This window comes from Pagrus pagrus (assembly GCF_965226575.1).
Source record: "Pagrus pagrus genome assembly, chromosome: 9".
NCBI lineage: Eukaryota > Metazoa > Chordata > Actinopteri > Spariformes > Sparidae > Pagrus > Pagrus pagrus.
In genome coordinates, this window is record NC_140193.1 from 4,246,442 (window position 1) to 4,390,620 (window position 144,179).

At 48.5% G+C, this 144,179-nt stretch overlaps 4 protein-coding genes across 16 annotated transcripts; 2 read left to right on the forward strand and 2 right to left on the reverse strand.

The window, feature by feature from the left end:
- Positions 1-5,060: 5,060 nt before the first annotated feature.
- LOC311262864 (ras-related protein Rab-17-like) lies at positions 5,061-7,940 on the reverse strand (the record flags this gene model as incomplete). The annotated part of the gene is made up of 5 exons (XM_084362615.1): positions 5,061-5,425; positions 5,669-5,762; positions 5,860-5,985; positions 6,080-6,231; positions 7,760-7,940. The coding sequence occupies 5 exons, from the start codon at positions 7,938-7,940 to the stop codon at positions 5,295-5,297; spliced, it is 684 nt and encodes a 227-aa protein (XP_084218741.1). The 3' UTR covers positions 5,061-5,294.
- Positions 7,941-11,502: 3,562 nt separating this feature from the next.
- On the forward strand, positions 11,503-58,297 carry lrrfip1a (leucine rich repeat (in FLII) interacting protein 1a). Of its 12 annotated transcripts, XM_084362454.1 has the most exons (29): positions 11,503-12,052; positions 31,716-31,802; positions 38,137-38,154; positions 38,291-38,362; positions 39,599-39,640; positions 40,845-40,895; positions 41,121-41,156; positions 42,440-42,508; positions 42,597-42,638; positions 42,749-42,805; positions 43,437-43,496; positions 44,101-44,184; positions 44,331-44,375; positions 44,860-44,922; positions 45,643-45,720; positions 46,413-46,550; positions 47,062-47,088; positions 47,185-47,310; positions 47,838-47,909; positions 48,485-48,655; positions 48,774-48,866; positions 49,072-49,164; positions 49,333-49,425; positions 49,576-49,720; positions 55,927-55,976; positions 56,688-56,808; positions 56,895-56,974; positions 57,071-57,175; positions 57,264-58,297. In XM_084362454.1, the coding sequence occupies exons 1-29, from the start codon at positions 11,963-11,965 to the stop codon at positions 57,369-57,371; spliced, it is 2,316 nt and encodes a 771-aa protein (XP_084218580.1). In that variant the 5' UTR covers positions 11,503-11,962; the 3' UTR covers positions 57,372-58,297. The 12 variants fall into 12 exon arrangements, with proteins under 12 accessions (XP_084218580.1, XP_084218582.1, XP_084218581.1 ...); XM_084362456.1 differs by lacking the exon at positions 44,331-44,375; XM_084362455.1 differs by lacking the exon at positions 44,331-44,375 and having other exon boundaries at positions 46,413-46,511.
- A 363-nt stretch (positions 58,298-58,660) lies between these two features.
- tyw5 (tRNA-yW synthesizing protein 5) lies at positions 58,661-62,040 on the reverse strand. 2 transcript variants are annotated; one of them, XM_084362466.1, is made up of 8 exons: positions 61,905-62,040; positions 60,860-60,952; positions 60,646-60,744; positions 60,512-60,556; positions 60,290-60,427; positions 59,571-59,658; positions 59,312-59,428; positions 58,661-59,102 (listed from the first exon to the last, which is right to left on the reverse strand). In XM_084362466.1, the coding sequence occupies exons 1-8, from the start codon at positions 61,983-61,985 to the stop codon at positions 58,801-58,803; spliced, it is 963 nt and encodes a 320-aa protein (XP_084218592.1). In that variant the 5' UTR covers positions 61,986-62,040; the 3' UTR covers positions 58,661-58,800. The 2 variants fall into 2 exon arrangements, with proteins under 2 accessions (XP_084218592.1, XP_084218591.1); XM_084362465.1 differs by having other exon boundaries at positions 60,646-60,715; positions 60,798-60,952.
- A 237-nt stretch (positions 62,041-62,277) lies between these two features.
- Positions 62,278-65,934, forward strand: maip1 (matrix AAA peptidase interacting protein 1). Its single transcript, XM_084361412.1, has 5 exons — positions 62,278-62,599; positions 64,057-64,128; positions 64,400-64,526; positions 64,904-65,054; positions 65,146-65,934. Exons 1-5 carry the CDS (start codon positions 62,285-62,287, stop codon positions 65,222-65,224), a joined length of 744 nt encoding a protein of 247 aa, XP_084217538.1. The 5' UTR covers positions 62,278-62,284; the 3' UTR covers positions 65,225-65,934.
- The last annotated feature ends 78,245 nt before the right edge of the window (positions 65,935-144,179 follow it).

Below are 144,179 nucleotides of genomic sequence, written 5' to 3' on the forward strand. Positions count from 1 at the left end.
GTTTGCCTTTCTTTGCTGCCGTTTGGCAAATGTGTGACAGAATTAACTTTGAGGCTGTGATGTGATGAATAAGATTACACTTTAATGAACTGACGTCAAAACAGGAAACTGTAGCAGTTTGTTGGAGACACTGATGTCTGTGAAGGAAAAGTATTACTGTAGTACTACTCTCTGTGTTGTGTACAGGGTTTAAAAAGTACCCAAAAGTCATACTTGAGAACAAATAAAGATATTTTTTAGCATTTTTCTGATTATTGAAATATTTTAATTTTTTTTATCTGATTGTTGGTCTTAATTATTATTAATTATTTCTAAAATATCCTACTTTGGCTCTGATGCAGTGCAATCTGCAAAGTAACGAGTAACTAAAGGTATCAAATAAATGTAGTGGAGTAAAAGTACTATATTTGCCTTCAAAATGCAGTGAGGTGGAAGTATAAAGTAGCTAAAAATGGAAGTACTTGTGTAAATGTACTTAGTTACACTCCATCAGTGGTTATGTGTTTCCTTCATCATATCAGCTGCAAACTGACATGTGACACTATATTAATGGCAGTGGTGGAAAGTAACTAAGTACATTTATTCAAGTACTGTACTGAACTCCACTACAACTGCAGTAAATATTGTTGACTTTTGACTTCACTACATTTATTTGATGACTTTAGTTACTTAATGATACAAAATATAATCAACAAAATGAAATATGATGTGTTTTTATAGGTAAGACTAGAAAAGACTGAACTTTTGGGGGAAATTCACTCGATAACCGTCTGTAAAATAAAAAAAACTGTCTCCACGTTTATCAGCTGCAACATTTAAGTAATGAACAGTTTAATATATAAATAATTACAGTCAAATAATATAAAATATATTACTTTAAGTATATTTAACGCTTATATTTTCGTACTGTTACTACAGAGTATTGTGATGCTGCTACTTTTACTTAATTAAAGAGTAAAAGTACTTCCTCCACCACTGATTCTGTTAAATGTAACCTGTTGTTTGTGTTGTCGCTGCAGGTCGAGCTGTCATGAGGGTGTGTTCGGTCCTCTGTGGTGTCTGGTTACTGTTGTTACTGAGTCAAGCTCTCAGTGGATCTCATCGAGACGGCTCCGTCATCCTCAGAGGTGAGCGATCACCTGAGATTATGTTTACACTGCTTGTGTCATTTTTATCTATTTCCAGCTGTTTACATTTTAAACTGTAGTTTTTCCAACGTTTTTTCATTTCTGTTCACTTTAAAAAGCCACTTTTCATCAGGTCAGAGCCAGTTATGTGTATGTGTTTGTCTTATTTATGACGGAAAACAACTTTTGGAAACTGCATTTTTAATGATTAAAGAAGCTGGAAAAACATCAACATGACCTGCAATAAACAGATTATTGTGAATGTTTTGTGACACCTATTCTTCTCTAACAGGAACATTTATACCTACGTGTTTTTAATGAGACATCAAACGTTTCGACGACATGTGCATCTTCATCAGAGTCCGTCTCTGAATCTGTCTCTCTCCAGTACACTTTGGTTCCTTCAGTTTTCTTCTTATCCATCTACATTGTTCTGCTGTGAGTTGCAGGGCTTTTGGAGATAGCGGTCATGGAGATCTCTGCCTTCTCTCCAATATAATGTGAACTACATGGCTTGTGGGGCTCAACACTCCAAAGAAAACACTGGAAAAAACTTTGTCCCTTTCCAGAAATCATGACCCGGTTAATCAAGATAACCCACAGAGCTCGTGTGAGCAGCTTCATGTAGGAACTATTTTCTACCAAAACCATCTAGATGGATAAATAGCGCTACAGCTAGAGGGGTGAACTGTCCCTTTAAGTAAGAAAATATTTGTCATTTCTAAATTGGATGAAATGCCCCTTTAATCTCATTACTATCAGCATCCATCATTAAGAAGCAGGAGTGATGTTATATCCTGTTCTAGGTGTTATGTAATCATGTTGGTCCTCGCTCAGACTCCCCCAGTTTGTCGTCACGCTGAAGTTTATTTATGAGACTCACATGTGGGATTTGTCTTCTCTTCTTCTCTCGTCCATCCATCATCTGCGTCGTCCAGATCCAGGGATCGATGCCTCCTGGTACACGGGCAGAGGGATCAGACCAGTGGGGAGATTTGGCCGAAGGGTTGTGAAGAGAAACGAACATCTGGCTTTCATCACAGCCAGAGTTTACAGACCAACAGCTGACAGTAAAAGCGCTGTTTGGATCACACAGTAGAAAAACGCTGTGGATGACTGAAGATCTGCTGTATTCTCATTTCACAATGTTCATATTGGTTCGGGGGAGTTTAGACTCTGAGTTGTCTGACTTATTGCACGACTTATTTTCTGTAAATATTATGTAAATGATTTGGTTGTTTTCTCAAATATGAAATCATGGTTTGTTTTAAATGCTAATATTGTTGCTCATAACAAATCTATAAAAAATGTGCCATGGAAAAGGCTTCATATGTAAAAGATCTACATGAGCCCAGTGAGCTACAACCTCTCGCTGTCATAACCACACTGTTGGGTGATTGAATGGTGTAGAATAATAAAGTCTATATAAAAAATCAGTAAGTTTGATGTGCATAATGATGCATTGAATATTAATGGGCACATTTTCAGCTTAAAATAGTTGTCAAGATGCCACGTATGCATGCCGGCACTGCTGATCTACCAAACATTTTTTTAATTTTTTATTAATTTATTTTTTAATTCACTCGACACATCTGGCACGCTAAATTGGACCTTATTGCGGGCGACTTTGGTCCACAGGTCCCACTTTGGGCAGCCGTGATCTACCTGAATCCGCTAGTTTGAAAAGAAACTTTAGACGTAGTGGGAGGAAAAGCATTGCTGCAGCAACCTTTGCGGCTGTGACGTAGCATTGCCAAGTTGATAAGGAGGTAAAAAAGGCATAAACAACCCGATCACCAGAATAAATGTTAGCTCAGTGCATTTCTGCAAAATCTCAGATAATCTTAAACTGAACGTTTCTTTATGTTGCAACATTATGTTTGTTTAGGTTGAACTGTCACAGAGCTGGGCTCATGCTCTGGTTTGATTTAGGCAGAAAAGCCACAAAGCAACTCAGCCACTGACGTCATGAAGGCAGGTTATCAGATTACATTTAGCTTCCTCTGGACGCCAAAAGGCTTTATACTTCACATACACAGTAGAACTCCACAAGATCTGTAAACACACTTTAATGTGGAAAAATTGGTGGAGTTACCCTTTAAAGGAGCCCTTCAATACATAACTTACTTCTTATCATTTAATTAAATCAAGAATGATGCTTTCGATAACTCCAAGAAAGAAAAACTCGAATAAATGCAGTATAAATGGAATCACTCAGCGGGTTTGCACAACATCTGCAAAATCTGAAACAGCCACACTGATGGTCGGTTGTAAGATTTATAAACTCAAACGACAACAGAATGATTCTCTGTTGTCGTCTGACTCCTTTTCATCCACTCAGCGTGAGGTGGTTCTTTTGTTTCTGCGAGGCCTCCGAGTCCAACGAGGCCCAGCAGGCCCTCAGGCCCCACAGAAGCTTGGTTTCAATCAGCGCAAGAAAAAGCCTTGTTTCTAGACGATTATCATCCAAGATCTCTGCAATGTTTTAAATCAGTGAGCACTAAAGAGTCCACGCTTGGAGAGAAAAACTGTGTGTGCATGGAGAACACATGAGAGGCTGTTGTGCAAAGAGCGAGTGATTGACTGCAGGGGAGAGAAGTCGGTTTAATATGGAGGCTTCAACCGGCCAAATGAAAAAAAAACAATAGTATGTTACCAGTGGAGCCGTTTCAATACTGCAGCTTTGGGACAATATTCGGGTAATTTATGATCGTGTTGTGAGTGCACAGTGAGTGTAATCCAAAGTACAGCACATTCCTTTGCATCACGTATTTACAAATAATTATAACAGAAAAGAAAAAGGCAACAGCAACAGTCCCCGGTCTGTGGAGCAAATACAGAAGGATTCGTGCAGCTGTAAACGATGTTCATGGAGTCTTTTACTGAATGAAAAAATACTAGGTGCTGTACCGTTCTCTCATCCAAGAGGCTTCTTCACTTCTAACTAACTGGAGGGGAACTGCAGGCTCCTGTGTGGGAGTGTCCGTACAAAGTCGTTAAGGACACCTGTGAGCTCTGAGTTCTGAGTCGTCCACTTGTGGGTCATTGATCCAACCAGCCTTCATGTGGGTTGCTAGGGCTGGGTGAAGGCTGGTTCAACGATCCACATGTGGCCCCAACGACTCTGAGACTCAGAGCTCCTTAACGACTCTGGTTGAACAGCCTGCAACTCCCCTCCAGTTAGTTGGAACTGAAGAAGCCTCAAGGGTGAAACGTCTTCTGCACTCAGAGTTACCAGGACCTGGATGACTGAGAACCTTCATCAACAATAAAAAAAATAGTTTCATATTTTGGGCTACTGGAGTACAGAGCTGTGATGGGGATATGTTAGCCTAGCTTAGCATAAAGACTGAACATTTACAGTAGTAGTAAAAAAAGTTAAAACTGTTCAAAAACCAGGAAGCTAGGCTACACATTAGCCTGAATTGCAATTTTCCCTGTCCCTCAGTGTGTTTTATATGTTCCTGTGCAGGTAAAAGATCTTGTAAGTTAAAAAGGTCCAAGTCTGCACCAACAGAAGCTCCTCTCTCCCACAGAAAACACTGCTCCTGAAACGCCTCGTCAGTAGTCCCGCCTTTAAATCTGTGACTTTGTGACATCACACTACGTCACCATGTCACACATCTGCGTAATTTATGCCTAGTAACTAGTGGTGCTTGTAAGAATTGGTTTAATACAGCTGCTCTGGTGTTGTCAGGGGTACATTTTTGTTTCACTTCAGCACTTCTGCGACTCTGAAATGAAATCATTTCTCCACAGTGTGCAAAGTGTAAATACTCTCAACAGTTAGACCGTCAAAATGCTTTTCTCATTAGGCTCATCGTCTTTATTAACACTGACACGGGCTCTGTGTGTTGTGTAAACTCAGCGGGACTCGGCCTGGGGGATCCACGCTCAGTTTGATCACTGATATATAAAAGCAAGGCAGGAGACAATGTATGAAAGTAATTGGTATCAGTTCAACATCTGGCACACACACAGAGACTGAGGGAGTTCATCATGAACCACAGAGGAAAGATCAGATCCTTGTTTCATCTCGTTACATGACGTCAAAGCCCAGATTCAGGATCTACAAACCTTTGATTTGATGTTTTGATCCCACGTGTTACCTCCTGCAGCTCTACAACGTTAAAGACGGTCAGAAATGCTTTTTGACAGTCACTGAGGTCAGGGTCCAACTTTGCAGCAGGATGCAAGACGATTGGATGTGTTTCGATGATGCAGATGCACAAACGGTGTCTCCTGCCACTCTGACAGACCTCCCTGCTGCCCTCCGACACACTCGTACACTCTGTGGGCTGAATCAGAGCTCAGTTACCAAACACATCACAGTGATATGAGTTTACACTCTACTGCTCTCTAGTGGTGCATTTCACATGCCTTTTTTCAGACTATATGAATCCAACTTCCCCTCATGAGATCCTAACAGCAACTTCATGGTCTATATCTCAAATCCTCTGTTGGTGGGACAAACACCGTCTTTGAGAAAACTCTGGGAGACTCAACTCAGGCAACACAACAGCTCCAACACCTTCACTTACCTACAGCCAGAAGCAGCTCACTGATTTGTTCCCCTGACAGTGCTGATGTCTCTGTAAAGAATAATCCCTTATCATCGGCCAGATTCTGTCCTTCCTGTATGATGACAGAAAGAAACCAGAGATTGCATATCATAGATTAAAACATACACTATATTTATTGAAGTTGTGGAGGCTGATTTTTGTCTTCCTACCTGTAGTGGGACTTGTCGATCCTTCGCCAGATCTCCCTTGTTGCCCACCAGCCATATGACAGTAGATCCTGGGGCGTAATGTTTCTCGAGCTCTTTAAGCCACACCTGAGCTCTGATAAATGTTTCCTACGAGCATACACAAAGATACACAATAAGATAAGTGTAATGATACAAGATAAGAGAGAAGTAGCTTCCACGTTCAGGTGTCTGTTTCTTTTACCCTATTGCTGATGTCGTAGACCACCAGTGCAGCGTGAGCTCCTCTGTAGTAAAGTGGGGTCACACTGTGGTATTTCTCCTGCCCGGCCGTGTCCCAGATCTCAAAGCGAAGGGTGACGTGGTTCAGATGCACCGCCCGGGCCAGGTAGGCACCTGAGGGAGCAGACGGCACAGAGACACCAGGGAGGGATTAATATGTTCACTGCTGAGTGTTTAGAGACGGTTCTGACTGGGTCATACTTTACTAAATTTGAGAATCAATGGGTCAGAACATGTCAATTAAGTTGCTGATGTTAAACTAATAAATTATACTTTTATCAATCTATGATAAATGACAATATATATTAAATGTCCCATATTATGTTCGCTATTTTATTTTGATTGTCTACTGGAAAATGTTTAAAAAACAGGCCCACATAACCTTCAATGATTCACGAGCAGCCCACTTAGGAAACCCTGGTCGGCCTGTCTATAAACGGGGCGGTCCAAAGTACAAAAACAAGAAGCTCGATACCAACACAGCCCGAGTGACGTCCCTCTCTGCCCAGGACGTCTTTACTCCACCATATCTTTACATAGCAGATAGTTGTTTCCTGACATCTAGGCTAAATCTTTTAATGCAATCTTTTAACTAAGATGATGTGTGATGATGACTGTCTAATAACATGCCGAAATAAATAAATAAATAAATAAATAAATAAAAAATGTTGTGTATTGGCTCTTTAAGGCCCAATCCTGAAAAGCACAACCTGCTCTGATTGGCCAGCTCTCACAGGCCTGAGCAGGTACCAGCAACAGTGTTTCTGTAGCTCTGCAGGTGGTTTTTGCAGCCACAGCTGTGCTGACGACGTTGACTGTACAGTTGTGACATCACAACGTCACAGAAGTCCTGACAGCTCATTTGAAGCCACAGGTTCTGATCACAGGCTGTTCATTTCTCTGTGAAGTAACTGTTTAAACGTTCACAGTATTATTATGCACCAAGATGATATTTACAATCAAAAAGACATGGAAATCACACTTTCTACAACATGGGACCTTTAAAGTTTGACATATTTGGGTTTATTCAGTGTAGTTTCATGATTGTGCGTTATTTAATCTTATTTAAAAGCTTCAGCCAGGAGACATAGCTTAGCATAAGAGACGAGGGAAACAGCTTGCCTGGCTCTTTCCAAAGGTTAAAACATATGCCTACCAGCACAAAACAAAGCGTATTAACATGTTTTATCTTGTTTATTGTATTTTCGTTTTACATAAAGATAAGACAAGTTACGGTTTCGCAAGGGGGTCACTGCTCCCGGCTAAGAAATAGTCCAGCACGTAATTCGCTGTCAAACCACAGCTTGTTGTTATTCGGCTTACGCTTTGATTTTTGTGTGGTTTAAAGATGTTGTTAACAAGAGGAAGTTGTCAGTACTCCTAGGCAGTTTTCCTCCTTTGGATGGAGCCACATTAGTTGTTTTATGCTTCTCATCTTTATGCTAAGCTACAGAAAGCTAAGCATCTCTTGACTGTAGCTTTATATGAACCAGACAGACATGAGAGTGGTGCAGATCTTCTAATTTAACTCTCAGCAAGAAAGCAAATCAGCTAGTTTCAACATGTCAAACTATTCTGCAAAATAAACATTATAATGTAGGCTAACTCCTGCTATCCAACGCCCAGCGTGTCATGAACTCACAGCCTACAGTCGGTGATGCGTTCCTGAACTCATCCTTGACAAATCGCAGTGCCAGACTGGACTTTCCCACTCCAGAGCTTCCCAGGAGCACCATCTTAACCCTGAAGGTCCGAACTGGTCTGCTCAAAGTGTCTCTGTGGAGCTTGGCTCCTCCTGGCACCTGTTGGTGATTTTCCCCCATCAACAGTTCACTTAACTCCAAAAGAGTGAGAGAAAACAGATGGACCGGACAGAAAAAAAAGTCCAAAAGGTCCTTAAGTTCTGAATCTTTGTCCTGTGAAGAAGCAACAGCTAGTCCAAACTGTGCAGAAGAGTGAACACGTCTCTTTGTTGTGAGAGTCCGTGAATGTGCAGCTTCACCTCGTGTTAAAGAAAAATAAAAGTAAAACCAAAGTCCAGTCTAGACTTGTAAAAGGCCAACGACTGAGTCTCACTTCCTTGTATTAAGAGCCATACATGAGCCATAAAGCTCTCCAGCCAATTGAAAGAGAGCAACACATGCACGCTCAACTCTGCGCTCATCACACCTCAGACAGGGTGAGCGGTAAACTGATGGTCACATTAATCGTAAATTACATCTGGGAAGTTTTTAAAGTGTGAAAACAGAAACCAAAAGTGTTGTGGGGTTTTTCTATTTCCTGTCTGCTCAGCAGTTTAAATCTAACAGCTTGTTCAGTTTCTTTTACTGGCACTTTTCTACTCATACAGTCAGTAAAAAAAAAAAAAAGCAAGCTATTTTTAAACCACAGTTGCTTCAGACAGCAGGCTTTTAATATGAATTTCCTGTATCAACACATACTGTATGCTGTCTGATAAGAAAAGTCGTGTACGCCTTTAGAAATGAGAAACAGAGACATCCTCTTTCTTTATATCAAAAGCCACACAGTGATTCTGCATCATGTTTACTTCCTGTGTGTCTCCTTACTGTACATGACGCTGCATCAACACAGGAGGGCAGCATTGCATTTATTAACAGCTCGTGGTAATAATAAAGTGTCAGCCTCACATGTGGTCGTGAGTTTTCTGTGAACTTTTGCCACATTTGAATGTTTAATAGCTATAAAACTACATCTGGCCCCATAAGCACCACAGACACAAAATGAAATCATCGTTAAATAATAAAAACGATATCCTTTTATACACATAATGGGAATATAACTGTGTGTAACTGTATTTGTTCATCAGAAATCATCCAAAGCATTAAAATTACAAACCACATTAAGATTGATCAGATATATAAAAATTAGAAAATATAAGGTAATGTAGTAGAAATGCACCCTTACTACACTCCAAAGAAAAAGTTTTTCTATCATGTTGAATCGATGTGAACAAAATAAATAACTTAGTCTGATTAAATTAAATCAACGCAGACTTAATTACAAAAACCTCATGAATATATTCAGTTATTACGTATAAAGAAAGGGGAAACATGAACAAAATGTGTTTTTCAGATGTTTTACATAAAAGTAATGCATTTCAAATTATTCTGTCTAGTTATCTCATTTATGCAAATTGACTTGAAATGATAGTAACACTTTGCATTAAAAGTGACACTTTACATTGAACTTATGTAGCAGAATTATATGTAAATTACATGTTATTAAAATACTTAAAGTCACAGTTTAAGGCAAGTAGTATTTCTTGATTGTGTTCATCTTATGCCTCAGTTTGCGAGTGTAACACCTCTGCACCATCAGCCTTTTACTCCTGCAAAGTAATTAAGGGACTTATAAAAGTTATTAATAGCCTAAATAAGACAATAATACACAATAAACTTTAAAGGTACTATATGTAAGAATTGTCCACCTGTCTAATTCAAACTCAAAACACACTTCAAATATAAATAAATGCACATTTCCTCCCCTTTTTTCAACAAACAGCTAAATTAGCAAACATGTTAAATATGTCAGTAACGTTCCTGACAGTTTGTAGCGTAAGCTATCGCTAAAAAGCTAATATGAGCAGCTGCTTACTCACTGAGTACAGCATCAAACGTCATCCCTTCTTTCAGATCACTTTTAAATGTGTGAAAGTAAAAATCTTACATATAGCTCCTTTAATTAAACTTAATGTGTATCAAATCCCTTGTCATAAAAATAACAATATGACATTAGATTTCAGATGGAGGATCTACAATTAGCACAGGGAAAAGTTTTATACAGTATTGTCGTTACAAATGATTCATCAGTGATGCCACAGGTTATAAAAAGGATCAAGTGAGGTCACCGTCAATTATCCAGACACATTATACTGGACCAGTACACCGAGAGTCTGTGATCTGCATTGTGCTCATTCAGACTGAGCTCTTGTCTATCTCTTTAAGACAGTCCAGACTGTTTTTAGAGCTGGCTGGTCATCATTAAAAATAGCAGAGGGGTGTGAGAGAGTGCGATAGCCTGAGCAGGAGCTGTGCTTTCTGACTGAAACTGAACACTGAACATGTATGGAGACCTCAGCCAGAGGTTGGTGCTGCGTTCAGGGGCTCTGCGTAAACTCCAGACTCTAAATAGTGTCATAGGAAAACTTTGTTTAAGAAGGGTTAGTACTGTACTTATTTTTAAATACTTGCAGGCTACTTCGCTTGGATATTACACCTCTACTCCACTACATTTCAGAAAAATACTCTTCTGTACTATACCGCTTTTTACCTTCTACAACTATTTGACAACTTTAGTTACCAGCTACTTACACATTAAGATTTTTCCAAACAAAAATATAGAAGTGCTTATAAAATCTGATGTTTTTTAGTGCCCAACAGTGAATGAAAGTAAAGCTGAAATGATTAGTTGATTAATCAATTGACAGACTTAAAATTAATTGGTAACTATTTTGATAATCATTTGTCATTTTTCATGCAAACACATTTCCTGGTTCCTGCTTCTCAGTGTGAAGAGTTACTGTTTGAACATTGTGAAGGTGTCACTTTGTCTTCAGGGTTATTGTGACAGCAATGCTGCTTTGACATTAATACATGAGTAATAATTATGTAACAATAATCTATATAACCATATACAGTGGACTGTGAACAGTCACAGAGGACATTTTCTACATTTTGTACCTTTACTTTTAATACTGAAAGCACATTGTCCTGATTATACTATATATTTTCAGTGCAGGACTTTTACATTGAGTATTTCCACATTGTTGTATTTGTACTTTTTTAATGGCTCTAAACTTCCTCTACTGATCTGAGCTCTCAAAATGGGGTCAGGGGACACCCAGGGGTGTCGGGGGGATCCAAGCGTCCAACAGATAGAAATATAGGTAAACTTACACTTTATTTTAACTTCAGAGTTATTCGTCATGTTTTATTTTGGTTGACTTCTAGTTTAATCTTATTTAAAGCAGCCCTGTGGTCTAATATATGTCAGTTTAGAGGTCCTTGCTGTGAAATAGGTTGAGAACCACTGGCCTTTAAGGGGCGCTTACCTTATTTTTTCCTAAACTGAATAAACGAGCTGTTCTCAGGAAAATAATGTCCCATGAACACTGTTTGAAACTAGAAAGGTGGCAGGGTCCGCCAAATATAAACAAAGTAAAAGAGTATGAAATTGTGTTGTCCTTTAAGGCCAGTTTGTTTATTCAGTTTATTCAGTCATGAAAGCAAAGGGAAAAAAAAGTTTTCTTCCCCAAAACTACATAATGCACCTTTAATGACCAGAGTATCTGATGTAAACCAAAGTTCCGACACCCCGTGAATGCGTCCTGAATGAGTACAGTCTTTGAAGTTGGTGCGCGTCAGTGACAGCAGGTCTGCTGCTGAGAGTGCGACCGTTGGTGGAGTTTAACCGCCGCTAGCTTAACATAAAACACATTTTAATAACGATCCTCTCGGTTTAATTCACGTCAACTCTTTAAATGTCGCGCGTTTGTTTCATTTAAACGGACGGACTGAAGCGAAGCTGTAGTGAGTTGAACGGTCCCGGACAGTAAACGCATCAGAAGCGCACGTGGGGGCAGGAGCCGACAGCCACCAACAGCTCCGCCGCGAGCGTCGTTAGAGACAGACAGGAAGGAGAAGGAGACGTGGTGACAGAGGAGCGGAGACAATGAGCCCCCGCTTCATTTCGTCCCCTCGTCGTTCACTTTAAACCTTTCCACCGACACATGAGAGGAGCCGCTAGCTAGCCGCCGTCCCGCTCCACGTCTGGATTATTAACCGCCGCCGGACCGCGAGTGACTTTATCTGCAGTTGGAGGAAACATGGGGACTCAGGGCACAGGACGGAAGAGATCCACCAAGAAGGAGAGGTCGACGGCGGAGGACGATGCCCTCAATCTCATAGCGAGAGAGGTGAGTGGAGAGTCTGTGAAACGTTGAATAAAATCATTTCTTCACCCCCGAAAACTTCATCTTGAGCCGCTGTGACCCCCAAAAACCTACATACTGACAGATGTGTTGCTAAAGAGGCTAACATTTACTGAGACACATTCACCAGATTTGTCAATATTCACGTCCAAACTGTATAATTCATCCAGAATTTCACACTCTAATGGAAAAATAAGTACACAGACAGAAATAGCTCACCACTTTACCCAAATGAACCACATTTTATCACTTCCTTTTAAATGTACAAACTTTTTGAGACTCTCTAAGGCAAGAAATCACATTACAGGCATTAGTGTCCTTTTTCCAAAGTATACCCAACATTTTTAAATTGATTTCTACCTTCCTTTTATGTCAATTCAGTATGAAAATGATGTTCAAATGTTCATATGATCTATACAGTAGAGTTTGGCAACATGGCTTAAAGTAATATTAACTGACCGATATACAGATTTGGGGTCAGTACCGATATTATTTATCTGATGTCGATATATGGGCCAGTATACACAAAGCTTTTGCAGTGATCCCTCAAATGTGACCTAAAACACAAAACATGTTACGGAGGCAGAATATTTAACAGTTGTACAATAAATTTTATTGTCTAAAATGACACTGAAACGGTAAACTTCACCTGGAAATTCAATATTTATGAATCAACCTGAGCATTGTTTTCTGCACCGAGTTCTTCAAAACCAAAAAGATTTCATATCGGCTGCTATCGACAACATAAACGCCGATACCGATATATCTGTGATGGGCCAATATCGGCTGATAATCATTCATCATTGGGCAATACTGTGGCAATATTGTATTGTAACAAAATATTAACACAATGCTAATTGTTGATCAATAATCTTTAGTAGCGTGGATATAACACGCTGGTATGAGCATCGCTTTAATGTGATGCAGCCTTTAAAACCAGAAAAAAATGTCCAAAATCTAGGACGATGTATAGTCTCATATCATGATAACAATAGAATGTTGATTTATTGCCCAGCCCTAATAAACAGTTGGTAAAATGAGTAATTACTTCCTGGTGACATAGTTGCAGGCAAGCTGTGTCTAAGGTTGGTCCATTCAGTCCAAGACCTGAGAGGTGGCGTGTAGGAAAGCATTAGATTCACAAGGTACATGGGACAGACACATAATTGATACAGATTAGAAGGGTCCTTTTAAGTAAAGGACAATCGAAATTACATAACCGTCACAAACAATTACATTGATAAGTTATAAATTGTGCAGAGACAATAACTTGAACTGCAGGTTTGATAGCTGCAGGGATGTTTGTCATCTCAGTGTGATGACTCAGCTGGACAATATCCTGTATCCAAGGTGTTCAAGACAGGGCCACCATGTGCTCTGCTTCTTGTTAAACTGGTCAGTCTAACCAAACAGTACGACAAAGTTGTAACGTTTGCTCTTTTTAAATTCTTGTAATTATAATCTGCGTGTCGGCCTGTTGCGTTAATTACATTATCAAAGTATATATTTAGTGGTACTGTATCCACTGTATAATTATCGATATATGGACATGACCCAACGAACAAAAAATAGGTTGGCAGTATATTACATGTTGAGGAGTGAAACTATTCCTCTGTAACAATGGTTAATATTTATTTAAGTGAAATTTTTGTTAACGGTGCTCAAGAGTCCATTTAATTTATTGTTTTGGTTGTGGGATTTAATTTAATTTTGATTTAATCTAAACATTTCTTTCACAGTCCGAATCCATTGTGGAAATATTAAGAATTAAAAATTTGCTCCTTGGAAGAGTGTAATTGTATTATTGGGCTGTTACATTATAATTTTATTAGTGGCATAAAATGGTCTTGAAATGACTACAATTTCATAACCTAAATTATTTCTGGTACAATATATTGTCCAACCAAAGCAGTCATTGTAACACGCCTGACTGTATCTAATACAGTCCTGTGGCAGCTCTGCTTTCTGTAACCGCCAGCTTATTAAAATGGCTCACAGTACCAAAGAATAAGCCTTCGCGTACTGACCTGCAGGGATTGTTGGGCTCCCCCTCAATAATGCAAGAGTGGAGCTGGCAGCAGTCACACGTAGTTGTTTCTTACAGGTGCTGAAGTCGTGTTGTGACAGGTTTACACTGTTTAAAGGCTCCTAATCTCTTTATGATGATGAGTCTAGTGTGGGATAAATGAATGTTTTATGGCAGGAATAATGCCCAGTGTGTCTTCAGGACTTAAGTCTCCCTGTTTGAAGTGTGATTCCCTGCATGCTCTGGGTCTGAACTGGTGCCTTTGAGGTGTGAAACAGGCTGAGAATCAATATTTGAGTGTAACATCAAAGGAAAATGCCAAGAATGGAGGAAAAACAAAGAAAAGCCAGATATTTATTGTTCTGAAGCAGCGTTTGGGATGTTTCTTTGAGGATATTATCTGTGTTAATCGTGGAAATACTCCACAATGAACGTTAAGTGTTGCCTAAAATACATTTCCAAGTTAATCAATGTGGATCTTAGTCTCGAGTCTTTCCCTCATTGAGGTGTTGAGCATCAAAACCTGAACGTCGTCCCCATAGTGTGATGATGATTTGGGGCAGCTCTGACACACTAGCAGTTGGGAGGAAGTCGAGTCTGTGCTAACCCAACCCGGATGTTTCAGCAAATTTGCATGTCACCGTTAACTGACAAACACACACCCCATTGTCATCACTCTCTAGCTGTGAATAGCCTTGGTACCAATGTCAGGCCTGCGGAGGTTTGACTGTTTGACTGTTATCTTCTCTTAACTGCTTAGCTGACTATTGACTCTGCAGTAATGTATCTGAGGTTGCACATTCCTGTAGCTGGAAATCTTGTTGTAGTCTATTTGCGGTGGCAGCAATGTTCCTGCAGTTTGTCAGAGCTTAAGTTCGCAGCAGCAGATACACCGTATCTAAGCAGGAGGTTCTCTGATGACTGACTGATCTGTCACTTGTGGTAGTGAGCAACAGCTCCAGCAGTAACACAGTAATTGTGGCCTGTTTTCTGTCACATCTGTACAGCGATGAGAGAGTCTGGGCCTTTAAGTAGCGGAGGGGGTCACGTACCTCACTGGCAGTCCTCTGACAGGACGGTATGTCAGCCCTGATGAGTTGGCCCGTTCTGCAAAAGAGTTTTAAAAATAGACGCTCCTGAAAGATCAGCTGTTGCTGCACCCCAGTTTTAGATTGAGTCTGGGGGTGGGGGATGGGGAAGGGAGGAGGGGTGTGGCGGACCAAATGGCCATCCCACCAGCATGGAAACATGGAAACAGTAATTTACTTTGGCACAGACTTTGTCTGGGGAGTCAGGGAGTTTAAGCTGCTGTTTTTAGTCGCTGTACATTTCTCCTCTCCTCTCCTCTTAGTATCACAGGTCTCAGATAAACTGTCAATAAACCTCACTTATCTTGGACCAAATGGCAGAAGACCACACAGCCAGAACTATCAAGAAGAAATGTCAGCATGGACTACCAGAGTGTTCGTAATTCTGTACTTTATGGAGTTTCTTCCCTGCTGATGTCAAACAGTTTAAATCCAGTTGTAAACATGAATTTGTAGCATGCTTTCAGCTCACTATAGCGGACCTGGGCCGGGCCTGGACTGTATTTAAACTGTTCTTTACTCAGATTCTTTAGGCTGGAAAATATTTATGAATAGATGTCTCAGAAATCATTTCTTTTAATGAAGGCAGGCTTTTGATAGAGTTCATCTGACCTACTCTGCACCATCATATAAATCACCAATCCAGGAATTTCAACATATCACTCCACGGTGTTAAATCCAGTCCTCTTTAGGTAGTTAGGGATATCATTTACAGTCCGATCTTACAAAGAATTAATCATACTGTACATATTAAGTTACACTGTAGAACAAAACAATGAGTAAAGGGGTAATATATCAAGCAAGGACATGAGCTCTTAAGAGCTTTTAGCCAAATGATCTAATTCAGAGATAAAGTAGTAGCAGCATTGTGTGGTGTGTGTGATTTGAATATTATTTAAGGCCCCTGCACATCCTCATAAGTGTTTGAGTTATCCTGTCTGAGTAAACTAAGCTAGGAAACACATGAGGTAACCACACTTCATGAACTAAGCTAATACGAACGCTAAAAGTATGATAGGATCTTTTTCAAATAAGATGTTTTGACATGTCACAGTAGAAACATCACAGATTTTAATGATAAATTAAATGATGGCTAAGTTCCATCTAGCTGCTTCCTACTATAACATGACAAAAGGTCCACAGGCCTGTATGACAAAGGCCTAGACTGACTTAAGACCACCTGTGTGGGCTTATCATGGGTGTGCAGGGTCGTTAAACTTGTGTAGTAACAGCCCATCAGCAGCAGCCTCGGCCTACACCACTGATAAAACAAAACCACCATCAGTTGTGATTTTCAGTGAATGACTGCCTCTGTTACACTGTTCTGAATTGCAAATGAATTCAGTGATTCAGTGAAATACATTAGAGACTTGTAGCTTATTGTGGCTGTTAGCCATCTTAGCAGTGTGACTTAAAGGATGGCAATGTCCATCTGTGGTTGGTTGGTTCATTCTACCACTTTGATCCATACTGAAATATCTCAACAATTAATAGATGGATTTTAGTGAAATGTGCCCATGGTAATCAGAGGATATATAATACTTGCCTGGTGAGGCCCTGACTCTTCCTTTAGCGCCACCATGAGGTTGACATTTGTGGTTTTTAGTGTAATGCCTCAACTATTGGACAGATTTCCTTGGATTTTGGTACAGAAATTCATTTTCCCCTCAGGTTGAACTGTAATGATTAAATGTGATAAATGATTAAATAATATGCTTGACTTATTTTGTTTGTAGGCATTAGCAAATATTAGCATGTTAATATTTGACCTATTAAACATCAATATATTAGCATTCACATTGTGAGCATGAGAGTGCGTAGGTACATTCTTTCAGTCTGTGCTTAAACACAGTACAGTTACATGGCTTTAGTCTTTGAGTCATGTTACCAATATCAACAAGATGCATCTGCAGGGAACCAGCAGCAGGTTAAAGCTAACAGTATCGTCCAAAAACTGGAAGAAAGCCTCAACAAGTAGCGTTTGCCAGTACTTCTAAATAAATGGTCAGGTGCTTTTGACAGCTTGAATATTTAACATAAAGTAAGTAAAGCTCCTGTGGGCTGTTTACATTGTTCAAGTGCACACTCTGCCTGCTTTTCTAACAGTCAGTCACTTTCATTGCTTGTTTGCTTCTCTTTTTGTCTGTTCATGTTTGTTGAACCAGTGAGCTGAGGCAATTACCCAGATGAGCAGGAGGCCAACTGCAACTTTTGGTTTTGTTATTTACCAACCAGTTAATCATAAATCTCCGAGGACAAGAGGACACTTTGGTAAAAAGGATTCATCAAATCCCCACATGCTAGATCTCAATTTTTGGGGGGTTTATTTCATTATGATTTTGTTCCTCTGTACATCAGTCCATCACAGATACATGTGTGCATTTGTGCCTTTTTATTAGAAGTGTCTATAATACAGTTTATTTCATAGACCCACAAGTATTTCCTATTTTCTACATCTTTGGTTTTACACTCATATGGCTGCATGTGTTTTTATAATGAATGAAATCTTCAGGCGGTGTGCAATAATGAAAAAGATTGTTTTGGTTTGAGTGGAGATAATTTATGTAGTATAAAAGTAAAATGAAATAATGGAAACACATCACATTTCTTTACTAAATGCTCAGTAGATGTCTTCATGTCTACATTTCTGGGTGTGACGGCTTCTGTAAACCACAATTATGTAGCTGCAAGTAATGAGAGAGAGCATTAAACCTAAACAAACAACTGGGATATGATGGTAAGCCCCCTAACCAGCAAATAATCTCGCAGTTTAAAACTAACACTGCTTGCAACCTTAAACCATCTTTAGCATATCTGCCAGCTTATGTCTAGTGTGCAAGGTATATTTACAACCAAACAGTCATATCAGTTGAAGAGATTGTTGCTTGGTGCCAGCTGACATTGACTCAACAAAGTCACAGTAATGATAACCGTCCTGGAATCTGGCCCGAGGCAAACTCTCATTTTCTTGAAGCTTCTGGTAATGATTGTGTCCCAGTTTGAATCACACCCAACGATCACATCCTGAGTAATGAGTCAAAGTGTAAATCTAGCACAGTTTGTTCATGAGCAGATGCTCGGCTTGTGAATGTTGTTGAATTTAACTTGACAGCACCCTTGATAAATATTGACGTGTAGCTGAGGAGTTATGTTCCTAAATGCCTCCCATGTGTCGGAAAGTCATAACAAGTGATAATATTCTCAAAAGTACAAGATTACAGTCAAGGTTATTTACCACTCACACACACTCCTCTTCACGAAGAATACAGCCAGTCACACTGCAGTATAGTAGATATGGAGCAGCGTCAGACTGTTTATAGTAACATCACATGTTGGTCAGTACACAGACACATAGTCTTAGATTAGATTATAGATCTGATCCAGTCATTTTTGATTGATTAGTCTATAAACAGTTTTTGTGTGCTCCAGTGCACTAGTGTAACCGCTTCGAAACAGCTGAGCCAGTCAGCGTGACACATGGTGACAACGGCGACACAAACAGAAAGATGAATCTCCAGGAAATCATGTACTTGTCTGGATGGTGCAGATGGGGCTTGATGTGAACACACAGGATGGATGTGGTGTGGGTTTTTAATCCATTTTTGCGATGATAATGAATCCTAAAAAATGATTTTAAGAAATGCAGCAGGGTTAGCATCGTCATACATTTCAAGAGTAAAACATGCAACTCCACTTTTGAGAAAAATACATTTTGAAAGGAGGCAGTGGCACACAGGAGTGACGAGCTGCCTTATCTGGCATCTCCTGCATAAACAACACAATAACAAGTTATAACTGATCAGTCTGATGTGTACAGAGTTATTCTGGAGCAGCCTGGTGTTATTGGCACATGATTTAATGAAGGTAAACAGACGTGCAGTCATTTATAATTACCAAAGACATTTAAAATGTTTACATAAGATATAATGGTGCAGCCTTTTCAATTGACGTTTTTAGCATTTTAATGATAAACTGAATCAGTTTTGGTTCAAGGAATCACAGTAATATCAAAAGGATATACTGTATGCAGTTATTTGATGTCGTCATCATCATACAGGTTGACAAATATTTTATAAAAAAAATAAAATAAATCATCATTAAGGTGTTTTATTGAGGTGAACAACATAGAAGGTAGATATTTAAACTGGTCTAGTGTATAACCCTGCCGTTATTTGCTCTTAAATACAATTTAATAATCATTGTACTTGGTTTAAAGGTCGAAGAAGCTCTGACTTTGTTTGTATTTCTCATTTTGTGTGCTGGCTGCTGACTTTCACAATATATACATACTGATGTTATGCCATTCCTGGATCCTTGCCAGTAGTGTAGTTAAAAATGTTGTGTTTGTTCTATCATGGCTCTAGAGGAAAGGCCATGAGGCAAGAGGGGCCTTTGGAGCAAGAATGTGCTCAGCTTATATTTACAAGTAGAAATTTGTGTTGATCACCTGAAATATTAAAATGTAATGGGATAACATATGATCAAAATCTCAGTTAATCTAGAAATTTTGGTTTATGACCAATACACCTGCCAAAGAAAGTACCTCCCCTTTCCCCCTTTTTGTGTTTAGTGCTAATTAACACATGTTAGCATGCCAAACTAAGATGGTGAACATGGTGGACACGTCTGCTAAAGATGAGCATGTCAGTGTTGTCATTGGGAGCATGTTAGCATGCTGATGTTAGCATAGTACAGCCTCCCAGAGCTGCGAGTCGACACTTAGTCCTGGTGTGACTTAAATCTGACTCAAGTTTAGATCTCAATGTGTGCAGCTCTGCCAGTTGTTGAGATTTTGTCCAGGACCAAAGCATTAAAATCAACTGACAGACCAGCCGATATCACCATCCTGATAGACCCCACTGTTAGCAGGGTATCATAAACTTAATTGAGGCTCAAGTGTTTTTTAGGTTGCAGTGCATTCACACCTCTGCAAATGGTTTCTTTTTAATAGGGCTGCGGTGTCTATGTTGAAACCTGTTAGACGGTGTTGATATTATGAGCCAGAACTGGCCTTTCACACATATGGTATCTGAATTTCTCAGAATTAGCTCCACAGACAGTAGAAGCATGTAAGAGGGTAACATTTATTATATACCAGAAGAAAAATTGTTTGCTGAAATATTGCCCCTGCAAAATCAGCTAAATTATAAGATTGCTGGTGTGTGTAGCCCCAGTTTTTTTGCATTAATCCTCCGTTGGTGTTGCTCAGTCAGCAACAGCTCCTCCGGGTTCTGCTGATAGTCTGTTTTGTCACGCTAGTTTGAGGAGACGATCTAAACTGGGGATTAAGTCGCCGGGTTTGCACTGGGTGACTGTCAGAAGCTCAGTGAGGCGTTGAAGAGTATTGAGTATTTAGAGTGGATTAGTCTGGAGCTTGACGGCGAGGAAGGGGAAGCCCACCACACAATCCCCTTTTCATTCTAAAAGTCATCTGGGGAAGGAGCCAGAAAGCCACAGCCCCTCGTGAAGACATAGCTGAGTTAATCTTTAGTGATGGGGACAAGCAGCACACATTTACACAATGACAGCCAAAAATTCCAACAGAATAAACAGTGACGTTTTGTAACTCATATTCATTAAGATGTTTGAATGTTCTCACTTCTAAACACGACATTTAGGTGAATCAACCCGCTGTGCCACCCAGCATGTGTCCGGAACAGATTGACATTTTCCAGTGAACACCCATTATGCCATGAAGCACTTAAACAAACATTAATGCTCCAAACAATTACTCGTGCATTTCCTGATATGTGTATATACACAAGCGACTGGCTTCAGTTCAGCTTGGCTCGCCCGACTCGCGTCTCCTTAAAAGGAAGTGGCTCTGTGTGTGTTGGCTTCCTCTTGATGACATCATCACACGCACAGCCCATGCAGATTGTTATCACAAACTCCTTCCTGTTTATTCACCATGGCCGAGTTTCTTCCAAAGCTTAGGGAACAGTGGGGGGTGGGGCACAGTGGGAACTGACTGCAGGTGTTACAGTTGATCAGATCAGGTACACTGAGAGTGGTGCTGCACTGATAAACCAAGCAGCGATGATGCTACAAGCAGGTAGGACCAAAATAAGACAGATGGTCAAACACAAGTTTAACCGCTTCCTGACAGAAATATGTTCCCGTGTGATGAAAGCAGCAATGAACCAACGCTGCTGACACCCTCAAACAAAATGCTGCTGTAAACATCCTTTAATACTTCGTAGCTAGTTGAGTTTTTTCTTTTCTGTGGGCTAATGTTACAATAGTGACCCTTCATTTCACTTGTCCTAACACTTAGGTCTCTGTTCTCTCAGCCTGAGGGATGCAGCCCATTTGAGAAGCAACAATTAAAATGCAGTTCAGGCACAGTGATACCACACAACAGGCTATATACCAGCAATATGGACATGTTAGAGGATGATATTCAGGTCTCTTAGGGCACTGACGTTGGTGAACTTCTCTGGCCCTAGTTTTTGTGTTATATCCTACTATATCGTTGGCACTAGTCCTTGGCACCTACTTGTTTGGCTGACTGAATGTGTAGAATTGAAGATGGAGCCTGTCTGTGAGAGAAATCAGTTTGATTGGCTGTTCAGCTAGGTGAATTTGTGCACTTGAGCTTGCTTTATTTTTGCCTCTGCCTCTTCCTATCTTCTCCCAAATAAAGACTTACAATTCTCTTGATTAGAAGAGGCTATGGTCTTGAGAGTGGTGTGAAAATGGTAGGTAAACATTGTGTCATCATGAGAATGGTTTGTATAACTGTAGGATAGTCTTTCCGACTTGTGCAACGACGCAACAGTCGGCCTTTGTCACCGCTAGTTCTTTGTTGTCGGCACGCATAGAGAATAGAATATAACAATTCTCCCTATCATACCAAGGTCCATAACATTACACAACATTAGTCTGGTTGCTTTCATCCAAAGTGCTCTCAATAATTAGAAGAGCTATATGCGATCTAAAGTTGGAAAGTGAGACTTTCCCAATTAACAGCTGAAAGCATGTTCACAGCTTGAGCTGCAGTGCAAGCTTTCATTTAATAAGAATGAGCTAGAAGTGTGAGCATGGGGTGTTGAGGAGTCGTCTGAAAAGTTGGGAGTTTATTCCATCACTGTGAGGCCAGGAAAGAATAGAGCCATGACCAAGATGAGCATCCACAAGGTCTTCAGAGTGACGGTGTTGGGCAGAAGGTGGGGTTAGGGTTTGACTACAACTCTGAGGTAGGAGGGAGCAATCCCTGTCACTGCCCTGTAGTCCTGAACTGGATGTGAGCTGCTACACGGAGCCAGTGTAGTGAACCTGTGGGGAAAGATGACTGGAGCACTCCCGTGACAAGTAAATAATTAAAATCTGTGGCATTCCCCCTGAAGTCACAACCTGTCACTGTCCCCTTTACTAAACCTGTTTAGTGTGCCCGTGAGCAAGGCATGCAACTCCTCCCTTACTCGGGTGTCAGCGCCCAGAGGCAAGAAGTAAACAGCATTTGTTTGAATGTAGCATGAAGAAATAAATCTTGTGGAAATAAACATGTCAAAGAAATTCCTCTCTGCAGCTGATCTCCTGTTATTCACTGCCGTGCTCACAGAGCTGCATTGTGTAACTTCCCGTGAGGTATTGCTTACTCCCATCATGCTTCAGTCGCAGTGAGAGTTGCAACATAAACTCTTGGTGCCTGAAGCATGATGTTCAAGGCACAAGAAACTTTCTATTGCTTCCATGAGGAAAAACAAGCAGGGCCCCACAGTGGACAACCAATTGGAAACATGTGGGTAACCTCAACCAAAATATCTCAAGTGATGGTCGTATACAGTACCAGACAGTGTTGTTGTGGTGGGACCCACAGCTTCTTGAGAAGAACAGTCCAGTAGCATGTTTGTTGACTGAATGGTTGAGGGCTTATCTATAATCCAGTGTCTTGATTGTGAATAACGTTAATGGGCTGGACATGAAACACTTTGTTGTTACGGGGAAAACTGTTTTGACACCGCAATCTAGTTTTGCTGGTTACATTACATTTCTTCACTGTTCAAACCCAGCTGCCGCCATTGTTTTATTTTTAGAAATGTAGAAATGTTTGTTTATACTCCTGGCCTGACGTAGCCTCACATACTTAGCTGAGCTGCTAACCAGTTTGTTTGCAGTGCTGAGAGCTCTACAGCTGTTCAGTGTGTTTGTGGTGCGGCCTGAGGTTTAGTTGCATGGCTGAGTGAAGGAGGCAGGAAGGAGTGTTTGTTTGAGTAACCAGCAGTTGAAGGTGTTTCATGAATGTGACGAGGAGGATGAGTCTGTATTGATCTGTGTGGATCTCTATGATCACTGCGGCCTCAGTACACATACAGTATATCTTAAACTTCATATAATACGTCAGGAAAATGTGGTGGGTGTTCAAATATTAGGTGCATTTTTTTGTAATACTGACGTCTATGCCATTGTTCAACTTTTCGCATTTGTATTTGTAAAGATCAACAGATCATTCATTTTATGCCCTTACAGCTATCATTTACATTTTCAAACTATTATATAAAAAGATATATACCACAGTGTCCTTACACAAAATCCAGAACTTTTCACAGTTCATGTCATGGATTTTCTCAAAAGAAAATCATGCTTAAACTTTTATTAAATTCATGGGACCTGGCAAAATCCTAAAGCTGTAATACAAATATTTTTTAAGTCATGAATTTCTAGAGTTTGGGCCTCTGAGTGTTGATATTCATTGCATTGATAAAAACAATTCAAAGATGTTATATTACCCTTTCATCATTTAGAAATCTATGAAGGGATTTGTATGCCTTGAGTTTCTTCTTGTTTTCTTTTCCTCAAGGTAAATAAAGATGTCCATTAACTATCCCTTGGGACATTTCCTTGGACCCTTGACCCAACCCATAACGAGTATGGTCAGCAAACCTTGTTCCATTTCTAATGGTTAGCTTTTTGAGGTTAAGACAGCCTGTCCTCTGCTGGCAAACCATTAAAATAATTGTTGAAGCTGTCCGTATCATCCATATTGTTGATCCTGACACACCTGACACTGTTGAGCTGCCCTACACTTCAGCTCTTTTAAAGATCTAAAAATATTCACACTAGTTGTATGTTTAATTATTAAATACCTCTTTATATATGTACAGTATGTTGGTTTCCACTAATTGAAGCCTCAGCCCCAGGACCACTCGATAAAGTTCAACAGTTTACTTCAACAAAAGAAAACATGGTACAGAAAATTGTCCATTCCAAAAGTTATTAATGACTAAAGCACAAATTGTTCCACCGCTAGAGGTCAAAAACTGTCTGGCTCCACTCTCTGCCTGGCTGCACGGGGGGTAACCACCTGGGAAACGAAACTATTCTCACCAGACTTTCAAAATAAAACAGCGCAGTTACTAGGAACTGATAATTATAGATACCTACAGTACTTCCAAAATATTACAAATGCAATATAAGTGAGATTTTACACATTTTTATGAACTATCTATAGGATATCAACGTGCAAAATTATATATATATTATTTCCACTTGCTTCTTAATGCCTGTAAATTTCTGTTACACAAATGAACTTAAATTATTAAATGTAAATAACTGAAACATCAAATAGACATTTTGCGTTTAAGCTCCTACACAGTAGTTTCTCTGGTCTGTAGCTTTCTTTGTGAGCATACATTGAATCATTTTTTGCAACATTTTATAAGGAATTGGAAACAAAGGCTTAATTTATCGTTTCTGCTCCTTGTGCGACTAAGACTTCCGTTCAGTTGACTCATGTCTGTGGCTACAGTGTAAGCAGAGTGTTTTAGCAGCCACTCCCTTTTAGGCAACATCTGGGAGGTTTATAAGGTTTTGAAAAGAGGAAGGAAACTTTTTTTTTTTTTTCTTTACAGCTAGTCATCATCATAACCCTTAACTTAATACTGAATACTGTGGTCCCACCTCATTTTAAACACAGAAATCAGAGCTATTTCTGTATGCTCTCTTTGTCCAGCCTGTCAGCACTCGGCGTCATTAAAATACCCGTCCATTTTGGTTGCTGACGACTGGCATTCAGGGCGTGGGAATTCAGCTCGCTGGTAACAGAGTCAGACCAGGCTGGCATTTAGTTCTGGTGTCTTTTTGAAGCCACACTGCCCTTAGAGATTGTCAGTAGACTCAAGGGATCAGACTGACAGAAGCCAGCTCTGTCCTTTGTGCTCACCTCAGTGTGTTGCACACACTATTTAGGCCTGAAAAGTTCAATTTAAAACCACTATGTGTAGATTTTTGTATGTTTTTAATAATTGTGGCAAGATAAAATTTTGTTCGCAGGTAATTTTAAGGAAGCTAAAGCATTGTCTTTGCGTTTTTGCCTCATAGCTCTTGATGATAAAGCTGCAAAGTCAAGACTCGGAGGAAGGAGAACATTAACTGTGTTAAATAATCAGGCTTTACACAATATGTTAAACTCTTTTTTCCCCTTTTTCTCAGCATTTAAACCATTTCAGAAGTTATGTCAAAGTGACACATCATGTTACAGAATCCGTTTTTGTAATGATCTAGCTCATTCTCTCTCAGGAGGACAGTCACCTCATTGAAATTGTGCTGAATTAGAGCAGTTTTTGATAGAACCCAGGACCATGTAGGTCGTTATAAATAGCTGTAAAGGAGGAGGAAAGAAAGATGTGTGATTTTGTCTTTTGGCCTATTTAGATGCATCTTTCTGACTACAGGCTACAGTATACACTTACAGGTAAAACATGCATGGACATGAGGGTGTATTTTGATAACCGTAAGAAGGGACTTCTGTTAAAGAATTGCATCATAAACCCGAAGCTAAAAGTTTTTAAAGTTACATAATGTGGGTGAAGTTTGACACATCGATGCAACTCGGTGATGTCAGATAATTAAGACAAGAATGTAGACCAGAGCTGCAACAATTAATCAGTTTTCAACTATTAAATTAATTACTAACTATTTCGATAATCGATTAATCAGTTTGAGTAATAATGAAAAAAATGGTCTAAATTCTCTGATTCTAGCTTCTTGAACGCAAATATTATTTGGGTTCTTTCCTTCTCTAAGACAATAAACATGTTTCACCTATTAATTAATCAATAAAATAACAACAGATTAATTGACAATGAAAATAATCATTAGTTGCCATAATGTTGACTGAACTATGAAACACCTTTTATTTATTGTGGCTTCATTCTCACACATTTTTGGCCTCTTCTCTCACATAATATACAAGATAAACAACTCAATATTACTGTTAAATATACTTTTTTAGATGATTGAATATTAGCATTGGTTGTAAGATGTGCAGATTACTGTTTTTGTCTGCTTTGAATACACAGTTTCCTGACTGTTTGTACAAGTCAGCCTGTTTTTAATTACCCTAAAGTGCGCTTTTTAGCCAACACAGCACTCCCACCCCATAAAAAGGAAGGCAGTAATGTGTAAATGATGAAATAATTCACACCTCTCTGTGTCAGGAGGGGTTTGAGGCGCTGCTATGCTCAGACATTTAATACTGAAATTACCAGTAAGGATGCTGACAGTTTACAAAATGGCAAGAGTTGTATAAAATGTTTAGGAGGCAGAAACGTCTTTTCAAAGTAAAGTTAACTGATTCAGTCTCTGCTGGCTGTACATTATATTTTCATGCTTGGCTGCAGTCATGCACCAGTGACCATGGCTGCTTCTTGTTACATGTGCCTGGCAAATACTTCAAATATAATATACTGTATGTAATATACTTCTAATGTGTTGTTCCAAATCATACTATATTTGTTGGCATTTGTTTAGACTTACGAAGGATTGATAACTCAAACTCATTTAATACCTCTCTTGAATTAACTTGCTCTCCATGCATCTCCATGTATCAGGCATTCCTTAATTTTCTCTATTACCACACATAGCTACTTTTTCATTAATCAATAAAAGCAGTCATGTAAATCTGAACACTCTTTTTATTTAGAAAGTCCTTTAAATATCATACCACAACAGTCTACAATACAGGAATTGCATCTTTTCAATACCAGTATCGTTGTGACCCACCTCGGTACATAAACATTAGAAAAACAAAACATTAATCTGTCTGCAGAGTTTTGTACATTTGCTGTAATAAAAAAAAAAAAAAAAAACATTTTTCACATAGCAGCTCTAAGAAAAAACACTTCGTAAGTGTGGCAAACATCACAGTCATGACTCAGCTGCACACACCTCTCTCAGAGTTGGACAACAAACTTGACAGTGCTTCCTCAGTTCTTGGCTGATTAGACAGGCTCACTGTATTCTTTATTTTTGCAGACGGCTGCTCATGATTAAAAAGACAATTTCGGTTCCTCAAATTATTTTTGTACCAACTATTTAATTTCTTGGGTAGATTTTACACACAATTCTTCTTGTCCAGTTTTTGCTGTCCAGTAAATTCATAAAAATCTGCAAATGTTGCCAGATTTAAAGATTACTCTCAAAATATTGGGTGCGTTTATTTTATCACTCACTGCCTCCCTCCAACACATCTCCCAACATATAAGTAATGTTAGCCTAATTTTTGTCCATAATTCAGTGCAAGAGAGTGATATTTCTGCAAAGGAGCAACATAACTTTTTGACTTAACTCATGTCAAAGTTTGTTCTAACAGCAGACTTGAAAATAACCTGTTGGATCTGTTTGAATCAGCTTGCTGTTGTTAGGTGTGGTTAACTGCATCCGGACAATTCAGAAAGTGTCAAGTAAGTTGTCATTCACAGGAAGGTCTAATTCAGTATGATATCATTGTGTGCATGTCCTGGCACACAGTGTATTGTGTTGTGTTGCATTGTATGTGGCACTGTGGTACCCACCCATCTGACACTACAATTTATAAACGGCTGTGAAAAAATATTTGCCAGTTGTTTCCACCCCTGGCTGATTGAAATGTCTGTCTTTTCTCTCGCCGTCCTTTTAAATTAAGTCAATAAAACATCTTGAAAATACTGATGTGATATTACTCCTCCGATGCTGCAACTTTGTCACCTCATCCAAAGTTCATGGACGATTATATTAGTTTTATAAGAGGGATTCTGTACACATTGGCTTCAGTACAGGTACAGCACTATTTTTTAAGAGCTTATTTTATGTGTGTTTGAAAGCCACAGGCACAAATTTGAAGAATCGCAAGGACAATGACCAATCACTGACTGAGAGGAAATGCCATTGAAGCAGTCAGTGAGTGAGCCGCAGGGAGAACAGCAATCAGTGAGGACTATTTCTGGAACGCCTCCTTCATCGCTCAGACGACTGTTATGAAGAGCTTTTTGTGACTTGCTTGATTAGTTTTTTGAGTGTTTACTGAGGAGAGCTTTCTCTTTTTATGAACGTCCTGGTTCTCATTCACACACATCCACACGCAGGATGTACTTAGTACACACACATCTCACTGCAGGGTAAAAAGCATCTCTACTGATGCAGCAACAAACCTGCTGTTCTAACATTTCAGGCCTCTGTCGGCCATTTGTCTAACAGTGAAACACTTTAAAAGCAGATCGAGGCAGATGGCCGTTACGTAAATCATCCTGCAGACTTCAGAGCTCGCAACTTGAATTGTGCCTTTGTAACTTAAAGAGCATCTACACGTGTTCACGTAGGTTGTCGACCACAACCATCATCACCCTTGTGTGTAGTCAGGTGGTGTGTAATTGTGATCACAGCCCACAGCAGCTTTGCACAATATAGAGCTGCAATGATTTGTCGAATAATTGATTAGTTGATCGAAAGAAAGTTACAGCCAACTATTTTGTTAAGCAGCTAATCTTTTCACTCACTTTTTAGAAAAATATGAATCATTACTTGTTCCAGCCTCTTAAAAGAATGAGATATGCTGCTCCTTTTTGTCATTAATGACCTTTTTGCTTTTGGACTGTTAGTTGACCAAACAAAGCAATGTGAAGACGTCACTTTGGGCTCTGGTGTGCAATTGTGATGAGCTCTTTTCACGATTTCTTGACATTTTTTAGACATGGCACAGTCACAGACAACTAACGATTAATCATGAAAATAATCTGCAGATGAATCGATATTGAAATTAGTTGCAGCCCTAGCACGTTATTGTGATGTGAAGGGCTGAACTGCACAGGATGTGAACGGGACAAAGTGTGCCAGTCAGCCACAATCAGGTTGTGAGGAAAGACTCACCACACAGGAGAGCAAACAGGGCTGCCAGCCCAACATCACACACATAGAAATATTTAATAGAATATTGATCACATAACATGGAACATGTGGATGATATAATTTCATACATATTTTGTGTTTATAACTTTATTATATCAGTGGGAATTTGCAATGAAAAGTGCAGTAACTTCACCTGTTGTATTATACTGAACTTATTAAGTGCATTTAAAGTGTTTCATGGATAAATTGAGTTTGATAAGAACTCCGTGTGCAGGAAGATCAAACGTCTGAGACCTGCAGGGGCTCTGGTTCAGTTCCTGACAGCAGGGTCTCCAGTCTGGTAATATCATGTAACCAACACAGCTGGTAATGTTAGTGGGTGGGAAGCCGGTGGGGGATGTTGTCCTGGCTTGTGGACTTCAGATGTTTGAACGGGCACAAGGGGGGTCACAATTCTCCAAGTCCACAAATCAATTTGACTTTCGATTTAAAAACGTTTTCCAGCGCTGATGGCTGTGCTATTGTTAGACTCCCATCTGGATTTGTAAAGATCATCATTTACATTTATAAATTCTTCTTTAAAAAGATAGGAGTATTTTAAAACTAAAGGTTGACTTTATTCTGGTGGCTTTTTTGCAGGCTAAGGTTAGGCTCATTGCAAATAATATTGACTGAAAAGAGTTCAACAAAAATTACCAGCCCTTCAGTGATTCAACAATAACCAAAAAAGGATAGAAATTCAGTTTGTTGTAAAGTTTGGTCTCTCAAATCTGTCCCGGGTAAACCAGTCTTTCCAAGCAAATCAATAAAGGATCGCTGGCAGTGTTACCAGTTCAGTTCAGTTCATCTCCCACGAGTAAACCCTCTTTCTTAAAGAGCTCAGTGAAGGATTGTACCGGTCAGTTTTTGTCTTCGTTCACAAAGGATACATATCCTTTGTGTCTGCAACTGTGGCTGCAGGCTATCAGTAAGATAGCTGCCTCGTCTGAAGTTTTTTTTCTCTTTTGTATGTGTGCTGGGTGTGCTCAAGTCGGCTCATCCAGGGCCATCGGTGATACTGCCTTTCAATTTGATGATCAAAATTGAAGGCTCATTTCAATCGATTTTTGATTTTGAATCAAAATCATGACACTAACAGGCACAGTGGGGTTCTTGATGCAAACATGCCTTTAGTGTGAAAACACACAAGCATCGTAACCATATTAACAGTTCCTAGGGATTTTTAGCCCTGGTTAATTATTAGTTAGTTATTTATTAAGTGCAAGATGAAAATGTAAAACCAGATCTGTTTTTCTGAGTGAACTCGAGTCGAGGACATGCTACCAAATTCCCCGAAAGTTCATGTTTTAAGTTTGGAGAAGTACAAACGGCAGAGAGAGAGAGAGATGTATACTGAGGTCATCCTTTTCATTCATCTGGTTTTTGTCCTGTATACGGAGGAAATTCCTTAAGTTACAGGAACATGTTCTACTTCACGTCATTATATTACACTTGCCAGACACGGTGATAAAGATTTTAAAAGTATGTGAAAACGTTTAACTGAGTCATGACTGAAAGATTCAGTGCGTGAACATGTTTTCTTTGAAGCCGACTCTTTTCTTTGTCTGTGTTTTCCTGTTACTTGGTCATGGTGACTGACAGTGGGGAAATGCATTAGTGCGATGATGGGAGGGCTTGCAGTTACCCCGCCTAGAGGCGAACAGACTGCAACCACACAGTGCCTACCACAAAGTTAGAGGAAGGAAATGCTTACACACACTCATACAGTACACGCTCACAGAGAGGTCCTTTTAAGGAAAAGGCCCTGCTCTCCTCTGTGGAGCAAAGGCAATGCTTTCAAATACAGAAATATAAATACATACACACATTTACACACTGTTGTGATGCATGTCTGCACGGGTCTAAAGATTTCTCACAAGATTGTGTATTTATTAATACGGTCCACTACAGCTATTCAGAGTTTAAAGGACACCTGATATCCTGTGTTTATAGACACTGCTACAACACTGCTAATCCAGTCTACTGTGACAAGGAACATGATCTGTGAGGACTGAAAATGTTTTAGGTACTCCAACTGAAGATTCAGAAGCATATATATAACGTAAGGCTGGAACAAACCGTATCACTAGAGGCAATTTATTAATTGATTAAAAGTTCTTAAAAAACATTTCTCTGCTAAATCAATTAATTTTTGTCTATAACAATAAATCCCTGTGTCTTTAGAATAAAAGGTCATGTTGATGAAACCTTTGGTGCATTCACTTCCCAAACATGTCTGGCAGATTTCACATGTCTCTGTCGAGGAACTGGACCTCGGTTCACACGCCTGTTCATTTATAGATGTGTAGATGTGTGTCACTATATCCCAGCTACATTGAATGCTGTTCTCACTTCTCTTTTTCCGTTTCTTTCTTTATCTGTTTCTCAGGCCGAGGCCAGGCTGGCAGCCAAGAGGGCAGCCAGGGCAGAGGCCAGAGAGATCCGCATGAAGGAGCTGGAGAGACAACAGAAAGAGGTACAAGTCAGGATGCACTCGTACATTTAAAACTATGAATACAAAATACACCGTATGGATAACTGTTAAGGACATCAACGCTTGTTGTATGGCCTTGTGACACATGCTGGTTGGAGAGTTTTATTCAGGTATCACACAGTGTTTAAGATTTCTTCAGTACTGTGATTAAGCCAAAACCCAAACATCTTGATATTGGGATTTATTGCATTAATATTTGTAACACCAGCTGCTATTGTATGACACATGGCTTGTTTATGCATGACCCTACGTAAGAAGAGGATTTCCGCAGTCTTGTTGGTCCTCTGTTGGCACTTTGGACCTGAAGCATTTCCTGTCAACATTGCTTTATGCTCCTAAGCTGTGACTCTTAAATCCTGTAGGTCACAGGTCAGAGGTGTAAACAGGGTGTAGCACTGAGGAGCACTGCTGTTGATTTCCTCACAGTCTGTTGTTCACAGAAAGTTCAGAAAAAAGCTTGAAAAACATACACAAGTTGATTGAGGATGAGGGGATAAAGCACACTCCTCCTTATCAACCAGTTCTGCAGTAAAATATCGTTACCAACCAACCCTGGACCATGTGGATTTCATTTGAATAACTACAACTGCAGAACTTCATTTGAAAAACCAGAGGCATTTCATTTTGAATGACTGGTTTAGTCTCAGAGCCCATCTGAATATGGATTTCTCTAGTTTGAACATTATTGGAAACATTTGGAATAATGTTTGTTCACAACTTAAAATATATGTCAAAGGTCAAGTCATATTTAGACATTTTAATGCAGATATGTTACATATTATACCTTTAAAATAATGTGAAAATATCTGGATTAAAGGTGATGAAATATCACATGTGCAGCTCATCTTGTTTGTCTGAAGTGGATTTATGTTAGTTATTGTTCCAACTACTTATTAGAGTAAGTGAAGTATTCTTATATCTTAGACATAGTCATAGCCTTCCATTGAAGCATTTAGCAAGTACAAGGTACGTGATGAGTACATGAGGTAAAAAGATAAGAAAAACACAGATATTTAGTTTTACAGTGTAGCCTCCCACTGTTAGCACATAGTTTGCCAAAGCAATGAGATGAAAGTCCTCAAAGAGGGGTTGAACCTTTTCCAGTTAATCTCAGGCCAAATTGAAAAGATGTTTCAAAACGTTTGAGACTGAATGGAAACTTTTCAGTTCACACATTTGATTAAAACCCTTCTCTGAAAGAGACAAGAGACTCTGAAGATGAAAACCCAAGGCACTCTGTCACGTCTGCTTTTGTGTGTTGTCGTATTTTAACCAGTTCTTCCAAACCGACATACAACAGTTATTTACATTCTGTGACCTGTGAAATACACGTGTTTTAAGACGTCAATGATTTGGGTTCATCATGGTTCTCTTTGTGTAGTCCTGCCTCTTTGGATAACTACATACAGTATGTAGTACAGCAGTACTTGCTTACTCCTCTGCTTGGCCACTGTGGCTGATACCTGGAACCCTCCAGAAATGTCCAGACCTGAACTAGAGGTATTAAATGTGTGGCATTTTTTATTTAACATGAATAAAAGATTGTGTACCTCTCAAAAAAAGTTAGAAATAGAGACCACAGAGACCCTGAAACTCTGGCTGGTACCTCCAGTGTCAGTGTTGGCTCCAGCACTTCACTCTGATTTGTGTTGAAGCAGGTGCACAGCTCAACAGTCTGTGTGTTACTGGTGTTTTTCTTTCTCTAGTTTAGCACCTCTGATCTGAACCATGGGGGGTCACACTTTCCCATGATCACTATTCTTAGCCTGGAGTAATCCCATACACACAAACAGATTTCTGCCCCTCACCTGTCGAAACTGAACTTGTAAAGGTTGACTAATTTCTGAGTCCAGAGAGGATTTGAAATTTAACCCTGGGGACCTTCGACCTAATTCTCTTTCTCAACTTTCTCAAGTTGACCCCTCTTTGTAACCTAAAGATGTTTCTTGTTGTGTGGTTGGGAGAAAAAAAATGCAAACAAAGAGTACCAATAATTAACTTAAGATAGAAATTCAGTTTGTTATAAAGTGTGGTTTCTTTAATATGTTTTGAGTAAACCATTTTCCCAAACATATCAACAAAGAAAATAAACATGTCTCAGACGCTGTCGGAGTTACCTCCAATACCAGTCAGTTGATCATCTTTGTGCACAGAGGATAGGCCACTGAATTGTAATAATCCAAATTGAAAGCTCATTTTGATCGATTTTTAAATTTAGTGTTGAAATCGTGGCACCCCTAATATTGATATATATTGCTTGAAATAAAATTGAGAAACAGTTTGCAGGTAAAATTCTGACTTTTTTGGGCTAATCATGTGAATTACATATCAGGAAAATTCAAGGTACTTCAGTAAGTTTTTGCAAAAATAACATTAAATACTGACATAAAGAAACCCTTCTCATGGATAATCAACTGTATCTACAACATTAATCACACTATTACAACGAGGTATAATAAAAGTATTAACTACTATGCCTCAGGTATTGACCATAAATCTCTGACTGCATTTAATCTGACAACATATTTGGTCACACATTTAAAAATAACCACTTGACATCCGTCTGATCCAATTTACAGAACTGGTGCTTGTCATTATAGCCAACCCTTCTCCCATTAAGTTACAGTGGGATAATCAGCATTTCAGCTCAATTATTCTGCAATCAAAACACAGGTGCTGAGCCCAAACAACAACAGTCTGCACGTGAACACACACACACACCAGTCATACTCACCGGATTAATGGTCATTGTTAAGCCGAGTCTGGTCGGTGTGTGTGTGTCTGCGTGTGGCTGTGTGTCTGTGTTTCTGCATGTGTGTGTGTGTGTGTGTGTCCCTTAAACCCTTTAGCCGAGATCTAAAGTAGCTTAGCAGGTTGCGCTCCTTGGTCCAGCCTACAGTGGAGCAGTTCTCGTTGTTGCGGTGTTGTTGACATGAGCGATGGGTCTCTGCGCTCACAGCCACCTCCGGGACTTTTGGATGTTTCCTCACACACTGAAGACAGGACTTAAAGCTGGATTATTAGCTGTGTACCAGTGAACGAGAACCGTGTGGTTGCCTCTGTTGTTCTGAGGTCATATCTCTGCGCTCCGTTCTGCCGTGATCCTGCCTACATGACCGCCCGTGGTCTTACCTGCTGACTGGCGAAGGATGCAACCTGTCCTGGCACCCTGAGGGCAGCAGGACGGCCGGGCGTCGGCTGGCAGGGAGGGGGCTGAGGGCTGCCCTCACCGGGCGCCCACAAACCCCTCCGATCAAGAAGGGGAGCTTGGTGAGTTGAACAGAACTGGTTCAAACACATGTAAGCTGATTGTGCAACTCATTTCATGAATGGGCTTATGACGGCGTTTGGCTCACTTGCTAATTGGGCGTCCAGACACATAATATGAGATAAGTACGCAGACAGGATCCCTCTGGTCAGTTTGTGTTTTTAATTATGAGTTTCTGTAAGATTATGTAATTACAAATCAGTACTAATTGTCGGTATGTGTGGAAAAGACATATTGTACTTTAGAATCATCCTGTAGGAGATGTTAGAAGTGAAAACAGAGAGGTGAAAGGTCAGAGCTCATGTAGCACAGGTACATGAAGATTTTAAAGTTGCTGTGGATTTATTTATGGGTCATTCCACGCCAAGTCATCCAGAATCTAGAAGTTGTCCCAGTTCATGTCATGGATTTTCTTTGAAAAAATCATTTTGAAACTTCTATTTAATTCATCGGACCTTGAAAAATTCTAAAGCTATACCCTAAAAACGTTTTAAGTTATGTTTTTTGAAGTTTAGCCCTTCGAGCTAAATTTCTGCATTGTTTTTATTATTCGTATTTGCATTTGAACCTCAGCAGTTGCTTATTTTTCACTGGATTGAGTTGACATTTGTCCTGAACATCCAAGAGACACTACTTTTTTTTTACCAGAACAAAATCTGTAATTTTCAAAAATTGATATGTCCACTAGATTTCACTTTCTCGCAACCAAATTTTGGTTCTGTGTAGAATTAATGTAGTTTTAATGTAGTTTGCTAAATAAAGCTTCAGAGCTTAAATAACACACTTTTGGGGTTATTTTGACTGTAGATGTCTCCATGAAGGATTATTTTAATTTCCTTGAAACTGTGAAAAAGTGTAAACATCAACTTCAAACATGTTATATTACTCTATCATTTATAAAAAAAAATGTTAAGTTAGCTACTTTTCTGACTTTTCACTGGCTGTAATGTTATATTCAGCGGTCAGGGGCAAAAGACTCCAGTAACTGCTCAGGGTTTAGAGAATTAAGGCTAACTGTGCTTCTTTTTCATTCTAGTAGTAGAACAGTGGGATACTTTATGCGGAAACAATCCGAAATTGGTGTATAACATTATTGTTGTACTTTTTAGACACTGTAATGCATCTCCAACTGTTCATTGTAGGCTATTTTAGAAGTTAATGTGGCCTCTACAACTGGAATAGAGGATGACATCATGACTAGATGAGGTGCAGTCTGCTGCCGTAAGAGGTCATCCAGCGTGAGGACGTGACCTCTCATCTTGACTGAACCTATAGATTAAGAGCATTGGACTAGTGAGGCCAAAAGGCTGTGCTCCACTGATTGTCCAGGAGTGTTGTCGTTCCTAAAGGGATGCAGAGGTCAGCTGCGAATCCATTTTCTAAAAGCCAGAATTACAAAGCAGCCAATCTGTATATTGGGCAAGCACACAAGGGAGACAGTGGTAGTAAATCTGGATTAAAGTGCTGGACCGTTGGGATGGAAAGTGCAGCAGACAGGGTGGGGTGTGTTTTCAGTGTGTTGGCTTGGATCAGAGGTGGTGAGCTCAAAGAGGCAGTGCTCTTATATTAAAGTTAACAGCAAATGTGTTTGTCTTGGTAAAAGCAGCAAAGTGTGTATGAGAACAGCTCAGTCAGACAATACTTTGATTCAATTAAGTTCAAGTAGTTGTCAAATCAAATCAAATCAGTTTTATTTATAGAGCCAAACTGACATCCTCTGTCCTTAAACCCTCAATTCGAGTGAGGAAAAACTTGTCATTAGTTGTGATATTACAGTTGAAGGGCAAATGAATGAAAAGACCAAAGAAAATATTATTCCATATAAAATAAATATACACTCGGGTAATTGGTTTAGCTGTTTATCAAAAAAGAAAACACTTGTAATGGGCTATAATGGATGTGCTTCCGCAAACATTCCACATTTTAGACAGCAAGAGAACAGGCCTGCCTGGCTTCAGTCCTTGTTCCCACAACTTCAGACTGAACTGGGAAGGTTAATGGAAATGAGTTGACATATTAAGCAGCAGTCAGAGTTCATTGATGTGAAGTATCCCTGCTCAAGTTTACTCCCATTACTGATGAAGAAAACTATGAAGATCCAGATGTTTCTTTAAATTTGTTGAATCACAGTGTAGTGTGTTAATATTGTGCAGGATCCCCTTGTGCAGCTAAAAAAGCTCTGACCTATTAAGCCATGGTCATAGGACCTCTGGGAGTGTCCCGTGGTGTCTGGCACCGAGACGTTTGTAGTGGATCCTTTGGGTCCTGTATGTTGGGGGCTGGGGCCTCCATGGATCGGACTTGTTCCAGCACGTCCCACAGATGCTCAGTCAGATTGGGATCTGGGAAATTTGAAGGCCTGGTCAACGCCTTGAGCTCTTTGTCACGTCCCTCCTGCTGTTCCTGAGTAGCTTTTGTGGTGTGTCACCAGGGGTCATCACCTGTCAGTGGTTTTGAAGTTGTTGCTGATCGGTGTATATACATGATATATACATACACTGACTTGGTTCAGAGAGCTACTGCAGCTGAGGAGTGTCTGCTCTTGGACATACGACGAGATGTTGGATTGCATCTTTGAACAGTTCACGGATAGCGTTCGTTGCTCACTGGAGCGAGCATCTGTACCAGGATGTGTGAGAGGCCAGTTTGTCATGAGACTCAGCTGTGTAGTCATGGGAACACAGACTTTAAAGTGACTCTGTGGCACTTGCACATTTTCTGCCACTGATACCAACCTAAAGGAACCATGGGAAAATACCTGGTACCCCCAGGTCTTCTGCAAATCTCCAGTGAACTTGTGTTCTTGGGTCAGTTACTGTTGGTCCTGCAGTGCAGCGGGGGCCTGCACATTCCTGAGCTGCTCTCATTAGCAGAAACCTTCCTCTCTGCATGCTGTCTGTCCTCATCTGTCACTTACTGCAGCTCACTTTATGTTTTTGAAAGTTTCAACTTCATGTCTGTCTTCATCAAACCTTTTTTTATTTTATTTTCCCCTTTTCATGTTTGATATCCTCCAATCTTTCTCTTCTCCTCGGTGTTGGCGTGTAGATCTTTCAGGTGCAGAAGGTAGGCCTCCTCTTCCTCATTTCTACCCTACATATCATTTAAATTATCATCGGTGTGTGTTTCAAACTGTGAAATCTTTTACCTGTGCTCTGTTACCTGAACTTTTTTCGTGCCTTCATTTCCTGTCTCGTCTTAGAAATATTATGGCTTGGACACCAAAGTAGACGACCGATCGGACAGCAAATGGGGAGATATTGAACAATGGATGGTACAGTTTCTGCGCTGTGGTGACACTAAAACACTAACGCATGTGTTTACTTGCCTCTGTACATGTTTGGAGGCTTTTATTTGTGTCTGTTTGGAAGCTTTTGCAGTGTTCTGTGCAGACCGAGTCTGCTTTTGAGTTCTAGATAATTCCTGTTAAGCCTTTTTAGAAAATAACGGATTATGAGGAATCAAAGCTTGGCCATTAATGATAATCCACTTATTCAAAGGAGCCGGGTGCCCGTTTGGCTTTGAATCAGCATGGCCATCTGCCCCGTTGGTGTGAGACTGCATGGGATTTTCTGTTGAATTTACCACTTCAGTTACTTTGATTTGCTTCAGACCATCAGAAAGTTTCAAACACAGCGATGAAGAAACAGTGTGTGTGACTCGTAGTTTTACTAACCACAGTGTGTTTTTGTACTAAAGTGTTTCACTTACTGTGTGTTGCAATTTGAGGTGACAGTGTTTGTGCAACATGGGTGTCTCACTGGTTTTGTTGGATGGATTTACTGGTTCAGTGCGATGGTTTTAGGAACTTGCATGACTGATTCTGTGAACGAGTTCGACTTGAATAAACTTGTAGATTTGTTTAACAGAGGCATTGAGCCAAAAACATGTGATGTATCCTGGTCTTTGCTTTCATGCCATCCAGTTTATGTGGTGTCCAGATTTATTTACATCTTGTCATTGCTACCAAATATCAATTATGTTTGATTAATTGAAGTATATCACAACATCATAATCCTAAAATGAAATTAAACAAAAGTTATTAAGGGACTTTAAACAGGGTTTGTACAAAGTCTCGACGTTGGCTTCATTATCAAGGTTAGAAAAATGCTTGACTTTGAATATACTCATACAAAAAAAATAGATTTTCAGCATAATCTGGTGTAGAGGTGCAACAATTAATCGATTGGTTGTTAATTATTAAATTAATTGACAAGTATTTTGATTGTTGATTAATCAGTTTGAGTCAAAATTCTCTGATTCCATCTTCTTAAATGCACAAACACTTAAAAAACTGTACAAACCTTGTTTAAAATTATGTTGAGGCTGTAATGAGAACATGCAACGTCTTCTTGAACTGGACATCACTGGATCAGTGGGACTGACCTTGTCATGTCACTTTACCTTCCCCCTTCATCTGTCTCATTGATCTTTGACATCTCTCTCCTCCTTCTCCTTTATCTCCTCTCTTCTCCATCCTCACCCCTCCCCTCCCTCCTTCCTCATCCAGGAGGACAGTGAGAGATACTCACGTTCTTCACGGATACAGACGGTTTGTAGCCCTCCATCTGTTTCCATCTCTTCATGCCTTTCCTCTGTAATCTTGTCCTCCATCCTGGAGAGCCACAGGGAGCAACTCAGTGTTTGACGTTGGCTTCAGGACTAGAATTAGCAGACCGTGTGCAGAAAAGATCAGATCACAGATCACTTTTATGTAACATCTCTTTATTATAAGATGTCTCTCTGTTTTCTGATCTGTTCCTGTTTTAATTTGCTCTCGATGACATTAGCTGTCAATGCTTACTCAACACTTCCTCCTTATTTACCCTTTGTCTTGGAGAACTGCAGTAATTAGACAACTTATTAATTAGTATATATCATAAATAAATAAATAGGTAATTATGCTAACTATTTTGATAATCAATTATTTGTTTAAGTAATTTTTCATGCAAAAATGGCAGAAAATTAGGTTTTCATCATATTAAGTGTGAAGATTTCCTGCTTCTCTCTGTCATATATCATATTAAACTGAATATTATGGGGTTTTGGACTGACGATACAAGACTTTTAAAGACATTTTTCACTATTTTCAGACATTTTAAAGAAACAATTAATCAATGAATCTAAAAATGAATTGACAGATTACTCCATAATAAAAATGATTGTTAATTGCAGCCCTATTGCCTCGATAAATTGAAAATGATGTACATTTTCATAATACTTCCATCAATACAGCAGAAATAAATAATGTAAAATTGTTGACAGTGTGTTGAATTTCATTGAGCTTAACAGTGATTTAAAAAAAAGTGAGTGAAAACACCATGTTTGTTAAAATGGTGAAGCAATGCTGGATTAAAGTAAAAGCGATCACTATGTTGGATTTACTACTGTATGCATTGGTACATTACATTGTTAGCTACCAGCCACACTAACAGTCTTGAACATTCTTTAAATACCAACTTCTGTTTGAGAATGTGGCGTGACGAAGCCCTGAAGTCATTTCGAGATACGATTTGATTCTTTGTATTTGCTTTTGCTTTGCACAAGAGGATATCTAGAAATGTGATGTTTTCTCAAGGTCACATAAATCATCATCAGATCTGAGGAGAGAAACACTGAACTGAACCATGTGTCACTGCAGCAGGATGCCTCCTATCATTATCTGCCGTTCGCGGTCATTGTTGACGTAAATCACACATTTTGACCATTTTCCACAACCCTAACCATCCATTTCACTCTCTCGCCCTCTCACACAGCTCTCAGACGACGATGAACGGATGTCAGTGGGAAGCCGGGGCAGTGTCAGGGTCAGTATCACTCAAACAGCACACGAATTAAATCTCCAGAGACTTTCTTTAAAACACCTTATTTTCCTTTTTACGATTCTCAAATACATGTTGATTTTTGATCCACAAAGACGGACCTTGTTCCCTTGAACCTCTGGTTGTGTGGAGGCGGTGTGTCTGTCCTTGGTAACTCAATAAAGTGCAGTCAGTGTGGGCTGTTGGTGATGATGTTGTGTCTTTGTGCAGTCGGATCTTGACGCAGTCGGGGCTTACGGTGGAGGGGTAAGGGTTTGATATTATGACAATTTTAACCCCGCTACCTGAAGATTTGTAGTGTGAATGAGCCGTTGTTTGACTAACAGTTAGTTTAAAGAACTCAAAGCATGGAGTTAATCTGTTTTATCCTCGTGGGGTTTACACAGAAGAAATAAGAACATCATTATTTATAATACAAAGCATGTTTGTGTGCTGTGATTTAAATGGATTTAGTTTGAGTTTATATTCTTTTTATTTCGCACAGGATGAAAGTGAGTCAATGATTTTATAGTTTGTGATTGCAGAGGAACATTTTTATGTGTGATCGTATTCGGTCGTGTGCTTGTTTTTGCTGTTGTGAAGGAACATCGACTACCCTGGACTCATTTGATTTTGACTGAAAGAACAGGGTGTGTTATGGAGCTATCAGGCTCCAACCAAAACACACTTGACACTATTTTAGGCTGTGTTATGTCTCAAAATGTTGAGTGCTATTTCTTCTGTGCTGTGTAATGTGGAAAAACTCTTCATACTAATCATTCTCGTGGGCACACGAGATCCTGGAAATCTGGCTTCACTCAGTTATTTTTTGTTTTTGTTTTTTAGATAAATCAGTTAGTTTTGGCATATAATTGCATGTTTAAAGATTGTGGTCTTTAGTATGCATTTCACCCATGTATTAAGAGACCATGGTGCATGTGCTGTGTGTTGGTTTGGTTTTGCTATTATTAGTAACAGTAGCTGTGGTTACATGGGCTGTATTTCTTATATCTGACTGAAATCATTGTAATTAGAGATTCCAACTTAACTCTTGACATGAACGCTGAATAAATAAGATGTGCGTTCACATGCGTTCTACCCGCTGTGAAGCATCTTAACTGCCAGAAACATAACAGAAGAGGAAGAAGTTTATCTCCAACTTTATTAAGAAAATTCAATTAATCAATTTCCCTTGAAAACTGCCCTTTCAGTTTACAAGATTGACGCACATCGTGTCTGGGGAGGAATATTTGCACTCTGGTTCGGTGGATTTCTGCTTCGTTCATCTTTTCAAAACTTGATTGAACAACTAAAAAATACTTTTTAATGCAAAATGGCAGAAAATTTTGTTTTCAGCCTGTCAAACATGGAGATTTCCAGCTTTACCTTGTTTTATGTCATATTAAACTGAATAACTTTGGGTTTTGGGCTGATAAGAAGAACATTTAAAGACTACATGTGTGCTGTGCAAACAGTAATGACGATCTGATCTTTGGATGAGGTTTTGCGTGTTTTCACCCTTCACTGTTCTTCCACTCTTCCTCTCTAAGGGCTCCTCCTCTTCTCTGTCACTTAAGAAGTCAAAGAAAAAGAAGAAACATAAGCACAAAGACAAAGACGTATGTAAAAGCTCGAACTGTAAACACACAAAAAGCCTGTGTAGAAATAGAGTCAGTGTTTCTCACTCTGCACGTTCTTTACTCACAGAGGAACGGCTACGACGATGATTACAGTGTGATATCCAGCAGGGTCAGTAGCTGTGTGCTGAACTGATTTGTATAAGAGTGAGGGAATGCTTGCACATTTCTAGACAATCTGCAACCTTTCACTCACGACCTTCCTCTTTCTCCTGCTGTCAGAGCTCCAGAATCAGTGATGAAAGCCGAGCGTCTCGCTCCTCCAGACTAGACCTGACGGTGCGTTGAACTGCGTCTCATCCTTATCGCTGTAAAGCTGTACACTGATTGTCCAAAGCATTATACAGATTAACATGCAGTTTGATGAGCAAGATACAGCCGCATTGTGTTGAGGGGAATTGTTCTGTTAACAAACATATCTATGCAAACATATTTTGGAGGCAGAAATAATCTTATCTGGATTGTTTTGAGGCAAACTTCAGTGTTTTGGAATAAAATTTGGTTACCAGGCAACTTTGATTGGCTGCGTGATTGTGGTCAGGTTGAAACAGGATATCACAGACTGCTCATGTGAAAGGAGGAAAATGTTCTCATCAGTTTGATAATCTAAGAGTACAATCTAAATTCTTCCTTGACCTTTTTACTCCCTAATGTTGCCACAGCATCAGCCCCAAATATCAAGTACCGGTCATACTGTAATTACTTCTACCTCTGACATATTTGTTTAACTACATATCCAGACACAACAGATTTCTAAACCAGTAGTTATGTATCAGACGACTGAAACAGTGATGTGTGTTTGTGACGTGTCAACAAGTTTCTCTGTGATGTTGTATCAAAGCTGTGTGCTGTCAGACAGATGTGTTGAGGATGACATGTAGTTTCTGTGGTGTTGGTGTTTGACTCTCAGAGCTCCAGATTAAGTGATGACAGCCGGCTGTCTCGTGCCTCCAGATCAGACCTGCAGCCGGTGGGTGGCTCTGCTCTGCACACTGTTTGATTTCTCATACCGCTAACAGCCTGTGGTGTCACTTCTGTCTGAAGCTGTGTTAATTAACCACATAGTTGTAAGTCCAGCTGCTTGCGACCTGTGAAAGTTTGGGATGTTTTTATTGAAATAACCTTTTTTACTGAGGCATGAAAATATTTATCTAATCAAGCTGAAAGAACAGATGTAGGTGCATGGACGAGTCACAGTGGAGTCAGTGTGTGACATGTGACATGTACTGACAGGCATTTTGGCTAGAAGTTGCAGTCAAGAGATGTATGACTGTGCATGATTGGGGTTTTCCCGCGAAGCAGCTGTTGGACAGCATGGGTCCAAAACCAGAATTGTGAAGGCTTGGCTTTAGGTTCAAATACAAGGTACAAAAGAGACAAAGCACTGTCACCAAATACCAGATTAATTGGTTTGTGCATGTGTGTGTGATCGTCACTCGCTGTATGAATACATTGCTAACAGGTGCAAGTTACACACAGATTAAAAATTATGTTTCTGAACTTCCTGTCCCTTTCCCTCATTCCCACACTCCTTCTCGATACTCTCGCTTCCTTCTTCCCTTTCCTCATTTCAGGCCTCTTATGCTTCCTCTGACCTGTACAACCTCAACGGTCTGTCCTCTTCCAGAAACACTGGTTCAGCTTTCAATGGTTACCAGGTCTGTATACAGACACGTGCTACCTGACCCTACAGCTCTCTGTGGAGAGAGACGATTGAAAAGAGAATTGCTCATGCTTTCACAGCCTGTTCCATCTGCAGCCTTGTAAACCTCATTCTTACCCCCGACTTCATCCTGTGTTGCAGTTCTACGGGTCACTCAGTCAGATCACCAAGCAGATGTATCGTAGGGTTGGTTCCAGTCATTTCCAGCTTACCTTTTATCCACTCTAATCTCCACGCAGTGATAAATGACACCTATTGTTCTGTCACAACAGCTTTCTAAAGAACACCTGATACTGACCTTGTTTGTCTTAGAGGCAAAGTTTGATCAAAAATAAAACTTCTGTCATTAACGACTTACCCTCGAGCTGCTGGGCTGAGCAGATAATGGCTGAATTCTTATTTTTGGGTGAACTGTTCCTTTTAAGAGCAAAAATATGTGTTTATTACATCAAGGGCTTCCAGTTAAATGCTTTCTCACCGTTTAAAGTCTGAACACCTTTCACCTTTCAGTAGAAAAGCATGGAGTAAAAACATTATCTGTTCCTACTTCTGAAGTGTGAGCATACTGCTATTATTTACACTGTGTGTGTGTGTGTGTGTGTGTGTGTGTGTGTGTGTGTGTGTGTGTGTCTGTGTGTGTGTGTGTCTGTGTGTGTTTGTGTGTGTGCAGAGCTCCTTATATGAAGACAGTCTCTGCAGTGCGTCACGGCGAGTCGTTAGTTCGGCTTCTCAAGTAAGATTTTCTGTGACCTGTGGTTTTGTTGGTTTGACTCACCTGAGATGTGACCTGGTCATGTGTGGAAAGTGTTTTCTGCTCCTGGATTGTTAACTGTGGACTGATCATACTAACAGTGACTGAGAAGACTGTGTGGAAAAACGGACTGGGGCCATGTGTGAAGTTTGTTTTTGTTTTCTTCGTACATAAACGATGTGGCTGCATGGGATGTATTTGGATTTTAACTTGATTTAATTAAGTTTAAGTCTAATTCAAAACAAAGTGTAAGTTTTGGATTCAGCAGGGTGTCTGCAAGTACTTAAAAAAATCTTAATTTAGAGGAGAATTTGAAATCTTTTCAGTACCAGCCATTAGAAGCAGGTAAAAAAAAAAGATGATTTGTCTCAGAATCAGTCCCAAATTTGGATAAAATTATCTTTAAATAGCACTATAATCATTTAAAATTTAAATTAATATAAAAATAAAGAATATAGTCAGACTCTCCTCAGGAGAAGAGCCACACAGCTGTTCGATAGTCGATATTGTGAAAAATACTGCATATAATGGAAGATATTGTGATATTCATCGATAATATCAGATATCGGCCCAAGCCTTGATTCTGATTTTGTTATCTCCAGCATGTGTTTGCTACTCTAAGTGTGAGTGTGTGTGTGTGTACGTTCGTCAGTGTTTGCCTCCACGTGCAGACAGAAACATGACGGTGTGTTTTCTCTGCAGCCTTTAGAGTACACTAGTTATCGCAGCTCCGGGTCCAGAGCCTCCTCCAGGGCCAGTTCAGCCCGCGCCAGCCCAGTGGTGAGCCTTCACTCCCCAGACTTCCTGCTACTAATCCCAGGGTTTAAATCACATTAGACCTCTTGTATATGGTGCTCTCTAACTTAACCGCCATCATGCACTTACACTACAGTGTTTGGTTTATGAATCACTGTTTGAGATTAGAGGAATTTGGAAGTGAGCAAACATTGTTGATATAAGCAGGTATTTCCTGGTGGACCTGTACAACACAGTCGTTACAGGATGTCACTGTACTGTTTTATTATAAGTGAGCCATGAATTGGAGCCCACTCCCTGAAAGTCACTCAGGTTATGAAAGTCACATTTATGCTTGAAATGTAACGATGAAAGTCCTCTGAGTGTGCGGTCATCGGTCCGGTTCACTGAGCCACAGTACAGTCACTGATTGGAGCCATCTGTTACAAGCCTGAAGCAGCAAAGTGACGAGTTTAGCTCGTCATGTATACAAAAAGCTGTTGTAAGATATTCTCTTTTGGATTTAGACGTCCATTAATTTATCTGTCATAAAACTGTATTGTTTTAAGCACTGATTTAAGGTTACATAATTAGATTTAAGAGTAAACTTGACTGATCTTTGATACCTGTTAATAATTCTCCGCTGTTTGTAACTGGCTGGTGTTTCTTAGTTTTAACCTGATCTTGAGTGTTTGGCCTTTTTGCTGTTCTGTTTCGCCCCCTGGTGGTCGATGTAGGACAACTGCGGCTCTGTTGCCAGTTTTTTGAGGAGTGCGGCCAGCAGCAGTGGCCTCCCGCGGGACCTGGACGATGTTACTATTCCTGACTTTTCTGATGTGAGTCGCTCTGCACATACAGGAGGCCGAGGCTGTGATGTGAGCTGAGTTCCTGCTCGGTTTTGTTTGGTGCCTTCCTTTTCGTGCACGTCATCCTACAAGGAGCGTTGATTACACTCTGTGTTTGTGTCAGAGGTTAATTTGTGTGTTGACTATGGAGACAACCAGTTTGTCTTGTGACGAGATTGTTTTGCATGTGTGTGCTGTTTTATTGATCCATGATCTGTGGTTGAATGGACGGCTGTGTCAGACTAAATTTTGGTTGGAGATTTTATTTTCTGAAGGAGTTTCGATTCCTCCCATACTAATTATCTGCATGGTGTTTCATATCAAAATAAACTTCTGCATTTTGTGAGTTTGTTCATGAGTTGAAAGCTGGTTGAAGTACTAGTTGAAGTATTGTTCGGTCTTTTGCTTTGTCATGGGGTTATGTCAGGATAAATCTTCTTATAAGTGCTGAGCTGACTTCCTTCCTTCCTCCGTCAGTTGGTCCTCTTGGCCGCTACATCATCCTCCGTTTGTTCTGACTGTATTTCATTTGTCTCAACAGGTGGAGGACAGAGATTATCTTGAGAAGGTGAGTTAGTCAGAGCAACACATTCTTCATTCATCATCTACTCTGCATTAAGTACCAGTTGATGCCAAAGAGTACTAATAAACATTTCTTCCTCAGGGGTCTCGAGCAGCTTCGGCCTTAACAGCAGGAACCCTCACGTCTTTAGGCGGGTCGTCCTCGCGGAGAGGAAGTGGCGAGACGGCTCTAACTGTAGATGCAGAGACGTCTATACGAGAAATCAAGGTAATGCTGAAAGAGAGGACATTTTCTTTGTCGTTTTGAGGTATCATACAAGGTTGAGCGATCATTTTGATAAAATCATCATGAAAACAAGAATTTATGTTGCACATTACTCAGAAATCACCAAAAATCATGAGAGTTCACAACATTATTAATGTTTGACACGTTTGGATCTCAGAAAAGTTTTCTGCTGTTTTATATGACAGCAGAAACGTTTGTCTTCAGGCAATATTCATTACTCAGTCATTTATGTACTCAGACATGCTTCATTCAACCACAAGACATTAGGGGGCACAAGTCTCGGTGTCTAGAAAAAACTAGATCATACTGTTTTATAAGGAAAAAGAGAAAATGCAACGGACAGCACAAATGTTTCTGTGAAGTTCCCTGCTGTCATGCCATTTTCATTCTTTCTGCAAACACTTGTGTCGCTCGTCTCGTTGCTCGCTCACCGAATTTTCTGCTTTTCTGATGCTGATGTCACGCTGCGCTACTCTGCTCACTGCTGCTGCTGCTTCACTCTTCACCAGGAGATTCACGAACTGAAGGATCAGATTCAAGATGTGGAGCTCAAGTACACGCAGAACCTAAAAGAAGCCAAGGTATCAGCCTGAGACCCTCACAGACAGAACCCCCAACTCCAGACTCACTATTTACTAATATGTTTGGTGTTTCTTACTTACTGGTTATTTTCTTTCACTTGCAGGTGCAACCTGTTCACTATTATATTATCCAAATATAAGATTCCTTTTGCTTGACAGATCAATAAACCAACTGATAATCTGACAACTGACAGTAATGACACTCTAGACTCAACACAAATATAATTGTGTGTCTGTTTAAGGGATTACTTTTCTTTCATTTTCAGCTGGGCAGATGTTTTCTAACTTGTTTGTAAACTTGCAAACTAGCGACCTAACTGTCAAAGTTGCATCTGCATGTTGCTGTTCTTCATTTCAATGTGTGCGTGTTCCTCCTTAGCCTGCACTTCTTTACTTGAATGTCAACTTAGCAGGGCTTACAGTTGTGTTCTTGCATTGTCTGAATTCTCTGCCAGCTGTTCACCTGTCACTCCAAACATAAAGTTTATCTAAACTATTTGAGATGAAAGTATCACTCAGCTGCTGAGCCCCAGCACCTGTTATATTCTTACATTCTGTATATGTGATGACATCAGGATGCATTAGCAGAAGTGGAGGAGAAGTATCGTAAGGCCATGGTGTCCAACGCCCAGCTGGACAATGAGAAGAACAACCTGATGTACCAGGTGGACACACTCAAGGACTCCCTCATGGAGCTGGAGGAGCTGCTGTCTGAGTCTCAGCGGGGATACGAGGAGAAAGTCAAGGTACGGCAGGCGTCAGGAGTGAAAGTCTTTAAAACTGAGAATATTATAAGCTAAGCTACATGTTATTTGTGTGACCTTAAAGTCAAGTTGTATGTTATCTGTCTCTTGTTCCTCACAGGAATTCGAAAGAGAGAAACATGCCCACAGTGTGCTTCAGTTCCAGTTCAACGAAATGAAAGAGACGCTAAAACAAAGTGAAGAGCTGCTAAATGTGAGTATCTGTGTGGAACAGGGTGCCTAAATGGCTCAAAAAGACAGATATTAAGAAAAGAGACTCAGTTTGCCAGTAAGAAAGGTTGCATGTTTCATTTCACAGCTTTCTATTCTGTTCACACACTGTACATGCATGCATCGTGTTTCTCTTTGTTCTTTCTCTCTCTTCATCTCAAACTTTATTTCCTTTTCCTGCTGTTCAGGACATCCGTCAGCTGCGTTTGAAGCAGGACGGTTTTATTAGAGAAATATCTGACCTGCAGGAGACGGTGGAGTGGAAGGATAAAAAAATCGCGGTACGGCCGATGAGCCCCAGCACTTCTGTTTTATTATCACGTTCAGCTTTTACTTTTACTGACATGAATTCAGTATCTTCTTTGCATGCAATTGAATGCCACCTTTCACTTCTTCTTACCTCTTGTTCACGTTTCTTTCACACTCTGCCACTTCCGGGCTCCTCTCAGGCCTTAGAGCGACAGAAAGAATACACAGATGCGATCCGAATTGAGCGAGATGAGCTCAGAGAAGAGGTGGTGACCCTCAAAGACATTCTGAAGGTACTCAGTCAGGGTGTGGACTCTTATTTAACCTGTTGTGGGAAGTTTTGGGAAGCAAAATTGCAAATCTGGATCCTGGTTTATTGAAGGTAGAAATGTCTTCAATTTGTATAATTTATGGAGTTAACGTTTGTCTTTTCCTTTGTCTAGAAACATGGCATAGTACTGGGACCTGATCTAAACATCAATGGAGACATTGGTGTGGCAGAAGTGGACGGGTCCCCCAGCACAGACCCTGCTTCCCAACCAGCTCCGGAGTCACAGACAACCCCAACGGAGGGGAACAGCATGCTCGGTAAAACACATTATACAATAAAAACTGCTTACTGCATGGCTAAAAACTGTCTGAAGACCTTCACTCCAAAATGCTTCAGAGTCGTGATGGGACACAAAATTAATCAATAAAAATAGGAAAATTAATGCTGAGCTTTGAGATTACAAGAATGCACTGACATCTGAATATTTAGATTTTTAATGTCTAATTTTGGAGTGAAGTGCTCAGTTCCCTGGGTTGTGCTCCCATAACTGATTTGCACTGACCTGAAAGGATAAGTCTGGTGATATTCTACATTTTTTATGAGACTGAGAGTTCATCCTCTAACCTTGAAACAAACAGTGGCACAAAAATGTCACAGCAACGTCAATTTGGTAGCTGTTCCTGTAGCTGTCTGTAGAGAACAGGTTCGACATTGTATGTTTCAATCATTTGCCTCTGAGCTTATCAAATAATAGAAACTTGCAACAAAAAGCAGTCATGGCTGAGAAGGAAGAAACGTTACAAATTCACAAACATATCCTGCATTATGATAACATCAGAGCAATGCAGATAGGCTTAGTAGATTTCTCCTTTAACTAAAAAAACCAAAATGAAAATGTATGCTGCACAAATATTCTCTGATTTCTCTGAAGAAAAATGTAGAGAAACACCAGCCTTATCCTTTAAACATCTTGCTTACCTGTAAAAACTATGATTCTACTTACAAACTCGGCACACACCTCGCTTTATCTTCACTACTCATGTTATGGCTTGTATTATGTTTCCCTTGCACCTTTTTCATCATTTCAGCTACTGGCTGTTAGTTCTGAATCTCTGCTAGCTGTGTTAGTGCAGATGATGCTGTTGTGTAAATGCTGTCAGGTCTCTACAGGGTCGATGGTAGAAAGCACCTAGTTATTTTGCAAGGAACAGTTCGGAGTATTATATTCTGTAATACCTTTGGTCGGCCGGCTTCAGGCTTCTTCTCTTGTCACATTGATGTTCTGGGGATCAAGATCTTCACTTCGATGTTCCTCCTGCCTTTCTTCATCTTCATCTCACTCTTCTCGTGCTTCTCTTGGTCATCTTGGCTTTGTGCTTCCCTTTCTGGCTACTGAATCAATCAGGTGTTCTGCCTTACCTTGACTTCTGCTGATGCATCTCCTTATCAAGATTACAGTTTTTGAAAATCATATCTTAAGTCGACATTATTTGGCCCTCTATCACCGTCTGCTCTTCATGATCTCTCAGGCAACACAGAGGAAACTCAGTTGAGAAGTAGCGGAGAGGAAGAGGTGGATCCAGAGCAACATCAAGAAATGTTTGAGGAAGCCAAAGAGAATCTCTTGAGCTCTGATACAGTCTGTGATGTTGCTGGTGTGCCCACACTGGAAACCCCGAACGAAGAACAGCCAACAGAAGAACGACAGACATGCTTAAACACAGAAGAAGACAATGTTGATGGAAGTGGCCTCAGCAAGGACTTAAACGTGGACATTAAGGACAGTTCAATCACAGAAGCCAAAGATATAATTGTTTGTAGCGCTGGGCTTCAAGCGATAACAAGTTCTGAAGAAAATGCTCCAGAAACAGAAACGCCTGAGGGGCGAGATTTAGAAGAGACAGGTAACCCAGAGTTAGAGGAGGCAGGAACCAAAAGCAGTAGTGTTGACACTCACAGTGATGACTTTAAAGAGTCATGTAACAACATTTTAGAAGAGCAAGAAAACAAAAAAGAAGCCGTTGAGGAAAGTAATTTGAGGGATGCAGAATCATGTCATCAGCAAAATGTCGCACAAGATGTTAAGAAAGAACCTATTGAGTCCATCCCAGCTGTATCAAACACAGAACCTGAGCAAGAGCCTGAGAAAACAGAAGAGGCGGAGAACGATGAGGCGGAGGAGATATCAAGTAAATCTCAGCCTCAGGGCGCTGCTGCTTCAGGGAAAAAGAAAAGAAAGAAGAAGAGAGGCAAAAAGAAAGGAGGAGCACAAGAGGACAAGAACCAACACAAAGATGAAACGGATAAAGGAAAAGTCAAAACAGAAAAAGGCACTGAAGTGGCTACAAGAGACAATGGGCAAACAACAGAACCTGCAAAACCTGACATTGATGGTTCTGTAAATGAAACCCTTGAGGAATCAAAGGTGAATCAAGTTAAAAATGAGCAGGACAGGCAAGAAATTCAGGAGCTAGATGGAGTAGAACCAGTGAAACCCACTGAAACCTTTTCCCACAGTGAAACTCTCAAAGAATCAAGATCAGATCATGTTACAGATCAGCACGACCAGGAACAAACTTTGGGCAATGTAGAAGTCGAACCTGTGACAACTACTGAAAGCTTTCCTCACATTGAAATAAGAGTGGATCATGTTACAGATGAGCAAGACGAGGAACAAAGTTTGGAAACAGAAGCAGTAGAGGCGGTGGCACCCACTGAAACCTTTTCTTGCGTTGAAGAATCCAAAACGGATCTCAAAACAGACGTGCAAGAAGAAGAACAAAGTTCAGAAACCGAAACAGCAGAAGCAGTACAGGCAGTGACGCACAATGAAAACTTTTCTGACCTTGAAACTCTCAAGGAATCCAGAACAGATCCCAAAAAGGATGAGCAAGACCAGGAACAAACTTTGGAAACGGAAACAGTAGAACCAATAGAGGCAGCAGCAGCCAAGGAAGTCTTTTCTGACCTTGACACTATTAAGGAACCCAGAACAGATCCTCAAAAGGATGAGCAAGATGAGGAGCAAAATTTAGAAACGGAGGAAGTGGAAGAAGTGGAATCTAAAACAAGTTTGGTTTCAGAGGCCAACCTCAGTAGTCCTGATCTTAATGGCAACTCCATAGGTGCAGAGAACTCTGATGGTCTTTACAAAGTGTGTGCGTCCAGTGTAGATAACTCTCAAATGGAAACCGACATCTCAACTAATGGCGATGTCGTCCATACTGAGTCAGATATTGTTGATAGGGCAGAGGATGAAGTTGGGTCTGTAGATGAGATGAAATCTGAATGCACAATAAGCGGTAAGGTAAACACTGAAGCTGAATCACATGTTCCAAGCAATGATGACGATCCCGAGGAGGCAACTGACACAGCCGAGAATGATGAGGAGGCAGAAGCAGAGACTGAACAAGAATCAGTTCCTCTCGGTCATGACGAGGATAATTCAGAGCCAAAACTAGATCAAATACAAAAAGAGGAACTTAACAGAGACTTGATGGATTCTGAAGGCTTAGCTGAGCCCGACAGCTCCTCAGGTAAAGAAAAAAGTTGTGAGAGTGAATCACCAACAGAAAACACTGATGAAGAGTCTGCTATCGAGCAGGACCACTGCGCTGAAGAATCAGCTGTGGCAGAAGATCCGAGTGAGACACCGATTGAGCTGCATGGACCCGGCAAAGACAAGTCTGAGGATAATGGTTCTTCTCAACCCATCCTGCAGGACAGTGATGGAGAGGAGCCCGACAGCTCCTCACGCCAAGACGAAAGTTGTGACAGTGAATCACCAACGGAAAACACTGATGCATTTGAGACTGAAAAGAGTCGGGAGACTGTAGCTCAGGCCGAACAACTGGATGATGCAGAAAGCCAGACATTAAAGTGTGGCGATCAGATTGATGAACCAAAAGCTGAAGTGTCTTCAGAGACAGAAGAGACTAAAACCGTTGATATGTTAAATACACCAAACTCTCCAAATGATGAGTCTGCTATCGAGCAGGACCACAGTGCTGAAGAATCAGCTGTGGCAGAAGATCCAGAACATCAAAACAGTCAAAATGATCAGAGTGAGACACTTGTTGAGCTGCATGAACCCAGCAAAGACAAGTCTGAGGATAATGGTTCCCCTCAACCCATCCTGCAGGACAGTGATGAAGAGGATGGTGAAGACGAGGAGGGGCAGTCTTTTGATTTTGATGACATGGATATTGATGCGGCTACAGCAACCAATCCCCCTAAAAGTCCAAAACAGGAAGATATTGAGGAGGGAGTTGAAGTCATGTCAGATAGTTCAGGACTGTGCCAGAGTAAAACTGAGTCAAATGAAAATACACAAGATGAGCCAGTCGCAAACAATGACGAGAAGTGTACGGTCGATGGGGGTAACCAGGGTGATACACTAGATAAAAAGACAGATGCTGTGCCTGATGAGGAAGCCATGTCTGAGAAGGGGGAAAACGTATGTGAAAAGCAGAAAAGCACGCCTGAGGAAGAAGTAGTTGTAGCAGATGAGCCTGTAATAGAGGTAGGAAAGGTTGTAGAGCTGGGTGATGGTGCAGAGAACATTAACCAGGCATCGTCTTTGCCTGTAGAGGAAGGATTAGACGCCATTAATCAGGAGTTACAGGGTGAAGATGTGGCTTTACCAAAGAGTGCAGTGGCCAACGATAAAGAGACACCACAGACGAAGAAAGATGCGAAGAAGAATGGCAAGAAAGGCAAAGCCAAGGGCAAAGAGGAGTGTAAAATGTCTTAGCTTATAGAAGGTAGATAGTGTAGATACATATCATTTGATCTGCCCTTTAGTAGCATTTGCTTAGCTGTTTACGAGGGGTGTCACAATTCTCCAAATCACAGACTGGATTTGATTTTCAATCCTAGGGATTCGACTCAATGGCTAAACATTTGTTGAAGCACTGACGGCTGTGTTACACTATCACGTGGATTTGTAAAGATCAACCTATCAATGATTTTGTGCCCTGAGAACTGTCATTTACATTTTCACAATCTTCTAAAGCTAGGGGTATTTTACAAGAGCGTGACTTTATCCTGTTGGATTTTAGTTCAAATAATAAAGATTCCAGACTTCAACGAAAATAACACCCTTCAGTGATTCAACAAGAAGCAACAAAACAGAGTTCGGTTTCTCAAATGACTCTTAAGTAAACCTTCCCAAGAAAATCAATAGGGAAACTCTGAAAAAGAAAATGAACCCAACATCTCCAACGCTGTCAGACTTAGCAATGGTAAAAGTTGGTTCATTGTCTTCGTGAAAGTGCAGCTGCAAGCTATTGGTAAGCTAGCTTTGCCGTTGTTCGTTTGTTTGCGTGCAAGTAGCCGCATGTAGAAAGAAGAAGAAAATCTGAGAATCACCGATCGTTCTTTTGATTCTGACAAGTGAAATTGCTCATTTCGATTTTTTATTTAGAATCGTAGTCGTGACACCCCTCATGTTTACAAAGTGGTAAAACAAGTATGTGCAGACCTTTACAGCACTTTGAGTCTTTTCCAATTAATATTGTACGTATGTATATTCCTCTAATTAATCCTTATGAACAGTCCAAGTCCAGTTGTCACTGAAGTCATGTGTCTGAAAAAGTAATTTGTGGAGAGATGAGAATGTAAACTGTTTGGTAACAGTGGATTTTTTACTGTTGGACAATACTGCACTTGCTCTATTTTGTTATTGATGCACATTTATTACGCTGCTTGTGATGTCTCGTGGGTGATGTCGCTCTGGTATCATACAAGATTTTTTTCTTGTTACAGTTAAGGAACTCATTCATGTATTAAGTTCATGTTTGTAGAATAAAAAAGGAAAATGTCATTTGCTAATTCTCATTAAGAGTCCAGCGAACTAGCTTTGATCTGTTCCAGCTGTAAAGTTGACGGTTAAAAATGAAAAATGTGTGAAGACCCTGTTCGGTTCTCAGGGATTAATATGACTTTTGATGGACTTAAAACAAAGATTTGAATGAAACGAATGATAAATGTATGTTTGCATTTTGTGGCACTTGATGGAAAAGATGAATGTGGAGCGTCCGCACTGAAATGCAAATAAATACCCTGCTGTTACCAGTTTGAAATGTTGATCTAAATGCATTTTTATTGATATAATGAAAAGCAACATATCATCTTCATCCTTATTATCATATCTTATATTGGAGTAATGTGTGGTCAGTGTGAGTGTGTTCCTACCAGCTGTGTGCTCCTGCGTTGACCCTCTCCTCCACAGTTTTGCATGCTAACCTCCCCCCTCACGCTCCATCACTCTCCCACGGATGCCTGCTCTGTTGCATGCACCAACCTCCCACCCTGACCCAGCCCCCCTCCCACCATCTCCTTGGCTCCTCCCACCCCTGGTATGTTAACTTCATTTTTCTCTTTAAAAGATGGAGTTTTCGATTATTGTTGTGGGAAATGTTGATGAACTGTGGCCTCGTGGTGCATGACGTCCCTTTTGAATTACTCATCGGAGACTCGGACATTATTGTTGTCTTCTCAATCATGTGCTTTATCTTCTCAGAGATCCGCCTGAGGAAACTGGTGGATGAGCGTGAGAAGATGATCGAGCAGGTGAGTCAGTGATGTTGTTGTTGGTAGTCTCACAGTGAATATTTAAAGGTAAATTAGAAGCAAAGTGGCAAGTTAAGAGAGAGTATACATTTTACTTCTCACAGACAGACTACAGTATATTACAGACGAGGCAGACTGTTGCAAGGCACTTTTTGTTCCATTTGTATACATTTATTTGTCCCATTTCAGAAAACTTATGTACCTACAGAGTAATTATTAACTTAATGCAGTCTAAATGTTTAGTCTGATTGCTGTTATTGTCTTTAAAAGCAGTAAAGGGAAAAAACGATAATCTATATTTTAATTACAAATCCCATAAAAAGACCAAAACCAATATTTTATTGATCCTTTTAACAACAGATGTGTGACTCGGGTCATTTGGTCCAAGTCTCAAGCAACTCCCAAGTCATTTTTCCTGGCCAAGTTGAGTCGTCAGTAGGGACCAGTGTGTCTCAGTGTCAAGAGATGGAAAAACACATTGTTGATTTTGGTCTTTTCATTGGATTTATTGACAATAAGAGAAATAAAACATAATGTATTTTCCATTAAAGAAAATTACAAAATGTTCTGACTTGAAAGTTTATTATAGAATTAAGTGACCTACATAAATGAAGTGATGTGGCCAAATCCTCAGTGGAGACCTTGTAAATGTCAGCCGTCATATTGAGTGTTTGTCATTTATCCTGTGGTGTGTTTTGGCTCCATCTACAGGTGAAGAAGCTAAAGGCTCAGCTGGAACAGAAGACTCAGAAGAACGGCACTGAGAACAACTTGAGCCCAGATGGTGAAATCCTTGAAAACGGCACCGATCCAAACATCATAGAACTGCAGAGTGGGTTTCCATATGCATGAAAACAGACAAGAAGCTGCTTTTTCTACTTTTTTCAACTAATATTTGCCTTTTCTAAATCTTTCCAGGAGACTCGAACAGACAAATAAGTGACTTGAAGTTCAAACTTGTGAAGGCGGAACAAGAAGTCACTGCTCTGGAACAAAACGTAAGCTGACAAGAGTAATTATCTCATAGTTCAAGTAGCTAAAAATATGACAATATCCTCACTTAAGAGGTCTATTTCTTTATTTTTGGTTTCCAGGTGACCAGACTTGAAGGTCAGGTGGCGCGATACAAGTCTGCGTCAGAGAACGCAGAGAAGGTGGAGGACGAGCTGAAGGCGGAGAAAAGGAAAATGCAGAGAGAGGTAGAGTTTCTCACACAGACAAAATAACAACTTCAACATTTTAACAGGTTTTCATCACTACATATTCTCTCGTCTTTTGATTCGATAGTTGCGATCAGCGCTGGACAAGGTCGACGAACTCGAGTCAAACAACAGCCACCTTTCTAAGAGACTGGAGAAGATGAAGTCAAGTCGCGGCATGGCACAGACTCCATAGGAACGCCACCACACATCAACTCCCAACCCTCTTTTATCCAGAACTGGCTGATCACTTGGAAAAGAGTCTTCCTGCATTTATGGGTTTCTCTTCCATCTGCCTGATAGCAACCGTAAGAAAAAGAACAAAAAAAAGAAGAAGCTTAGTTATGATATCCACTGAAGCAACGTGCCATTTCTGTTTATTTTCTGTATGATGAGAAATCTTCGTAGCGTCGTGCACACACCCAAGACAGTTCATGAAGTGAGGGGATGTTTGTGCACCTCATGACTTTGGTTGAACCTCTGCACTGCTGAAGGAGGGAATGGGCCACATGGAGGGACTGAAGTAAATGTTGCACTGCTGCCTCTCATCCAGACTCCAGATATTCACCCGCCTTGCTCACACGGAGGACAGAGAAACTAAAGAAACAGTCCCAGTGTCCACGGCCCGAGACTGTTAACCCTCATCGCTGAGATGACGAGTGCTTTGTGTGTGTGTCGTGAATGAAAGAGCAAAATAAGTGTATTTTCTGACCTTTTTTTCCTCATTTGCATCCAAAGCCAAACTATTTTTAGAAATGTAAATGTTTGGGTGTGTTTGTCACTTGTGGTAAACCTGAAGTTTATACGGAGCGCCCCCAACAAAACATCATCATCACAGTCAACAAAGAAGTCGTCAGCTTTCAGTCGTAGTTCCTTCAGCCTGTAACCGTCCTTCTACTAAGATCTTCTCTCTGCTTCACCGGTCGGCTCTGGTGCACACACACACTTTTATTTGCTGAGACTTAACTGAAGAAATGTGACGACGGGGACTCAAAGCGGTGTAAGCAGGAGATACTGAACACACTGGGGAGATGCTGCTGCTTCACTGTTTACAAAGCTTTAACATGTTTGTAAGGAAACATAAAGAACTGTCATCTTTGTGCAATAAAAGTTCAAACCATATTGGTATCTGCACACGTGCAGTTTAGTCCTGGACTCGTCAGTCTGTGGCCACCAGATGTTTTAATTGTTTCTCCACATAACATGCTTTATTTATTTAATCTCTAGATGTTTGTCTGTTTCAATCATCAGGGCTGTAATGGAGGCAGATTATAATGGACTTTTAAAACAGTTGGATAGGTTGGTTAGATTGTTGTGTCAATATCTGAAGTGTTTTTCACATTTCTTTAATCTTTCAGTCAGTCTGCAGTATAAAGCTGCCACATGACGAAAATATTTACACGACTGTAGTCAAGTGTTTTAAAGGAAAACTGCAAACTACTGTGTATTTGCCATTTTCTGAGACATTAAGGTTCATCTCTCATCTGGAAATCAACCCAATGTTGGTGTTTTATTATTATTTTTTTAAGTTTAAGACGACTCTGTTAGTATCACATTCAACTTCCAAGCTGAGATTCAGATGAACAAAGCAAAACAGGTGTTTAATCCGTCACTTCCCTGGACACTCATCCAGGTTTGGTGAACTGACTTGTGGGTAACGTGCTGTCAGAGTCCTCCTGTGTATTTGAGCTTGTCCTCTTCTGGATGCGCTGGATCATACGTCGTCCATAAAAGTCCCGATAGTCTGCTGGGAGTTCGTCCAGAGTGTGTAGCGCTCTCTCCAGCGCCTGAAGAGCTCGAGTCGCAGCTACAGGGTCTTTGTTACCGTACGGGTCTTTTCTGTCGTAGCTGTCTGCAGGTAGATGCCTCCAGAACACATTCACACCCACACCAAACTGCAGAGCCACGGTGTTGTGGAACCACAGAGCTGAGGACAGAGACACAGAAGTATGGAAAGACTCTGTTAGATCACTTGTTAATATACTGTGTTTCATCTGTGATCATATTAAGCTTCTATCAGGATTTGTGTGCTACAATTTCCAGAGGTGGTTTGAGAAGAAACAACATGATAGTATGATGAAATATCTGTAGGTGGATCACAGGAAGATGTGGTTAATCTACATGTTTTCGTCTCACCGGGGATAAAAAGCAGATCTCCAGGCTCCAGCACACACTCGTATCTCTTTGCCTTCACAAAGTCGGGAAACCGTTTCAGGTCCGGGGAGTCGATGTCCACGACCTCTGATTTATCACCTGATGGGTTGAATTTACATTCACAGAGAATATTATTCCATGCTGTTAGAAAACAAATCAGTCAATAACAAGAGTTGATATGAAAGTGAATGTGGCTGATCGAGTACTTTTTGAGGATTCAAACAAACAAGCAGCCACTCACCTGACAGGTAGAGGTGCAATGCATCCTGGGGGCTGTAGAGAACAACTCTCTTCGTCCCCGTTACCTGAGCCAGCAGGTTATCCATCACCTGAAGGAATGAAGACGAGCTTATAAATCCAACTGCAAACAACTTAAAGGAACAGTTCACCCAAAAATGAAAATTCAGTCCCCATCTACTTCAGTTGTTTAGCAGAATTCTGCAACTGTTTTGCTGTGAAGCTCCAGAAATGATTTGTGGACAACGAAACTTCGCCTGACTTTCCATCAGCATGAGAATAGATAATGACTGATTTTTCATTTTTTGGTGAACTGTTCCTTTAATTTTAATTGATTAATTTAACTTTAATGTATTTTATTTTGATGATGTCAAAACAAACAAATCAAGTCAAAAAACAACCAAATGAAAACAGTAAACCGATACAACAAATTCAATAGAAATTGTTTCTACAAGAGAATCTATAAAACATTACACTATCTTTTATCTTCATGACTCTAAAGCTGCTCCTCACACAAACTGGAAAGATTTCAAATTAAAAGATTAAAAACTAGCAAATTATCCTCCAAACAAAATGTACTTGAGACTCATATTAGTTCATAATGAAGGAGAAACTACAGCAGTGCTGGTGCAGGTGTGAGGTCAGTGTGGGGACCTGGGACAGGTGATAAACACAAAGACAACCTGAACGTGTAAACAGAGAAACTAAATGCAGAACACTGACGTCATAGTGCGTCCACAGCTGCAGACCGCAGGAGCTGATGCGAAACACACTGGAGAAAAACTGATCCGCTGTGAAGAACTGTGGGATGTGAAAGTCCTCAGCCAGGTCTGGGAACTGTTTGCTCAGATCAGCAGGTTCCTGTCAGAGAGACAAATAGGCCGGGTGAAGAGCCTCTGCAGAGTCAGACTGGAGACCTCTTTCTTCACATTTTTATCTTTTTACCTTTCTCACGTCCTCTCCAAGTGATCGAAGATAATAACTCTCATCCTAAAATAAGACAAGGACTTTGTGTCATTAAGAGATAAACATTGGTAAAAAAAAAAGTGCATACCATGTCTTTGTTTTAAGATCTTTACCTCACAGAGGAAGAAGTCAGAGTGTTTCTTTTCAGATGCCCTTTTCACAAATTCATTGAAAGGCAGAGTCCTGTGGAAAAAGAGGTGAGGCTGACAAATCTGCAGAGTATTGTTTAGTGTGTTTGTCTGTGTGTTTGTGAGAGAGAGCTCACTTGTACACAAAGTTTTTGTGTAGAAAGTCCATCTGCGGCACGGTGGATACGTGGATCTTCACCTCCTTGTCTCCACCTTTCTGTCCAAGATATTCAACCGTCCACTTCTGCAGGCAGGGACCGAGAGAGACGCCTCTGAGCACGGCCGGTCTGCGCTGCAAAATAATCAGCAGGATTCAGTTGGAGAGACTTTTTAATAAAGGAAACCATGAAACTATATCATAATTCACATTTACATCACTTAAAGGAAGATCATTAAATTCAGTTTACACATCTGAAGAGCAGCGCTCAGACTGTCAGAACAGCTGTATAATGTCAGCTCTAAACCGAGGTCTTACAGTTTAAAAGATGTGGCAATTTATCAGGCTGGAACAGTCTAATGACTCATGCAGACTTTAAGTCAGCATATCTCGAGGGCACCCCAAACTGTTTCGGGCATCACCAAAGCCAAATTAATGTAAAATCAATGCAGAGAGCACTGAGAGCATAAATGACAGATCTGATGGTTGTAGTTCGTCCCCAGCGGACTTCTTTAGCAAGATTTTTGGGTGGTGATTGTGTATAATCTGCTCTAGCTTTTCCAACCTTTACTTTACAGATATGGTAATAGTAATGGTCTAAAGTGATGGGAAAAGTGCACATTTTTTAACTGACAACCATAAAATTTCCAGATTTGTGCATCTAAGCCTTCCACAAACCAGATAAACACAGTTAGTTGCTTTTACTTTGATTCTCCAGGTCCCCAAACTTCAACCTGAAATACTAAAATAGTGGACTACACCTTCAAGACACTAAACTAAGTGGAAGCTGCTGGATTCAGCATGGAAATCAATTTAACAGCACATCAAATTAAATGGTTGTTCTGCCTCACAATTAATTAATGCAACACAGAGGAGAGCAGCAGTCAGCGTTTAATCTTTAAAACGGACAGTTTAATCAAACTAACAGGTTAACGCTTTAAGATATTAAGTTTACAGAGTAGCAGAAAATCCTCACATTAACATCAGCTGCTTAAAATGTCAAATTACAGGCAGCAGTCTGGTGCTGTTGGTACTGTAGTGACCTGTACCTGCAAACACTTGTTGTCAGGTGACGAAGTAATCTTACCTGTGGATAAATGTCGCGCAGAAACACGTCCTTGTCCACTCCTGTGAATATCGGCACAGCTACTTTTTCCTGAAGCTCCATTTAACATGATTTACTTCAGATATTCACCTGCAACAGAAGTAAACAGCTCGGACTCTTCCGGGTGTCACATTGTAAGTGCTCCGTGTAGAAACGAAAAACCACGAAGTGAAAGTCGACTGTAAAAAAAAAACCCAATGCGGATGATGAATTCATTAAAACTATCATCATTTTTTATACTAAAAGAAATATCATATATTTACTATTTTTGTTGAATTATTATCTGTATTTTTAATATTCGCTATTTGTTCCTCACCGGACGATACAAGTACACGGACAAGAGGACTTCCGAGGGAGCAAAGATGGCGCTGCCCGTGTTAAGAGGTTGTTGTAGAGTGCCATCAGCATTTAGCTTCACTCGCTTGTGTTTAAGTGAAGGTTTTATCCTGAACCGGTCCGCTAAAACGCGGCTACCGTCTTCATGTCCTGCCGCTGTGGCGGCAGCAGTCCGCCCGTACAGCTCCGACCCGGGCGGGCAGAAGCAGCACATCAAAACGAGGGTACTCGGCATCCCGAACCCTTTCATGGTGTTCCGCACCAAAATATACTTCTTTCTGATCAGAGCTTACTTTGACAAGGAGTTCAGCATTGAAGAGTTCACGGAGGGAGCGAAGCAGGTGTGTACATACCTGGAAAACACGTAGGGGGTGTTGTTAGCTAGCTGTAACTTCAGCTACAGATGCAAACGTCATTTATTTATACTGTGTTGTTTCTGTTTGGTTGTTGACAGTGATGGAAGAGTACGTATGTATGTATGTATGTATGTATGTTGTACTCCGTTACAAGTAAAAGCCCAGCCTTTAAAATGTTACACAAGTAAAAGTAAGTAATTATAATCAGAAAAAAATCTGACACTACTTTACACTGTATGTGTGTCATTATTGTTACATGTGCATTAATGTAAAAGTAGGATTTTACTGTTTGTAGTTTGTGTGGGTGGAGCTCATGTTAACTATTTCTATGACTGCAACTAATGATTATTTTCATTATGGATTAGGGGTGGACCGATGTGGCTTCTTCAGGGCCGATACTGATTATTAGAAATCAAGGAGATGATAACGAAACCGATATTTGGGACCTAAAAATATTAATTTGCAGTTTTCTTTGTGTCAAAATTTCAAACAACCAGTGATGAAATAAACCTAAGTACGATTTATTACGAGTATTTCCATTTTCTGCTACTTTAAACTTCCTCTCCACTACAATTATTTGATACATTTAGTCACTAGTTACTTTGCAGATTCAGATTATTCAGTGTTTATAGGCTTTAAATGGTGACATGTTACCAATCAGATATTGTTGTGGACGGGACGTTGTGTGTGAAGATGTTGCATCAGAGCCAAAGGAGCACATTTTTATATTAGTTTATTCTATCTGCAATCTGACAGAAAAATGGCAGAATAAGCTGAATATCAGCCCCGATAATCAGTCTCCACTTATTACAGATTCATCTGCTAAATTTCTTTACTGTAATAATCAACTTATTGTTTGGTTTATAAAAGTTTTAAACATAGAGATGAATGCTGTCACAGTTACTCAGAACCTTCATAACACTTGTTGTGTCCAACCAACAAACCAAACAAGACAAAAAAATAGACAAAAAGAAGAAAAAATACTTTAAAGAAATAAATAAACCAAATGATTACAAGCAAAAGCAGAAAATCATCACATCTGTGAAGCTGGAACCATGAAATGTTTTAGATAAGAATGACTGAAATTATTGATGAAACAGTTGCTAATTAGTTTTTTTTTTTTTTTTTTATTGATTGACTAATCATTTCAACTGTACTTGTATAAACTGCTGGGTAGTTTATATATAATTTAACATCATATTTTATAAACGCTTCAGATGTTTTATATGTAAAAATCTTAATTTGAAAGCAACAAGTAACTCCATGTGTCAAAATATTTGTAGTGGAGTAGAAAGTACAACATTTCCCTCTGAGACGGATTGAAAGCGAAATCAAAAAGAAAAACTCAAATAAAGTCCAAGAAACTCAGATTTGTACTTGAGTAAATGTACTTAGTTACATCCCACCACCGGTTGCTGAGGATGCTTTGTTCCCTCTTGCAGGCCTTCTCTCATGTCTCCAGACTGTTGTCACAGTGTCAGTTTGAAGCTTTGGAAGGACTCGTGGCTGAAGACGTGAGTACGGGAACCCAGAATGTCCATTATTCCACACAACATACTGATTCTGTACAATATCCATTTCTAGGTTGTCCCAAAAGTCTTTTTGTGGAACAAACCGATAACTGAAAAGATTAATTGATCATACACATCAGAATCTAATACATTTGTACATCAACTAATTAAGAAATCAATTAACCATGTTGATAGTAAACAGAAAATCACCGGGACGTTTTGAATCAAAGGACTCCTGAACCTCAAGATTTATCTAATGTTCATCTCCTTGCAGTTGATTGCAAAGCTGGAGGAAAAGTGCAACCTGCTGCCGTCGAGCCACAAGCAAGCTCTCTCTGCAGATGTAGATGAGATCATGTACACAACAACAGGAGACGTGGGAATCTACTATGACGATAACGGTCAGCATCAAGTGTTCACCTCCCGAGATATTTAAGATTAAGCCTGCTGATTTCATCCTGTTTGTCCTTATTGTTCTATTTTTATCAACAATGGGTTGATCCTACTAAGTATTATGTCTATTTTAAGCCTGATAAATATTTGTCCTCTGTGTCATAGAGCTCTATTGTTGTCCATGAACACACACTCTAGTCTATTTGAGTTAATCCCACATGCTGTACACTGTCCAACTGCTGTAAATACACACTAGAGCACCAAACGTGGATTGATCCGCTGCTGATAATAGTCCCCAACAAATCCTGTATCCTGTACTCCTTTTTTGTGAGAGTGTGTTTATCTGCAGCTTTAATAAGTGTCTTATTGTGTATCATTCTTCCAGGGAGAAAGTTTGTCAGTATTCTGATGCGTTTCTGGTATCTGACGAGCGCACGTCTTCCTGAAGGTGGCTTGAAGGGAACCCGCGTCTTCCAGGTGTCCTTCGGTTCAGAGCAAAAACCAGAAACTAAGACGCTGCTAGCTGCGAACTATGAGTGAGTACATAACTCTTAAAGTGTAATAACTTGTGCGTATAAAATATTTCACATATTTTTTTCTGATCTTTCTTTTTGGCTTCTCTTCCAGATTCCAAAGGGAGTTTACTCAGGGAGTGGCTCCAGACTGGACCATTACGAGGATAGAGCACTCCAGGCTTTTGGATTAAGGTGCTGCTGATTTGAGGCAGTTGTTCTCGTGGAAACTAGTCAAGACTCAAAATTCTCCTCCGTATTTTCTTTGATTTAAAATGAAGAAAATTGTCTCAAGATGATCCACAGAGGGAAACCAAGACGCATCTCCTCACTGGGAAGTCAGAGAAAATCACCAAGACACACCTGGATTCATCTACTAGTCGCTGTAGAAAAGACACATGAGCCGAAACACTCACAACTGTCTGCAGTATGTCTTTGTTTGCTTTTATTTTGCTAATCATTGCTGATATTCCCCCATAATTAAGTGATCAAAGTTGACCAGGTTTGTGAACTCTTGCAGTTTTGTACATTCAGGAATGGGGCCGCAACAATCAAAAAATGTTGATTAATTTATAGCCTTATTTCAATGATAGTAACATCATATGGCTTCCTACATATGATTTTATTTGGCACCTGTTCTTTCAAATTCTCCCATCTTGTTTTCTACATTTGAAAGGACTGATTATTGCCTGACACTGACTGTGTGGTAAGACGATGCTGCAGTTCAATGTGACAGATTTGTTTCCTGACAAACGTTTTTCACACAAAATCTGTTGCAGGTATCTGACCGGGAAGTACATGTTGTATATGTACTGTTTGTGTGAACATGTGTTTGCAAATGCTAAGGCAGCTTGATGCAGCTGCAGCAGACCTGTGAATGTTTTATTAAAGAACTGAAAAATCATGTGCCATTGATTTCCTGGAATATTTTCTAGTAGACAGACCACTGGATTGGCTACAACCCCTGGTGACATGGATGTATATTGTTTTCATGTACGCCTAGACAGGTGGATTGCAGACAATGGGGCTTTATTTTACTCTTTGGCAGTACAATTATTCTAAATATATGCAATATGGCAAAGTGCGAATCACAAATTAAAAAAAAGGTAAATAATATAATACACAAAATAAAATTAAAAAAATCATGTATTCAAGATAAAATTTGTGATGCTAAATTTTTCATTCCCACTAGTGGTTTTTGTTTTCATATCAAGCAGTCCTATTTTACAAAGAGGAGACAGCTGCCTTAAAACAGAAAAGTACGACTTCTGCCCTGAGACCAGGAGAGATTCACCTGCCCTCAGATAACATTGTGGGGAACAATAGTCTCTGCCCTGGGACCATATGAGACTAAACAGCCATGAGGAAAATCCTACAAAACAACTTCTGCCCTGAGACCAGAGGAGACAGTTGACTCCCTTTTGTACAACTATGTTGCCTTAAAACAGGAAAATATGACTTCTGCCCTGAGACCAGGATGGATTCACCTGCCCTCAGACAACTTCTGCCCTCAGACCAGAGGAGACAGTTGACTCCCTTTTGTACAACTATGTTGCCTTAAAACAGGAAAATATGACTTCTGCCCTGAGACCAGGATGGATTCACCTGCCCTCAGACAACTTCTGCCCTCAGACAACTTCTGCCCTGAGACCAGGAGGGATTCACCTGCCCTGAGACCAGAGATTCACCTGCCCTCAGACAACTTCTGCCCTGAGACCAGGAGAGATTCACCTGCCCTCAGACAACTTCTGCCCTGAGACCAGGAGGGATTCACCTGCCCTCAGACAACTTCTGCTCTGAGACCAGATTCACCTGCCCTCAGACAACTTCTGCCCTGAGAACAGGAGGGATTCACCTGCCCTCAAACAACTTCTGCCCTGAGACCAGGAGGGATTCACCTGCCCTCAGACAACTTCTGCCCTGGGACAAGAGATTCACCTGCCCTCAGACAACTTCTGCCCTGAGACCAGATTCACCTGCCCTCAGACAACTTCTGCCCTGAGACCAGGAGAGATTCACCTGCCCTCAGACAACTTCTGCCCTGAGACCAGGAGGGATTCACCTGCCCTCAGACAACTTCTGCCCTGAGACCAGGAGGGATTCACCTGCCCTGAGACCAGATATTCACCTGCCCTCAGACAACTTCTGCCCTGAGACCAGGAGGGATTCACCTGCCCTTTGACAACTTCTGCCCTGAGACCAGGAGGGATTCACCTGCCCTGAGACCAGAGATTCACCTGCCCTCAGACAACTTCTGCCCTGAGACCAGGAGAGATTCACCTGCCCTCAGACAACTTCTGCCCTGAGACCAGGAAGGATTCACCCACTCTGAGACCAGGGGGGATTCACCTGCCCTCAGACAACTTCTGCCCTGAGACCAGGAGGGATTCACCTGCCCTCAGACAACTTCTGCCCTGAGACCAGGAGAGATTCACCTGCCCTCAGACAACTTCTGCCCTGAGACCAGGAGGGATTCACCTGCCCTGAGACCAGATATTCACCTGCCCTCAGACAATTTCTGCCCTCAGACAACTTCTGCCCTGAGACCAGGAGGGATTCACCTGCCCTCAGACAACTTCTGCCCTGAGACCAGAAGGGATTCACCTGCCCTCAGACAACTTCTGCCCTGAGACCAGGAGGGATTCACCTGCCCTTTGACAACTTCTGCCCTGAGACCAGCAGGGATTCACCTGCCCTGAGACCAGAGATTCACCTGCCCTCAGACAACTTCTGCCCTGAGACCAGGAGAGATTCACCTGCCCTCAGACAACTTCTGCCCTGGAGACCAGGAGAGATTCACCTGCCCTCAGACAATTTCTGCCCTCAGACAACTTCTGCCCTGAGACCAGGAGGGATTCACCTGCCCTCAGACAATTTCTGCCCTCAGACAACTTCTGCCCTGAGACCAGGAGGGATTCACCTGCCCTCAGACAACTTCTGCCCTGAGACCAGAAGGGATTCACCTGCCCTCAGACAACTTCTGCCCTGAGACCAGGAGGGATTCACCTGCCCTCAGACAACTTCTGCCCTCAGACAACTTCTGCCCTGAGACCAGGAGGGATTCACCTGCCCTCAGACAACTTCTGCCCTGATACCAGAAGGGATTCACCTGCCCTCAGACAACTTCTGCCCTGAGACCAGGAGAGATTCACCTGCCCTCAGACAACTTCTGCCCTGAGACCAGGAGGGATTCACCTGCCCTGAGACCAGAGATTCACCTGCCCTCAGACAACTTCTGCCCTGAGACCAGGAGAGATTCACCTGCCCTCAGACAACTTCTGCCCTGAGACCAGGAGGGATTCACCTGCCCTCAGACAACTTCTGCTCTGAGACCAGATTCACCTGCCCTCAGACAACTTCTGCCCTGAGACCAGGAGGGATTCACCTGCCCTCAGACAACTTCTGCCCTGAGACCAGGAGAGACAGTTGACTCCCTTTTGTCCAACTACGTTGCCTTAAACCAGGAAAATATGACTTCTGCCCTGAGACCAGGAGGGATTCACCTGCCCTCAGACAACTTCTGCCCTGAGACCAGAGGAGACAGTTGACTCCCTTTTGTCCAACTACGTTGCCTTAAAACAGGAAAATATGACTTCTGCCCTGAGACCAGGAGGGATTCACCTGCCCTCAGACAACTTCTGCCCTGAGACCAGGAGGGATTCACCTGCCCTGAGACCAGATATTCACCTGCCCTCAGACAACTTCTGCCCTGAGACCAGGAGGGATTCACCTGCCCTCAGACAACTTCTGCCCTGAGACCAGGAGGGATTCACCTGCCCTGAGACCAGAGATTCACCTGCCCTCAGACAACTTCTGCCCTGAGACCAGGAGAGATTCACCTGCCCTCAGACAACTTCTGCCCTGAGACCAGGAGGGATTCACCTGCCCTCAGACAACTTCTGCTCTGAGACCAGATTCATCTGCCCTCAGACAACTTCTGCCCTGAGACCAGGAGGGATTCACCTGCCATCAAACAACTTCTGCCCTGAGACCAGGAGGGATTCACCTGCCCTCAGACAACTTCTGCCCTGGGACAAGAGATTCACCTGCCCTCAGACAACTTCTGCCCTGAGACCAGATTCACCTGCCCTCAGACAACTTCTGCCCTGAGACCAGGAGAGATTCACCTGCCCTCAGACAACTTCTGCCCTGAGACCAGGAGGGATTCACCTGCCCTCAGACAACTTCTGCCCTGAGACCAGGAGGGATTCACCTGCCCTGACACCAGATATTCACCTGCCCTCAGACAACTTCTGCCCTGAGACCAGGAGGGATTCACCTGCCCTTTGACAACTTCTGCCCTGAGACCAGGAGGGATTCACCTGCCCTGAGACCAGAGATTCACCTGCCCTCAGACAACTTCTGCCCTGAGACCAGGAGAGATTCACCTGCCCTCAGACAACTTCTGCCCTGAGACCATGAAGGATTCACCCACTCTGAGACCAGGGGGGATTCACCTGCCCTCAGACATCTTCTGCCCTGAGACCAGGAGGGATTCACCTGCCCTCAGACAACTTCTGCCCTGAGACCAGGAGAGATTCACCTGCTCTGAGACCAGGAGAGATTCACCTGCCCTCAGACAACTTCTGCCCTGGGACAAGAGATTCACCTGCCCTCAGACAACTTCTGCCCTGAGACCAGGAGGGATTCACCTGCCCTCAGACAACTTCTGCCCTGAGACAAGAGATTCACCTGCCCTCAGACAACTTCTGCCCTGAGACCAGATTCACCTGCCCTCAGACAACTTCTGCCCTGAGACCAGGAGAGATTCACCTGCCTTCAGACAACTTCTGCCCTGAGACCAGGAGGGATTCACCTGCCCTCAGACAACTTCTGCCCTGAGACCAGGAGGGATTCACCTGCCCTGAGACCAGATATTCACCTGCCCTCAGACAACTTCTGCCCTGAGAACAGGAGGGATTCACCTGCCCTCAAACAACTTCTGCCCTGAGACCAGGAGGGATTCACCTGCCCTCAGACAACTTCTGCCCTGGGACAAGAGATTCACCTGCCCTCAGACAACTTCTGCCCTGAGACCAGATTCACCTGCCCTCAGACAACTTCTGCCCTGAGACCAGGAGAGATTCACCTGCCCTCAGACAACTTCTGCCCTGAGACCAGGAGGGATTCACCTGCCCTCAGACAACTTCTGCCCTGAGACCAGGAGGGATTCACCTGCCCTGAGACCAGATATTCACCTGCCCTCAGACAACTTCTGCCCTGAGACCAGGAGGGATTCACCTGCCCTTTGACAACTTCTGCCCTGAGACCAGGAGGGATTCACCTGCCCTGAGACCAGAGATTCACCTGCCCTCAGACAACTTCTGCCCTGAGACCAGGAGAGATTCACCTGCCCTCAGACAACTTCTGCCCTGAGACCAGGAAGGATTCACCCACTCTGAGACCAGGGGGGATTCACCTGCCCTCAGACAACTTCTGCCCTGAGACCAGGAGGGATTCACCTGCCCTCAGACAACTTCTGCCCTGAGACCAGGAGAGATTCACCTGCCCTCAGACAACTTCTGCCCTGAGACCAGGAGGGATTCACCTGCCCTGAGACCAGATATTCACCTGCCCTCAGACAATTTCTGCCCTCAGACAACTTCTGCCCTGAGACCAGGAGGGATTCACCTGCCCTCAGACAACTTCTGCCCTGAGACCAGAAGGGATTCACCTGCCCTCAGACAACTTCTGCCCTGAGACCAGGAGGGATTCACCTGCCCTTTGACAACTTCTGCCCTGAGACCAGCAGGGATTCACCTGCCCTGAGACCAGAGATTCACCTGCCCTCAGACAACTTCTGCCCTGAGACCAGGAGAGATTCACCTGCCCTCAGACAACTTCTGCCCTGGAGACCAGGAGAGATTCACCTGCCCTCAGACAATTTCTGCCCTCAGACAACTTCTGCCCTGAGACCAGGAGGGATTCACCTGCCCTCAGACAATTTCTGCCCTCAGACAACTTCTGCCCTGAGACCAGGAGGGATTCACCTGCCCTCAGACAACTTCTGCCCTGAGACCAGAAGGGATTCACCTGCCCTCAGACAACTTCTGCCCTGAGACCAGGAGGGATTCACCTGCCCTCAGACAACTTCTGCCCTCAGACAACTTCTGCCCTGAGACCAGGAGGGATTCACCTGCCCTCAGACAACTTCTGCCCTGATACCAGAAGGGATTCACCTGCCCTCAGACAACTTCTGCCCTGAGACCAGGAGAGATTCACCTGCCCTCAGACAACTTCTGCCCTGAGACCAGGAGGGATTCACCTGCCCTGAGACCAGAGATTCACCTGCCCTCAGACAACTTCTGCCCTGAGACCAGGAGAGATTCACCTGCCCTCAGACAACTTCTGCCCTGAGACCAGGAGGGATTCACCTGCCCTCAGACAACTTCTGCTCTGAGACCAGATTCACCTGCCCTCAGACAACTTCTGCCCTGAGACCAGGAGGGATTCACCTGCCCTCAGACAACTTCTGCCCTGAGACCAGGAGAGACAGTTGACTCCCTTTTGTCCAACTACGTTGCCTTAAACCAGGAAAATATGACTTCTGCCCTGAGACCAGGAGGGATTCACCTGCCCTCAGACAACTTCTGCCCTGAGACCAGAGGAGACAGTTGACTCCCTTTTGTCCAACTACGTTGCCTTAAAACAGGAAAATATGACTTCTGCCCTGAGACCAGGAGGGATTCACCTGCCCTCAGACAACTTCTGCCCTGAGACCAGGAGGGATTCACCTGCCCTGAGACCAGATATTCACCTGCCCTCAGACAACTTCTGCCCTGAGACCAGGAGGGATTCACCTGCCCTCAGACAACTTCTGCCCTGAGACCAGGAGGGATTCACCTGCCCTGAGACCAGAGATTCACCTGCCCTCAGACAACTTCTGCCCTGAGACCAGGAGAGATTCACCTGCCCTCAGACAACTTCTGCCCTGAGACCAGGAGGGATTCACCTGCCCTCAGACAACTTCTGCTCTGAGACCAGATTCATCTGCCCTCAGACAACTTCTGCCCTGAGACCAGGAGGGATTCACCTGCCATCAAACAACTTCTGCCCTGAGACCAGGAGGGATTCACCTGCCCTCAGACAACTTCTGCCCTGGGACAAGAGATTCACCTGCCCTCAGACAACTTCTGCCCTGAGACCAGATTCACCTGCCCTCAGACAACTTCTGCCCTGAGACCAGGAGAGATTCACCTGCCCTCAGACAACTTCTGCCCTGAGACCAGGAGGGATTCACCTGCCCTCAGACAACTTCTGCCCTGAGACCAGGAGGGATTCACCTGCCCTGACACCAGATATTCACCTGCCCTCAGACAACTTCTGCCCTGAGACCAGGAGGGATTCACCTGCCCTTTGACAACTTCTGCCCTGAGACCAGGAGGGATTCACCTGCCCTGAGACCAGAGATTCACCTGCCCTCAGACAACTTCTGCCCTGAGACCAGGAGAGATTCACCTGCCCTCAGACAACTTCTGCCCTGAGACCATGAAGGATTCACCCACTCTGAGACCAGGGGGGATTCACCTGCCCTCAGACATCTTCTGCCCTGAGACCAGGAGGGATTCACCTGCCCTCAGACAACTTCTGCCCTGAGACCAGGAGAGATTCACCTGCTCTGAGACCAGGAGAGATTCACCTGCCCTCAGACAACTTCTGCCCTGGGACAAGAGATTCACCTGCCCTCAGACAACTTCTGCCCTGAGACCAGGAGGGATTCACCTGCCCTCAGACAACTTCTGCCCTGAGACAAGAGATTCACCTGCCCTCAGACAACTTCTGCCCTGAGACCAGATTCACCTGCCCTCAGACAACTTCTGCCCTGAGACCAGGAGAGATTCACCTGCCTTCAGACAACTTCTGCCCTGAGACCAGGAGGGATTCACCTGCCCTGAGACCAGATATTCACCTGCCCTCAGACAACTTCTGCCCTGAGACCAGGAGAGATTCACCTGCCTTCAGAGAACTTCTGCCCTGAGACCAGGAGGGATTCACCTGCCCTGAGACCAGAGATTCACCTGCCCTCAGACAACTTCTGCCCTGAGACCAGGAGAGATTCACCTGCCTTCAGAGAACTTCTGCCCTGAGACCAGGAGGGATTCACCTGCCCTGAGACCAGAGATTCACCTGCCCTCAGACAACTTCTGCCCTGAGACCAGGAGAGATTCACCTGCCTTCAGAGAACTTCTGCCCTGAGACCAGGAGGGATTCACCTGCCCTGAGACCAGAGATTCACCTGCCCTCAGACAACTTCTGCCCTGAGACCAGGAGAGATTCACCTGCCCTCAGACAACTTCTGCCCTGGGACAAGAGATTCACCTGCCCTCAGACAACTTCTGCCCTGAGACCAGATTCACCTGCCCTCAGACAACTTCTGCCCTGAGACCAGGAGAGATTCACCTGCCCTCAGACAACTTCTGCCCTGAGACCAGGAGGGATTCACCTGCCCTCAGACAACTTCTGCCCTGAGACCAGGAGGGATTCACCTGCCCTGACACCAGATATTCACCTGCCCTCAGACAACTTCTGCCCTGAGACCAGGAGGGATTCACCTGCCCTTTGACAACTTCTGCCCTGAGACCAGGAGGGATTCACCTGCCCTGAGACCAGAGATTCACCTGCCCTCAGACAACTTCTGCCCTGAGACCAGGAGAGATTCACCTGCCCTCAGACAACTTCTGCCCTGAGACCATGAAGGATTCACCCACTCTGAGACCAGGGGGGATTCACCTGCCCTCAGACATCTTCTGCCCTGAGACCAGGAGGGATTCACCTGCCCTCAGACAACTTCTGCCCTGAGACCAGGAGAGATTCACCTGCTCTGAGACCAGGAGAGATTCACCTGCCCTCAGACAACTTCTGCCCTGGGACAAGAGATTCACCTGCCCTCAGACAACTTCTGCCCTGAGACCAGGAGGGATTCACCTGCCCTCAGACAACTTCTGCCCTGAGACAAGAGATTCACCTGCCCTCAGACAACTTCTGCCCTGAGACCAGATTCACCTGCCCTCAGACAACTTCTGCCCTGAGACCAGGAGAGATTCACCTGCCTTCAGACAACTTCTGCCCTGAGACCAGGAGGGATTCACCTGCCCTCAGACAACTTCTGCCCTGAGACCAGGAGGGATTCACCTGCCCTGAGACCAGATATTCACCTGCCCTCAGACAACTTCTGCCCTGAGACCAGGAGAGATTCACCTGCCTTCAGAGAACTTCTGCCCTGAGACCAGGAGGGATTCACCTGCCCTGAGACCAGAGATTCACCTGCCCTCAGACAACTTCTGCCCTGAGACCAGGAGAGATTCACCTGCCTTCAGAGAACTTCTGCCCTGAGACCAGGAGGGATTCACCTGCCCTGAGACCAGAGATTCACCTGCCCTCAGACAACTTCTGCCCTGAGACCAGGAGAGATTCACCTGCCTTCAGAGAACTTCTGCCCTGAGACCAGGAGGGATTCACCTGCCCTGAGACCAGAGATTCACCTGCCCTCAGACAACTTCTGCCCTGAGACCAGGAGAGATTCACCTGCCCTCAGACAACTTCTGCCCTGAGACCAGGAAAGACTCACCTGCTCTCAGACAACTTCTGCCCTGAGACCAGGAGGGATTCACCTGCCCTCAGACAACTTCTGCCCTGAGACCAGAAGGGATTCACCTGCCCTCAGACAACTTCTGCCCTGAGACCAGGAGAGATTCACCTGCCTTCAGACAACTTCTGCCCTGAGACCAGGAGGGATTCACCTGCCCTGAGACCAGAGATTCACCTGCCCTCAGACAACTTCTGCCCTGAGACCAGGAGAGATTCACCTGCCCTCAGACAACTTCTGCTCTGAGACCAGGAGAGATTCATCTGCCCTCAGACAACTTCTGCCCTGAGACCAGGAAAGATTCACCTGCTCTCAGACAACTTCTGCCCTGAGACCAGGACGGATTCACCTGCCCTCAGACAATTTCTGCCCTCAGACAACTTCTGCCCTGAGACCAGGAGGGATTCACCTGCCCTCAGACAACTTCTGCCCTGAGACCAGAATGGATTCACCTGCCCTCAGACAACTTCTGCCCTGAGACCAGGAGGGATTCACCTGCCCTCAGACAACTTCTGCCCTGAGACCAGGAGGGATTCACCTGCCCTGAGACCAGAGATTCACCTGCCCTCAGACAACTTCTGCCCTGAGACCAGGAGGGATTCACCTGCCCTTTGACAACTTCTGCCCTGAGACCAGGAGGGATTCACCTGCCCTCAGACAACTTCTGCCCTGAGACCAGGAGAGATTCACCTGCCCTCAGACAACTTCTGCCCTGAGACCAGGAAGGATTCACCCACTCTGAGACCAGGGGGGATTCACCTGCCCTCAGACAACTTCTGCCCTGAGACCAGGAGGGATTCACCTGCCCTGAGACCAGAGATTCACCTGCCCTCAGACAACTTCTGCCCTGAGACCAGGAGAGATTCACCTGCCTTCAGAGAACTTCTGCCCTGAGACCAGGAGGGATTCACCTGCCCTGAGACCAGAGATTCACCTGCCCTCAGACAACTTCTGCCCTGAGACCAGGAGAGATTCACCTGCCTTCAGAGAACTTCTGCCCTGAGACCAGGAGGGATTCACCTGCCCTGAGACCAGAGATTCACCTGCCCTCAGACAACTTCTGCCCTGAGACCAGGAGAGATTCACCTGCCCTCAGACAACTTCTGCCCTGAGACCAGGAAAGACTCACCTGCTCTCAGACAACTTCTGCCCTGAGACCAGGAGGGATTCACCTGCCCTCAGACAACTTCTGCCCTGAGACCAGAAGGGATTCACCTGCCCTCAGACAACTTCTGCCCTGAGACCAGGAGAGATTCACCTGCCTTCAGACAACTTCTGCCCTGAGACCAGGAGGGATTCACCTGCCCTGAGACCAGAGATTCACCTGCCCTCAGACAACTTCTGCCCTGAGACCAGGAGAGATTCACCTGCCCTCAGACAACTTCTGCTCTGAGACCAGGAGAGATTCATCTGCCCTCAGACAACTTCTGCCCTGAGACCAGGAAAGATTCACCTGCTCTCAGACAACTTCTGCCCTGAGACCAGGACGGATTCACCTGCCCTCAGACAATTTCTGCCCTCAGACAACTTCTGCCCTGAGACCAGGAGGGATTCACCTGCCCTCAGACAACTTCTGCCCTGAGACCAGAATGGATTCACCTGCCCTCAGACAACTTCTGCCCTGAGACCAGGAGGGATTCACCTGCCCTCAGACAACTTCTGCCCTGAGACCAGGAGGGATTCACCTGCCCTGAGACCAGAGATTCACCTGCCCTCAGACAACTTCTGCCCTGAGACCAGGAGGGATTCACCTGCCCTTTGACAACTTCTGCCCTGAGACCAGGAGGGATTCACCTGCCCTCAGACAACTTCTGCCCTGAGACCAGGAGAGATTCACCTGCCCTCAGACAACTTCTGCCCTGAGACCAGGAAGGATTCACCCACTCTGAGACCAGGGGGGATTCACCTGCCCTCAGACAACTTCTGCCCTGAGACCAGGAGGGATTCACCTGCCCTCAGACAACTTCTGCCCTGAGACCAGGAGAGATTCACCTGCTCTGAGACCAGGAGAGATTCACCTGCCCTCAGACAACTTCTGCCCTGGGACAAGAGATTCACCTGCCCTCAGACAACTTCTGCCCTGAGACCAGGAGGGATTCACCTGCCCTCAGACAACTTCTGCCCTGAGACCAGGAGGGATTCACCTGCCCTCAGACAACTTCTGCCCTGGGACAAGAGATTCACCTGCCCTCAGACAACTTCTGCCCTGAGACCAGATTCACCTGCCCTCAGACAACTTCTGCCCTGAGACCAGGAGAGATTCACCTGCCTTCAGACAACTTCTGCCCTGAGACCAGGAGGGATTCACCTGCCCTCAGACAACTTCTGCCCTGAGACCAGGAGGGATTCACCTGCCCTGAGACCAGATATTCACCTGCCCTCAGACAACTTCTGCCCTGAGACCAGGAGAGATTCACCTGCCTTCAGAGAACTTCTGCCCTGAGACCAGGAGGGATTCACCTGCCCTGAGACCAGAGATTCACCTGCCCTCAGACAACTTCTGCCCTGAGACCAGGAGAGATTCACCTGCCCTCAGACAACTTCTGCCCTGAGACCAGGAAAGACTCACCTGCTCTCAGACAACTTCTGCCCTGAGACCAGGAGGGATTCACCTGCCCTCAGACAACTTCTGCCCTGAGACCAGAAGGGATTCACCTGCCCTCAGACAACTTCTGCCCTGAGACCAGGAGAGATTCACCTGCCTTCAGACAACTTCTGCCCTGAGACCAGGAGGGATTCACCTGCCCTGAGACCAGAGATTCACCTGCCCTCAGACAACTTCTGCCCTGAGACCAGGAGAGATTCACCTGCCCTCAGACAACTTCTGCTCTGAGACCAGGAGAGATTCATCTGCCCTCAGACAACTTCTGCCCTGAGACCAGGAAAGATTCACCTGCTCTCAGACAACTTCTGCCCTGAGACCAGGACGGATTCACCTGCCCTCAGACAATTTCTGCCCTCAGACAACTTCTGCCCTGAGACCAGGAGGGATTCACCTGCCCTCAGACAACTTCTGCCCTCAGACAACTTCTGCCCTGAGACCAGGAGAGATTCACCTGCCCTCAGACAACTTCTGCCCTGAGACCAGGAGGGATTCACCTGCCCTCAGACAACTTCTGCCCTGAGACCAGGAGGGATTCACCTGCCCTCAGACAACTTCTGCCCTGAGACCAGGAGAGATTCACCTGCCTTCAGACAACTTCTGCCCTGAGACCAGGAGGGATTCACCTGCCCTGAGACCAGAGATTCACCTGCCCTCAGACAACTTCTGCCCTGAGACCAGGAGAGATTCACCTGCCCTCAGACAACTTCTGCCCTGAGACCAGGAAAGACTCACCTGCTCTCAGACAACTTCTGCCCTGAGACCAGGAGGGATTCACCTGCCCTCAGACAACTTCTGCCCTGAGACCAGAAGGGATTCACCTGCCCTCAGACAACTTCTGCCCTGAGACCAGGAGAGATTCACCTGCCTTCAGACAACTTCTGCCCTGAGACCCGGAGGGATTCACCTGCCCTGAGACCAGAGATTCACCTGCCCTCAGACAACTTCTGCCCTGAGACCAGGAGAGATTCACCTGCCCTCAGACAACTTCTGCTCTGAGACCAGGAGAGATTCACCTACCCTCAGACAACTTCTGCCCTGGGACAAGAGATTCACCTGCCCTCAGACAACTTCTGCCCTGAGACCAGATTCACCTGCCCTCAGACAACTTCTGCCCTGAGACCAGGAGAGATTCACCTGCCCTCAGACAACTTCTGCCCTGAGACCAGGAGGGATTCACCTGCCCTCAGACAACTTCTGCCCTGAGACCAGGAGGGATTCACCTGCCCTGAGACCAGATATCCACCTGCCCTCAGACAACTTCTGCCCTGAGACCAGGAGGGATTCACCTGCCCTTCGACAACTTCTGCCCTGAGACCAGGAGGGATTCACCTGCCCTGAGACCAGAGATTCACCTGCCCTCAGACAACTTCTGCCCTGAGACCAGGAGAGATTCACCTGCCCTCAGACAACTTCTGCCCTGAGACCAGGAGAGATTCACCTGCCCTCAGACAACTTCTGCCCTGAGACCAGGAAGGATTCACCCACTCTGAGACCAGGGGGGATTCACCTGCCCTCAGACAACTTCTGCCCTGAGACCAGGAGGGATTCACCTGCCCTCAGACAACTTCTGCCCTGAGACCAGGAGAGATTCACCTGCCCTCAGACAACTTCTGCCCTGAGACCAGGAGGGATTCACCTGCCCTGAGACCAGATATTCACCTGCCCTCAGACAACTTCTGCCCTGAGACCAGAAGGGATTCACCTGCCCTCAGACGACTTCTGCCCTGAGACCAGGAGAGATTCACCTGCCTTCAGACAACTTCTGCCCTGAGACCAGGAGGGATTCACCTGCCCTGAGACCAGAGATTCACCTGCCCTCAAACAACTTCTGCCCTGGGACCAGGAGAGATTCACCTGCCCTCAGACAACTTCTGCCCTGAGACCAGGAAAGACTCACCTGCTCTCAGACAACTTCTGCCCTGAGACCAGGAGGGATTCACCTGCCCTCAGACAACTTCTGCCCTGAGACCAGAAGGGATTCACCTGCCCTCAGACAACTTCTGCCCTGAGACCAGGAGAGATTCACCTGCCTTCAGACAACTTCTGCCCTGAGACCAGGAGGGATTCACCTGCCCTGAGACCAGAGATTCACCTGCCCTCAGACAACTTCTGCCCTGAGACCAGGAGAGATTCACCTGCCCTCAGACAACTTCTGCTCTGAGACCAGGAGAGATTCACCTGCCCTCAGACAACTTCTGCCCTGAGACCAGGAAAGATTCACCTGCTCTCAGACAACTTCTTCCCTGAGACCAGGACGGATTCACCTGCCCTCAGACAATTTCTGCCCTCAGACAACTTCTGCCCTGAGACCAGGAGGGATTCACCTGCCCTCAGACAACTTCTGCCCTGAGACCAGAAGGGATTCACTTGCCCTCAGACAACTTCTGCCCTGAGACCAGGAGGGATTCACCTGCCCTCAGACAACTTCTGCCCTCAGACAACTTCTGCCCTGAGACCAGGAGAGATTCACCTGCCCTCAGACAACTTCTGCCCTGAGACCAGGAGAGATTCACCTGCCCTCAGACAACTTCTGCCCTGAGACCAGGAAGGATTCACCTGCTCTGAGACCAGGAGGGATTCACCTGCCCTCAGACAACTTCTGCCCTGAGACCAGGAGGGATTCACCTGCCCTCAGACAACTTCTGCCCTGAGACCAGAAGGGATTCACCTGCCCTCAGACAACTTCTGCCCTGAGACCAGGAGAGATTCACCTGCCTTCAGACAACTTCTGCCCTGAGACCAGGAGGGATTCACCTGCCCTGAGACCAGAGATTAACCTGCCCTCAGACAACTTCTGCCCTGAGACCAGGAGAGATTCACCTGCCCTCAGACAACTTCTGCCCTGAGACCAGGAAAGACTCACCTGCTCTCAGACAACTTCTGCCCTGAGACCAGGAGGGATTCACCTGCCCTCAGACAACTTCTGCCCTGAGACCAGAAGGGATTCACCTGCCCTCAGACAACTTCTGCCCTGAGACCAGGAGAGATTCACCTGCCTTCACACAACTTCTGCCCTGAGACCAGGAGGGATTCACCTGCCCTGAGACCAGAGATTCACCTGCCCTCAGACAACTTCTGCCCCGAGACCAGGAGAGATTCACCTGCCCTCAGACAACTTCTGCCCTGAGACCAGGAAAGATTCACCTGCTCTCAGACAACTTCTGCCCTGAGACCAGGACGGATTCACCTGCCCTCAGACAATTTCTGCCCTCAGACAACTTCTGCCCTGAGACCAGGAGGGATTCACCTGCCCTCAGACAACTTCTGCCCTGAGACCAGAAGGGATTCACCTGCCCTCAGACAACTTCTGCCCTGAGACCAGGAGGGATTCACCTGCCCTCAGACAACTTCTGCCCTCAGACAACTTCTGCCCTGAGACCAGGAGGGATTCACCTGCCCTCAGACAACTTCTGCCCTGATACCAGAAGGGATTCACCTGCCCTCAGACAACTTCTGCCATGAGACCAGGAGAGATTCACCTGCCCTCAGACAACTTCTGCCCTGAGACCAGGAGGGATTCACCTGCCCTGAGACCAGAGATTCACCTGCCCTCAGACAACTTCTGCCCTGAGACCAGGAGAGATTCACCTGCCCTCAGACAACTTCTGCCCTGAGACCAGGAGGGATTCACCTGCCCTCAGACAACTTCTGCTCTGAGACCAGATTCACCTGCCCTCAGACAACTTCTGCCCTGAGACCAGGAGGGATTCACCTGCCCTCAGACAACTTCTGCCCTGAGACAAGAGATTCACCTGCCCTCAGACAACTTCTGCCCTGAGACCAGATTCACCTGCCCTCAGACAACTTCTGCCCTGAGACCAGGAGAGATTCACCTGCCTTCAGACAACTTCTGCCCTGAGACCAGGAGGGATTCACCTGCCCTCAGACAACTTCTGCCCTGAGACCAGGAGGGATTCACCTGCCCTGAGACCAGATATTCACCTGCCCTCAGACAACTTCTGCCCTGAGACCAGGAGAGATTCACCTGCCTTCAGAGAACTTCTGCCCTGAGACCAGGAGGGATTCACCTGCCCTGAGACCAGAGATTCACCTGCCCTCAGACAACTTCTGCCCTGAGACCAGGAGAGATTCACCTGCCTTCAGAGAACTTCTGCCCTGAGACCAGGAGGGATTCACCTGCCCTGAGACCAGAGATTCACCTGCCCTCAGACAACTTCTGCCCTGAGACCAGGAGAGATTCACCTGCCTTCAGAGAACTTCTGCCCTGAGACCAGGAGGGATTCACCTGCCCTGAGACCAGAGATTCACCTGCCCTCAGACAACTTCTGCCCTGAGACCAGGAGAGATTCACCTGCCCTCAGACAACTTCTGCCCTGAGACCAGGAAAGACTCACCTGCTCTCAGACAACTTCTGCCCTGAGACCAGGAGGGATTCACCTGCCCTCAGACAACTTCTGCCCTGAGACCAGAAGGGATTCACCTGCCCTCAGACAACTTCTGCCCTGAGACCAGGAGAGATTCACCTGCCTTCAGACAACTTCTGCCCTGAGACCAGGAGGGATTCACCTGCCCTGAGACCAGAGATTCACCTGCCCTCAGACAACTTCTGCCCTGAGACCAGGAGAGATTCACCTGCCCTCAGACAACTTCTGCTCTGAGACCAGGAGAGATTCATCTGCCCTCAGACAACTTCTGCCCTGAGACCAGGAAAGATTCACCTGCTCTCAGACAACTTCTGCCCTGAGACCAGGACGGATTCACCTGCCCTCAGACAATTTCTGCCCTCAGACAACTTCTGCCCTGAGACCAGGAGGGATTCACCTGCCCTCAGACAACTTCTGCCCTGAGACCAGAATGGATTCACCTGCCCTCAGACAACTTCTGCCCTGAGACCAGGAGGGATTCACCTGCCCTCAGACAACTTCTGCCCTGAGACCAGGAGGGATTCACCTGCCCTGAGACCAGAGATTCACCTGCCCTCAGACAACTTCTGCCCTGAGACCAGGAGGGATTCACCTGCCCTTTGACAACTTCTGCCCTGAGACCAGGAGGGATTCACCTGCCCTCAGACAACTTCTGCCCTGAGACCAGGAGAGATTCACCTGCCCTCAGACAACTTCTGCCCTGAGACCAGGAAGGATTCACCCACTCTGAGACCAGGGGGGATTCACCTGCCCTCAGACAACTTCTGCCCTGAGACCAGGAGGGATTCACCTGCCCTCAGACAACTTCTGCCCTGAGACCAGGAGAGATTCACCTGCTCTGAGACCAGGAGAGATTCACCTGCCCTCAGACAACTTCTGCCCTGGGACAAGAGATTCACCTGCCCTCAGACAACTTCTGCCCTGAGACCAGGAGGGATTCACCTGCCCTCAGACAACTTCTGCCCTGAGACCAGGAGGGATTCACCTGCCCTCAGACAACTTCTGCCCTGGGACAAGAGATTCACCTGCCCTCAGACAACTTCTGCCCTGAGACCAGATTCACCTGCCCTCAGACAACTTCTGCCCTGAGACCAGGAGAGATTCACCTGCCTTCAGACAACTTCTGCCCTGAGACCAGGAGGGATTCACCTGCCCTCAGACAACTTCTGCCCTGAGACCAGGAGGGATTCACCTGCCCTTCGACAACTTCTGCCCTGAGACCAGGAGGGATTCACCTGCCCTCAGACAACTTCTGCCCTGAGACCAGGAGAGATTCACCTGCCCTCAGACAACTTCTGCCCTGAGACCAGGAAGGATTCACCCACTCTGAGACCAGGGGGGATTCACCTGCCCTCAGACAACTTCTGCCCTGAGACCAGGAGGGATTCACCTGCCCTCAGACAACTTCTGCCCTGAGACCAGGAGAGATTCACCTGCCCTCAGACAACTTCTGCCCTGAGACCAGGAGGGATTCACCTGCCCTGAGACCAGATATTCACCTGCCCTCAGACAACTTCTGCCCTGAGACCAGAAGGGATTCACCTGCCCTCAGACAACTTCTGCCCTGAGACCAGGAGAGATTCACCTGCCTTCAGACAACTTCTGCCCTGAGACCAGGAGGGATTCACCTGCCCTGAGACCAGAGATTCACCTGCCCTCAAACAACTTCTGCCCTGAGACCAGGAGAGATTCACCTGCCCTCAGACAACTTCTGCCCTGAGACCAGGAAAGACTCACCTGCTCTCAGACAACTTCTGCCCTGAGACCAGGAGGGATTCACCTGCCCTCAGACAACTTCTGCCCTGAGACCAGAAGGGATTCACCTGCCCTCAGACAACTTCTGCCCTGAGACCAGGAGAGATTCACCTGCCTTCAGACAACTTCTGCCCTGAGACCAGGAGGGATTCACCTGCCCTGAGACCAGAGATTCACCTGCCCTCAGACAACTTCTGCCCTGAGACCAGGAGAGATTCACCTGCCCTCAGACAACTTCTGCTCTGAGACCAGGAGAGATTCACCTGCCCTCAGACAACTTCTGCCCTGAGACCAGGAAAGATTCACCTGCTCTCAGACAACTTCTGCCCTGAGACCAGGACGGATTCACCTGCCCTCAGACAATTTCTGCCCTCAGACAACTTCTGCCCTGAGACCAGGAGGGATTCACCTGCCCTCAGACAACTTCTGCCCTGAGACCAGAAGGGATTCACTTGCCCTCAGACAACTTCTGCCCTGAGACCAGGAGGGATTCACCTGCCCTCAGACAACTTCTGCCCTCAGACAACTTCTGCCCTGAGACCAGGAGAGATTCACCTGCCCTCAGACAACTTCTGCCCTGAGACCAGGAGAGATTCACCTGCCCTCAGACAACTTCTGCCCTGAGACCAGGAAGGATTCACCTGCTCTGAGACCAGGAGGGATTCACCTGCCCTCAGACAACTTCTGCCCTGAGACCAGGAGGGATTCACCTGCCCTCAGACAACTTCTGCCCTGAGACCAGAAGGGATTCACCTGCCCTCAGACAACTTCTGCCCTGAGACCAGGAGAGATTCATCTGCCTTCAGACAACTTCTGCCCTGAGACCAGGAGGGATTCACCTGCCCTGAGACCAGAGATTAACCTGCCCTCAGACAACTTCTGCCCTGAGACCAGGAGAGATTCACCTGCCCTCAGACAACTTCTGCCCTGAGACCAGGAAAGACTCACCTGCTCTCAGACAACTTCTGCCCTGAGACCAGGAGGGATTCACCTGCCCTCAGACAACTTCTGCCCTGAGACCAGAAGGGATTCACCTGCCCTCAGACAACTTCTGCCCTGAGACCAGGAGAGATTCACCTGCCTTCACACAACTTCTGCCCTGAGACCAGGAGGGATTCACCTGCCCTGAGACCAGAGATTCACCTGCCCTCAGACAACTTCTGCCCTGAGACCAGGAGAGATTCACCTGCCCTCAGACAACTTCTGCTCTGAGACCAGGAGAGATTCACCTGCCCTCAGACAACTTCTGCCCTGAGACCAGGAAAGATTCACCTGCTCTCAGACAACTTCTGCCCTGAGACCAGGACGGATTCACCTGCCCTCAGACAATTTCTGCCCTCAGACAACTTCTGCCCTGAGACCAGGAGGGATTCACCTGCCCTCAGACAACTTCTGCCCTGAGACCAGAAGGGATTCACCTGCCCTCAGACAACTTCTGCCCTGAGACCAGGAGGGATTCACCTGCCCTCAGACAACTTCTGCCCTCAGACAACTTCTGCCCTGAGACCAGGAGGGATTCACCTGCCCTCAGACAACTTCTGCCCTGATACCAGAAGGGATTCACCTGCCCTCAGACAACTTCTGCCATGAGACCAGGAGAGATTCACCTGCCCTCAGACAACTTCTGCCCTGAGACCAGGAGGGATTCACCTGCCCTGAGACCAGAGATTCACCTGCCCTCAGACAACTTCTGCCCTGAGACCAGGAGAGATTCACCTGCCCTCAGACAACTTCTGCCCTGAGACCAGGAGGGATTCACCTGCCCTCAGACAACTTCTGCTCTGAGACCAGATTCACCTGCCCTCAGACAACTTCTGCCCTGAGACCAGGAGGGATTCACCTGCCCTCAGACAACTTCTGCCCTGAGACAAGAGATTCACCTGCCCTCAGACAACTTCTGCCCTGAGACCAGATTCACCTGCCCTCAGACAACTTCTGCCCTGAGACCAGGAGAGATTCACCTGCCTTCAGACAACTTCTGCCCTGAGACCAGGAGGGATTCACCTGCCCTCAGACAACTTCTGCCCTGAGACCAGGAGGGATTCACCTGCCCTGAGACCAGATATTCACCTGCCCTCAGACAACTTCTGCCCTGAGACCAGGAGAGATTCACCTGCCTTCAGACAACTTCTGCCCTGAGACCAGGAGAGATTCACCTGCCTTCAGAGAACTTCTGCCCTGAGACCAGGAGGGATTCACCTGCCCTGAGACCAGAGATTCACCTGCCCTCAGACAACTTCTGCCCTGAGACCAGGAGAGATTCACCTGCCTTCAGAGAACTTCTGCCCTGAGACCAGGAGGGATTCACCTGCCCTGAGACCAGAGATTCACCTGCCCTCAGACAACTTCTGCCCTGAGACCGGGAGAGATTCACCTGCCCTCAGACAACTTCTGCCCTGAGACCAGGAAAGACTCACCTGCTCTCAGACAACTTCTGCCCTGAGACCAGGAGGGATTCACCTGCCCTCAGACAACTTCTGCCCTGAGACCAGAAGGGATTCACCTGCCCTCAGACAACTTCTGCCCTGAGACCAGGAGAGATTCACCTGCCTTCAGACAACTTCTGCCCTGAGACCAGGAGGGATTCACCTGCCCTGAGACCAGAGATTCACCTGCCCTCAGACAACTTCTGCCCTGAGACCAGGAGAGATTCACCTGCCCTCAGACAACTTCTGCTCTGAGACCAGGAGAGATTCATCTGCCCTCAGACAACTTCTGCCCTGAGACCAGGAAAGATTCACCTGCTCTCAGACAACTTCTGCCCTGAGACCAGGACGGATTCACCTGCCCTCAGACAATTTCTGCCCTCAGACAACTTCTGCCCTGAGACCAGGAGGGATTCACCTGCCCTCAGACAACTTCTGCCCTGAGACCAGAATGGATTCACCTGCCCTCAGACAACTTCTGCCCTGAGACCAGGAGGGATTCACCTGCCCTCAGACAACTTCTGCCCTGAGACCAGGAGGGATTCACCTGCCCTGAGACCAGAGATTCACCTGCCCTCAGACAACTTCTGCCCTGAGACCAGGAGGGATTCACCTGCCCTTTGACAACTTCTGCCCTGAGACCAGGAGGGATTCACCTGCCCTCAGACAACTTCTGCCCTGAGACCAGGAGAGATTCACCTGCCCTCAGACAACTTCTGCCCTGAGACCAGGAAGGATTCACCCACTCTGAGACCAGGGGGGATTCACCTGCCCTCAGACAACTTCTGCCCTGAGACCAGGAGGGATTCACCTGCCCTCAGACAACTTCTGCCCTGAGACCAGGAGAGATTCACCTGCTCTGAGACCAGGAGAGATTCACCTGCCCTCAGACAAATTCTGCCCTGGGACAAGAGATTCACCTGCCCTCAGACAACTTCTGCCCTGAGACCAGGAGGGATTCACCTGCCCTCAGACAACTTCTGCCCTGAGACCAGGAGGGATTCACCTGCCCTCAGACAACTTCTGCCCTGGGACAAGAGATTCACCTGCCCTCAGACAACTTCTGCCCTGAGACCAGATTCACCTGCCCTCAGACAACTTCTGCCCTGAGACCAGGAGAGATTCACCTGCCTTCAGACAACTTCTGCCCTGAGACCAGGAGGGATTCACCTGCCCTCAGACAACTTCTGCCCTGAGACCAGGAGGGATTCACCTGCCCTGAGACCAGATATTCACCTGCCCTCAGACAACTTCTGCCCTGAGACCAGGAGAGATTCACCTGCCTTCAGAGAACTTCTGCCCTGAGACCAGGAGGGATTCACCTGCCCTGAGACCAGAGATTCACCTGCCCTCAGACAACTTCTGCCCTGAGACCAGGAGAGATTCACCTGCCCTCAGACAACTTCTGCCCTGAGACCAGGAAAGACTCACCTGCTCTCAGACAACTTCTGCCCTGAGACCAGGAGGGATTCACCTGCCCTCAGACAACTTCTGCCCTGAGACCAGAAGGGATTCACCTGCCCTCAGACAACTTCTGCCCTGAGACCAGGAGAGATTCACCTGCCTTCAGACAACTTCTGCCCTGAGACCAGGAGGGATTCACCTGCCCTGAGACCAGAGATTCACCTGCCCTCAGACAACTTCTGCCCTGAGACCAGGAGAGATTCACCTGCCCTCAGACAACTTCTGCTCTGAGACCAGGAGAGATTCATCTGCCCTCAGACAACTTCTGCCCTGAGACCAGGAAAGATTCACCTGCTCTCAGACAACTTCTGCCCTGAGACCAGGACGGATTCACCTGCCCTCAGACAATTTCTGCCCTCAGACAACTTCTGCCCTGAGACCAGGAGGGATTCACCTGCCCTCAGACAACTTCTGCCCTCAGACAACTTCTGCCCTGAGACCAGGAGAGATTCACCTGCCCTCAGACAACTTCTGCCCTGAGACCAGGAGGGATTCACCTGCCCTCAGACAACTTCTGCCCTGAGACCAGGAGGGATTCACCTGCCCTCAGACAACTTCTGCCCTGAGACCAGGAGAGATTCACCTGCCTTCAGACAACTTCTGCCCTGAGACCAGGAGGGATTCACCTGCCCTGAGACCAGAGATTCACCTGCCCTCAGACAACTTCTGCCCTGAGACCAGGAGAGATTCACCTGCCCTCAGACAACTTCTGCCCTGAGACCAGGAAAGACTCACCTGCTCTCAGACAACTTCTGCCCTGAGACCAGGAGGGATTCACCTGCCCTCAGACAACTTCTGCCCTGAGACCAGAAGGGATTCACCTGCCCTCAGACAACTTCTGCTCTGAGACCAGGAGAGATTCACCTACCCTCAGACAACTTCTGCCCTGGGACAAGAGATTCACCTGCCCTCAGACAACTTCTGCCCTGAGACCAGATTCACCTGCCCTCAGACAACTTCTGCCCTGAGACCAGGAGAGATTCACCTGCCCTCAGACAACTTCTGCCCTGAGACCAGGAGGGATTCACCTGCCCTCAGACAACTTCTGCCCTGAGACCAGGAGGGATTCACCTGCCCTGAGACCAGATATCCACCTGCCCTCAGACAACTTCTGCCCTGAGACCAGGAGGGATTCACCTGCCCTTCGACAACTTCTGCCCTGAGACCAGGAGGGATTCACCTGCCCTGAGACCAGAGATTCACCTGCCCTCAGACAACTTCTGCCCTGAGACCAGGAGAGATTCACCTGCCCTCAGACAACTTCTGCCCTGAGACCAGGAGAGATTCACCTGCCCTCAGACAACTTCTGCCCTGAGACCAGGAAGGATTCACCCACTCTGAGACCAGGGGGGATTCACCTGCCCTCAGACAACTTCTGCCCTGAGACCAGGAGGGATTCACCTGCCCTCAGACAACTTCTGCCCTGAGACCAGGAGAGATTCACCTGCCCTCAGACAACTTCTGCCCTGAGACCAGGAGGGATTCACCTGCCCTGAGACCAGATATTCACCTGCCCTCAGACAACTTCTGCCCTGAGACCAGAAGGGATTCACCTGCCCTCAGACAACTTCTGCCCTGAGACCAGGAGAGATTCACCTGCCTTCAGACAACTTCTGCCCTGAGACCAGGAGGGATTCACCTGCCCTGAGACCAGAGATTCACCTGCCCTCAAACAACTTCTGCCCTGAGACCAGGAGAGATTCACCTGCCCTCAGACAACTTCTGCCCTGAGACCAGGAAAGACTCACCTGCTCTCAGACAACTTCTGCCCTGAGACCAGGAGGGATTCACCTGCCCTCAGACAACTTCTGCCCTGAGACCAGAAGGGATTCACCTGCCCTCAGACAACTTCTGCCCTGAGACCAGGAGAGATTCACCTGCCTTCAGACAACTTCTGCCCTGAGACCAGGAGGGATTCACCTGCCCTGAGACCAGAGATTCACCTGCCCTCAGACAACTTCTGCCCTGAGACCAGGAGAGATTCACCTGCCCTCAGACAACTTCTGCTCTGAGACCAGGAGAGATTCACCTGCCCTCAGACAACTTCTGCCCTGAGACCAGGAAAGATTCACCTGCTCTCAGACAACTTCTGCCCTGAGACCAGGACGGATTCACCTGCCCTCAGACAATTTCTGCCCTCAGACAACTTCTGCCCTGAGACCAGGAGGGATTCACCTGCCCTCAGACAACTTCTGCCCTGAGACCAGAAGGGATTCACTTGCCCTCAGACAACTTCTGCCCTGAGACCAGGAGGGATTCACCTGCCCTCAGACAACTTCTGCCCTCAGACAACTTCTGCCCTGAGACCAGGAGAGATTCACCTGCCCTCAGACAACTTCTGCCCTGAGACCAGGAGAGATTCACCTGCCCTCAGACAACTTCTGCCCTGAGACCAGGAAGGATTCACCTGCTCTGAGACCAGGAGGGATTCACCTGCCCTCAGACAACTTCTGCCCTGAGACCAGGAGGGATTCACCTGCCCTCAGACAACTTCTGCCCTGAGACCAGAAGGGATTCACCTGCCCTCAGACAACTTCTGCCCTGAGACCAGGAGAGATTCACCTGCCTTCAGACAACTTCTGCCCTGAGACCAGGAGGGATTCACCTGCCCTGAGACCAGAGATTAACCTGCCCTCAGACAACTTCTGCCCTGAGACCAGGAGAGATTCACCTGCCCTCAGACAACTTCTGCCCTGAGACCAGGAAAGACTCACCTGCTCTCAGACAACTTCTGCCCTGAGACCAGGAGGGATTCACCTGCCCTCAGACAACTTCTGCCCTGAGACCAGGAGAGATTCACCTGCCTTCACACAACTTCTGCCCTGAGACCAGGAGGGATTCACCTGCCCTGAGACCAGAGATTCACCTGCCCTCAGACAACTTCTGCCCTGAGACCAGGAGAGATTCACCTGCCCTCAGACAACTTCTGCTCTGAGACCAGGAGAGATTCACCTGCCCTCAGACAACTTCTGCCCTGAGACCAGGAAAGATTCACCTGCTCTCAGACAACTTCTGCCCTGAGACCAGGACGGATTCACCTGCCCTCAGACAATTTCTGCCCTCAGACAACTTCTGCCCTGAGACCAGGAGGGATTCACCTGCCCTCAGACAACTTCTGCCCTGAGACCAGAAGGGATTCACCTGCCCTCAGACAACTTCTGCCCTGAGACCAGGAGGGATTCACCTGCCCTCAGACAACTTCTGCCCTCAGACAACTTCTGCCCTGAGACCAGGAGGGATTCACCTGCCCTCAGACAACTTCTGCCCTGAGACCAGAAGGGATTCACCTGCCCTCAGACAACTTCTGCCCTGAGACCAGGAGAGATTCACCTGCCTTCAGACAACTTCTGCCCTGAGACCAGGAGGGATTCACCTGCCCTGAGACCAGAGATTCACCTGCCCTCAGACAACTTCTGCCCTGAGACCAGGAGAGATTCACCTGCCCTCAGACAACTTCTGCTCTGAGACCAGGAGAGATTCATCTGCCCTCAGACAACTTCTGCCCTGAGACCAGGAAAGATTCACCTGCTCTCAGACAACTTCTGCCCTGAGACCAGGACGGATTCACCTGCCCTCAGACAATTTCTGCCCTCAGACAACTTCTGCCCTGAGACCAGGAGGGATTCACCTGCCCTCAGACAACTTCTGCCCTGAGACCAGAATGGATTCACCTGCCCTCAGACAACTTCTGCCCTGAGACCAGGAGGGATTCACCTGCCCTCAGACAACTTCTGCCCTGAGACCAGGAGGGATTCACCTGCCCTGAGACCAGAGATTCACCTGCCCTCAGACAACTTCTGCCCTGAGACCAGGAGGGATTCACCTGCCCTTTGACAACTTCTGCCCTGAGACCAGGAGGGATTCACCTGCCCTCAGACAACTTCTGCCCTGAGACCAGGAGAGATTCACCTGCCCTCAGACAACTTCTGCCCTGAGACCAGGAAGGATTCACCCACTCTGAGACCAGGGGGGATTCACCTGCCCTCAGACAACTTCTGCCCTGAGACCAGGAGGGATTCACCTGCCCTCAGACAACTTCTGCCCTGAGACCAGGAGAGATTCACCTGCTCTGAGACCAGGAGAGATTCACCTGCCCTCAGACAACTTCTGCCCTGGGACAAGAGATTCACCTGCCCTCAGACAACTTCTGCCCTGAGACCAGGAGGGATTCACCTGCCCTCAGACAACTTCTGCCCTGAGACCAGGAGGGATTCACCTGCCCTCAGACAACTTCTGCCCTGGGACAAGAGATTCACCTGCCCTCAGACAACTTCTGCCCTGAGACCAGATTCACCTGCCCTCAGACAACTTCTGCCCTGAGACCAGGAGAGATTCACCTGCCTTCAGACAACTTCTGCCCTGAGACCAGGAGGGATTCACCTGCCCTCAGACAACTTCTGCCCTGAGACCAGGAGGGATTCACCTGCCCTGAGACCAGATATTCACCTGCCCTCAGACAACTTCTGCCCTGAGACCAGGAGAGATTCACCTGCCTTCAGAGAACTTCTGCCCTGAGACCAGGAGGGATTCACCTGCCCTGAGACCAGAGATTCACCTGCCCTCAGACAACTTCTGCCCTGAGACCAGGAGAGATTCACCTGCCCTCAGACAACTTCTGCCCTGAGACCAGGAAAGACTCACCTGCTCTCAGACAACTTCTGCCCTGAGACCAGGAGGGATTCACCTGCCCTCAGACAACTTCTGCCCTGAGACCAGAAGGGATTCACCTGCCCTCAGACAACTTCTGCCCTGAGACCAGGAGAGATTCACCTGCCTTCAGACAACTTCTGCCCTGAGACCAGGAGGGATTCACCTGCCCTGAGACCAGAGATTCACCTGCCCTCAGACAACTTCTGCCCTGAGACCAGGAGAGATTCACCTGCCCTCAGACAACTTCTGCTCTGAGACCAGGAGAGATTCATCTGCCCTCAGACAACTTCTGCCCTGAGACCAGGAAAGATTCACCTGCTCTCAGACAACTTCTGCCCTGAGACCAGGACGGATTCACCTGCCCTCAGACAATTTCTGCCCTCAGACAACTTCTGCCCTGAGACCAGGAGGGATTCACCTGCCCTCAGACAACTTCTGCCCTCAGACAACTTCTGCCCTGAGACCAGGAGAGATTCACCTGCCCTCAGACAACTTCTGCCCTGAGACCAGGAGGGATTCACCTGCCCTCAGACAACTTCTGCCCTGAGACCAGGAGGGATTCACCTGCCCTCAGACAACTTCTGCCCTGAGACCAGGAGAGATTCACCTGCCTTCAGACAACTTCTGCCCTGAGACCAGGAGGGATTCACCTGCCCTGAGACCAGAGATTCACCTGCCCTCAGACAACTTCTGCCCTGAGACCAGGAGAGATTCACCTGCCCTCAGACAACTTCTGCCCTGAGACCAGGAAAGACTCACCTGCTCTCAGACAACTTCTGCCCTGAGACCAGGAGGGATTCACCTGCCCTCAGACAACTTCTGCCCTGAGACCAGAAGGGATTCACCTGCCCTCAGACAACTTCTGCTCTGAGACCAGGAGAGATTCACCTACCCTCAGACAACTTCTGCCCTGGGACAAGAGATTCACCTGCCCTGAGACCAGAGATTCACCTGCCCTCAGACAACTTCTGCCCTGAGACCAGGAGAGATTCACCTGCCCTCAGACAACTTCTGCCCTGAGACCAGGAAAGATTCACCTGCTCTCAGACAACTTCTGCCCTGAGACCAGGACGGATTCACCTGCCCTCAGACAATTTCTGCCCTCAGACAACTTCTGCCCTGAGACCAGGAGGGATTCACCTGCCCTCAGACAACTTCTGCCCTCAGACAACTTCTGCCCTGAGACCAGGAGAGATTCACCTGCCCTCAGACAACTTCTGCCCTGAGACCAGGAGGGATTCACCTGCCCTCAGACAACTTCTGCCCTGAGACCAGGAGGGATTCACCTGCCCTCAGACAACTTCTGCCCTGAGACCAGGAGAGATTCACCTGCCTTCAGACAACTTCTGCCCTGAGACCAGGAGGGATTCACCTGCCCTGAGACCAGAGATTCACCTGCCCTCAGACAACTTCTGCCCTGAGACCAGGAGAGATTCACCTGCCCTCAGACAACTTCTGCCCTGAGACCAGAAGGGATTCACCTGCCCTCAGACAACTTCTGCTCTGAGACCAGGAGAGATTCACCTACCCTCAGACAACTTCTGCCCTGGGACAAGAGATTCACCTGCCCTCAGACAACTTCTGCCCTGAGACCAGATTCACCTGCCCTCAGACAACTTCTGCCCTGAGACCAGGAGAGATTCACCTGCCCTCAGACAACTTCTGCCCTGAGACCAGGAGGGATTCACCTGCCCTTCGACAACTTCTGCCCTGAGACCAGGAGGGATTCACCTGCCCTCAGACAACTTCTGCCCTGAGACCAGGAGAGATTCACCTGCCCTCAGACAACTTCTGCCCTGAGACCAGGAGAGATTCACCTGCCCTCAGACAACTTCTGCCCTGAGACCAGGAAGGATTCACCCACTCTGAGACCAGGGGGGATTCACCTGCCCTCAGACAACTTCTGCCCTGAGACCAGGAGGGATTCACCTGCCCTCAGACAACTTCTGCCCTGAGACCAGGAGAGATTCACCTGCCCTCAGACAACTTCTGCCCTGAGACCAGGAGGGATTCACCTGCCCTGAGACCAGATATTCACCTGCCCTCAGACAACTTCTGCCCTGAGACCAGAAGGGATTCACCTGCCCTCAGACAACTTCTGCCCTGAGACCAGGAGAGATTCACCTGCCTTCAGACAACTTCTGCCCTGAGACCAGGAGGGATTCACCTGCCCTGAGACCAGAGATTCACCTGCCCTCAAACAACTTCTGCCCTGAGACCAGGAGAGATTCACCTGCCCTCAGACAACTTCTGCCCTGAGACCAGGAAAGACTCACCTGCTCTCAGACAACTTCTGCCCTGAGACCAGGAGGGATTCACCTGCCCTCAGACAACTTCTGCCCTGAGACCAGAAGGGATTCACCTGCCCTCAGACAACTTCTGCCCTGAGACCAGGAGAGATTCACCTGCCTTCAGACAACTTCTGCCCTGAGACCAGGAGGGATTCACCTGCCCTGAGACCAGAGATTCACCTGCCCTCAGACAACTTCTGCCCTGAGACCAGGAGAGATTCACCTGCCCTCAGACAACTTCTGCTCTGAGACCAGGAGAGATTCACCTGCCCTCAGACAACTTCTGCCCTGAGACCAGGAAAGATTCACCTGCTCTCAGACAACTTCTGCCCTGAGACCAGGACGGATTCACCTGCCCTCAGACAATTTCTGCCCTCAGACAACTTCTGCCCTGAGACCAGGAGGGATTCACCTGCCCTCAGACAACTTCTGCCCTGAGACCAGAAGGGATTCACTTGCCCTCAGACAACTTCTGCCCTGAGACCAGGAGGGATTCACCTGCCCTCAGACAACTTCTGCCCTCAGACAACTTCTGCCCTGAGACCAGGAGAGATTCACCTGCCCTCAGACAACTTCTGCCCTGAGACCAGGAAGGATTCACCTGCTCTGAGACCAGGAGGGATTCACCTGCCCTCAGACAACTTCTGCCCTGAGACCAGGAGGGATTCACCTGCCCTCAGACAACTTCTGCCCTGAGACCAGAAGGGATTCACCTGCCCTCAGACAACTTCTGCCCTGAGACCAGGAGAGATTCACCTGCCTTCAGACAACTTCTGCCCTGAGACCAGGAGGGATTCACCTGCCCTGAGACCAGAGATTAACCTGCCCTCAGACAACTTCTGCCCTGAGACCAGGAGAGATTCACCTGCCCTCAGACAACTTCTGCCCTGAGACCAGGAAAGACTCACCTGCTCTCAGACAACTTCTGCCCTGAGACCAGGAGGGATTCACCTGCCCTCAGACAACTTCTGCCCTGAGACCAGGAGAGATTCACCTGCCTTCACACAACTTCTGCCCTGAGACCAGGAGGGATTCACCTGCCCTGAGACCAGAGATTCACCTGCCCTCAGACAACTTCTGCCCTGAGACCAGGAGAGATTCACCTGCCCTCAGACAACTTCTGCTCTGAGACCAGGAGAGATTCACCTGCCCTCAGACAACTTCTGCCCTGAGACCAGGAAAGATTCACCTGCTCTCAGACAACTTCTGCCCTGAGACCAGGACGGATTCACCTGCCCTCAGACAATTTCTGCCCTCAGACAACTTCTGCCCTGAGACCAGGAGGGATTCACCTGCCCTCAGACAACTTCTGCCCTGAGACCAGAAGGGATTCACCTGCCCTCAGACAACTTCTGCCCTGAGACCAGGAGGGATTCACCTGCCCTCAGACAACTTCTGCCCTCAGACAACTTCTGCCCTGAGACCAGGAGGGATTCACCTGCCCTCAGACAACTTCTGCCCTGGGACAAGAGATTCACCTGCCCTCAGACAACTTCTGCCCTGAGACCAGATTCACCTGCCCTCAGACAACTTCTGCCCTGAGACCAGGAGAGATTCACCTGCCTTCAGACAACTTCTGCCCTGAGACCAGGAGGGATTCACCTGCCCTCAGACAACTTCTGCCCTGAGACCAGGAGGGATTCACCTGCCCTGAGACCAGATATTCACCTGCCCTCAGACAACTTCTACCCTGAGACCAGGAGAGATTCACCTGCCTTCAGAGAACTTCTGCCCTGAGACCAGGAGGGATTCACCTGCCCTGAGACCAGAGATTCACCTGCCCTCAGACAACTTCTGCCCTGAGACCAGGAGAGATTCACCTGCCCTCAGACAACTTCTGCCCTGAGACCAGGAAAGACTCACCTGCTCTCAGACAACTTCTGCCCTGAGACCAGGAGGGATTCACCTGCCCTCAGACAACTTCTGCCCTGAGACCAGAAGGGATTCACCTGCCCTCAGACAACTTCTGCCCTGAGACCAGGAGAGATTCACCTGCCTTCAGACAACTTCTGCCCTGAGACCAGGAGGGATTCACCTGCCCTGAGACCAGAGATTCACCTGCCCTCAGACAACTTCTGCCCTGAGACCAGGAGAGATTCACCTGCCCTCAGACAACTTCTGCTCTGAGACCAGGAGAGATTCATCTGCCCTCAGACAACTTCTGCCCTGAGACCAGGAAAGATTCACCTGCTCTCAGACAACTTCTGCCCTGAGACCAGGACGGATTCACCTGCCCTCAGACAATTTCTGCCCTCAGACAACTTCTGCCCTGAGACCAGGAGGGATTCACCTGCCCTCAGACAACTTCTGCCCTCAGACAACTTCTGCCCTGAGACCAGGAGAGATTCACCTGCCCTCAGACAACTTCTGCCCTGAGACCAGGAGGGATTCACCTGCCCTCAGACAACTTCTGCCCTGAGACCAGGAGGGATTCACCTGCCCTCAGACAACTTCTGCCCTGAGACCAGGAGAGATTCACCTGCCTTCAGACAACTTCTGCCCTGAGACCAGGAGGGATTCACCTGCCCTGAGACCAGAGATTCACCTGCCCTCAGACAACTTCTGCCCTGAGACCAGGAGAGATTCACCTGCCCTCAGACAACTTCTGCCCTGAGACCAGGAAAGACTCACCTGCTCTCAGACAACTTCTGCCCTGAGACCAGGAGGGATTCACCTGCCCTCAGACAACTTCTGCCCTGAGACCAGAAGGGATTCACCTGCCCTCAGACAACTTCTGCTCTGAGACCAGGAGAGATTCACCTACCCTCAGACAACTTCTGCCCTGGGACAAGAGATTCACCTGCCCTCAGACAACTTCTGCCCTGAGACCAGATTCACCTGCCCTCAGACAACTTCTGCCCTGAGACCAGGAGAGATTCACCTGCCCTCAGACAACTTCTGCCCTGAGACCAGGAGGGATTCACCTGCCCTCAGACAACTTCTGCCCTGAGACCAGGAGGGATTCACCTGCCCTGAGACCAGATATCCACCTGCCCTCAGACAACTTCTGCCCTGAGACCAGGAGGGATTCACCTGCCCTTCGACAACTTCTGCCCTGAGACCAGGAGGGATTCACCTGCCCTGAGACCAGAGATTCACCTGCCCTCAGACAACTTCTGCCCTGAGACCAGGAGAGATTCACCTGCCCTCAGACAACTTCTGCCCTGAGACCAGGAGAGATTCACCTGCCCTCAGACAACTTCTGCCCTGAGACCAGGAAGGATTCACCCACTCTGAGACCAGGGGGGATTCACCTGCCCTCAGACAACTTCTGCCCTGAGACCAGGAGGGATTCACCTGCCCTCAGACAACTTCTGCCCTGAGACCAGGAGAGATTCACCTGCCCTCAGACAACTTCTGCCCTGAGACCAGGAGGGATTCACCTGCCCTGAGACCAGATATTCACCTGCCCTCAGACAACTTCTGCCCTGAGACCAGAAGGGATTCACCTGCCCTCAGACAACTTCTGCCCTGAGACCAGGAGAGATTCACCTGCCTTCAGACAACTTCTGCCCTGAGACCAGGAGGGATTCACCTGCCCTGAGACCAGAGATTCACCTGCCCTCAAACAACTTCTGCCCTGAGACCAGGAGAGATTCACCTGCCCTCAGACAACTTCTGCCCTGAGACCAGGAAAGACTCACCTGCTCTCAGACAACTTCTGCCCTGAGACCAGGAGGGATTCACCTGCCCTCAGACAACTTCTGCCCTGAGACCAGAAGGGATTCACCTGCCCTCAGACAACTTCTGCCCTGAGACCAGGAGAGATTCACCTGCCTTCAGACAACTTCTGCCCTGAGACCAGGAGGGATTCACCTGCCCTGAGACCAGAGATTCACCTGCCCTCAGACAACTTCTGCCCTGAGACCAGGAGAGATTCACCTGCCCTCAGACAACTTCTGCTCTGAGACCAGGAGAGATTCACCTGCCCTCAGACAACTTCTGCCCTGAGACCAGGAAAGATTCACCTGCTCTCAGACAACTTCTGCCCTGAGACCAGGACGGATTCACCTGCCCTCAGACAATTTCTGCCCTCAGACAACTTCTGCCCTGAGACCAGGAGGGATTCACCTGCCCTCAGACAACTTCTGCCCTGAGACCAGAAGGGATTCACTTGCCCTCAGACAACTTCTGCCCTGAGACCAGGAGGGATTCACCTGCCCTCAGACAACTTCTGCCCTCAGACAACTTCTGCCCTGAGACCAGGAGAGATTCACCTGCCCTCAGACAACTTCTGCCCTGAGACCAGGAGAGATTCACCTGCCTTCAGACAACTTCTGCCCTGAGACCAGGAGGGATTCACCTGCCCTGACACCAGAGATTCACCTGCCCTCAGACAACTTCTGCCCTGAGACCAGGAGAGATTCACCTGCCCTCAGACAACTTCTGCTCTGAGACCAGGAGAGATTCACCTGCCCTCAGACAACTTCTGCCCTGAGACCAGGAAAGATTCACCTGCTCTCAGACAACTTCTGCCCTGAGACCAGGACGGATTCACCTGCCCTCAGACAATTTCTGCCCTCAGACAACTTCTGCCCTGAGACCAGGAGGGATTCACCTGCCCTCAGACAACTTCTGCCCTGAGACCAGGAGAGATTCACCTGCCCTCAGACAACTTCTGCCCTGAGACCAGGAAGGATTCACCTGCTCTGAGACCAGGAGGGATTCACCTGCCCTCAGACAACTTCTGCCCTGAGACCAGGAGGGATTCACCTGCCCTCAGACAACTTCTGCCCTGAGACCAGAAGGGATTCACCTGCCCTCAGACAACTTCTGCCCTGAGACCAGGAGAGATTCACCTGCCTTCAGACAACTTCTGCCCTGAGACCAGGAGGGATTCACCTGCCCTGAGACCAGAGATTAACCTGCCCTCAGACAACTTCTGCCCTGAGACCAGGAGAGATTCACCTGCCCTCAGACAACTTCTGCCCTGAGACCAGGAAAGACTCACCTGCTCTCAGACAACTTCTGCCCTGAGACCAGGAGGGATTCACCTGCCCTCAGACAACTTCTGCCCTGAGACCAGGAGAGATTCACCTGCCTTCACACAACTTCTGCCCTGAGACCAGGAGGGATTCACCTGCCCTGAGACCAGAGATTCACCTGCCCTCAGACAACTTCTGCCCTGAGACCAGGAGAGATTCACCTGCCCTCAGACAACTTCTGCTCTGAGACCAGGAGAGATTCACCTGCCCTCAGACAACTTCTGCCCTGAGACCAGGAAAGATTCACCTGCTCTCAGACAACTTCTGCCCTGAGACCAGGACGGATTCACCTGCCCTCAGACAATTTCTGCCCTCAGACAACTTCTGCCCTGAGACCAGGAGGGATTCACCTGCCCTCAGACAACTTCTGCCCTGAGACCAGAAGGGATTCACCTGCCCTCAGACAACTTCTGCCCTGAGACCAGGAGGGATTCACCTGCCCTCAGACAACTTCTGCCCTCAGACAACTTCTGCCCTGAGACCAGGAGGGATTCACCTGCCCTCAGACAACTTCTGCCCTGAGACCAGAAGGGATTCACCTGCCCTCAGACAACTTCTGCCCTGAGACCAGGAGAGATTCACCTGCCTTCAGACAACTTCTGCCCTGAGACCAGGAGGGATTCACCTGCCCTGAGACCAGAGATTAACCTGCCCTCAGACAACTTCTGCCCTGAGACCAGGAGAGATTCACCTGCCCTCAGACAACTTCTGCCCTGAGACCAGGAAAGACTCACCTGCTCTCAGACAACTTCTGCCCTGAGACCAGGAGGGATTCACCTGCCCTCAGACAACTTCTGCCCTGAGACCAGGAGAGATTCACCTGCCTTCACACAACTTCTGCCCTGAGACCAGGAGGGATTCACCTGCCCTGAGACCAGAGATTCACCTGCCCTCAGACAACTTCTGCCCTGAGACCAGGAGAGATTCACCTGCCCTCAGACAACTTCTGCTCTGAGACCAGGAGAGATTCACCTGCCCTCAGACAACTTCTGCCCTGAGACCAGGAAAGATTCACCTGCTCTCAGACAACTTCTGCCCTGAGACCAGGACGGATTCACCTGCCCTCAGACAATTTCTGCCCTCAGACAACTTCTGCCCTGAGACCAGGAGGGATTCACCTGCCCTCAGACAACTTCTGCCCTGAGACCAGAAGGGATTCACCTGCCCTCAGACAACTTCTGCCCTGAGACCAGGAGGGATTCACCTGCCCTCAGACAACTTCTGCCCTCAGACAACTTCTGCCCTGAGACCAGGAGGGATTCACCTGCCCTCAGACAACTTCTGCCCTGGGACAAGAGATTCACCTGCCCTCAGACAACTTCTGCCCTGAGACCAGATTCACCTGCCCTCAGACAACTTCTGCCCTGAGACCAGGAGAGATTCACCTGCCTTCAGACAACTTCTGCCCTGAGACCAGGAGGGATTCACCTGCCCTCAGACAACTTCTGCCCTGAGACCAGGAGGGATTCACCTGCCCTGAGACCAGATATTCACCTGCCCTCAGACAACTTCTACCCTGAGACCAGGAGAGATTCACCTGCCTTCAGAGAACTTCTGCCCTGAGACCAGGAGGGATTCACCTGCCCTGAGACCAGAGATTCACCTGCCCTCAGACAACTTCTGCCCTGAGACCAGGAGAGATTCACCTGCCCTCAGACAACTTCTGCCCTGAGACCAGGAAAGACTCACCTGCTCTCAGACAACTTCTGCCCTGAGACCAGGAGGGATTCACCTGCCCTCAGACAACTTCTGCCCTGAGACCAGAAGGGATTCACCTGCCCTCAGACAACTTCTGCCCTGAGACCAGGAGAGATTCACCTGCCTTCAGACAACTTCTGCCCTGAGACCAGGAGGGATTCACCTGCCCTGAGACCAGAGATTCACCTGCCCTCAGACAACTTCTGCCCTGAGACCAGGAGAGATTCACCTGCCCTCAGACAACTTCTGCTCTGAGACCAGGAGAGATTCATCTGCCCTCAGACAACTTCTGCCCTGAGACCAGGAAAGATTCACCTGCTCTCAGACAACTTCTGCCCTGAGACCAGGACGGATTCACCTGCCCTCAGACAATTTCTGCCCTCAGACAACTTCTGCCCTGAGACCAGGAGGGATTCACCTGCCCTCAGACAACTTCTGCCCTCAGACAACTTCTGCCCTGAGACCAGGAGAGATTCACCTGCCCTCAGACAACTTCTACCCTGAGACCAGGAGGGATTCACCTGCCCTCAGACAACTTCTGCCCTGAGACCAGGAGGGATTCACCTGCCCTCAGACAACTTCTGCCCTGAGACCAGGAGAGATTCACCTGCCTTCAGACAACTTCTGCCCTGAGACCAGGAGGGATTCACCTGCCCTGAGACCAGAGATTCACCTGCCCTCAGACAACTTCTGCCCTGAGACCAGGAGAGATTCACCTGCCCTCAGACAACTTCTGCCCTGAGACCAGGAAAGACTCACCTGCTCTCAGACAACTTCTGCCCTGAGACCAGGAGGGATTCACCTGCCCTCAGACAACTTCTGCCCTGAGACCAGAAGGGATTCACCTGCCCTCAGACAACTTCTGCTCTGAGACCAGGAGAGATTCACCTACCCTCAGACAACTTCTGCCCTGGGACAAGAGATTCACCTGCCCTCAGACAACTTCTGCCCTGAGACCAGATTCACCTGCCCTCAGACAACTTCTGCCCTGAGACCAGGAGAGATTCACCTGCCCTCAGACAACTTCTGCCCTGAGACCAGGAGGGATTCACCTGCCCTCAGACAACTTCTGCCCTGAGACCAGGAGGGATTCACCTGCCCTGAGACCAGATATCCACCTGCCCTCAGACAACTTCTGCCCTGAGACCAGGAGGGATTCACCTGCCCTTCGACAACTTCTGCCCTGAGACCAGGAGGGATTCACCTGCCCTGAGACCAGAGATTCACCTGCCCTCAGACAACTTCTGCCCTGAGACCAGGAGAGATTCACCTGCCCTCAGACAACTTCTGCCCTGAGACCAGGAGAGATTCACCTGCCCTCAGACAACTTCTGCCCTGAGACCAGGAAGGATTCACCCACTCTGAGACCAGGGGGGATTCACCTGCCCTCAGACAACTTCTGCCCTGAGACCAGGAGGGATTCACCTGCCCTCAGACAACTTCTGCCCTGAGACCAGGAGAGATTCACCTGCCCTCAGACAACTTCTGCCCTGAGACCAGGAGGGATTCACCTGCCCTGAGACCAGATATTCACCTGCCCTCAGACAACTTCTGCCCTGAGACCAGAAGGGATTCACCTGCCCTCAGACAACTTCTGCCCTGAGACCAGGAGAGATTCACCTGCCTTCAGACAACTTCTGCCCTGAGACCAGGAGGGATTCACCTGCCCTGAGACCAGAGATTCACCTGCCCTCAAACAACTTCTGCCCTGAGACCAGGAGAGATTCACCTGCCCTCAGACAACTTCTGCCCTGAGACCAGGAAAGACTCACCTGCTCTCAGACAACTTCTGCCCTGAGACCAGGAGGGATTCACCTGCCCTCAGACAACTTCTGCCCTGAGACCAGAAGGGATTCACCTGCCCTCAGACAACTTCTGCCCTGAGACCAGGAGAGATTCACCTGCCTTCAGACAACTTCTGCCCTGAGACCAGGAGGGATTCACCTGCCCTGAGACCAGAGATTCACCTGCCCTCAGACAACTTCTGCCCTGAGACCAGGAGAGATTCACCTGCCCTCAGACAACTTCTGCTCTGAGACCAGGAGAGATTCACCTGCCCTCAGACAACTTCTGCCCTGAGACCAGGAAAGATTCACCTGCTCTCAGACAACTTCTGCCCTGAGACCAGGACGGATTCACCTGCCCTCAGACAATTTCTGCCCTCAGACAACTTCTGCCCTGAGACCAGGAGGGATTCACCTGCCCTCAGACAACTTCTGCCCTGAGACCAGAAGGGATTCACTTGCCCTCAGACAACTTCTGCCCTGAGACCAGGAGGGATTCACCTGCCCTCAGACAACTTCTGCCCTCAGACAACTTCTGCCCTGAGACCAGGAGAGATTCACCTGCCCTCAGACAACTTCTGCCCTGAGACCAGGAGAGATTCACCTGCCTTCAGACAACTTCTGCCCTGAGACCAGGAGGGATTCACCTGCCCTGAGACCAGAGATTCACCTGCCCTCAGACAACTTCTGCCCTGAGACCAGGAGAGATTCACCTGCCCTCAGACAACTTCTGCTCTGAGACCAGGAGAGATTCACCTGCCCTCAGACAACTTCTGCCCTGAGACCAGGAAAGATTCACCTGCTCTCAGACAACTTCTGCCCTGAGACCAGGACGGATTCACCTGCCCTCAGACAATTTCTGCCCTCAGACAACTTCTGCCCTGAGACCAGGAGGGATTCACCTGCCCTCAGACAACTTCTGCCCTGAGACCAGGAGAGATTCACCTGCCCTCAGACAACTTCTGCCCTGAGACCAGGAAGGATTCACCTGCTCTGAGACCAGGAGGGATTCACCTGCCCTGAGACCAGAGATTCACCTGCCCTCAGACAACTTCTGCCCTGAGACCAGGAGAGATTCACCTGCCCTCAGACAACTTCTGCTCTGAGACCAGGAGAGATTCACCTGCCCTCAGACAACTTCTGCCCTGAGACCAGGAAAGATTCACCTGCTCTCAGACAACTTCTGCCCTGAGACCAGGACGGATTCACCTGCCCTCAGACAACTTCTGCCCTGAGACCAGGAGGGATTCACCTGCCCTCAGACAACTTCTGCCCTCAGACAACTTCTGCCCTGAGACCAGGAGGGATTCACCTGCCCTCAGACAACTTCTGCCCTGAGACCAGAAGGGATTCACCTGCCCTCAGACAACTTCTGCCCTGAGACCAGGAGAGATTCACCTGCCTTCAGACAACTTCTGCCCTGAGACCAGGAGGGATTCACCTGCCCTGAGACCAGAGATTCACCTGCCCTCAGACAACTTCTGCCCTGAGACCAGGAGAGATTCACCTGCCCTCAGACAACTTCTGCTCTGAGACCAGGAGAGATTCATCTGCCCTCAGACAACTTCTGCCCTGAGACCAGGAAAGATTCACCTGCTCTCAGACAACTTCTGCCCTGAGACCAGGACGGATTCACCTGCCCTCAGACAATTTCTGCCCTCAGACAACTTCTGCCCTGAGACCAGGAGGGATTCACCTGCCCTCAGACAACTTCTGCCCTGAGACCAGAATGGATTCACCTGCCCTCAGACAACTTCTGCCCTGAGACCAGGAGGGATTCACCTGCCCTCAGACAACTTCTGCCCTGAGACCAGGAGGGATTCACCTGCCCTGAGACCAGAGATTCACCTGCCCTCAGACAACTTCTGCCCTGAGACCAGGAGGGATTCACCTGCCCTTTGACAACTTCTGCCCTGAGACCAGGAGGGATTCACCTGCCCTCAGACAACTTCTGCCCTGAGACCAGGAGAGATTCACCTGCCCTCAGACAACTTCTGCCCTGAGACCAGGAAGGATTCACCCACTCTGAGACCAGGGGGGATTCACCTGCCCTCAGACAACTTCTGCCCTGAGACCAGGAGGGATTCACCTGCCCTCAGACAACTTCTGCCCTGAGACCAGGAGAGATTCACCTGCTCTGAGACCAGGAGAGATTCACCTGCCCTCAGACAACTTCTGCCCTGGGACAAGAGATTCACCTGCCCTCAGACAACTTCTGCCCTGAGACCAGGAGGGATTCACCTGCCCTCAGACAACTTCTGCCCTGAGACCAGGAGGGATTCACCTGCCCTCAGACAACTTCTGCCCTGGGACAAGAGATTCACCTGCCCTCAGACAACTTCTGCCCTGAGACCAGATTCACCTGCCCTCAGACAACTTCTGCCCTGAGACCAGGAGAGATTCACCTGCCTTCAGACAACTTCTGCCCTGAGACCAGGAGGGATTCACCTGCCCTCAGACAACTTCTGCCCTGAGACCAGGAGGGATTCACCTGCCCTGAGACCAGATATTCACCTGCCCTCAGACAACTTCTGCCCTGAGACCAGGAGAGATTCACCTGCCTTCAGAGAACTTCTGCCCTGAGACCAGGAGGGATTCACCTGCCCTGAGACCAGAGATTCACCTGCCCTCAGACAACTTCTGCCCTGAGACCAGGAGAGATTCACCTGCCCTCAGACAACTTCTGCCCTGAGACCAGGAAAGACTCACCTGCTCTCAGACAACTTCTGCCCTGAGACCAGGAGGGATTCACCTGCCCTCAGACAACTTCTGCCCTGAGACCAGAAGGGATTCACCTGCCCTCAGACAACTTCTGCCCTGAGACCAGGAGAGATTCACCTGCCTTCAGACAACTTCTGCCCTGAGACCAGGAGGGATTCACCTGCCCTGAGACCAGAGATTCACCTGCCCTCAGACAACTTCTGCCCTGAGACCAGGAGAGATTCACCTGCCCTCAGACAACTTCTGCTCTGAGACCAGGAGAGATTCATCTGCCCTCAGACAACTTCTGCCCTGAGACCAGGAAAGATTCACCTGCTCTCAGACAACTTCTGCCCTGAGACCAGGACGGATTCACCTGCCCTCAGACAATTTCTGCCCTCAGACAACTTCTGCCCTGAGACCAGGAGGGATTCACCTGCCCTCAGACAACTTCTGCCCTCAGACAACTTCTGCCCTGAGACCAGGAGAGATTCACCTGCCCTCAGACAACTTCTGCCCTGAGACCAGGAGGGATTCACCTGCCCTCAGACAACTTCTGCCCTGAGACCAGGAGAGATTCACCTGCCTTCAGACAACTTCTGCCCTGAGACCAGGAGGGATTCACCTGCCCTGAGACCAGAGATTCACCTGCCCTCAGACAACTTCTGCCCTGAGACCAGGAGAGATTCACCTGCCCTCAGACAACTTCTGCCCTGAGACCAGGAAAGACTCACCTGCTCTCAGACAACTTCTGCCCTGAGACCAGGAGGGATTCACCTGCCCTCAGACAACTTCTGCCCTGAGACCAGAAGGGATTCACCTGCCCTCAGACAACTTCTGCTCTGAGACCAGGAGAGATTCACCTACCCTCAGACAACTTCTGCCCTGGGACAAGAGATTCACCTGCCCTCAGACAACTTCTGCCCTGAGACCAGATTCACCTGCCCTCAGACAACTTCTGCCCTGAGACCAGGAGAGATTCACCTGCCCTCAGACAACTTCTGCCCTGAGACCAGGAGGGATTCACCTGCCCTCAGACAACTTCTGCCCTGAGACCAGGAGGGATTCACCTGCCCTTCGACAACTTCTGCCCTGAGACCAGGAGGGATTCACCTGCCCTGAGACCAGAGATTCACCTGCCCTCAGACAACTTCTGCCCTGAGACCAGGAGAGATTCACCTGCCCTCAGACAACTTCTGCCCTGAGACCAGGAAAGATTCACCTGCTCTCAGACAACTTCTGCCCTGAGACCAGGACGGATTCACCTGCCCTCAGACAATTTCTGCCCTCAGACAACTTCTGCCCTGAGACCAGGAGGGATTCACCTGCCCTCAGACAACTTCTGCCCTCAGACAACTTCTGCCCTGAGACCAGGAGAGATTCACCTGCCCTCAGACAACTTCTGCCCTGAGACCAGGAGGGATTCACCTGCCCTCAGACAACTTCTGCCCTGAGACCAGGAGGGATTCACCTGCCCTCAGACAACTTCTGCCCTGAGACCAGGAGAGATTCACCTGCCTTCAGACAACTTCTGCCCTGAGACCAGGAGGGATTCACCTGCCCTGAGACCAGAGATTCACCTGCCCTCAGACAACTTCTGCCCTGAGACCAGGAGAGATTCACCTGCCCTCAGACAACTTCTGCCCTGAGACCAGAAGGGATTCACCTGCCCTCAGACAACTTCTGCTCTGAGACCAGGAGAGATTCACCTACCCTCAGACAACTTCTGCCCTGGGACAAGAGATTCACCTGCCCTCAGACAACTTCTGCCCTGAGACCAGATTCACCTGCCCTCAGACAACTTCTGCCCTGAGACCAGGAGAGATTCACCTGCCCTCAGACAACTTCTGCCCTGAGACCAGGAGGGATTCACCTGCCCTCAGACAACTTCTGCCCTGAGACCAGGAGGGATTCACCTGCCCTTCGACAACTTCTGCCCTGAGACCAGGAGGGATTCACCTGCCCTCAGACAACTTCTGCCCTGAGACCAGGAGAGATTCACCTGCCCTCAGACAACTTCTGCCCTGAGACCAGGAGAGATTCACCTGCCCTCAGACAACTTCTGCCCTGAGACCAGGAAGGATTCACCCACTCTGAGACTAGGGGGGATTCACCTGCCCTCAGACAACTTCTGCCCTGAGACCAGGAGGGATTCACCTGCCCTCAGACAACTTCTGCCCTGAGACCAGGAGAGATTCACCTGCCCTCAGACAACTTCTGCCCTGAGACCAGGAGGGATTCACCTGCCCTGAGACCAGATATTCACCTGCCCTCAGACAACTTCTGCCCTGAGACCAGAAGGGATTCACCTGCCCTCAGACAACTTCTGCCCTGAGACCAGGAGAGATTCACCTGCCTTCAGACAACTTCTGCCCTGAGACCAGGAGGGATTCACCTGCCCTGAGACCAGAGATTCACCTGCCCTCAAACAACTTCTGCCCTGAGACCAGGAGAGATTCACCTGCCCTCAGACAACTTCTGCCCTGAGACCAGGAAAGACTCACCTGCTCTCAGACAACTTCTGCCCTGAGACCAGGAGGGATTCACCTGCCCTCAGACAACTTCTGCCCTGAGACCAGAAGGGATTCACCTGCCCTCAGACAACTTCTGCCCTGAGACCAGGAGAGATTCACCTGCCTTCAGACAACTTCTGCCCTGAGACCAGGAGGGATTCACCTGCCCTGAGACCAGAGATTCACCTGCCCTCAGACAACTTCTGCCCTGAGACCAGGAGAGATTCACCTGCCCTCAGACAACTTCTGCTCTGAGACCAGGAGAGATTCACCTGCCCTCAGACAACTTCTGCCCTGAGACCAGGAAAGATTCACCTGCTCTCAGACAACTTCTGCCCTGAGACCAGGACGGATTCACCTGCCCTCAGACAATTTCTGCCCTCAGACAACTTCTGCCCTGAGACCAGGAGGGATTCACCTGCCCTCAGACAACTTCTGCCCTGAGACCAGAAGGGATTCACTTGCCCTCAGACAACTTCTGCCCTGAGACCAGGAGGGATTCACCTGCCCTCAGACAACTTCTGCCCTCAGACAACTTCTGCCCTGAGACCAGGAGAGATTCACCTGCCCTCAGACAACTTCTGCCCTGAGACCAGGAGAGATTCACCTGCCCTCAGACAACTTCTGCCCTGAGACCAGGAAGGATTCACCTGCTCTGAGACCAGGAGGGATTCACCTGCCCTCAGACAACTTCTGCCCTGAGACCAGGAGGGATTCACCTGCCCTCAGACAACTTCTGCCCTGAGACCAGAAGGGATTCACCTGCCCTCAGACAACTTCTGCCCTGAGACCAGGAGAGATTCACCTGCCTTCAGACAACTTCTGCCCTGAGACCAGGAGGGATTCACCTGCCCTGAGACCAGAGATTAACCTGCCCTCAGACAACTTCTGCCCTGAGACCAGGAGAGATTCACCTGCCCTCAGACAACTTCTGCCCTGAGACCAGGAAAGACTCACCTGCTCTCAGACAACTTCTGCCCTGAGACCAGGAGGGATTCACCTGCCCTCAGACAACTTCTGCCCTGAGACCAGGAGAGATTCACCTGCCTTCACACAACTTCTGCCCTGAGACCAGGAGGGATTCACCTGCCCTGAGACCAGAGATTCACCTGCCCTCAGACAACTTCTGCCCTGAGACCAGGAGAGATTCACCTGCCCTCAGACAACTTCTGCTCTGAGACCAGGAGAGATTCACCTGCCCTCAGACAACTTCTGCCCTGAGACCAGGAAAGATTCACCTGCTCTCAGACAACTTCTGCCCTGAGACCAGGACGGATTCACCTGCCCTCAGACAATTTCTGCCCTCAGACAACTTCTGCCCTGAGACCAGGAGGGATTCACCTGCCCTCAGACAACTTCTGCCCTGAGACCAGAAGGGATTCACCTGCCCTCAGACAACTTCTGCCCTGAGACCAGGAGGGATTCACCTGCCCTCAGACAACTTCTGCCCTCAGACAACTTCTGCCCTGAGACCAGGAGGGATTCACCTGCCCTCAGACAACTTCTGCCCTGATACCAGAAGGGATTCACCTGCCCTCAGACAACTTCTGCCCTGAGACCAGGAGAGATTCACCTGCCCTCAGACAACTTCTGCCCTGAGACCAGGAGGGATTCACCTGCCCTGAGACCAGAGATTCACCTGCCCTCAGACAACTTCTGCCCTGAGACCAGGAGAGATTCACCTGCCCTCAGACAACTTCTGCCCTGAGACCAGGAGGGATTCACCTGCCCTCAGACAACTTCTGCTCTGAGACCAGATTCACCTGCCCTCAGACAACTTCTGCCCTGAGACCAGGAGGGATTCACCTGCCCTCAAACAACTTCTGCCCTGAGACCAGGAGGGATTCACCTGCCCTCAGACAACTTCTGCCCTGAGACCAGGAGAGACAGTTGACTCCCTTTTGTCCAACTACGTTGCCTTAAACCAGGAAAATATGACTTCTGCCCTGAGACCAGGAGGGATTCACCTGCCCTCAGACAACTTCTGCCCTGAGACCAGAGGAGACAGTTGACTCCCTTTTGTCCAACTACGTTGCCTTAAAACAGGAAAATATGACTTCTGCCCTGAGACCAGGAGGGATTCACCTGCCCTCAGACAACTTCTGCCCTGAGACCAGGAGGGATTCACCTGCCCTGAGACCAGATATTCACCTGCCCTCAGACAACTTCTGCCCTGAGACCAGGAGGGATTCACCTGCCCTCAGACAACTTCTGCCCTGAGACCAGGAGGGATTCACCTGCCCTGAGACCAGAGATTCACCTGCCCTCAGACAACTTCTGCCCTGAGACCAGGAGAGATTCACCTGCCCTCAGACAACTTCTGCCCTGAGACCAGGAGGGATTCACCTGCCCTCAGACAACTTCTGCTCTGAGACCAGATTCACCTGCCCTCAGACAACTTCTGCCCTGAGACCAGGAGGGATTCACCTGCCCTCAAACAACTTCTGCCCTGAGACCAGGAGGGATTCACCTGCCCTCAGACAACTTCTGCCCTGGGACAAGAGATTCACTTGCCCTCAGACAACTTCTGCCCTGAGACCAGATTCACCTGCCCTCAGACAACTTCTGCCCTGAGACCAGGAGAGATTCACCTGCCCTCAGACAACTTCTGCCCTGAGACCAGGAGGGATTCACCTGCCCTCAGACAACTTCTGCCCTGAGACCAGGAGGGATTCACCTGCCCTGAGACCAGATATTCACCTGCCCTCAGACAACTTCTGCCCTGAGACCAGGAGGGATTCACCTGCCCTTTGACAACTTCTGCCCTGAGACCAGGAGGGATTCACCTGCCCTGAGACCAGAGATTCACCTGCCCTCAGACAACTTCTCCCCTGAGACCAGGAGAGATTCACCTGCCCTCAGACAACTTCTGCCCTGAGACCAGGAGAGATTCACCCACTCTGAGACCAGGGGGGATTCACCTGCCCTCAGACAACTTCTGCCCTGAGACCAGGAGGGATTCACCTGCCCTCAGACAACTTCTGCCCTGAGACCAGAGGAGACAGTTGACTCCCTTTTGTCCAACTACGTTGCCTTAAAACAGGAAAATATGACTTCTGCCCTGAGACCAGGAGGGATTCACCTGCCCTCAGACAACTTCTGCCCTGAGACCAGGAGGGATTCACCTGCCCTGAGACCAGATATTCACCTGCCCTCAGACAACTTCTGCCCTGAGACCAGGAGGGATTCACCTGCCCTCAGACAACTTCTGCCCTGAGACCAGGAGGGATTCACCTGCCCTGAGACCAGAGATTCACCTGCCCTCAGACAACTTCTGCCCTGAGACCAGGAGAGATTCACCTGCCCTCAGACAACTTCTGCCCTGAGACCAGGAGGGATTCACCTGCCCTCAGACAACTTCTGCTCTGAGACCAGATTCACCTGCCCTCAGACAACTTCTGCCCTGAGACCAGGAGGGATTCACCTGCCCTCAAACAACTTCTGCCCTGAGACCAGGAGGGATTCACCTGCCCTCAGACAACTTCTGCCCTGGGACAAGAGATTCACTTGCCCTCAGACAACTTCTGCCCTGAGACCAGATTCACCTGCCCTCAGACAACTTCTGCCCTGAGACCAGGAGAGATTCACCTGCCCTCAGACAACTTCTGCCCTGAGACCAGGAGGGATTCACCTGCCCTCAGACAACTTCTGCCCTGAGACCAGGAGGGATTCACCTGCCCTTTGACAACTTCTGCCCTGAGACCAGGAGGGATTCACCTGCCCTGAGACCAGAGATTCACCTGCCCTCAGACAACTTCTGCCCTGAGACCAGGAGAGATTCACCTGCCCTCAGACAACTTCTGCCCTGAGACCAGGAGAGATTCACCTGCCCTCAGACAACTTCTGCCCTGAGACCAGGAAGGATTCACCCACTCTGAGACCAGGGGGGATTCACCTGCCCTCAGACAACTTCTGCCCTGAGACCAGGAGGGATTCACCTGCCCTCAGACAACTTCTGCCCTGAGACCAGGAGAGATTCACCTGCCCTCAGACAACTTCTGCCCTGAGACCAGGAGGGATTCACCTGCCCTGAGACCAGATATTCACCTGCCCTCAGACAACTTCTGCCCTGAGACCAGAAGGGATTCACCTGCCCTCAGACAACTTCTGCCCTGAGACCAGGAGAGATTCACCTGCCTTCAGACAACTTCTGCCCTGAGACCAGGAGGGATTCACCTGCCCTGAGACCAGAGATTCACCTGCCCTCAAACAACTTCTGCCCTGAGACCAGGAGAGATTCACCTGCCCTCAGACAACTTCTGCCCTGAGACCAGGAAAGACTCACCTGCTCTCAGACAACTTCTGCCCTGAGACCAGGAGGGATTCACCTGCCCTCAGACAACTTCTGCCCTGAGACCAGAAGGGATTCACCTGCCCTCAGACAACTTCTGCCCTGAGACCAGGAGAGATTCACCTGCCTTCAGACAACTTCTGCCCTGAGACCAGGAGGGATTCACCTGCCCTGAGACCAGAGATTCACCTGCCCTCAGACAACTTCTGCCCTGAGACCAGGAGAGATTCACCTGCCCTCAGACAACTTCTGCTCTGAGACCAGGAGAGATTCACCTGCCCTCAGACAACTTCTGCCCTGAGACCAGGAAAGATTCACCTGCTCTCAGACAACTTCTGCCCTGAGACCAGGACGGATTCACCTGCCCTCAGACAATTTCTGCCCTCAGACAACTTCTGCCCTGAGACCAGGAGGGATTCACCTGCCCTCAGACAACTTCTGCCCTGAGACCAGAAGGGATTCACTTGCCCTCAGACAACTTCTGCCCTGAGACCAGGAGGGATTCACCTGCCCTCAGACAACTTCTGCCCTCAGACAACTTCTGCCCTGAGACCAGGAGAGATTCACCTGCCCTCAGACAACTTCTGCCCTGAGACCAGGAGAGATTCACCTGCCCTCAGACAACTTCTGCCCTGAGACCAGGAAGGATTCACCTGCTCTGAGACCAGGAGGGATTCACCTGCCCTCAGACAACTTCTGCCCTGAGACCAGGAGGGATTCACCTGCCCTCAGACAACTTCTGCCCTGAGACCAGAAGGGATTCACCTGCCCTCAGACAACTTCTGCCCTGAGACCAGGAGAGATTCACCTGCCTTCAGACAACTTCTGCCCTGAGACCAGGAGGGATTCACCTGCCCTGAGACCAGAGATTAACCTGCCCTCAGACAACTTCTGCCCTGAGACCAGGAGAGATTCACCTGCCCTCAGACAACTTCTGCCCTGAGACCAGGAAAGACTCACCTGCTCTCAGACAACTTCTGCCCTGAGACCAGGAGGGATTCACCTGCCCTCAGACAACTTCTGCCCTGAGACCAGGAGAGATTCACCTGCCTTCACACAACTTCTGCCCTGAGACCAGGAGGGATTCACCTGCCCTGAGACCAGAGATTCACCTGCCCTCAGACAACTTCTGCCCTGAGACCAGGAGAGATTCACCTGCCCTCAGACAACTTCTGCTCTGAGACCAGGAGAGATTCACCTGCCCTCAGACAACTTCTGCCCTGAGACCAGGAAAGATTCACCTGCTCTCAGACAACTTCTGCCCTGAGACCAGGACGGATTCACCTGCCCTCAGACAATTTCTGCCCTCAGACAACTTCTGCCCTGAGACCAGGAGGGATTCACCTGCCCTCAGACAACTTCTGCCCTGAGACCAGAAGGGATTCACCTGCCCTCAGACAACTTCTGCCCTGAGACCAGGAGGGATTCACCTGCCCTCAGACAACTTCTGCCCTCAGACAACTTCTGCCCTGAGACCAGGAGGGATTCACCTGCCCTCAGACAACTTCTGCCCTGAGACCAGAAGGGATTCACCTGCCCTCAGACAACTTCTGCCCTGAGACCAGGAGAGATTCACCTGCCTTCAGACAACTTCTGCCCTGAGACCAGGAGGGATTCACCTGCCCTGAGACCAGAGATTCACCTGCCCTCAGACAACTTCTGCCCTGAGACCAGGAGAGATTCACCTGCCCTCAGACAACTTCTGCTCTGAGACCAGGAGAGATTCATCTGCCCTCAGACAACTTCTGCCCTGAGACCAGGAAAGATTCACCTGCTCTCAGACAACTTCTGCCCTGAGACCAGGACGGATTCACCTGCCCTCAGACAATTTCTGCCCTCAGACAACTTCTGCCCTGAGACCAGGAGGGATTCACCTGCCCTCAGACAACTTCTGCCCTGAGACCAGAATGGATTCACCTGCCCTCAGACAACTTCTGCCCTGAGACCAGGAGGGATTCACCTGCCCTCAGACAACTTCTGCCCTGAGACCAGGAGGGATTCACCTGCCCTGAGACCAGAGATTCACCTGCCCTCAGACAACTTCTGCCCTGAGACCAGGAGGGATTCACCTGCCCTTTGACAACTTCTGCCCTGAGACCAGGAGGGATTCACCTGCCCTCAGACAACTTCTGCCCTGAGACCAGGAGAGATTCACCTGCCCTCAGACAACTTCTGCCCTGAGACCAGGAAGGATTCACCCACTCTGAGACCAGGGGGGATTCACCTGCCCTCAGACAACTTCTGCCCTGAGACCAGGAGGGATTCACCTGCCCTCAGACAACTTCTGCCCTGAGACCAGGAGAGATTCACCTGCTCTGAGACCAGGAGAGATTCACCTGCCCTCAGACAACTTCTGCCCTGAGACCAGAAGGGATTCACCTGCCCTCAGACAACTTCTGCTCTGAGACCAGGAGAGATTCACCTACCCTCAGACAACTTCTGCCCTGGGACAAGAGATTCACCTGCCCTCAGACAACTTCTGCCCTGAGACCAGATTCACCTGCCCTCAGACAACTTCTGCCCTGAGACCAGGAGAGATTCACCTGCCCTCAGACAACTTCTGCCCTGAGACCAGGAGGGATTCACCTGCCCTCAGACAACTTCTGCCCTGAGACCAGGAGGGATTCACCTGCCCTTCGACAACTTCTGCCCTGAGACCAGGAGGGATTCACCTGCCCTGAGACCAGAGATTCACCTGCCCTCAGACAACTTCTGCCCTGAGACCAGGAGAGATTCACCTGCCCTCAGACAACTTCTGCCCTGAGACCAGGAAAGATTCACCTGCTCTCAGACAACTTCTGCCCTGAGACCAGGACGGATTCACCTGCCCTCAGACAATTTCTGCCCTCAGACAACTTCTGCCCTGAGACCAGGAGGGATTCACCTGCCCTCAGACAACTTCTGCCCTCAGACAACTTCTGCCCTGAGACCAGGAGAGATTCACCTGCCCTCAGACAACTTCTGCCCTGAGACCAGGAGGGATTCACCTGCCCTCAGACAACTTCTGCCCTGAGACCAGGAGGGATTCACCTGCCCTCAGACAACTTCTGCCCTGAGACCAGGAGAGATTCACCTGCCTTCAGACAACTTCTGCCCTGAGACCAGGAGGGATTCACCTGCCCTGAGACCAGAGATTCACCTGCCCTCAGACAACTTCTGCCCTGAGACCAGGAGAGATTCACCTGCCCTCAGACAACTTCTGCCCTGAGACCAGAAGGGATTCACCTGCCCTCAGACAACTTCTGCTCTGAGACCAGGAGAGATTCACCTACCCTCAGACAACTTCTGCCCTGGGACAAGAGATTCACCTGCCCTCAGACAACTTCTGCCCTGAGACCAGATTCACCTGCCCTCAGACAACTTCTGCCCTGAGACCAGGAGAGATTCACCTGCCCTCAGACAACTTCTGCCCTGAGACCAGGAGGGATTCACCTGCCCTCAGACAACTTCTGCCCTGAGACCAGGAGGGATTCACCTGCCCTTCGACAACTTCTGCCCTGAGACCAGGAGGGATTCACCTGCCCTCAGACAACTTCTGCCCTGAGACCAGGAGAGATTCACCTGCCCTCAGACAACTTCTGCCCTGAGACCAGGAGAGATTCACCTGCCCTCAGACAACTTCTGCCCTGAGACCAGGAAGGATTCACCCACTCTGAGACCAGGGGGGATTCACCTGCCCTCAGACAACTTCTGCCCTGAGACCAGGAGGGATTCACCTGCCCTCAGACAACTTCTGCCCTGAGACCAGGAGAGATTCACCTGCCCTCAGACAACTTCTGCCCTGAGACCAGGAGGGATTCACCTGCCCTGAGACCAGATATTCACCTGCCCTCAGACAACTTCTGCCCTGAGACCAGAAGGGATTCACCTGCCCTCAGACAACTTCTGCCCTGAGACCAGGAGAGATTCACCTGCCTTCAGACAACTTCTGCCCTGAGACCAGGAGGGATTCACCTGCCCTGAGACCAGAGATTCACCTGCCCTCAAACAACTTCTGCCCTGAGACCAGGAGAGATTCACCTGCCCTCAGACAACTTCTGCCCTGAGACCAGGAAAGACTCACCTGCTCTCAGACAACTTCTGCCCTGAGACCAGGAGGGATTCACCTGCCCTCAGACAACTTCTGCCCTGAGACCAGAAGGGATTCACCTGCCCTCAGACAACTTCTGCCCTGAGACCAGGAGAGATTCACCTGCCTTCAGACAACTTCTGCCCTGAGACCAGGAGGGATTCACCTGCCCTGAGACCAGAGATTCACCTGCCCTCAGACAACTTCTGCCCTGAGACCAGGAGAGATTCACCTGCCCTCAGACAACTTCTGCTCTGAGACCAGGAGAGATTCACCTGCCCTCAGACAACTTCTGCCCTGAGACCAGGAAAGATTCACCTGCTCTCAGACAACTTCTGCCCTGAGACCAGGACGGATTCACCTGCCCTCAGACAATTTCTGCCCTCAGACAACTTCTGCCCTGAGACCAGGAGGGATTCACCTGCCCTCAGACAACTTCTGCCCTGAGACCAGAAGGGATTCACTTGCCCTCAGACAACTTCTGCCCTGAGACCAGGAGGGATTCACCTGCCCTCAGACAACTTCTGCCCTCAGACAACTTCTGCCCTGAGACCAGGAGAGATTCACCTGCCCTCAGACAACTTCTGCCCTGAGACCAGGAGAGATTCACCTGCCCTCAGACAACTTCTGCCCTGAGACCAGGAAGGATTCACCTGCTCTGAGACCAGGAGGGATTCACCTGCCCTCAGACAACTTCTGCCCTGAGACCAGGAGGGATTCACCTGCCCTCAGACAACTTCTGCCCTGAGACCAGAAGGGATTCACCTGCCCTCAGACAACTTCTGCCCTGAGACCAGGAGAGATTCACCTGCCTTCAGACAACTTCTGCCCTGAGACCAGGAGGGATTCACCTGCCCTGAGACCAGAGATTAACCTGCCCTCAGACAACTTCTGCCCTGAGACCAGGAGAGATTCACCTGCCCTCAGACAACTTCTGCCCTGAGACCAGGAAAGACTCACCTGCTCTCAGACAACTTCTGCCCTGAGACCAGGAGGGATTCACCTGCCCTCAGACAACTTCTGCCCTGAGACCAGGAGAGATTCACCTGCCTTCACACAACTTCTGCCCTGAGACCAGGAGGGATTCACCTGCCCTGAGACCAGAGATTCACCTGCCCTCAGACAACTTCTGCCCTGAGACCAGGAGAGATTCACCTGCCCTCAGACAACTTCTGCTCTGAGACCAGGAGAGATTCACCTGCCCTCAGACAACTTCTGCCCTGAGACCAGGAAAGATTCACCTGCTCTCAGACAACTTCTGCCCTGAGACCAGGACGGATTCACCTGCCCTCAGACAATTTCTGCCCTCAGACAACTTCTGCCCTGAGACCAGGAGGGATTCACCTGCCCTCAGACAACTTCTGCCCTGAGACCAGAAGGGATTCACCTGCCCTCAGACAACTTCTGCCCTGAGACCAGGAGGGATTCACCTGCCCTCAGACAACTTCTGCCCTCAGACAACTTCTGCCCTGAGACCAGGAGGGATTCACCTGCCCTCAGACAACTTCTGCCCTGATACCAGAAGGGATTCACCTGCCCTCAGACAACTTCTGCCCTGAGACCAGGAGAGATTCACCTGCCCTCAGACAACTTCTGCCCTGAGACCAGGAGGGATTCACCTGCCCTGAGACCAGAGATTCACCTGCCCTCAGACAACTTCTGCCCTGAGACCAGGAGAGATTCACCTGCCCTCAGACAACTTCTGCCCTGAGACCAGGAGGGATTCACCTGCCCTCAGACAACTTCTGCTCTGAGACCAGATTCACCTGCCCTCAGACAACTTCTGCCCTGAGACCAGGAGGGATTCACCTGCCCTCAAACAACTTCTGCCCTGAGACCAGGAGGGATTCACCTGCCCTCAGACAACTTCTGCCCTGAGACCAGGAGAGACAGTTGACTCCCTTTTGTCCAACTACGTTGCCTTAAACCAGGAAAATATGACTTCTGCCCTGAGACCAGGAGGGATTCACCTGCCCTCAGACAACTTCTGCCCTGAGACCAGAGGAGACAGTTGACTCCCTTTTGTCCAACTACGTTGCCTTAAAACAGGAAAATATGACTTCTGCCCTGAGACCAGGAGGGATTCACCTGCCCTCAGACAACTTCTGCCCTGAGACCAGGAGGGATTCACCTGCCCTGAGACCAGATATTCACCTGCCCTCAGACAACTTCTGCCCTGAGACCAGGAGGGATTCACCTGCCCTCAGACAACTTCTGCCCTGAGACCAGGAGGGATTCACCTGCCCTGAGACCAGAGATTCACCTGCCCTCAGACAACTTCTGCCCTGAGACCAGGAGAGATTCACCTGCCCTCAGACAACTTCTGCCCTGAGACCAGGAGGGATTCACCTGCCCTCAGACAACTTCTGCTCTGAGACCAGATTCACCTGCCCTCAGACAACTTCTGCCCTGAGACCAGGAGGGATTCACCTGCCCTCAAACAACTTCTGCCCTGAGACCAGGAGGGATTCACCTGCCCTCAGACAACTTCTGCCCTGGGACAAGAGATTCACTTGCCCTCAGACAACTTCTGCCCTGAGACCAGATTCACCTGCCCTCAGACAACTTCTGCCCTGAGACCAGGAGAGATTCACCTGCCCTCAGACAACTTCTGCCCTGAGACCAGGAGGGATTCACCTGCCCTCAGACAACTTCTGCCCTGAGACCAGGAGGGATTCACCTGCCCTGAGACCAGATATTCACCTGCCCTCAGACAACTTCTGCCCTGAGACCAGGAGGGATTCACCTGCCCTTTGACAACTTCTGCCCTGAGACCAGGAGGGATTCACCTGCCCTGAGACCAGAGATTCACCTGCCCTCAGACAACTTCTCCCCTGAGACCAGGAGAGATTCACCTGCCCTCAGACAACTTCTGCCCTGAGACCAGGAGAGATTCACCCACTCTGAGACCAGGGGGGATTCACCTGCCCTCAGACAACTTCTGCCCTGAGACCAGGAGGGATTCACCTGCCCTCAGACAACTTCTGCCCTGAGACCAGAGGAGACAGTTGACTCCCTTTTGTCCAACTACGTTGCCTTAAAACAGGAAAATATGACTTCTGCCCTGAGACCAGGAGGGATTCACCTGCCCTCAGACAACTTCTGCCCTGAGACCAGGAGGGATTCACCTGCCCTGAGACCAGATATTCACCTGCCCTCAGACAACTTCTGCCCTGAGACCAGGAGGGATTCACCTGCCCTCAGACAACTTCTGCCCTGAGACCAGGAGGGATTCACCTGCCCTGAGACCAGAGATTCACCTGCCCTCAGACAACTTCTGCCCTGAGACCAGGAGAGATTCACCTGCCCTCAGACAACTTCTGCCCTGAGACCAGGAGGGATTCACCTGCCCTCAGACAACTTCTGCTCTGAGACCAGATTCACCTGCCCTCAGACAACTTCTGCCCTGAGACCAGGAGGGATTCACCTGCCCTCAAACAACTTCTGCCCTGAGACCAGGAGGGATTCACCTGCCCTCAGACAACTTCTGCCCTGGGACAAGAGATTCACTTGCCCTCAGACAACTTCTGCCCTGAGACCAGATTCACCTGCCCTCAGACAACTTCTGCCCTGAGACCAGGAGAGATTCACCTGCCCTCAGACAACTTCTGCCCTGAGACCAGGAGGGATTCACCTGCCCTCAGACAACTTCTGCCCTGAGACCAGGAGGGATTCACCTGCCCTTTGACAACTTCTGCCCTGAGACCAGGAGGGATTCACCTGCCCTGAGACCAGAGATTCACCTGCCCTCAGACAACTTCTGCCCTGAGACCAGGAGAGATTCACCTGCCCTCAGACAACTTCTGCCCTGAGACCAGGAAGGATTCACCCACTCTGAGACCAGGGGGGATTCACCTGCCCTCAGACAACTTCTGCCCTGAGACCAGGAGGGATTCACCTGCCCTCAGACAACTTCTGCCCTGAGACCAGGAGAGATTCACCTGCTCTGAGACCAGGAGAGATTCACCTGCCCTCAGACAATTTCTGCCCTGGGACAAGAGATTCACCGCCCTCAGACAACTTCTGCCCTGAGACCAGGAGGGATTCACCTGCCCTCAGACAACTTCTGCCCTGAGACCAGGAGGGATTCACCTGCCCTCAGACAACTTCTGCCCTGGGACAAGAGATTCACCTGCCCTCAGACAACTTCTGCCCTGAGACCAGATTCACCTGCCCTCAGACAACTTCTGCCCTGAGACCAGGAGAGATTCACCTGCCTTCAGACAACTTCTGCCCTGAGACCAGGAGGGATTCACCTGCCCTCAGACAACTTCTGCCCTGAGACCAGGAGGGATTCACCTGACCTCAGACAACTTCTGCTCTGAGACCAGATTCACCTGCCCTCAGACAACTTCTGCCCTGAGACCAGGAGGGATTCACCTGCCCTCAAACAACTTCTGCCCTGAGACCAGGAGGGATTCACCTGCCCTCAGACAACTTCTGCCCTGGGACAAGAGATTCACTTGCCCTCAGACAACTTCTGCCCTGAGACCAGATTCACCTGCCCTCAGACAACTTCTGCCCTGAGACCAGGAGAGATTCACCTGCCCTCAGACAACTTCTGCCCTGAGACCAGGAGGGATTCACCTGCCCTCAGACAACTTCTGCCCTGAGACCAGGAGGGATTCACCTGCCCTGAGACCAGATATTCACCTGCCCTCAGACAACTTCTGCCCTGAGACCAGGAGGGATTCACCTGCCCTTTGACAACTTCTGCCCTGAGACCAGGAGGGATTCACCTGCCCTGAGACCAGAGATTCACCTGCCCTCAGACAACTTCTGCCCTGAGACCAGGAGAGATTCACCTGCCCTCAGACAACTTCTGCCCTGAGACCAGGAGAGATTCACCTGCCCTCAGACAACTTCTGCCCTGAGACCAGGAAGGATTCACCCACTCTGAGACCAGGGGGGATTCACCTGCCCTCAGACAACTTCTGCCCTGAGACCAGGAGGGATTCACCTGCCCTCAGACAACTTCTGCCCTGAGACCAGGAGAGATTCACCTGCCCTCAGACAACTTCTGCCCTGAGACCAGGAGGGATTCACCTGCCCTGAGACCAGATATTCACCTGCCCTCAGACAACTTCTGCCCTGAGACCAGAAGGGATTCACCTGCCCTCAGACAACTTCTGCCCTGAGACCAGGAGAGATTCACCTGCCTTCAGACAACTTCTGCCCTGAGACCAGGAGGGATTCACCTGCCCTGAGACCAGAGATTCACCTGCCCTCAAACAACTTCTGCCCTGAGACCAGGAGAGATTCACCTGCCCTCAGACAACTTCTGCCCTGAGACCAGGAAAGACTCACCTGCTCTCAGACAACTTCTGCCCTGAGACCAGGAGGGATTCACCTGCCCTCAGACAACTTCTGCCCTGAGACCAGAAGGGATTCACCTGCCCTCAGACAACTTCTGCCCTGAGACCAGGAGAGATTCACCTGCCTTCAGACAACTTCTGCCCTGAGACCAGGAGGGATTCACCTGCCCTGAGACCAGAGATTCACCTGCCCTCAGACAACTTCTGCCCTGAGACCAGGAGAGATTCACCTGCCCTCAGACAACTTCTGCTCTGAGACCAGGAGAGATTCACCTGCCCTCAGACAACTTCTGCCCTGAGACCAGGAAAGATTCACCTGCTCTCAGACAACTTCTGCCCTGAGACCAGGACGGATTCACCTGCCCTCAGACAATTTCTGCCCTCAGACAACTTCTGCCCTGAGACCAGGAGGGATTCACCTGCCCTCAGACAACTTCTGCCCTGAGACCAGAAGGGATTCACTTGCCCTCAGACAACTTCTGCCCTGAGACCAGGAGGGATTCACCTGCCCTCAGACAACTTCTGCCCTGAGACCAGAAGGGATTCACTTGCCCTCAGACAACTTCTGCCCTGAGACCAGGAGGGATTCACCTGCCCTCAGACAACTTCTGCCCTCAGACAACTTCTGCCCTGAGACCAGGAGAGATTCACCTGCCCTCAGACAACTTCTGCCCTGAGACCAGGAGAGATTCACCTGCCCTCAGACAACTTCTGCCCTGAGACCAGGAAGGATTCACCTGCTCTGAGACCAGGAGGGATTCACCTGCCCTCAGACAACTTCTGCCCTGAGACCAGGAGGGATTCACCTGCCCTCAGACAACTTCTGCCCTGAGACCAGAAGGGATTCACCTGCCCTCAGACAACTTCTGCCCTGAGACCAGGAGAGATTCACCTGCCTTCAGACAACTTCTGCCCTGAGACCAGGAGGGATTCACCTGCCCTGAGACCAGAGATTAACCTGCCCTCAGACAACTTCTGCCCTGAGACCAGGAGAGATTCACCTGCCCTCAGACAACTTCTGCCCTGAGACCAGGAAAGACTCACCTGCTCTCAGACAACTTCTGCCCTGAGACCAGGAGGGATTCACCTGCCCTCAGACAACTTCTGCCCTGAGACCAGGAGAGATTCACCTGCCTTCACACAACTTCTGCCCTGAGACCAGGAGGGATTCACCTGCCCTGAGACCAGAGATTCACCTGCCCTCAGACAACTTCTGCCCTGAGACCAGGAGAGATTCACCTGCCCTCAGACAACTTCTGCTCTGAGACCAGGAGAGATTCACCTGCCCTCAGACAACTTCTGCCCTGAGACCAGGAAAGATTCACCTGCTCTCAGACAACTTCTGCCCTGAGACCAGGACGGATTCACCTGCCCTCAGACAATTTCTGCCCTCAGACAACTTCTGCCCTGAGACCAGGAGGGATTCACCTGCCCTCAGACAACTTCTGCCCTGAGACCAGAAGGGATTCACCTGCCCTCAGACAACTTCTGCCCTGAGACCAGGAGGGATTCACCTGCCCTCAGACAACTTCTGCCCTCAGACAACTTCTGCCCTGAGACCAGGAGGGATTCACCTGCCCTCAGACAACTTCTGCCCTGATACCAGAAGGGATTCACCTGCCCTCAGACAACTTCTGCCCTGAGACCAGGAGAGATTCACCTGCCCTCAGACAACTTCTGCCCTGAGACCAGGAGGGATTCACCTGCCCTGAGACCAGAGATTCACCTGCCCTCAGACAACTTCTGCCCTGAGACCAGGAGAGATTCACCTGCCCTCAGACAACTTCTGCCCTGAGACCAGGAGGGATTCACCTGCCCTCAGACAACTTCTGCTCTGAGACCAGATTCACCTGCCCTCAGACAACTTCTGCCCTGAGACCAGGAGGGATTCACCTGCCCTCAAACAACTTCTGCCCTGAGACCAGGAGGGATTCACCTGCCCTCAGACAACTTCTGCCCTGAGACCAGGAGAGACAGTTGACTCCCTTTTGTCCAACTACGTTGCCTTAAACCAGGAAAATATGACTTCTGCCCTGAGACCAGGAGGGATTCACCTGCCCTCAGACAACTTCTGCCCTGAGACCAGAGGAGACAGTTGACTCCCTTTTGTCCAACTACGTTGCCTTAAAACAGGAAAATATGACTTCTGCCCTGAGACCAGGAGGGATTCACCTGCCCTCAGACAACTTCTGCCCTGAGACCAGGAGGGATTCACCTGCCCTGAGACCAGATATTCACCTGCCCTCAGACAACTTCTGCCCTGAGACCAGGAGGGATTCACCTGCCCTCAGACAACTTCTGCCCTGAGACCAGGAGGGATTCACCTGCCCTGAGACCAGAGATTCACCTGCCCTCAGACAACTTCTGCCCTGAGACCAGGAGAGATTCACCTGCCCTCAGACAACTTCTGCCCTGAGACCAGGAGGGATTCACCTGCCCTCAGACAACTTCTGCTCTGAGACCAGATTCACCTGCCCTCAGACAACTTCTGCCCTGAGACCAGGAGGGATTCACCTGCCCTCAAACAACTTCTGCCCTGAGACCAGGAGGGATTCACCTGCCCTCAGACAACTTCTGCCCTGGGACAAGAGATTCACTTGCCCTCAGACAACTTCTGCCCTGAGACCAGATTCACCTGCCCTCAGACAACTTCTGCCCTGAGACCAGGAGAGATTCACCTGCCCTCAGACAACTTCTGCCCTGAGACCAGGAGGGATTCACCTGCCCTCAGACAACTTCTGCCCTGAGACCAGGAGGGATTCACCTGCCCTGAGACCAGATATTCACCTGCCCTCAGACAACTTCTGCCCTGAGACCAGGAGGGATTCACCTGCCCTTTGACAACTTCTGCCCTGAGACCAGGAGGGATTCACCTGCCCTGAGACCAGAGATTCACCTGCCCTCAGACAACTTCTCCCCTGAGACCAGGAGAGATTCACCTGCCCTCAGACAACTTCTGCCCTGAGACCAGGAGAGATTCACCCACTCTGAGACCAGGGGGGATTCACCTGCCCTCAGACAACTTCTGCCCTGAGACCAGGAGGGATTCACCTGCCCTCAGACAACTTCTGCCCTGAGACCAGAGGAGACAGTTGACTCCCTTTTGTCCAACTACGTTGCCTTAAAACAGGAAAATATGACTTCTGCCCTGAGACCAGGAGGGATTCACCTGCCCTCAGACAACTTCTGCCCTGAGACCAGGAGGGATTCACCTGCCCTGAGACCAGATATTCACCTGCCCTCAGACAACTTCTGCCCTGAGACCAGGAGGGATTCACCTGCCCTCAGACAACTTCTGCCCTGAGACCAGGAGGGATTCACCTGCCCTGAGACCAGAGATTCACCTGCCCTCAGACAACTTCTGCCCTGAGACCAGGAGAGATTCACCTGCCCTCAGACAACTTCTGCCCTGAGACCAGGAGGGATTCACCTGCCCTCAGACAACTTCTGCTCTGAGACCAGATTCACCTGCCCTCAGACAACTTCTGCCCTGAGACCAGGAGGGATTCACCTGCCCTCAAACAACTTCTGCCCTGAGACCAGGAGGGATTCACCTGCCCTCAGACAACTTCTGCCCTGGGACAAGAGATTCACTTGCCCTCAGACAACTTCTGCCCTGAGACCAGATTCACCTGCCCTCAGACAACTTCTGCCCTGAGACCAGGAGGGATTCACCTGCCCTTTGACAACTTCTGCCCTGAGACCAGGAGGGATTCACCTGCCCTGAGACCAGAGATTCACCTGCCCTCAGACAACTTCTCCCCTGAGACCAGGAGAGATTCACCTGCCCTCAGACAACTTCTGCCCTGAGACCAGGAGAGATTCACCCACTCTGAGACCAGGGGGGATTCACCTGCCCTCAGACAACTTCTGCCCTGAGACCAGGAGGGATTCACCTGCCCTCAGACAACTTCTGCCCTGAGACCAGAGGAGACAGTTGACTCCCTTTTGTCCAACTACGTTGCCTTAAAACAGGAAAATATGACTTCTGCCCTGAGACCAGGAGGGATTCACCTGCCCTCAGACAACTTCTGCCCTGAGACCAGGAGGGATTCACCTGCCCTGAGACCAGATATTCACCTGCCCTCAGACAACTTCTGCCCTGAGACCAGGAGGGATTCACCTGCCCTCAGACAACTTCTGCCCTGAGACCAGGAGGGATTCACCTGCCCTGAGACCAGAGATTCACCTGCCCTCAGACAACTTCTGCCCTGAGACCAGGAGAGATTCACCTGCCCTCAGACAACTTCTGCCCTGAGACCAGGAGGGATTCACCTGCCCTCAGACAACTTCTGCTCTGAGACCAGATTCACCTGCCCTCAGACAACTTCTGCCCTGAGACCAGGAGGGATTCACCTGCCCTCAAACAACTTCTGCCCTGAGACCAGGAGGGATTCACCTGCCCTCAGACAACTTCTGCCCTGGGACAAGAGATTCACTTGCCCTCAGACAACTTCTGCCCTGAGACCAGATTCACCTGCCCTCAGACAACTTCTGCCCTGAGACCAGGAGAGATTCACCTGCCCTCAGACAACTTCTGCCCTGAGACCAGGAGGGATTCACCTGCCCTCAGACAACTTCTGCCCTGAGACCAGGAGGGATTCACCTGCCCTTTGACAACTTCTGCCCTGAGACCAGGAGGGATTCACCTGCCCTGAGACCAGAGATTCACCTGCCCTCAGACAACTTCTGCCCTGAGACCAGGAGAGATTCACCTGCCCTCAGACAACTTCTGCCCTGAGACCAGGAGAGATTCACCTGCCCTCAGACAACTTCTGCCCTGAGACCAGGAAGGATTCACCCACTCTGAGACCAGGGGGGATTCACCTGCCCTCAGACAACTTCTGCCCTGAGACCAGGAGGGATTCACCTGCCCTCAGACAACTTCTGCCCTGAGACCAGGAGAGATTCACCTGCTCTGAGACCAGGAGAGATTCACCTGCCCTCAGACAATTTCTGCCCTGGGACAAGAGATTCACCTGCCCTCAGACAACTTCTGCCCTGAGACCAGGAGGGATTCACCTGCCCTCAGACAACTTCTGCCCTGAGACCAGGAGGGATTCACCTGCCCTCAGACAACTTCTGCCCTGGGACAAGAGATTCACCTGCCCTCAGACAACTTCTGCCCTGAGACCAGATTCACCTGCCCTCAGACAACTTCTGCCCTGAGACCAGGAGAGATTCACCTGCCTTCAGACAACTTCTGCCCTGAGACCAGGAGGGATTCACCTGCCCTCAGACAACTTCTGCCCTGAGACCAGGAGGGATTCACCTGACCTCAGACAACTTCTGCTCTGAGACCAGATTCACCTGCCCTCAGACAACTTCTGCCCTGAGACCAGATTCACCTGCCCTCAGACAACTTCTGCCCTGAGACCAGGAGAGATTCACCTGCCCTCAGACAACTTCTGCCCTGAGACCAGGAGGGATTCACCTGCCCTCAGACAACTTCTGCCCTGAGACCAGGAGGGATTCACCTGCCCTGAGACCAGATATTCACCTGCCCTCAGACAACTTCTGCCCTGAGACCAGGAGGGATTCACCTGCCCTTTGACAACTTCTGCCCTGAGACCAGGAGGGATTCACCTGCCCTGAGACCAGAGATTCACCTGCCCTCAGACAACTTCTGCCCTGAGACCAGGAGAGATTCACCTGCCCTCAGACAACTTCTGCCCTGAGACCAGGAGAGATTCACCTGCCCTCAGACAACTTCTGCCCTGAGACCAGGAAGGATTCACCCACTCTGAGACCAGGGGGGATTCACCTGCCCTCAGACAACTTCTGCCCTGAGACCAGGAGGGATTCACCTGCCCTCAGACAACTTCTGCCCTGAGACCAGGAGAGATTCACCTGCCCTCAGACAACTTCTGCCCTGAGACCAGGAGGGATTCACCTGCCCTGAGACCAGATATTCACCTGCCCTCAGACAACTTCTGCCCTGAGACCAGAAGGGATTCACCTGCCCTCAGACAACTTCTGCCCTGAGACCAGGAGAGATTCACCTGCCTTCAGACAACTTCTGCCCTGAGACCAGGAGGGATTCACCTGCCCTGAGACCAGAGATTCACCTGCCCTCAAACAACTTCTGCCCTGAGACCAGGAGAGATTCACCTGCCCTCAGACAACTTCTGCCCTGAGACCAGGAAAGACTCACCTGCTCTCAGACAACTTCTGCCCTGAGACCAGGAGGGATTCACCTGCCCTCAGACAACTTCTGCCCTGAGACCAGAAGGGATTCACCTGCCCTCAGACAACTTCTGCCCTGAGACCAGGAGAGATTCACCTGCCTTCAGACAACTTCTGCCCTGAGACCAGGAGGGATTCACCTGCCCTGAGACCAGAGATTCACCTGCCCTCAGACAACTTCTGCCCTGAGACCAGGAGAGATTCACCTGCCCTCAGACAACTTCTGCTCTGAGACCAGGAGAGATTCACCTGCCCTCAGACAACTTCTGCCCTGAGACCAGGAAAGATTCACCTGCTCTCAGACAACTTCTGCCCTGAGACCAGGACGGATTCACCTGCCCTCAGACAATTTCTGCCCTCAGACAACTTCTGCCCTGAGACCAGGAGGGATTCACCTGCCCTCAGACAACTTCTGCCCTGAGACCAGAAGGGATTCACTTGCCCTCAGACAACTTCTGCCCTGAGACCAGGAGGGATTCACCTGCCCTCAGACAACTTCTGCCCTCAGACAACTTCTGCCCTGAGACCAGGAGAGATTCACCTGCCCTCAGACAACTTCTGCCCTGAGACCAGGAGAGATTCACCTGCCCTCAGACAACTTCTGCCCTGAGACCAGGAAGGATTCACCTGCTCTGAGACCAGGAGGGATTCACCTGCCCTCAGACAACTTCTGCCCTGAGACCAGGAGGGATTCACCTGCCCTCAGACAACTTCTGCCCTGAGACCAGAAGGGATTCACCTGCCCTCAGACAACTTCTGCCCTGAGACCAGGAGAGATTCACCTGCCTTCAGACAACTTCTGCCCTGAGACCAGGAGGGATTCACCTGCCCTGAGACCAGAGATTAACCTGCCCTCAGACAACTTCTGCCCTGAGACCAGGAGAGATTCACCTGCCCTCAGACAACTTCTGCCCTGAGACCAGAGGAGACAGTTGACTCCCTTTTGTCCAACTACGTTGCCTTAAAACAGGAAAATATGACTTCTGCCCTGAGACCAGGAGGGATTCACCTGCCCTCAGACAACTTCTGCCCTGAGACCAGGAGGGATTCACCTGCCCTGAGACCAGATATTCACCTGCCCTCAGACAACTTCTGCCCTGAGACCAGGAGGGATTCACCTGCCCTCAGACAACTTCTGCCCTGAGACCAGGAGGGATTCACCTGCCCTGAGACCAGAGATTCACCTGCCCTCAGACAACTTCTGCCCTGAGACCAGGAGAGATTCACCTGCCCTCAGACAACTTCTGCCCTGAGACCAGGAGGGATTCACCTGCCCTCAGACAACTTCTGCTCTGAGACCAGATTCACCTGCCCTCAGACAACTTCTGCCCTGAGACCAGGAGGGATTCACCTGCCCTCAAACAACTTCTGCCCTGAGACCAGGAGGGATTCACCTGCCCTCAGACAACTTCTGCCCTGGGACAAGAGATTCATTTGCCCTCAGACAACTTCTGCCCTGAGACCAGATTCACCTGCCCTCAGACAACTTCTGCCCTGAGACCAGGAGAGATTCACCTGCCCTCAGACAACTTCTGCCCTGAGACCAGGAGGGATTCACCTGCCCTCAGACAACTTCTGCCCTGAGACCAGGAGGGATTCACCTGCCCTTTGACAACTTCTGCCCTGAGACCAGGAGGGATTCACCTGCCCTGAGACCAGAGATTCACCTGCCCTCAGACAACTTCTGCCCTGAGACCAGGAGAGATTCACCTGCCCTCAGACAACTTCTGCCCTGAGACCAGGAGAGATTCACCTGCCCTCAGACAACTTCTGCCCTGAGACCAGGAAGGATTCACCCACTCTGAGACCAGGGGGGATTCACCTGCCCTCAGACAACTTCTGCCCTGAGACCAGGAGGGATTCACCTGCCCTCAGACAACTTCTGCCCTGAGACCAGGAGAGATTCACCTGCTCTGAGACCAGGAGAGATTCACCTGCCCTCAGACAATTTCTGCCCTGGGACAAGAGATTCACCTGCCCTCAGACAACTTCTGCCCTGAGACCAGGAGGGATTCACCTGCCCTCAGACAACTTCTGCCCTGAGACCAGGAGGGATTCACCTGCCCTCAGACAACTTCTGCCCTGGGACAAGAGATTCACCTGCCCTCAGACAACTTCTGCCCTGAGACCAGATTCACCTGCCCTCAGACAACTTCTGCCCTGAGACCAGGAGAGATTCACCTGCCTTCAGACAACTTCTGCCCTGAGACCAGGAGGGATTCACCTGCCCTCAGACAACTTCTGCCCTGAGACCAGGAGGGATTCACCTGACCTCAGACAACTTCTGCTCTGAGACCAGATTCACCTGCCCTCAGACAACTTCTGCCCTGAGACCAGGAGGGATTCACCTGCCCTCAAACAACTTCTGCCCTGAGACCAGGAGGGATTCACCTGCCCTCAGACAACTTCTGCCCTGGGACAAGAGATTCACTTGCCCTCAGACAACTTCTGCCCTGAGACCAGATTCACCTGCCCTCAGACAACTTCTGCCCTGAGACCAGGAGAGATTCACCTGCCCTCAGACAACTTCTGCCCTGAGACCAGGAGGGATTCACCTGCCCTCAGACAACTTCTGCCCTGAGACCAGGAGGGATTCACCTGCCCTGAGACCAGATATTCACCTGCCCTCAGACAACTTCTGCCCTGAGACCAGGAGGGATTCACCTGCCCTTTGACAACTTCTGCCCTGAGACCAGGAGGGATTCACCTGCCCTGAGACCAGAGATTCACCTGCCCTCAGACAACTTCTGCCCTGAGACCAGGAGAGATTCACCTGCCCTCAGACAACTTCTGCCCTGAGACCAGGAGAGATTCACCTGCCCTCAGACAACTTCTGCCCTGAGACCAGGAAGGATTCACCCACTCTGAGACCAGGGGGGATTCACCTGCCCTCAGACAACTTCTGCCCTGAGACCAGGAGGGATTCACCTGCCCTCAGACAACTTCTGCCCTGAGACCAGGAGAGATTCACCTGCCCTCAGACAACTTCTGCCCTGAGACCAGGAGGGATTCACCTGCCCTGAGACCAGATATTCACCTGCCCTCAGACAACTTCTGCCCTGAGACCAGAAGGGATTCACCTGCCCTCAGACAACTTCTGCCCTGAGACCAGGAGAGATTCACCTGCCTTCAGACAACTTCTGCCCTGAGACCAGGAGGGATTCACCTGCCCTGAGACCAGAGATTCACCTGCCCTCAAACAACTTCTGCCCTGAGACCAGGAGAGATTCACCTGCCCTCAGACAACTTCTGCCCTGAGACCAGGAAAGACTCACCTGCTCTCAGACAACTTCTGCCCTGAGACCAGGAGGGATTCACCTGCCCTCAGACAACTTCTGCCCTGAGACCAGAAGGGATTCACCTGCCCTCAGACAACTTCTGCCCTGAGACCAGGAGAGATTCACCTGCCTTCAGACAACTTCTGCCCTGAGACCAGGAGGGATTCACCTGCCCTGAGACCAGAGATTCACCTGCCCTCAGACAACTTCTGCCCTGAGACCAGGAGAGATTCACCTGCCCTCAGACAACTTCTGCTCTGAGACCAGGAGAGATTCACCTGCCCTCAGACAACTTCTGCCCTGAGACCAGGAAAGATTCACCTGCTCTCAGACAACTTCTGCCCTGAGACCAGGACGGATTCACCTGCCCTCAGACAATTTCTGCCCTCAGACAACTTCTGCCCTGAGACCAGGAGGGATTCACCTGCCCTCAGACAACTTCTGCCCTGAGACCAGAAGGGATTCACTTGCCCTCAGACAACTTCTGCCCTGAGACCAGGAGGGATTCACCTGCCCTCAGACAACTTCTGCCCTCAGACAACTTCTGCCCTGAGACCAGGAGAGATTCACCTGCCCTCAGACAACTTCTGCCCTGAGACCAGGAGAGATTCACCTGCCCTCAGACAACTTCTGCCCTGAGACCAGGAAGGATTCACCTGCTCTGAGACCAGGAGGGATTCACCTGCCCTCAGACAACTTCTGCCCTGAGACCAGGAGGGATTCACCTGCCCTCAGACAACTTCTGCCCTGAGACCAGAAGGGATTCACCTGCCCTCAGACAACTTCTGCCCTGAGACCAGGAGAGATTCACCTGCCTTCAGACAACTTCTGCCCTGAGACCAGGAGGGATTCACCTGCCCTGAGACCAGAGATTAACCTGCCCTCAGACAACTTCTGCCCTGAGACCAGGAGAGATTCACCTGCCCTCAGACAACTTCTGCCCTGAGACCAGGAAAGACTCACCTGCTCTCAGACAACTTCTGCCCTGAGACCAGGAGGGATTCACCTGCCCTCAGACAACTTCTGCCCTGAGACCAGGAGAGATTCACCTGCCTTCACACAACTTCTGCCCTGAGACCAGGAGGGATTCACCTGCCCTGAGACCAGAGATTCACCTGCCCTCAGACAACTTCTGCCCTGAGACCAGGAGAGATTCACCTGCCCTCAGACAACTTCTGCTCTGAGACCAGGAGAGATTCACCTGCCCTCAGACAACTTCTGCCCTGAGACCAGGAAAGATTCACCTGCTCTCAGACAACTTCTGCCCTGAGACCAGGACGGATTCACCTGCCCTCAGACAATTTCTGCCCTCAGACAACTTCTGCCCTGAGACCAGGAGGGATTCACCTGCCCTCAGACAACTTCTGCCCTGAGACCAGAAGGGATTCACCTGCCCTCAGACAACTTCTGCCCTGAGACCAGGAGGGATTCACCTGCCCTCAGACAACTTCTGCCCTCAGACAACTTCTGCCCTGAGACCAGGAGGGATTCACCTGCCCTCAGACAACTTCTGCCCTGAGACCAGAAGGGATTCACCTGCCCTCAGACAACTTCTGCCCTGAGACCAGGAGAGATTCACCTGCCTTCAGACAACTTCTGCCCTGAGACCAGGAGGGATTCACCTGCCCTGAGACCAGAGATTCACCTGCCCTCAGACAACTTCTGCCCTGAGACCAGGAGAGATTCACCTGCCCTCAGACAACTTCTGCTCTGAGACCAGGAGAGATTCATCTGCCCTCAGACAACTTCTGCCCTGAGACCAGGAAAGATTCACCTGCTCTCAGACAACTTCTGCCCTGAGACCAGGACGGATTCACCTGCCCTCAGACAATTTCTGCCCTCAGACAACTTCTGCCCTGAGACCAGGAGGGATTCACCTGCCCTCAGACAACTTCTGCCCTGAGACCAGAATGGATTCACCTGCCCTCAGACAACTTCTGCCCTGAGACCAGGAGGGATTCACCTGCCCTCAGACAACTTCTGCCCTGAGACCAGGAGGGATTCACCTGCCCTGAGACCAGAGATTCACCTGCCCTCAGACAACTTCTGCCCTGAGACCAGGAGGGATTCACCTGCCCTTTGACAACTTCTGCCCTGAGACCAGGAGGGATTCACCTGCCCTCAGACAACTTCTGCCCTGAGACCAGGAGAGATTCACCTGCCCTCAGACAACTTCTGCCCTGAGACCAGGAAGGATTCACCCACTCTGAGACCAGGGGGGATTCACCTGCCCTCAGACAACTTCTGCCCTGAGACCAGGAGGGATTCACCTGCCCTCAGACAACTTCTGCCCTGAGACCAGGAGAGATTCACCTGCTCTGAGACCAGGAGAGATTCACCTGCCCTCAGACAACTTCTGCCCTGAGACCAGAAGGGATTCACCTGCCCTCAGACAACTTCTGCTCTGAGACCAGGAGAGATTCACCTACCCTCAGACAACTTCTGCCCTGGGACAAGAGATTCACCTGCCCTCAGACAACTTCTGCCCTGAGACCAGATTCACCTGCCCTCAGACAACTTCTGCCCTGAGACCAGGAGAGATTCACCTGCCCTCAGACAACTTCTGCCCTGAGACCAGGAGGGATTCACCTGCCCTCAGACAACTTCTGCCCTGAGACCAGGAGGGATTCACCTGCCCTTCGACAACTTCTGCCCTGAGACCAGGAGGGATTCACCTGCCCTGAGACCAGAGATTCACCTGCCCTCAGACAACTTCTGCCCTGAGACCAGGAGAGATTCACCTGCCCTCAGACAACTTCTGCCCTGAGACCAGGAAAGATTCACCTGCTCTCAGACAACTTCTGCCCTGAGACCAGGACGGATTCACCTGCCCTCAGACAATTTCTGCCCTCAGACAACTTCTGCCCTGAGACCAGGAGGGATTCACCTGCCCTCAGACAACTTCTGCCCTCAGACAACTTCTGCCCTGAGACCAGGAGAGATTCACCTGCCCTCAGACAACTTCTGCCCTGAGACCAGGAGGGATTCACCTGCCCTCAGACAACTTCTGCCCTGAGACCAGGAGGGATTCACCTGCCCTCAGACAACTTCTGCCCTGAGACCAGGAGAGATTCACCTGCCTTCAGACAACTTCTGCCCTGAGACCAGGAGGGATTCACCTGCCCTGAGACCAGAGATTCACCTGCCCTCAGACAACTTCTGCCCTGAGACCAGGAGAGATTCACCTGCCCTCAGACAACTTCTGCCCTGAGACCAGAAGGGATTCACCTGCCCTCAGACAACTTCTGCTCTGAGACCAGGAGAGATTCACCTACCCTCAGACAACTTCTGCCCTGGGACAAGAGATTCACCTGCCCTCAGACAACTTCTGCCCTGAGACCAGATTCACCTGCCCTCAGACAACTTCTGCCCTGAGACCAGGAGAGATTCACCTGCCCTCAGACAACTTCTGCCCTGAGACCAGGAGGGATTCACCTGCCCTCAGACAACTTCTGCCCTGAGACCAGGAGGGATTCACCTGCCCTTCGACAACTTCTGCCCTGAGACCAGGAGGGATTCACCTGCCCTCAGACAACTTCTGCCCTGAGACCAGGAGAGATTCACCTGCCCTCAGACAACTTCTGCCCTGAGACCAGGAGAGATTCACCTGCCCTCAGACAACTTCTGCCCTGAGACCAGGAAGGATTCACCCACTCTGAGACCAGGGGGGATTCACCTGCCCTCAGACAACTTCTGCCCTGAGACCAGGAGGGATTCACCTGCCCTCAGACAACTTCTGCCCTGAGACCAGGAGAGATTCACCTGCCCTCAGACAACTTCTGCCCTGAGACCAGGAGGGATTCACCTGCCCTGAGACCAGATATTCACCTGCCCTCAGACAACTTCTGCCCTGAGACCAGAAGGGATTCACCTGCCCTCAGACAACTTCTGCCCTGAGACCAGGAGAGATTCACCTGCCTTCAGACAACTTCTGCCCTGAGACCAGGAGGGATTCACCTGCCCTGAGACCAGAGATTCACCTGCCCTCAAACAACTTCTGCCCTGAGACCAGGAGAGATTCACCTGCCCTCAGACAACTTCTGCCCTGAGACCAGGAAAGACTCACCTGCTCTCAGACAACTTCTGCCCTGAGACCAGGAGGGATTCACCTGCCCTCAGACAACTTCTGCCCTGAGACCAGAAGGGATTCACCTGCCCTCAGACAACTTCTGCCCTGAGACCAGGAGAGATTCACCTGCCTTCAGACAACTTCTGCCCTGAGACCAGGAGGGATTCACCTGCCCTGAGACCAGAGATTCACCTGCCCTCAGACAACTTCTGCCCTGAGACCAGGAGAGATTCACCTGCCCTCAGACAACTTCTGCTCTGAGACCAGGAGAGATTCACCTGCCCTCAGACAACTTCTGCCCTGAGACCAGGAAAGATTCACCTGCTCTCAGACAACTTCTGCCCTGAGACCAGGACGGATTCACCTGCCCTCAGACAATTTCTGCCCTCAGACAACTTCTGCCCTGAGACCAGGAGGGATTCACCTGCCCTCAGACAACTTCTGCCCTGAGACCAGAAGGGATTCACTTGCCCTCAGACAACTTCTGCCCTGAGACCAGGAGGGATTCACCTGCCCTCAGACAACTTCTGCCCTCAGACAACTTCTGCCCTGAGACCAGGAGAGATTCACCTGCCCTCAGACAACTTCTGCCCTGAGACCAGGAGAGATTCACCTGCCCTCAGACAACTTCTGCCCTGAGACCAGGAAGGATTCACCTGCTCTGAGACCAGGAGGGATTCACCTGCCCTCAGACAACTTCTGCCCTGAGACCAGGAGGGATTCACCTGCCCTCAGACAACTTCTGCCCTGAGACCAGAAGGGATTCACCTGCCCTCAGACAACTTCTGCCCTGAGACCAGGAGAGATTCACCTGCCTTCAGACAACTTCTGCCCTGAGACCAGGAGGGATTCACCTGCCCTGAGACCAGAGATTAACCTGCCCTCAGACAACTTCTGCCCTGAGACCAGGAGAGATTCACCTGCCCTCAGACAACTTCTGCCCTGAGACCAGGAAAGACTCACCTGCTCTCAGACAACTTCTGCCCTGAGACCAGGAGGGATTCACCTGCCCTCAGACAACTTCTGCCCTGAGACCAGGAGAGATTCACCTGCCTTCACACAACTTCTGCCCTGAGACCAGGAGGGATTCACCTGCCCTGAGACCAGAGATTCACCTGCCCTCAGACAACTTCTGCCCTGAGACCAGGAGAGATTCACCTGCCCTCAGACAACTTCTGCTCTGAGACCAGGAGAGATTCACCTGCCCTCAGACAACTTCTGCCCTGAGACCAGGAAAGATTCACCTGCTCTCAGACAACTTCTGCCCTGAGACCAGGACGGATTCACCTGCCCTCAGACAATTTCTGCCCTCAGACAACTTCTGCCCTGAGACCAGGAGGGATTCACCTGCCCTCAGACAACTTCTGCCCTGAGACCAGAAGGGATTCACCTGCCCTCAGACAACTTCTGCCCTGAGACCAGGAGGGATTCACCTGCCCTCAGACAACTTCTGCCCTCAGACAACTTCTGCCCTGAGACCAGGAGGGATTCACCTGCCCTCAGACAACTTCTGCCCTGATACCAGAAGGGATTCACCTGCCCTCAGACAACTTCTGCCCTGAGACCAGGAGAGATTCACCTGCCCTCAGACAACTTCTGCCCTGAGACCAGGAGGGATTCACCTGCCCTGAGACCAGAGATTCACCTGCCCTCAGACAACTTCTGCCCTGAGACCAGGAGAGATTCACCTGCCCTCAGACAACTTCTGCCCTGAGACCAGGAGGGATTCACCTGCCCTCAGACAACTTCTGCTCTGAGACCAGATTCACCTGCCCTCAGACAACTTCTGCCCTGAGACCAGGAGGGATTCACCTGCCCTCAAACAACTTCTGCCCTGAGACCAGGAGGGATTCACCTGCCCTCAGACAACTTCTGCCCTGAGACCAGGAGAGACAGTTGACTCCCTTTTGTCCAACTACGTTGCCTTAAACCAGGAAAATATGACTTCTGCCCTGAGACCAGGAGGGATTCACCTGCCCTCAGACAACTTCTGCCCTGAGACCAGAGGAGACAGTTGACTCCCTTTTGTCCAACTACGTTGCCTTAAAACAGGAAAATATGACTTCTGCCCTGAGACCAGGAGGGATTCACCTGCCCTCAGACAACTTCTGCCCTGAGACCAGGAGGGATTCACCTGCCCTGAGACCAGATATTCACCTGCCCTCAGACAACTTCTGCCCTGAGACCAGGAGGGATTCACCTGCCCTCAGACAACTTCTGCCCTGAGACCAGGAGGGATTCACCTGCCCTGAGACCAGAGATTCACCTGCCCTCAGACAACTTCTGCCCTGAGACCAGGAGAGATTCACCTGCCCTCAGACAACTTCTGCCCTGAGACCAGGAGGGATTCACCTGCCCTCAGACAACTTCTGCTCTGAGACCAGATTCACCTGCCCTCAGACAACTTCTGCCCTGAGACCAGGAGGGATTCACCTGCCCTCAAACAACTTCTGCCCTGAGACCAGGAGGGATTCACCTGCCCTCAGACAACTTCTGCCCTGGGACAAGAGATTCACTTGCCCTCAGACAACTTCTGCCCTGAGACCAGATTCACCTGCCCTCAGACAACTTCTGCCCTGAGACCAGGAGAGATTCACCTGCCCTCAGACAACTTCTGCCCTGAGACCAGGAGGGATTCACCTGCCCTCAGACAACTTCTGCCCTGAGACCAGGAGGGATTCACCTGCCCTGAGACCAGATATTCACCTGCCCTCAGACAACTTCTGCCCTGAGACCAGGAGGGATTCACCTGCCCTTTGACAACTTCTGCCCTGAGACCAGGAGGGATTCACCTGCCCTGAGACCAGAGATTCACCTGCCCTCAGACAACTTCTCCCCTGAGACCAGGAGAGATTCACCTGCCCTCAGACAACTTCTGCCCTGAGACCAGGAGAGATTCACCCACTCTGAGACCAGGGGGGATTCACCTGCCCTCAGACAACTTCTGCCCTGAGACCAGGAGGGATTCACCTGCCCTCAGACAACTTCTGCCCTGAGACCAGAGGAGACAGTTGACTCCCTTTTGTCCAACTACGTTGCCTTAAAACAGGAAAATATGACTTCTGCCCTGAGACCAGGAGGGATTCACCTGCCCTCAGACAACTTCTGCCCTGAGACCAGGAGGGATTCACCTGCCCTGAGACCAGATATTCACCTGCCCTCAGACAACTTCTGCCCTGAGACCAGGAGGGATTCACCTGCCCTCAGACAACTTCTGCCCTGAGACCAGGAGGGATTCACCTGCCCTGAGACCAGAGATTCACCTGCCCTCAGACAACTTCTGCCCTGAGACCAGGAGAGATTCACCTGCCCTCAGACAACTTCTGCCCTGAGACCAGGAGGGATTCACCTGCCCTCAGACAACTTCTGCTCTGAGACCAGATTCACCTGCCCTCAGACAACTTCTGCCCTGAGACCAGGAGGGATTCACCTGCCCTCAAACAACTTCTGCCCTGAGACCAGGAGGGATTCACCTGCCCTCAGACAACTTCTGCCCTGGGGCAAGAGATTCACTTGCCCTCAGACAACTTCTGCCCTGAGACCAGATTCACCTGCCCTCAGACAACTTCTGCCCTGAGACCAGGAGAGATTCACCTGCCCTCAGACAACTTCTGCCCTGAGACCAGGAGGGATTCACCTGCCCTCAGACAACTTCTGCCCTGAGACCAGGAGGGATTCACCTGCCCTTTGACAACTTCTGCCCTGAGACCAGGAGGGATTCACCTGCCCTGAGACCAGAGATTCACCTGCCCTCAGACAACTTCTGCCCTGAGACCAGGAGAGATTCACCTGCCCTCAGACAACTTCTGCCCTGAGACCAGGAGAGATTCACCTGCCCTCAGACAACTTCTGCCCTGAGACCAGGAAGGATTCACCCACTCTGAGACCAGGGGGGATTCACCTGCCCTCAGACAACTTCTGCCCTGAGACCAGGAGGGATTCACCTGCCCTCAGACAACTTCTGCCCTGAGACCAGGAGAGATTCACCTGCTCTGAGACCAGGAGAGATTCACCTGCCCTCAGACAATTTCTGCCCTGGGACAAGAGATTCACCTGCCCTCAGACAACTTCTGCCCTGAGACCAGGAGGGATTCACCTGCCCTCAGACAACTTCTGCCCTGAGACCAGGAGGGATTCACCTGCCCTCAGACAACTTCTGCCCTGGGACAAGAGATTCACCTGCCCTCAGACAACTTCTGCCCTGAGACCAGATTCACCTGCCCTCAGACAACTTCTGCCCTGAGACCAGGAGAGATTCACCTGCCTTCAGACAACTTCTGCCCTGAGACCAGGAGGGATTCACCTGCCCTCAGACAACTTCTGCCCTGAGACCAGGAGGGATTCACCTGACCTCAGACAACTTCTGCTCTGAGACCAGATTCACCTGCCCTCAGACAACTTCTGCCCTGAGACCAGGAGGGATTCACCTGCCCTCAAACAACTTCTGCCCTGAGACCAGGAGGGATTCACCTGCCCTCAGACAACTTCTGCCCTGGGACAAGAGATTCACTTGCCCTCAGACAACTTCTGCCCTGAGACCAGATTCACCTGCCCTCAGACAACTTCTGCCCTGAGACCAGGAGAGATTCACCTGCCCTCAGACAACTTCTGCCCTGAGACCAGGAGGGATTCACCTGCCCTCAGACAACTTCTGCCCTGAGACCAGGAGGGATTCACCTGCCCTGAGACCAGATATTCACCTGCCCTCAGACAACTTCTGCCCTGAGACCAGGAGAGATTCACCTGCCTTCAGAGAACTTCTGCCCTGAGACCAGGAGGGATTCACCTGCCCTGAGACCAGAGATTCACCTGCCCTCAGACAACTTCTGCCCTGAGACCAGGAGAGATTCACCTGCCCTCAGACAACTTCTGCCCTGAGACCAGGAAAGACTCACCTGCTCTCAGACAACTTCTGCCCTGAGACCAGGAGGGATTCACCTGCCCTCAGACAACTTCTGCCCTGAGACCAGAAGGGATTCACCTGCCCTCAGACAACTTCTGCCCTGAGACCAGGAGAGATTCACCTGCCTTCAGACAACTTCTGCCCTGAGACCAGGAGGGATTCACCTGCCCTGAGACCAGAGATTCACCTGCCCTCAGACAACTTCTGCCCTGAGACCAGGAGAGATTCACCTGCCCTCAGACAACTTCTGCTCTGAGACCAGGAGAGATTCATCTGCCCTCAGACAACTTCTGCCCTGAGACCAGGAAAGATTCACCTGCTCTCAGACAACTTCTGCCCTGAGACCAGGACGGATTCACCTGCCCTCAGACAATTTCTGCCCTCAGACAACTTCTGCCCTGAGACCAGGAGGGATTCACCTGCCCTCAGACAACTTCTGCCCTCAGACAACTTCTGCCCTGAGACCAGGAGAGATTCACCTGCCCTCAGACAACTTCTGCCCTGAGACCAGGAGGGATTCACCTGCCCTCAGACAACTTCTGCCCTGAGACCAGGAGGGATTCACCTGCCCTCAGACAACTTCTGCCCTGAGACCAGGAGAGATTCACCTGCCTTCAGACAACTTCTGCCCTGAGACCAGGAGGGATTCACCTGCCCTGAGACCAGAGATTCACCTGCCCTCAGACAACTTCTGCCCTGAGACCAGGAGAGATTCACCTGCCCTCAGACAACTTCTGCCCTGAGACCAGGAAAGACTCACCTGCTCTCAGACAACTTCTGCCCTGAGACCAGGAGGGATTCACCTGCCCTCAGACAACTTCTGCCCTGAGACCAGAAGGGATTCACCTGCCCTCAGACAACTTCTGCTCTGAGACCAGGAGAGATTCACCTACCCTCAGACAACTTCTGCCCTGGGACAAGAGATTCACCTGCCCTCAGACAACTTCTGCCCTGAGACCAGATTCACCTGCCCTCAGACAACTTCTGCCCTGAGACCAGGAGAGATTCACCTGCCCTCAGACAACTTCTGCCCTGAGACCAGGAGGGATTCACCTGCCCTCAGACAACTTCTGCCCTGAGACCAGGAGGGATTCACCTGCCCTGAGACCAGATATCCACCTGCCCTCAGACAACTTCTGCCCTGAGACCAGGAGGGATTCACCTGCCCTTCGACAACTTCTGCCCTGAGACCAGGAGGGATTCACCTGCCCTGAGACCAGAGATTCACCTGCCCTCAGACAACTTCTGCCCTGAGACCAGGAGAGATTCACCTGCCCTCAGACAACTTCTGCCCTGAGACCAGGAGAGATTCACCTGCCCTCAGACAACTTCTGCCCTGAGACCAGGAAGGATTCACCCACTCTGAGACCAGGGGGGATTCACCTGCCCTCAGACAACTTCTGCCCTGAGACCAGGAGGGATTCACCTGCCCTCAGACAACTTCTGCCCTGAGACCAGGAGAGATTCACCTGCCCTCAGACAACTTCTGCCCTGAGACCAGGAGGGATTCACCTGCCCTGAGACCAGATATTCACCTGCCCTCAGACAACTTCTGCCCTGAGACCAGAAGGGATTCACCTGCCCTCAGACAACTTCTGCCCTGAGACCAGGAGAGATTCACCTGCCTTCAGACAACTTCTGCCCTGAGACCAGGAGGGATTCACCTGCCCTGAGACCAGAGATTCACCTGCCCTCAAACAACTTCTGCCCTGAGACCAGGAGAGATTCACCTGCCCTCAGACAACTTCTGCCCTGAGACCAGGAAAGACTCACCTGCTCTCAGACAACTTCTGCCCTGAGACCAGGAGGGATTCACCTGCCCTCAGACAACTTCTGCCCTGAGACCAGAAGGGATTCACCTGCCCTCAGACAACTTCTGCCCTGAGACCAGGAGAGATTCACCTGCCTTCAGACAACTTCTGCCCTGAGACCAGGAGGGATTCACCTGCCCTGAGACCAGAGATTCACCTGCCCTCAGACAACTTCTGCCCTGAGACCAGGAGAGATTCACCTGCCCTCAGACAACTTCTGCTCTGAGACCAGGAAAGATTCACCTGCTCTCAGACAACTTCTGCCCTGAGACCAGGACGGATTCACCTGCCCTCAGACAATTTCTGCCGTCAGACAACTTCTGCCCTGAGACCAGGAGGGATTCACCTGCCCTCAGACAACTTCTGCCCTGAGACCAGAAGGGATTCACTTGCCCTCAGACAACTTCTGCCCTGAGACCAGGAGGGATTCACCTGCCCTCAGACAACTTCTGCCCTCAGACAACTTCTGCCCTGAGACCAGGAGAGATTCACCTGCCCTCAGACAACTTCTGCCCTGAGACCAGGAGAGATTCACCTGCCCTCAGACAACTTCTGCCCTGAGACCAGGAAGGATTCACCTGCTCTGAGACCAGGAGGGATTCACCTGCCCTCAGACAACTTCTGCCCTGAGACCAGGAGGGATTCACCTGCCCTCAGACAACTTCTGCCCTGAGACCAGAAGGGATTCACCTGCCCTCAGACAACTTCTGCCCTGAGACCAGGAGAGATTCACCTGCCTTCAGACAACTTCTGCCCTGAGACCAGGAGGGATTCACCTGCCCTGAGACCAGAGATTAACCTGCCCTCAGACAACTTCTGCCCTGAGACCAGGAGAGATTCACCTGCCCTCAGACAACTTCTGCCCTGAGACCAGGAAAGACTCACCTGCTCTCAGACAACTTCTGCCCTGAGACCAGGAGGGATTCACCTGCCCTCAGACAACTTCTGCCCTGAGACCAGGAGAGATTCACCTGCCTTCACACAACTTCTGCCCTGAGACCAGGAGGGATTCACCTGCCCTGAGACCAGAGATTCACCTGCCCTCAGACAACTTCTGCCCTGAGACCAGGAGAGATTCACCTGCCCTCAGACAACTTCTGCTCTGAGACCAGGAGAGATTCACCTGCCCTCAGACAACTTCTGCCCTGAGACCAGGAAAGATTCACCTGCTCTCAGACAACTTCTGCCCTGAGACCAGGACGGATTCACCTGCCCTCAGACAATTTCTGCCCTCAGACAACTTCTGCCCTGAGACCAGGAGGGATTCACCTGCCCTCAGACAACTTCTGCCCTGAGACCAGAAGGGATTCACCTGCCCTCAGACAACTTCTGCCCTGAGACCAGGAGGGATTCACCTGCCCTCAGACAACTTCTGCCCTCAGACAACTTCTGCCCTGAGACCAGGAGGGATTCACCTGCCCTCAGACAACTTCTGCCCTGAGACCAGAAGGGATTCACCTGCCCTCAGACAACTTCTGCCCTGAGACCAGGAGAGATTCACCTGCCTTCAGACGACTTCTGCCCTGAGACCAGGAGGGATTCACCTGCCCTGAGACCAGAGATTCACCTGCCCTCAGACAACTTCTGCCCTGAGACCAGGAGAGATTCACCTGCCCTCAGACAACTTCTGCTCTGAGACCAGGAGAGATTCATCTGCCCTCAGACAACTTCTGCCCTGAGACCAGGAAAGATTCACCTGCTCTCAGACAACTTCTGCCCTGAGACCAGGACGGATTCACCTGCCCTCAGACAATTTCTGCCCTCAGACAACTTCTGCCCTGAGACCAGGAGGGATTCACCTGCCCTCAGACAACTTCTGCCCTGAGACCAGAATGGATTCACCTGCCCTCAGACAACTTCTGCCCTGAGACCAGGAGGGATTCACCTGCCCTCAGACAACTTCTGCCCTGAGACCAGGAGGGATTCACCTGCCCTGAGACCAGAGATTCACCTGCCCTCAGACAACTTCTGCCCTGAGACCAGGAGGGATTCACCTGCCCTTTGACAACTTCTGCCCTGAGACCAGGAGGGATTCACCTGCCCTCAGACAACTTCTGCCCTGAGACCAGGAGAGATTCACCTGCCCTCAGACAACTTCTGCCCTGAGACCAGGAAGGATTCACCCACTCTGAGACCAGGGGGGATTCACCTGCCCTCAGACAACTTCTGCCCTGAGACCAGGAGGGATTCACCTGCCCTCAGACAACTTCTGCCCTGAGACCAGGAGAGATTCACCTGCTCTGAGACCAGGAGAGATTCACCTGCCCTCAGACAACTTCTGCCCTGGGACAAGAGATTCACCTGCCCTCAGACAACTTCTGCCCTGAGACCAGGAGGGATTCACCTGCCCTCAGACAACTTCTGCCCTGAGACCAGGAGGGATTC

Bases quoted from the DNA above. Each gene is read 5' to 3' on its own strand.
- lrrfip1a (XM_084362453.1), top strand. From the start codon at position 11,963: ATGGGGACTCAGGGCACAGGACGGAAGAGATCCACCAAGAAGGAGAGG. The intron at 41,157-42,439 runs GTAAGGGTTTGA...TTCCTCTCTAAG, and splicing joins TCGGGGCTTACGGTGGAGGG to GGCTCCTCCTCTTCTCTGTC. The intron at 47,910-48,484 runs GTATCAGCCTGA...TGATGACATCAG, and splicing joins AGAACCTAAAAGAAGCCAAG to GATGCATTAGCAGAAGTGGA.
- maip1 (XM_084361412.1), top strand. From the start codon at position 62,285: ATGGCGCTGCCCGTGTTAAGAGGTTGTTGTAGAGTGCCATCAGCATTT. The intron at 62,600-64,056 runs GTGTGTACATAC...TCCCTCTTGCAG, and splicing joins TCACGGAGGGAGCGAAGCAG to GCCTTCTCTCATGTCTCCAG. The intron at 64,527-64,903 runs GTCAGCATCAAG...TCATTCTTCCAG, and splicing joins AATCTACTATGACGATAACG to GGAGAAAGTTTGTCAGTATT.
- tyw5 (XM_084362465.1), bottom strand. From the start codon at position 61,985: ATGGAGCTTCAGGAAAAAGTAGCTGTGCCGATATTCACAGGAGTGGAC. The intron at 60,716-60,797 runs GTGAGCTCTCTC...CTTTTTCCACAG, and splicing joins CACAAAAACTTTGTGTACAA to GACTCTGCCTTTCAATGAAT. The intron at 60,428-60,511 runs GTAAAAAGATAA...TCTCTCTGACAG, and splicing joins TTGGAGAGGACGTGAGAAAG to GAACCTGCTGATCTGAGCAA.